At 41.2% G+C, this 114,032-nt stretch overlaps 2 protein-coding genes across 13 annotated transcripts; one reads left to right on the forward strand and one right to left on the reverse strand.

Annotated features, from left to right (window-relative positions):
- Window positions 1-306: 306 nt before the first annotated feature.
- LOC144688427 (tumor protein p53-inducible nuclear protein 2-like) lies at window positions 307-38,268 on the forward strand. 7 transcript variants are annotated; one of them, XM_078554944.1, is made up of 4 exons: window positions 307-625; window positions 19,036-19,328; window positions 35,030-35,378; window positions 36,254-38,268. In XM_078554944.1, the coding sequence occupies exons 2-4, from the start codon at window positions 19,211-19,213 to the stop codon at window positions 36,483-36,485; spliced, it is 699 nt and encodes a 232-aa protein (XP_078411070.1). In that variant the 5' UTR covers window positions 307-625; window positions 19,036-19,210; the 3' UTR covers window positions 36,486-38,268. The 7 variants fall into 7 exon arrangements, with proteins under 7 accessions (XP_078411070.1, XP_078411063.1, XP_078411067.1 ...); XM_078554937.1 differs by having other exon boundaries at window positions 309-625; window positions 36,236-38,268; XM_078554941.1 differs by having other exon boundaries at window positions 309-621; window positions 36,236-38,268.
- Window positions 38,269-47,538: 9,270 nt separating this feature from the next.
- Window positions 47,539-106,285, reverse strand: ncoa6 (nuclear receptor coactivator 6). Of its 6 annotated transcripts, none has more exons than XR_013578411.1 (15): window positions 106,009-106,285; window positions 92,352-92,631; window positions 91,462-91,617; window positions 91,046-91,159; window positions 89,877-90,020; window positions 87,399-88,160; window positions 85,190-85,339; window positions 83,703-84,819; window positions 78,499-78,626; window positions 75,451-77,874; window positions 66,550-66,612; window positions 58,673-58,738; window positions 53,336-53,372; window positions 51,409-51,600; window positions 47,539-48,664 (listed from the first exon to the last, which is right to left on the reverse strand). XR_013578411.1 is itself a non-coding variant. In XM_078554947.1 (15 exons), exons 2-15 carry the CDS (start codon window positions 92,551-92,553, stop codon window positions 48,612-48,614), a joined length of 5,574 nt encoding a protein of 1,857 aa, XP_078411073.1. In that variant the 5' UTR covers window positions 92,554-92,631; window positions 106,009-106,285; the 3' UTR covers window positions 47,539-48,611. The 6 variants fall into 6 exon arrangements, 2 of the variants coding, with proteins under 2 accessions (XP_078411073.1, XP_078411072.1); XM_078554947.1 differs by having other exon boundaries at window positions 51,409-51,566; XM_078554946.1 differs by having other exon boundaries at window positions 51,409-51,566; window positions 74,938-77,874.
- Between the last annotated feature and the right edge of the window lie 7,747 nt (window positions 106,286-114,032).

The raw sequence follows: 114,032 nt of genomic DNA on the forward strand, positions 1-114,032 counted from the left end.
GTGACGTTCGCTGGGCAGCCGAGCAATCTCCATAACAGGGAAAAAAGGAAAAAAGAAGAAAGGATGTCTTTAAGAAAAGTATGTCAACTCTTTAACATTGAGTTTTATATTTCAAGGGCTGAATTTCAGCGAAAATGACAGCAGGCATTAATTATTCCGAATTTACGCATTTTACCTCCCTTCCCCAGAAAAATTGCAACTGCAAAGTCACGTGGGTGGATGGGGTGGGCTCTGATTGGTGGGATGGGGAGGGTTGCGTCACAAAGAAGCCCCGCCTGCCCACCCCCGTCTCGAGGAGGCCGATCAGCTGTTCAATAAATTCCAAAATCTGATACACTCCGTGGGATCGACTGGGTGCAAAATAACACATGCCAGTGGTACTGGCTGGGGGAGCCTTTCTTCTAAGAAGAACGTACATTTTTTAAAAAAAAACCTAAGCAGTCTGTAATTTCCCCCCCCCCACTCTCTGTACTGCATCATAGATGTGTTCTACCTCACTTAAACTGTCCGTGTAGTATTTTTTTTCTTTAATTTTTTTTTGGGAGGGGAAGATTTTTCTTTGTGTATTGTTTACAAACTGACTGCAACAATACTTGACATACAGGAAGAGAGAGAAGGTAGGTAAGTATCCCTCCCCTCCTCATTGTGACATCTTTCCTTGTGTTGTTGGTCAGCTTTTCTCATTTCAACGCTTATGCCGCTTGGGTTACTTGAGGCTGCAGTTGCTATCAGGTATTTGGTGTTTGTGCTATGGAGCTTGCTATTGATTTTCTTTATAATCTCTTTCCTTTTTTTTTAAAGAGTTTGAGCAAGGATATTTTTTTTCCCTGGAAAAATATTTATAATCTTTCCTGGTTAAAAGTACCAATCGCCTCTTTTTCATGCTATATTTATAATGTGTCATTGCTGTGACCCCAAATTCGCTCCTAGATCGTATTAAGGGAACCATTTCGATGTATTGTAGAAGACTTGTTTTGCCAGTAACTTGCACAATACTGACCTGAAATGGACATTGATGTACGCCTGTGTGTGTGTGTGTTTAAATATATAACTAGCTGCTTTTTCAGAGGGATGTTAACTCGGAGGCGGATTAACTGTTCTGGTCATTTTATACTTGTGTTGACATCAAGTGGGGAAATTGCAATCGTGAACCTCGCGTACAGAGCTTTTCCTCCCCTGATCTGTAATTTTATTTCTGTTAGTTTGTTTCTAGGCCGACTTGATCTCTCTGCCTGTCTCTCTCTCTCTCTCTCCATTGTTAAAACAGAGGATTTTGCCGGTATTGGATAGTTGAGGATTAGTCAATAAGGTGACGTGAAGGTTATTAACATAAAACACAGCCGCACAATGACGTGATCCTTCTTAAAGGGACCATCTCGCTTACCCTGGCTCCTAAACTGCTTTGTCTTTTTTTTTGCATCTGCGGTAGGTTTTCCAAAAGCTATATGTATATTAAAAAAATCGAAATAGGGGAGGGACCACTTCTTAAAAAGCACAGCGATCGAATGTCCTTGATACACACTGCTCTCTTACAAGTTAGGAATTGGGTTTTGGACAATGGAGTAATTTCAGCTTTTGAATTGGAAAATGCAGAGTTCATTTGTTGAGCGTCCTCAATTTAAACATCTCTGCAAGATAGTTTAGAAGATATGTTGCTCAAGTCCTCTGTCTTCCACCCCAATATTGATCGTAATTGATATCTGTAGTGTCGATTCACCTCCAGCCCGCCACCGCGAAGTTTAAAATCTTGCAGCAGTTCTTAACCCCAAAGTCAGGGCTCCCTGACGTTCTCTATTTTGGAAACATGCTGATTTTTAAAAAAATATTTAAATGGCGCCGTCTGGCCCAGGGCGGCGTCCTTGGATTGGAGGGGGGAGTGGGTGCGGGTGAAAAATTGAACAGTGCTGTTGACTTGTATCAGTGGTCAGCACCCAATCACTGTCCACACTTCGCATCCATACTGCCCACTCAGGAAAGCAGCCACATAGAGGAGAAAATGCCAGGGGCAATTCTGGGATTTCTCGTGCGGAAAGGAACTCTCCTCACTTCCCTTCCCTGCGGGTCCCCATGGAATTGTTATCCCAGTAAGTAATTTACCTTTGGGACGGGGAGAGGGGAGAAATTGGCTATGCAGGGGGAAGTGGTGGAACTCGGTCTTGAATGCATTTACCGGACCATTGTCTATGGTGATAAAGTAAGTCAAATTCTGCCTTTTAATTTCACAAAATCTTACCAGTTTTAAAAATTGCATACTGTAATTCTGTACATTTTAAGTGGATCAAATTCAATTTATGGGACTCTAGATTTCTGAGATATTTAGTGGTTCCTTTGGGTGTACATACTTCATGATCTCTTTTTCCATTTTAAAAGCCTCCTCTTTATTCTTCTACTCCAATCCCCTTGCAGTAAAGGCCAACGTGCTATTTGCTTTCCTAATTGCTTGCTGTACCTACATGCTAACTTCCTGTGTTCCTTGTACGAGCACACCCTGGTCGCACAACATCAACATTTACAAGTTTCACGTCATTTAAAAAAAAACTGCTTTTCAATTCTTACAACCAAAGTGCATAACTTCACACTTCCCCACATTTTATTCCATTTGCCACCTTGTTGCCCACTCGCCTAACCTGTCCAAATCTCTTTGCAACCTCTGTCCTCCTCACAGCTTGCATTCCCACCTCGCTTTGTATCGTCAGCAAACTCCGATACATTGTTCTCTGTTACATCAACTAAGTCATTAATATAGATTGCAAATATCTGGGGACATTGGGTTTAATGCCCTAGTGACTGCAGCATTTTTCTATGTAAGTGGGCGCACTGTTTTGGGGTGGTAGCTGGCAAATAAATTTGCTGTTTCTTCCCTTATGTACTCAACAAGTTGCCCATGATGTGTCTGATCAGTCCTGTTCACTGAGTATTTTCATAACAGCAGTTTTTTTTTTCTTACTCTTGTTCCCTGAACCTGTTGAGCTGGTGGCAAGTGTTCCACCTGGATTCCCCTCCCTAATGACCCAGCCAATTTTACATTTTTCTTTTAAGCATTTCTTTTCAGGCTGCATTTTGTTGCCCTGGGAAAGTGGTGAAGGGCGGCTCTCTTGAATTATAATCCATTGTACAATTGAATGGCTCCAGGGGCCATAAGCGGGGATAGAATTGTGTAGTGGTGCCTGATTCCATTCTCTAAAGGAACTGAGTGAACTAGTTTGATTTTTTTTTTGTAACAACAGCATCTTTCATGGTGACAGCCTATGATTTGACCTATGAATTTGAGTTTCTAGTCAGTACTATAACCACACAATATCATAGACAGTATGGGACACTGCAGTCAAGACTCTGCATCGTAGCATGCTATATGGCCTAATTGACACTTTCAATGGGTGTAATGGCCATTCCTTGTAGTATAGAAAGTGTTGGTGGAGCTGGCAGTTTTGTCATCACAGTTGCAACACATTTTTTTTAATGTTGGCTTAATTGTGACACTGATGCTTTGACCTGCTTTGTGTATTGTATGTGAATAAGATGGGTATAGGTAGAGAATTGAATGCAACACTTGATCTGTTTTGTGGCTTTCAATATCCAAATGATGCAACTTCCTGCAAGCAATATGGTAATTCAGAACAACATGTAATTTGGTTTAGATCTTTCATCATCTAATATTTTAATGGTGTGTGTATATATGTATGTGTATATAGTAGTTACCATGACAGTGCCCAAAATAAGCCCAAGGATAAGCTGTTCTGTAATGAGAAGTGCTGTTGTTATAATGAAAATCTTCTGGCATTGTTCACTGGCAAAAATTAGAAATCAAACTTCCTCTATGCTTGTAACTGTCTTTACTGGTCTCCTCATAATTCTTTCGTCTTCTCTCATTTCACCACATTCTTCCTCTCTTGCACTCCATCTCCTCACACTCACTCGTACTCTATTTTGTTAGTGTGCACTCTTGTAATCTCAAATGTACTTTCTTGTGTATTCTAGTGTGTTTTTTTCTCTGTCTCCTCTCCTCTCTTCTCTTTCTCTCAGTCTTTTTACTTTCCTCTCCTCCCTTTTTATATTCTCTTTTCTACAGGTCTCTACACTCTCTCTTAGGTCACTAAAACACAGTCAAGTTTTGGGAGGTATATGTGCTCCTTTTTTAATCACAAAATATATATTCTATTTTCTAAAGTTATTTTGATTGACTGTTTGGTATGTTGTTGTAGTGAGTGAATGTTATTGAGTGACATATTTCATTAATGACCCTAGAACCAAATTCCATGGAATCACCATGCTGTTAATTTACATTGCATTGCTTCACTACTATATTGATATTTAGATTCTGGTATTGCTGCTAGAACTTTGGGAGTTGCCCTATTTCTATAGGGTGGAGAACACCATTTTGTTTGGTGTTGAACAATCCATTTGTCATCCAAGGTATCTCAAATTGCAGGTTTGACACACATACCTCCAAATGTTATGAAGCCTGCAAGGATGTTGCAGGACTTTTCTAAGTCTTCAGTTGTGACGTGTCTTCAGTTGCCTAGGCCCTAAGCTCTTGTCCTGTCAGGCAGTCCTTTAAAACCTACCCCTGTGAGCAAAGCTTTTGGTCAGCTGTCCTAATATCTCCCCACATGGCTTGGTGTTAAATTTTGTTTGCTTCTGTGAAGACTTCTGGGGCAGTTTACTAGGTTTTAAAGGCATTTACTGTTACTGTTCAGTGCAGTACAAAGCAAAAAATATACGCTCAACAACTCTGCTTGTACAAAGTGTAAAATGTTAGCTTTTGTCGATAAATGGAATTAAGAGACCTCCAGCAGTTTGTCAAGTGTGTTGCCAACTGTGGAAGTGTCTGCACAAAGTGAGAATTTGTCAACATTTACCTTGTTTGAATTTCTGTTTGCGAAACATATGTCCAAACAGTCACATTTTGGTCAAGTTTGGAGAGATATCTAATTGACATCTTTTACCCTCCTTCATTGCATTACCTGTACTCATTGATAAATTTTATCTACACAGCATTCATATACATAGGGTTAAAATTTCTTGCCTGCAGAGGCAATATCAAAAGACTTAATCATTTATTTTCAAAAATAGTGTACATATGCAAAACAACTCCAGGTATGTGAAGAGAAAAAGATTCGTGAAGACAAATGTAGGTCCCTTACAGTCAGAAACGGGAATTTATAATGGGGAACAAAGAAATGGCTGACCAACTAAATACATATTTTGGTTCTGTCTTCACAAAGGAGGACACAAATAACATACCAGAAACGTTGGGGAACACAGGGTTTAGTGAGAGGGAGGAACTAAAGGAAATCAGTATTAGTAGGGAAATGGTGTTGGGGAAATTGATGGGACTGAAGGCCAATAAATTCCCGGGGCCTGATAATCTACATCCCAGAGTACTTAAGGAAGTGGCCCTAGAAATAGTGGATGGGTTGGTGGTTATCTTCCGAGATTCTATAGACTCTGGAATAGTTCCTACAGATTGGAGGGTAGCTAATGTAACCCCACTATTTAAAAGGGGAGGCAGAGAGAAAACAGGGAATTATAGACCAGTCAGCCTGACGTCGGTAGTGGGGAAAATTTTAGAGTCCATTATAAAAGATTTAATAGCTGAGCACGTGGAAAACAGTGGCAGAATTGGATAGAGTCAGCATGGATTTATGAAAGGGAAATCATGCTTGACAAATCTACTAGAATTTTTCGAGGATGTAACTAGTAGAGTTGATGAGGGGGAGCCAGTGGATGTGGTTTATTTGGACTTTCAGAAGGCTTTCGACAAAGTCCCACATAAGAGATTGGCGTGTAAAATTAAAGTTCATGGGATTGGGGGTAGTGTAGTGAGATGGATAGAAAATTGGTTGGCAGACAGGAAACAAAGAGTAGGAATAAACGGGTCTTTTTCTGAATGGCAGGCAGTGACTAGTGGGATACCGCAGGGATCAGTGCTGGGACCCCAGTTATTCACAATATATATTAATGATTTAGATGAGGGAATTAAATGTAATATCTCCAAATTTGCAGATGACACAAAGCTGGGTGGGAGGGTGAGCTGTGAGGAGGATGCAGAGATGCTTCAGTGTGATTTGGACAAGCTGAGTGAGTGGGCAAATGCATGGCAGATGCAGTATACTGTGGATAAATGTGAGGTTATCCATTTTGGTAGCAAAAACAGGAAGGCAGATATTATCTGAATGGCTATAAATTGAGAGAGGGGAATGTGCAACGAGACCTGGGTGTCCTTGTACACCAGTTGCTGAAGGTAAGGATGCAGGTACAGCAGGTGGTAAAGAAGGCAAAAGGTATGTTGGCCTTCATAGCAAGAGGATTCGAGTACAGGGACAGGGATGTCTTGCTGCAATTGTACAGGGCCTTGCTGAGACCACACCTGGAATATTGTGTGCAGTTTTGGTCTCCTTATCTGAGGAAGGATGCACTTGCTATAGAGGGAGTGCAGTGAAGGTTTACCCGACTGATTCCTGGTATGGCGGGACTGACATATGAGGAGAGATTGAGTCGATTAGGATTATATTCGCCGGAGTTCAGAAGAATGAGGGGGATCTCATAGAAACCTATAAAATTCTAACAGGACTAGACAGGGTAGATGCAGGAAAAATGTTCCCGATGGTGGGGGAGTCCAGAACCAGGGGTCACAGTCTGAGGATATGGGGTAGACCATTTAGGGCTGAGATGAGGAGAAATTTCTTCACCCAGAGAGTGGTGAGCCTGTGGAATTCATTACCACAGAAAGTAGTTGAGACCAAAACATTGTATGTTTTCAAGAAGGAGTTAGATATAGCTCTTGGGGCGAAAGGGATCAAAGGGTATGGGGAGAAAGCGGGAGCAGGCTATTGGGTTGGATGATCAGCCATGATCATAATGAATGGCAGAGCAGGCTCGAAGGGCCGAATGGCCTACTCCTGCTCCTAGTTTCTATGTTTCTATATAACTCATGATTCCCAGCTTAGCTGCATAAGTTTGTCAAAGACAGAAGTTTGAGGGGATTTAAACTTTTTGCCCCCTCATATCAGTGATGAAATATTTTTATTTCTTTCCTTCTGTGTAATGAAAGATTCATATGGAGGTGAATATGGATGGGTTGGTTTATTTTTGACTTGTGCTGCACCAGTTGCTTAGGTGCAGGCAGCAAGACCGATACAAACATACGATTTAGGAGCAGGATTAGGCCACTCGGCCCCTCGAGCCTGTTCTGCCATTCAATAAGATCATGGCTGATCTGAGTGTAATCTCAACCCCACCTATGTAATACTGCAATCTGTAAATTGTATTCTGCATATCAAATGAGGACACTGCAAGCATGCATACACGGGGCAGTGGTCCCGACAACTCTCTCTCTTCCGCATTAGGCAAGAGGACAAGTAAGAATTTTGTCAAGCTCCCAGAGATCAGAGATTGCCTGACCACTTTTATTTAAAGTAGAACCCTGCGTCACACTGCACTACATTAATGTTGTATACAGTTCCAAACCCAAACGATGTGAACCCATTTTTCTGATGGGGTCTCACTTCTGTTGCCAAATTTTGATCAGAATCCTAGTCTGGAGTTGTAAAAAGAAAAGGCTTGCATTTATGGTATAAAGTGCTTTTCGTGACCACCAGGTGGGTCTCAAAGTGGTTTACAGTCATTGAACTACTTTTGAAGTGCATTTCCTGCAGTAATGTAGGAATTCTGCTGCAATTTCCTATTAATATTTCACAAGTGGTTACAAAATAATATTTGTCCAAGTTGGTGCTGAAGGGCTGGAAAAAAGACTCATGGCCTTTTAGTCCACTTCCTGTTTACCTTTTTTTTAAAAAGGTTAAATGACTCATTTGTTCAGTGTGTTTTTGAAGATGAAGTTGCTGTTCTACCAAGTGTATGGGCAATGCTCAGCATTTTTATATGATGCAGTCAGCACAGTTGAATCGAGTCTAAACAAATTGTAAATATGCCGAGCTTTGCTCCTGTTGGCTTCAAATAAGTTTCAGATGGTGACAGCTGAGTTGCAGAAGTGCCCATGTCCTGATCAAACCTGTGGATAATCCAATATGCCTGGCTAGAAACCTTTTTATGTCTTGAGTCTGAGTTCACTAGTTGAGTAAACTCTAATTGCACACCTTCATACACACTTGTTAGTTGATGCTCACTATCAACAAGGGAGAGAGACCGACATAAGAACAAACTGTGATTGTTTATTGCAACAGAGGGCAGGGCACTAAATCCTGCGTGCTCCCACAACCACCTACAGCTCTGGACTTACAGTTAACCAGTAGCACATGCTGTGCATTGGTCAGTACTGTCACATGGTTTGTCCACTTGCATTCTCTTAAGTACATGGTACTCCACTTTACCACAAAACCTGTGGCAGGTGGAGTACACACTTTATGCACTTAAGGCAGCGAATCTGACTTGCTCTTTCTGATCGATCCACTGCTTTTTGCCTCTTGTTTTTTGTTTTGCCAAATCAGGAATTCCTATCTGCGGAGTGGGCACTGAGTCTGCTGCCAAAATGAAGTAACGATGTCAGAAGCTGGGATCTGGGACCAGCATTGATAATGCCAAGGAACTGATGGAAGAAAAAGAGTGCTTTTGTGAGCATGGAGTGTGCCAGTCTGTCCTCCTGAGCCCCTCTGCGTTAATGTTAGCACTCTTCTTTCTCCTCAACGTAAAGCAACAGTCTCAGCATGTTTCCCCCTTCTTTCCCCACACTTCTCCCTTAGGACTATTCACTCCACCTCTTTCACTTCCCATCAATTCCCCCATTCGTAGCCATCCATTCTTCCCTTTTTCACCTTTCAGCAATCCCCATTTTTTTAACAAACAGAATTCCATCACACACTCTATTCATTTCCATCGCCTCAACCTGAGACAGATGGGTAATGTACTGGAGAAACCCTCCCCTCTTGAATAACCCCAACTGCAGTATAAAGAGGAGCTAATCCTGGCAATTGGTGCATTAGCCTCAGGTTGGATGGAGGAGAGATAAACAGGACTGAGGGCCAGAGAGGGAGGCTTGGGTGCAGAGAATTGTCAGCAAGTGCTTGATGGTTGGCTTGTATGTATTGGAGATCCTGTCTGCACAAAAGGTAACAGCCTAGCATTGGAACCTTCTTGAGTCCAGAGTTGAATCTAAGTTTTGGGATTTGATCAAACATAAGATTCTAATGCAAGGTTTATGTTTCACACATACCGATTCAACATTGACACTGTAGGGAATGTGGCAGAAAATTAGTCAATGTGCTAATCCATAGCCTTTAATATCCAAAAAAATTTGTTAAAGGGTAACAGACCCATAACTTGTTCAATATTTGTACATGATCGAATATGCCAAATTCCTTGTGCCTTTTCCATTTTAATTATAAACAAAGATATAGCTTGTTTTAGCCCTGAAGGCTTGATTCATGAATCATATCTGCTTATTAGCAGAGTGAGTGGTGTGGCACAAAACTATATTTAATCCAGTAAGCAGATCACGTAACTAAGGTAATTGTTAATCCTCTGGGTCACACCACTCTGCAAGATTGATTGTGGAAGGGGGTGGGAAAAGGAATCTTTTATAAGAACTGGCGTGAAACCAATGAAAGGGAAAACAGTCTGAGAGAGCCCTTGTGTTTTACCTCCTAGTTTAAAAGAAAATCGGAAGGAACAAACTATTTTTGTCAGCTAGCATGATGTTGTATTGGCTGAGATTTTTAGGTGACGCTATTTTGGGAGCTGAACTTGAGTGAAAAACTTTCCACTGGTGCTACGAGTCATTGTGGATTTTCTTTTAAGTTGAGCTACACATCAAGGCTGAGTGTCTGGGACACGGCGAGAGGCAGTAAATCAAGAAGCAACAGTTAGGTAACATCTAACACTGGCTTTAAAAGCCTGAAGATTGTAAGAGGAAGAAAACATGAATGCCTCTCAGAATCCCATAGTTTTTGAACTTCCGGGGAAGAGTTAGCATAGGATAGAAGCTAATTTGTGAAGAATCAGGGCTCGTGACACCAGTAAAAAGCTCCGAGCAATTTTTTTTTTTAGAATGCTCCATATTCTTGTCCATAAACTGTTAGCCTCAGCTTGAGTTCACAGACAACCTTGTGACTGAAATGGGGTCGGTCAGAGATAGCATTTGGGTCCAGCTGAATTTTGTGCGCAAATAGCTACTGAAATTATATAATGAAACCAAAAAAACTTGCTGGAAAACCTCAGCAGGTCTGGCAGCATATCAGAGTTAACGTTTCGAGTCCATATGACTTCTTCAGAGCAGCTTTCGAGTCCATACGGACTCGAAACTTTAACTCTGTTTCTCGCTCCGTAGATGCTGCCAGACCTGCTGAGGTTTTCCAGCATTTTCTGTTTTTGGTTCGTATTTCCAGCGTCCGCAGTATTTTGCTTTCATTTCTGAAATTTATATATTCGAGTCAATTGCAAAATAATTTGCATGTATGTGGAATTCTTGTATTTTCTCACTCTAAGTAAGCTTTGTGTTTAAAGCAAGGACATTGAGCGCAGTAAAGCTTTATAAGGGTAAAGTTCTTGAAAGGGTTTTACCTATATAGCTAAGAAGCTTTCCTGCTAGGTCAGTGGGTCAGAGTACTGCCTGGTGACTCACGGATACTACGAAAGTCCTGGATCGATCTGTGGACATTGCTGAGTTAGTTGTAATGCCCCTTGGCAAAGACTAGCTAACCACAATAACCTGGGCGAGGGAAAGAAGCAAAAAAAAAGGTCCACGATTCCTGTGGTTATCCAGTATTAACTGCTAGAAAGTACATGTGTAGATATCATGGGTGGAGTATGTTGGACTTTGCTATGCAATCCATTAACACTTCCAACATGCACACCTAGCTTTTCTAATTGTGATGGTAACCCATTTGGTTTGTGTGGGCATGACAGACCGCAAATCACAAGCTGAAATTCTATGTGGTTGCCTAGGTTTGCATATGCGGAATGGCCGCTTGGATGTGAACTGATGACCTTGTGTCTCAGCAGGGAAGGAGAGGAGAAATTTGAAGTGGGCTAAAGAAATAGCAAAGGGAGAAAATGTAACCTTTCTGCCGTGGTTTGGTGAAAAGCCGATTCATTGCAGATGGTAAGTTGTGGCAGCACTTCATAAATTGAAATTTGTGTCTTTTAAGTTCGGGGTTTATGACCATGTAAAGTCTGCATCTCTCTGTATAATTGCTGAGTGCAAAATAAACCCTTGAATTTATATAAAGCTTTTCATGACCACTGGATGTCTCAAAGCATTTTACAGCCATTGAAGTACTTTGGAAGTGCAGTCGCTGTTGTAATGTGGGAAATGCTACAGCCAATTTGTACATGGAAAGCTCCCAAAAGCAACAGTGTGATAATGACCAGATAATCTGTTTGTGAGGTTGATTTGATTGAGGGATAAATACTGGCCAGGACACTGGGGATACTGCTCCCCACCCCTTCTTCGAAACAGTGCCATGAGATCTTTCACATCCACCTGAGAGGAGTGGTTTAAAGTCTCATCCAAAAAATGGCACCTTTGACAGTGCAGCACTCCCCCAGTACTGCACTGGAGTGCCAGCTTGATTTTTTTTGCATTCAAGCCCTGGAATGGGACTTGAACCCGGAACTTTGTGTCACAGAGGCCAGAGTGCTATAGTTAGAGTGAGCCACAGTTAACTTCAAAGCCATTGAAAAGCAGCAGTGGGCAAAGTAGAAGCTAACATATATAAAAGAGAAGTTTTTTTTAAGTGCTTTAGTTCTCTTATGTTTATCAAGACATCAATTTAGAAACAAAAATGTAGTTTGCAAGGCGCACAGTTCAAAGTTTCTTTGCACTACTTTTGGATCATGACCATGAGTTTAACCTTTTTAATGTTTGTCGCAGTCACCATGCCACTGCCACACAAAGTTTTGCATTAATTCAACCACTCCCTTTTCTCCTGGAAAGAATTAGTTTTGTTAATCAGATTTAACAGCATGTGAAACTCTTTATGGTGAACAAAGTGCCAATTATAATGGGATTTTTGTTTTGTTTGTGTCTTGAACCAGCCTGTGCTGAAACAAAATTCCTTTGTACAAAATATAGTAAATAGTGTCTCTGTCTTAATTTTTATTTTGCTCCTATGTGTAACATCCAGATGGTATCTGGAGTTTCTAAAGGCAAGCAAAGTGCTAACTTAAAAAAATGTATAAAATTAATACTTGCATGAATTCTTGTTTCAATGCCTGTGGTCCAGTACTGTTGATCATAAACCACTAATGACCTTCCAGACATATCTTGAGAAAAATAGACTGTAGTGTATTGGAACTTCAATGTGTTGTGGCTGGATGTGGTTTTGTGCATTTGATTCCCAACTGTTTCCTAACTGGTCATGCTTCCTGGCAGAGGAAGAGAAGAAGCTAGTTGTTTCCACTATAGGAATAGAATGAGTTGCCCTGGCAGGGTGTGCTGCCTTATGGCTGGTTACAGAGTGGCATCAGAGGCACCTTTCCATTGCAAGAGTGCAGCCAACTATTAACAAGTCTGTGAACCTGCTGTTAGATTAGAATCTCCAGTTAAACATGCAAAACGCAAGGGAGCAGGCTCCTATTCTGGGGCTCCATAATGCGCAGCATTCCCGCCCAAGGTGAAAAGATGTTCATTGTCATTTGCTTGTTCCAAGCTAGAGAAAAAAAACTTGATTTGGAGAGTTAAGGTGCTTTCATGCCCCCCTGTTGGTGAGGACACAACGCTTGACCTGGAGAAGAAAAAGCGGAGGAAATGAATTTTTGATCGATAAATACTTAACCTAGAAAGAGGCCCTGTTCCTATATAGATCAGTTATGGTGCATCAGTCAAGAAAATTCTGGAGTTCCTGCAAACAATTATCTATTTGCACCATGCGACCTGTCGGATACATGGCTATGCTGAATTTCCAAATACTTTTAGCCATAATGGCATTAACATACATTCAAGTGATTTGAGAAAATGTTTCCAATATAAATTGTCCCTTGGAGGGGAAGGGTATGGGGAGGGGTGGGGAATGCTAAGGAAGACAGCAATAATTAGGCTGATGTGGATAGAAACAGAGGAGAGACCGTAGGCAATATGGAAGTCCATAGAATTTACAGCACAGAAACTAGTCTATGCCAGTTTTTAAACTCCACACAAGCCTTCTCTCACCCTTCTTCATCTAACCAGTTAAACATATGCTTCTATTCCTTTCTCCTTCATGCACTTACTTATCTTACTCTTAAAGGCATCTTATGCAATCCGCCTCAACCAATCCATGTGGCACCATGTTCCACATTTCACCTTTCCCTGGGTAAAGAAACTTCTGAATTCTTGATTTTTTTTTTGTGTGGCTACCTTATATTTATGACATCTAGTTTTGAACTTTCCCAACAACCAATTTGGATGAGCAACCAATTAGTGGCCGATGGTGTTGACACACATGGAGAGGACTGGGGAAATGGTGATAGCCCTCTGGCTTTCCTGATCCATGGCTGAAATTTTATTCAGATTGCCAGTCAATGATGCTGTCATTGGGAAAGTGGAAAAATCATTCTGTATGCCTAGTATTGTCCAACTATACCTCTTAGGCTCATCCGAGCACCCTAGACCCTCATCCAAGCACCCTTGCTCGACAGTGTTTCCCTTCTGTTCCTCACAGCAGTCATTGAGTGTGATGACCAGTTCTGTTCTGAGGTTTCAAAGCCACCTAAAGGTGGACTAAGACTGCCCAAGGCTCATAGTTTTTAAGAGTGATGATATTAAAACCCCAGTCTGAACTTTTTTTTTGCCTGCTGGAAATTTCTAAGTACCTTCCGCTTTTAAGTTGTTGAAGGTCTATAAATCCTGAAGCAGCACACCATGTGCCCTTCACACACACACACACACACCCCCCCCCCCCACCCCCCCCGGCCCCTCCAACCACCGAGTGATCACCCAGTAAGAAGTATTTCCCATCTCTGGAGATGGACTGAATTATTAAAAGCTGACCCTCAACATTCCTCTGGAGACTGGCAACTACAGGCTGGGCAGCTACAACTACTTGCATTGAAGACAAAATAACCATACACAACACTTCAAGAAGTATTTAATTGGCTGAAAAGTGCTTTGGGATATTGGAGGTTTACATATATCTGAGGTTGGGGAGGTGATGGCATAGTGGTATTGTCACTGGACTAATTATACAGAGACCCAAGGTAATGCTCTGGGGATCCAGGTTCGAATCCTGCAGATAGTGAAATTTGAATTCAATAAAAACCATTGTCGATTGTTGTAAAAACCCATCTAGTTCACTAATGCCCTTGAGGGAAGGAAACCTGGTCCTTGCCTGGTCTGGTCTGCATGTGACTCCAGACCCACAGCAATGTGGTTGACTCTTAACTGGCCTCTGAACAAGGGCAATTAGGGATGGGCAACAAAAGCTGGCCTAGCCAGTGACGTGATGTATGAATATATTTTTTTAAAAAAACGTCATTTGGTAGTACAGAACTTGAGCATTGCTGAAAAAGCTGGTTTGAAATGGTTGTTCCCTTTATGTTTGGTATTCTTGTGAATTGTCCTGATGAGTGCAAGACGAAAAGCTTTGACTATTCTTGTATCTGAGGTTGTGAAAGATGCTGTTTCAGTGGAAGTCTTTTTCTTTTACCTAATTTTCAGACATCTTGCAACTGAATAGAAAATCTAGGCTGACATTATCTGAACTCTATCAAATTCCAGTTTGAGATTCACTGCCAACTATCTAAAGTATCTGGACACCTCTTAGATTGTAACTCTCTTGGGAATCATCATCCATTGTTTAACATTCTGCTTCCATTTTGCAGTGATACCTGCACATCACCATAGTAATGTAAGAGCAATTCAAGATTCAAAAATATAATATTGGGATCCAGCAACAGTGTAAGCCACAAGCCTCTCTTTTTTTTGTATCTTCACTTTCTTCCCTTGGAGAATAGGCTGATGTAGTGGAAGGATTCACAACCTGATTAACAGATAATGATACAGGAGCTCTTAAGTCATAAGGTTCTGGGTTCAAATCTCACTCTAAGACATCCGCACAAAAACCGAGGCTGACTTTCCCAGTGAAATACGGAGGAAGTGCTGCAGTGTTGGATGAGATATTAAATCGGGACCCTTTCTGCCCTGTCGGGTGGACGATCCCATGGTACCATTTGGAAGAAAAGGGAAATTCTCCTGGCCAATATCTATCCCTCAGTCAACATCATGTAAAAAGATTGTCTGGTCATGATCACATTCCATATTGTGGGCATTTGGTGCACAAATTGGCTGCTGTGTTTCCTACATTACAGCAATGACTATCCATCAAAAGTATTTCATTGGCCAGTGATTGTGAAAAGCGTTATATAAATACAAGTCTTTCTTTCTGAATTACTGCCAAATGTTTCATACTCGACATGTGCATCTACTATGCTCATGGTTACTTGGACAGTTAGTTAGCTGTGTTTGTGGTTGGACCACAGTGATGAGAGGACAAGCAGATATTTTTTAATTCATTCTCTGGAGGTGAGTGTCATTGGCGAGGCTGGTATTTATTGCCTTGTGTTTGATTTTTTTTTTTAAAATTCATTCAAGGGATGTGGGCATCGCTGGCTAGGCCAGCATTTATTGCCCATCCCTAATTACCTTGAGAAGGTGGTGGAGAACTGCCTTCTTGAACTGCTGCAGTCTGTGTGATGTAGGTACACCCACAGTGCTGTTAGGGAGGGAGTACCAGGATTTTGATACGGTGATATATTTCCAAATCAGGACGGTGAGTGGCTTGGAGGGGAACTTGCAAGTGTTGGTGTTCCCATGTGTCTGCTGCCCTTGTCCTTCCAGATTGTAGTTTGCCATGGGTTTGGTAGGTGCTGTCTAAGAAGCCTTGGTGAGTTGCTGAAGTGCATCTTGTGGATGTTACACACTGCTGTCTCTGTGTCGGTGCTGAAGGGAGAGAATATTTGTCAATGGGGCACCAATTCATTTCATTCCTTGATATCAAGAAATGGCTGAAGGTACTGGATACTGCAAAGGCTATGGGCCCTGACAATATTCCAGCAATAGTACTGAACACTTGTGCTCCAGTACTTGCCGCACCCCTAGCCAAGCTGTTCCAGTACAGGTATAACACTGGCATCTACCCGGCTATGTGGAAAATCCACATCACACTCCTGACTTGTGCCTTGTAGATGGTGGACAGACTTTGGGGAGTCAGCAAGTGAGTTACTCGCCACAGGATTCCTAGTCCCGTGGTGTAAATGTTACTTGTCACTTGTCAGCTGAAGCCTGGATATTGTCCAGGTTGTTGCTGCTTATGAACATTTTTGTATCTGAGGAGTCGCGAATGGTGCTGAACATTGTGCAATCATCAGCGAGCATCCCCACTTCTGACCTAATGATGGAAAGAAGGTCATCGATGAAGCAGCTGAAGATGATTTGTCCTAGGACACTACCCTGAGAGACTCCTGCAGTGAGGTCCTAGAACTGAGATGACTGACTTCCAACAACCACAACCATCTTCCTTTGTGCTAGGCATGATTCCAAGCAGTGGCGAGTTTTCCCCCTGATTTCCCATCGATTCTGGTTTTGCTAGGGCTCCTTGATGGCACACTTGGTCAAATGCTGCCTTGATGTCAAGGGCAGTCACTCTCACCTCACCTCTGGAATTCAGTTCTTTTGTCCATGATTGAACCAAGGCTGTGATGAGGTCAGGAGCTGAGTGACCCAAACTGAGCATCAGTGAGCAGGTTATTGCTAAGCAAGTGCCACTTCTTAGCACTGTTGATGACCCCTCCCGTCACTTTACTGATGATCGAGAGTAGACTGATAGGGTGGTAATTGGTGATGCAAAGTGACTTCAGGGGGTAGTCAAAAAACACCATTGGTGTGCAGTGGAGCCACACGTTGGCCAGATGAGGTAAGGAAGGCAGGTTTCATTCCCTAATGGACTTTTGCAAATTATTTGGATTTTTACAACTACCCGACCGCTTCACGGTCACCTTTTACTGGTACCAGATTTTTTTAAAACTAAATTTAAATTCTGAAAATGCTCTGGTGAGATGTGAACTCTTAGTCCAGGCCTCAAGATTACTCATCCAGTAACATAACTACTACACCACCATACCAATATGGAAGTGTTGCACTATTTAATGTAGTAGAAACAGGTGTCTGGATATTGAGAATGAGTAAATGTTTCTGTGACGATCATAACTTCATTAAGCAGACACGACAAAAATGTCTCAGGAAATTGAATATGCTACGTATATTCCTATTTCATCATGAACAGTCATAAAGACAATCTGAACCTGAGAATATGAAGACACCATGACCTCCAAACTATAGAATATTGCATTTTTCATGTCATGCTCTATCTATGGTTGGGCAGGTGACCTCCATATAATACCACTGCAAACTGGTGCTGTGGCATTAATTGCTTTCAACCAATGCAGGGATACCTACAGCCTGTTGGAGTTTGTGCTCTCCAATTCTAGTCCCCTGTTGGGGGGAGAGAGCATGAATAAGGTCATTCTCGACAGTTTCAAGTACTAATTGATTAAAGTGCTACAGTGTTTTTTCCTTCACTTAAAGAGGAATCCACTAATCCACTTGCACTTCTAGCAGTTCCCTGACTGCACCCCACCCCGCCCTGTAAAAGTTTCCTCTTGGCAAAGCAATACGCTTTAGCTCTGTACCGGAACTCAAAAAGTTGGGAAACTTCTGCGGGTAATAACTCAATGGAGAGGAATAACATTGCACACGTGGAACTGCAAAGGAAATGTACCTTCTGGAAGCTTGTATTTACCACTGAATTTTTATACTATTGTATCTATATTGTTGTTGACTTTAATAACTAAACACTGACTGTTGGCCTTGGGGCCTTGATGTCTGTTCTTGCTGTCGGAACCTTGTGATCTAATATGGCGCAAAGTGGTATTTGAATGTGGATGCCAAAGGAAGGCCCCTTTTATAACCAGAATGTGCAGTTTAACCCATTAAATGCTGGAAATATATTTTTTTAAAAAGTGCATCTTTTTTTTACAAAATCCTCTAAGTACTATGTTCTCTCCTCCCCTGAAGATTTGGATTCTTTTTATCTACCCCCCACCCCAGGGTTAGGATGCTTGGTACCTTGCCTACTTGGTTGTTTCTATACTGGGTGTTGGGGGATTGTTTAACCATGGTGACTCTCAATATTAGGGTTGCCAACCCTCCACGACTGCCCTGGAGTCTCCAGAAATTGTCCGTTAATCACCAGGACACTGTAGCTAGCAGCTCTGGGAGAAAAATCATAGCTTTTTTTAAAGTGTATTTTTTCTTCTTTAAATGTTTTAATTTATTGGTTCTCAAAAATAGAAGGTGGAGGAAGAAAGGCTGTTTGACTGACGGTCAAGAATCCGCCAATTGATCTAAATTTAAATTAGAGATGAGGAGGAATTACTTTTCTCAAAGGGTCGTGAATCTGTGGGATTCACTACCTGCAGAGTGCAGTGGATGCCGGGACGCTGAATAAATTTGAGGAGATAGACAGATTTTTAATTAGTAATAGGTAGAAAGGTTAGGGGTAGAGGGTGGGAAATTGGAGTTGAGGCCGAAATGAGATCAGCAATGAATGGCGGGGCAGGCTCGAGGGGCTGAATTGCCTACTCCTGCTCCTAGTTCTTATGTTCTTATGTTAATTGGTTAATGAAGACTCTACTTGCTTCCTGATGGTCATTAGAGTTATTACAGCTCAGATGGAGGCCATTCAGCCTATTGAGTTGTGTGGGAAGTCACTGTGGTGTGAGGATTGACATGTAGGGTATTCAATGGCTGGAGTGTTAGGTAGGAGGATATGTAAATCTCCAGCAATACATCCAACCAGGGCTTGCGATCCTAATCGTTGAATCTGATCATGTTCCCCAGAAGTGTGTGATCAATTAACAAAAATTTAAATGAAGTTTTCCCGACCATATTTAATCCTACACTTTGAAACACTGCTAACTTCCTTTGCTAACCAAGTGTTGACCTGCTTGAAGACAGAATAGTAACACGTGTTGAGTCATCATTCTTGGCTGTTGAGGACTGGGAGATGCAGTAACTTTTATTTTTGTCGTGTTTTATCCTAGGCCGCCTTTGCATGAAAACCTTATGACAGCGCTTTGCATTCTGGTCTCCGTTCAGCTGAACATCGCCTGAGGGATCATTGTGCACTGTTGACTTGCCGGCCTCTTGCCATCCCCTAAGAGATTGGTTGTCTGCCTGTGCATTTAAATTGCAGGCCCACTTCACAGCCAGACCACCATGTTCCACCGACTCACCAGCCTTTTCTATGGGGAAACAGAGGAGGTCTGCACCCAGGGTCCTGATCCTAGTTTGACTGAAAAGGAGGATGACGGCTGGCTAATTGTTGACTTTCCAGGTAAGTTTGAAGCTCACTAAATTTCTTCCTCTACAAGTGTGGTCACTCGTTTTATGCCAACCATATGGCCTTGTTAGAAGTCTCTGTTTGTAAATGAATTCTGAAGTTGTTCCAAATAGTAGAGACCAATGTATACCAATGTAAATAGAACACTTCGTTTTTCTAATTCCAAATCAATACTTTCAATAGAAAAGCCTGACATCAAAAACTGTTTAGTACTAACTGTGAAGTTTTAGATGAATCCTCAAAATGTCACCACTACTACTTTAATCAGGTCTGTGGTAATAATAGCATGAATTTTTTTTTAGGAAGATGTGAGAAGGTGCTATATAAATGCAAGGCATTTTTTTTTTAAAAAAAAATCATGCGTTCAGGTACAGGATATCTCTGGTACAATACCTTCAGGGCTGCCTGTGCCTCAGCAACCACTTTTTACACTTTTGTTATGTAAAATAAAATTAAAAACAAAATGCTGGAAATATTCAGCAGGTCAGGCATCTGTGGAGAGAGAAAAATTGAATTAAAGCCTCAGGTTGATGACATTACATCAGAATTGTCCTGAAGTATTAACTCTGCTCCATTCACAGTCCCTGCCTGAACTGCTAAGTATTTTAAGCAGTTTCTGTTTTTATTTCAGATTTTCAGCATCTGCAGTATTTTGCTTTGGTGATTTTTTTTTCTCTCTCTTGTCACTTCTTGTTTTATATGTTGGACCAAGTGCACAAAAAATCCTAGATCTTGTTAACACTATGATCTGATGATATTTGAATTGTTTTTTTAAAACTTTCCTTTAATTACCACCTATATTTTGCCTGGAGTCTTGTGGTGCAGTAGGCAGCACCTCTGCCTCTGAGTCAGAAGCTCCGGGTTCGAGCCCCACCCCAGCACTTAATGGCCAAGGAAGGCGCATTCATAATGCGGCCAAACAGGTTGAGGATCAACCTGCAAATCCGTCCAACACACCAATAGCAGGCAGTAAGAGTGGGAGCGATTCCTGGTGAGCCATGTGATGGAAAGAACGTTGGAACCTCTACAATCACTATCCATGGCTCCAGACTACAGCATATGCAGGTGAAAATACACATTGCTGCAGTAACTCTGACACCCTGAGTGAGCTGTAACACACTTTGCCTACTCAAAGTAACTGCACTCACTGACGTAAGTTGGCAGCCCCGGTTCCCAACTTAACAGTGGAGTTCGCATTCCTTAGTAAATTAGTAAAGTGATCATGGGGAGAGGTTGAGTCCTAGTTTGCAAGTTTTTCATACCAATGCAACAACTGGCTATTCCCTCAGTCCACTGCAGCCATATTGTTTGTCAGGCAAACCTAATGGAGTTGTAGTTGCATCAGTCATGAAAGAGCTACCTTGAACTGCACCAGGTATAGGACTGGGAAAGGGGAACAAATCTGAGTTAGATTATAGCATGGACCACTTCCATTTTCTGTTCTCTTCAGTTCCTTTCTCGTCTTCACTTCTCTTCAGGACCCAAGACCAATTTGCTTTTTCTTTGCGACATCAGTATCAACATCAGTCTGATGTCAACTTTTCAAATGAAACAGAGTTTCAGTATTATACCATTTTTAACACTAGTTTGTCTTATCTTGCATTTCCAGCCATTCTTGATTTGTGTAGCAGTGAGCAGGCACATGTTAGACTCTGGGTGCAAATGACCTGACTTGGTCGTGTTGGGGGAGGAAGCCTTCAACTGGTTTGGAAATTGGACCTATGTTTTTTGTTGTGAAACTGGTTGGGGATACGTTGCTAGTAATGATTGATTTGAGTGGCCTAGCAATGAGGAGACCTGACTGGAGTCTCTCTGATGAGAAGCGTTTTGATATTGGCCCGATAAGGGTCATTGCATAAATCATTCCACTGTAACTGTTAAAACCCAATTTTTATTTTTAGTTCACCCATCTGGCAGTTAGCTATCTTTAAACATATTTAAAATAGCTCATTATAATCCAAGGTAAATTGGCGCTGGAGCGGGTAGAAGGAACAGAACGCTTTTGTAATGTCACCCAACAGTGATCACATCTTGAGTACGTGTTAAGAAAAAAAATCCATTCAAACCATTTAATTTGCTGAGGAAAAGTTCTACCAAGTTTCTCTCAAAGGTAAAATGAACAGAAATGTGCCCTGTATAACCAAGATCATATTTTATTCATCCTTTGTGGCCTTCCTTAGTTTCACTGTCTTGGGAATTGCATTCTACAGAATGCTTATCTCTGTTTATTTTGATAAACCGCAATGCAAAGCCTGTGGTCATCAACAAAGCAGGAGTTTTCAACCTATAGGTCATATAGTTTCAGTAAATGGCTTCCACTAACACTAAACATTATCTGCAAGCTTGTCAGCATAAGCTGGGATGCAAAAACCACTGTCCTTCGTACTTTTGCCGTAGCTCTGGTCTTCTCGACGGCAGAGCACTGTGCGCTGGTTGTCACAACAAACCCATTGACGCACAACTTCAGCCAGTGATGAGGATAATCTCTGGAACTCCGAAGCTCGATTCCAGTTCAGTGGTTACCGGTCCTCTCAAATATTGCCCCTCCCTTTGTTCGACGGAACGCAGAAATGTACAGAGAAATAACTCTTGTCAGCAGCAACTTGGTCCTCCCCATCCACAGAGGCCTTCAAGACCACCCAGCTCGCCGCATGGCTTTACCAAACCCCCTCTGGACATGAATTGAACATCTCCATCTCCATGACACTGAATCCCGAAGGAAAGTACAGACAGAAAACACCCTCCCAAATAAACACATGTCCCCAACCCAACATCTCAACCCAACAACCAGGCTTCAATCTCCCCTGGAGCATGTGGGAAACCCTCAACAGAATATGGACTGGACATGGCCGATGTGGCCACCTGATGTACAAATGGCACCTCCAAAACCTCACCTGGCTGCAACCGTGGAAACCCTGTCCAAACCATGGAGCACATAATAACATCTTGCCTTCCCCACCGCCCCGACTCCTGTTTGAGGGCATCATCCTGAAGTTATACTTGCTCTCCAGTAAGGCATTGAACTGGTTAGGGAACTTGACATTAAACTGTGACGACAGGTCTGCTCCTAAAGCCATGCAAGAGAAGACAACGACGAACACTGGAGTGAAGATTAGTCCATGTTGTGTCAGCTTTATAAACAGGAAATAAAGGCCCCAAAAATACCAAATTTGTGGGGCTATGTTCCACAGCCCAATGACTACTGAACTACCTCTGACCAATTTTTCACGCATCCTTGGTGACTTTTAAGAAAAGACAATAGGCCTTGCATTAATATATGCCAGGGACCCACACCTGTTTTAGGATCCCTAAGCAAATTTGACTGCCCTGACAAGCCAGGCTGGCTTCATTCAGGTTTTCCTGCTTTGGTGGCAGCTGCTAGGCAGCGATCAAACAGATGAGTTTTGTATTTTTTTTAAAAAAAGGTTCCATACACACCACTCTGCTCCTGACCTCAATACAGCCTTAGTCCAAACATGGATAAAACAGTTGAACTCCAGAGGGTGAGGTGAGAGTGACTGCCCTTGACATCAGTGCAACATTTGACCAAGTGTGGCATTAAAGAGTCCTAGCAAAACTAGAGTCAATGGGAATTGGGGGAAAACTCTCCACTGTTTGTTTGGAGTCCTATCTAGCATAAAGGAAGATGTTTGTGGTTGTTGGAGGTCTATCCTCTCTTTCCCAGAACATCACTGCAGGGTAGTGTCCTAGGGCCAATTATCTTCAGCTGCTTCATCAATGACCCTCCATCATAAGATCAGAAGTGGGGATGTTCGCTGATGATTACAGTGTTCACAACTACTTGTGATTCCTTGGATACTGAAGCAGTCTGTGTCCATGTGCAGCAAGACCTGGACAACGTTCAGATTTGGGCTGATAAGTGGCAAGTTACATTCACGCCATACAAGTGCTGGGCAATGACCAACTCCAATAAGAGAGAATCCAACCCTCTCCCCTTGACATTCAATAGCATTACCATTGCTGACTCCCTCACTATCAACATTCTGAGGGCTACCGTTGACCATAACTGAACTGGACCAGCCAGAAAATACTGTGGCTACAAGAGCAGGTCAGAGGCTAGGAATTCTGCTGCGAATAATTCACCTCCTGACTCCCCAAAGCGTGTCCACCATCTACAAGGCAGAAGTCAGGAGTGTGATGGAATACTGTCCACTTGCCTGGATGAGTGCAACTTCAACAACACTCATGAAGCTTGATATCACCTGGGGAAAAAGGAGCCCACTTGATTTGGCACCCCATCCACCATATTCAACATTCACTCCCTCCACCACCAACGCAGAGTAGCAGCAGTGTGTACCATCTACAAGATGTACTGCAGCAACTCACCAAGGCTCCTTCGCCAGCACCTTCATTGCTTCTAAACCAGTGACCTCTACCACCAAGAAGGATAAGGGCTGCAGATAGATGGAAATACCACCACCTGCAAGTTCTCCTCCGAGCCACACACCATCCTGACTTGGAACTATATCGCCGTCCCTTTTACTGTCGCTGGGTCAAAATCCTGGAATTCCTCCCTAACAGCAGTGTGGGTGTGCCTACACTACATGGACTGCAGCAGTTCAAGAAGGGAGCTCACCAGTGCTTTTTTCGAGGGCAATTAGGGATGGCAATAAATGCTGGCCCAGCCAGCGGTGGCCACATCCCATGAAAGAACAAAATAAACTACTGAGGGCTGCTATCAGTCTGTGATTGGCCCTCCCCTCTTGTCCCCTTTTCCCCACTTGACCCCAACCTGACTCCCTCTCCTTTCTCTGAAGGTGTAACGGGCGCTGGCATTCTACTTAAAGTATCCAAATAAGGTCTGAGACTCCATTTGGGATTACCCTCTGGCTTTCCGGACTGGGTGCTCCATTGGTCTTACATCTGAAAAGAGGCCAGAAGCATTTTGTACCCCCTGAGACCACTAGATTATCCGTGCCTCCATAAAACCTCTGCTTCCCATTGCCTGAAAATAAGAGAAAAAGAAGGAATGGCAAATATACACAAGTGCAATGTGAGCCCATTTCTATCTTTTTTTGCCTAGATATGTAAACTTCTGAAAGGGGAGGGGAGAACTTCCATAAAAGCACAATTTTTTTTTAAAAAGCCACTGAGTCAGGTCTCAAATTGAGGGACACGTCGTTAGCTTGTTGAAGCCTCCGTGTGATGTGAGATAATGAAACACCGGTCATTGCGACTAATTACATGGTGTCAGTAATGGTTTCTTTGTCAATTTTTAGATGAAATTCAGTCAACAAATCAGAAGTTGATGTTCTATCCCATTTCTACATATCACGTGCCTTCAAAACGAGTTATTTACAAATCTCAATGCCAAGTCTTTTCACCTGGTACAAACATAAAGCCAGAAGTCATTTTTCTGCTGGTGAATGTGTGTTTCAAGGCGTAAGGATTTCTTTGGGTAATAAAGTTTACTGTAATTGGTAATGATCTATGTTAACTCCTGGTTAAGGAACGCCTCTTATTTTAAAAATTCTCACCCTTGTTTTCAAATCCGCCCATGACCTTGCCCCTCCTTACCTCTCCAATCTTCTTCAGCCCCACAACCCTCTGAGATATCTGCGCTCCTCTAATTCTGGCCTCTTGTGCATCCCGGATTTATAATTGTTCCACCACTGTGGTTGTGCCTTCAGCTGCCTAGGCCCCAAGCTCTGGAATTCTCTCCCTAAATCTCGCAGTCTCTCTACCTCTCTCTCCCATTTTTAAGATGTTCCTTAAAACCCACCTCTTTGAGACTAAGAGTTTGGTCAGCTGCCCTAATATGTAGCTTGATGCTAGTTTACTTTACAATGCCTTGGGATGTTTTATTGGGTTAAAGATGCTATTGTTAAGTACCCTATTAACTTCAAAGAGACTTTCTAAACCCAAAAACAGATGGTGGGGTATGGCCAATGTGCTGGGCGAGTTTATATTTATATTTTTTATCTCTGAGTTTATATCCATGTTGGTTTAGTAGATAACATGGAGGGCCCTTATATCCATGCTTAGTAAAAACAAACACACTGGGCTGAAGCAGACCTTCCAGTTTGTCCCTGCTCAGTATCACCAGTGGTAATGGCATCATTATTTATCTTACGGATTCTTAAATGTTTTTCCCCTCTTGTCCTGGGGCTGAAATCAGGAATTTGTGATATGTGGGGAATTGTAAATGTGAGATATCACAGCTTTTTATCAGTGCACTGCCTCTTTAAACTTGCCATTCCGATTAGGCATTCCTGCATTGTTGTTTTTCTTCTAGCTTCAGAACAAACTGTTTGGAACAATCTGCAACTGTCCCTAAGGTCATTAGTATGCATTCCTAATGTCACTTGTTGAGGTCATTTTTTTCCAGCTGCAAGTTAGCTGGCAGGAATACTGCACAGCCCCTCAAAATATAAAATCATACAGTACAGAAGGAGATCTTTTGCCCCATTGTGCCTGTACCAACTTCTAAAAGAGCTACTAATTAGTCCTACTTCCCTGTTCTTTTCCCATAACCCAGCAATTAATTTCCTTTCTCTCCCCCGCTTCCCCCACCCCAGGTGTTTATCCAGAATAACCTTACGAATGTGGAGATTTATCTGTTCGTGTCAAGTCAAAAAGCCAGTTTGGATTCGCAGATGGGACATTAAACTCCCATAACAAATACCTGCCTCTCCTGGATATTGACGATCCAATGGGTGGAATTTTATGGCCCCTCTCACCAAAATCAATGGAGTTTTGAATGGCTCATTGCATTTTACAGCCCACCCCTGCTTTGACAGGCCTGTAAAATTCCACCCTTTATGTGCATTTGCACAGCAGGCATGAAAGCTCCTGGTGCCCTGGCTCTATTCCCTCAAACCAAAGGTCATTAGTTAGTCATTGATGTGTGTAGGATCTTACTGTCTAAGTAAATGGTTGGCGAATATATATGTTACTGCACTTCAAAATAACTTGTTGTTGAATGCACAAGCCAAAATAGGGGGTTAGTATTGGATACTGTTGGGTGCAAACCAGCTGGAATCATGTGGTTGATGAACCAATTTGGCGTAAATAAGCCTGTGACAAATTTGCCAAGGAACCTTTTTTCTCATCTAAATTTGTGAGAATAAACACCTTGGAACTTAATACTCTCCTTAATCGTGGCTCTAAATAATTCTACATGTCCAGAAATGCTCATTGTGTGGTCTGACCAGGGTTTTGTACAATTGCCTCAGCGTACCTAGGAACCAGACAAGTATATTGTTGTGTTAAAAACAAAATACTGCGGATGCTGGAAATTGTGTGTTGGGTTAGAGTAGTTCCAATAACTCCTGAAGACTCTTAGCTGCAAACACTAACTTTATTACAACATATTTACAGTTATGAGAACACTCCCTTACACTAGTTTCTTTCCAGGTTGCTTTCTCCTAGAGATTCTCAGATCACATGGGTGTATGTCACTTCCTTCCATGACGTCGGAGATTATTACAGTTAACCCTTTATGGGACATAGTCTAGCATACTCCATTATTCTACATCTCCCCCAAGTCTCTGATTAGACTTCAACATTCTCTGACGTTCCTAGAAGCCCAACGTCTCAGTCTCCTAGTCATTCTGAACATTTCAGTGATTTGAAGTCTTGTAGGAAATATAGCCTCTTTTGCTCTCTTGGGTAAATGTTTTTTTTTCTCTCTCTGTGGTGTCGTCTTGTTCTCTTCTCTCTCTCTCCTGTGTTTTTTTTTGAGATTCTCAACTTCTGTTACACTGATAAGCATTGTGGTGTCTTTACTAACCTACCGTACATCGTTCCCCTCTCATTTGAACGGAATAAGGCATTCTCATTCTGCTGTTGGTCTTTTGGATGCTGTTAAACAGAATTCAAACTAGCAGATAGTTTGGGATCACCTGCTTCAGTGTCATCTTTCCTTCTTGATGATTACAACCTCTCCAGTCTCTGATTTTCACTCTGTTGCTCAACTTCAATCAAAATTCTTCTGTTTCTTCTTACTGTGCCCTGTTTCGTCTGGAAAATGTAAGATCTCGAGTGTGGTGACTTCTCCAAATCTCGACTGATCTCTGATCCAAACCTGTTCTTCCTGTCAAAGATCTGATAATGTTCCTTCTCTGTGACAACTATCATTTGTGACGTTTCATCTGTATACTTCGGTAAGTTGCCTCTCTTTCTCGTACTTTCCCTAAGTCAGTGTCCTTGACCTGTGGCATTAATATATGTGGAAAAGTAGGAATCTGTGTTCGCAACCTTCTTCCCATGAGTAACTCGCATGGAGCCAATCCATTCTGCAAGGGTGGGGATCTATAACTTGAGCGCTAATTGAAAATCCTCATTCTTTTTCAGAAATGGCTTTACAGTTCTGATACCCCTCTCAGCTTCTTCAGGAAACCTCGGTGAACTTGTTGTGTGAACAAATCCAAATAATGCTGTAAACTCTTGGAACTCTTTGGCAGTTGTGGACTGCTATCCGATACCACAATATCAGAAATCCCATGGATTGCAAAAATTTCTTTCAGTTACATTATCACTGCTTCTGATGTGTGACCATGTAACTGTTCCACTTCAATCCACCTTGAGTAGTAATCTGCTACTATTTTGAACATTGTCCCTTTACGCTCGAATAAATCCATTCTGAGGTGTTCCAATGGCCCTGTAGGAAAAGATGATGACTGTCTGTGAATTGAACATGCGATACATCAGGATATCTATCATTTCTTCCAGTGACTTCGAGGGACCCGGCCACCAAACCAAATACCGTGCTCTGAGTCTGTACTCGGTCATGCCTAAATGACCTTGATGTAGGTGTTTGTAAGATTTCAAGTCTCAATGCTCTTGGGGTTGCTATCCTCTCATCGTATACCAGTAAATCATAGACCACTGTCAGATGTGCTCACTGCTCAAAATATGGTCTCAACATAGGACTATGTGGTGTATATATGTTGGCCATCCACTAATGCAAAATTCTCCTGATCTGCTTACATTCCTCATCTGATTTCTGAGCCTCTTTGATTTCACTCAATCTTTGTGTCACTGCCAATAATGTATGGACTGTCATTATAGCAAACTCCTCCACAAATTCAATATTGCATTGTTTTTTTTTCTGGATTCTCTGTTTCAAAGCATGATGATGCCTCTGCTGTGCTCTGTTTCCGTTGAACATGTACCATATGAGCATCAAACATCATCAATCTTCATTTAAACGATTGAACTCTTGATGGCATCGCTGCAAGCTCTTTCGGACTCAACAGTGTGACTGAAGGTTTATGATCTGTTTCTATTATAATGTGAAAACCTAAGATGTAGTCAGCAAATTTCTCGCATGCCCACGTGGCTGCTAATACTTCCTTTTGGATTACTGCGTATCTCTTTGTGTCTGTTAATGAACGTGATACGTAATAGACTGGTCTGCATTTCCCATCTCTTTGTACCTGAAAAAGTACTGCGCCCAATCTTGTAGAGGATGAGTCTGCTGCTGCTATTGTAGATAACTCTGGGTCATAATGTGCGAATATCTCTGATAACATCAACCTCTCCGTTTTTTGAATGATTTCTGACATGATTCTTTCCAACACCATTCATTGCTTGGGGTAACAATTGGCATGGTGGCTTCTTGAGCTCTAGGTTTTTAAAGACATTTTGCCACTTGATTCATGACCCTTTGTAACTCCGTGATGTTCCTTGGAGCTGGAAATTCTGTGACGGCTCTGGTCTTCAGTGGATCAAACTTTATTCCTGTTGCACTCACTATGTGACCGGGAAACCTGGTTGTTGGCTGTGAAATCTCACACTTCTTGTTGAGTGTCAATCCTGCCTTGTGTAGTCTTCTCAGCACTGCTCTCACTCCCATGTCATGCTCAACTTGAGTGGACCCACGTATCAACAGGGCATCCATGTGACAAACAGCTCCATGTAAGCCTTCTAAAAGATTTGACATTGTTTGTTGAAGGATCTGTGGTGCTGATGTTATTCCAAAGGGTAAGCTGTTCAAAGAGAATCTTCCAAATGGTGTTGTGAAAGCTGAGAGAAGCTTGGACTCCTCTTCTAGAGGTATTTGCCAGAGTCTGCTGTCAGCATCTAATTTGGGGAATATTGTGCTCTTCCCTAATTTAGCTAAATTGTCATCGACTGATGCCATTGGATGGACTTCTCTTTCCACAACTTTTGAGTTGTGAGATTGACACACATTGTTACGGAACCGTTTGGCTTCAGACCATCCCTGAGCACCAACTCGTTGGCTCTTTTACAGGTGAAATGACTCCTTGTCTTACCACTGAGTCAATCTGTTGCTTTACCTTTGGAAGTAAAGGGTGTAGAACCTTTCCGGGCATATATAAGCTTCTGAACTTAGTGTTATACGATATCCTGTTTTTATCCCTCCAAATCCTGTAAACAACTTTGGGAATTTTGCTCACCCACTTGCCTTACACACTCACCTTCTCTCCATTTTGACATATGGCAGCTAGTGCTGTAAAAGGGGGCATGGCTTAGCTTCCCTGACACTCCTGCATTACAAAGGAGGACTCTGCGCTTCACATTTCTGAGGTGGCCCTGGTTCAGAAGTCCAGGCGGAGCTCCAGCAAGGTAAGTAAATAGGAGCGGAGTGGCACTCCAGTGATTACCACTCCTTGGAAGATCCATATTTACAGTTGTGAGAACACTCACTCACACTAGCTTCTTTCCAGGCTGCTTTCTCCTGGACACACAGATCACATGAGTATATGTCACTTCCTTATGACATCACAGACTATTAACGCTAATTAACCCTTTATGGGACTCCATTATACCACTACAGGGCATATATTTATAATATTTCAATTGGAGAACTTAATCAAAGCTAGCGCAATCTGTTGGAGTGTAGTAAAGCACCACTATTGGGGACAGTTTTTTTTGCCTGGGATCAGGAAATTGGTCCTCCATAGCTAGTGAAGTATCGGGAATAAAAACAGAGAAAATGCTGGAAACTCAGGTCTGGCAGCATCTGTGGAGAGAGAAACAGAGTCACCGTTTCGAGTCAAATGACTCTTCTCTGGAACGGAGTATCAGAAATGTCTGGTTATTAGGTTTCTCTGGTTTTGAATCTCAAGTCCATGAGCCTCATTTAACATACTTCAACTTAAGGGGCTAGAATGACATGATGAAGATGGGATGGTGAAGGTTGCTGTGTTCCAGGTGTTCATTCAAGCAGAAATTGTAATGTGATTTCAAAAGCAATTTTGGGTAGCAACCCAATTAAAAAATAGAGCCAGCAGCAAACTGCAATATTTCAAAGTGAATACGAGAGTCATTGGTCTCCTGTGCCACAATTACACTTTCGGCCCATTTGAGTCCATGCCAGCTCTCTGTAGAGCAATCCAGTCAGTTCCATTCCCCTGCGCTGTTGCTGTAGCCCTGAGAGTTTATTTCCTTCAAGTGTCCATTCAATTCATTTTTCAAACCATTGATCATCTACCTACCCACATTTGAGTTCAGACCATTACCACTTGCATTTTAAGTAATTAGGAAAGTTAATAGAATGTTATCACTTATTTTGAGGGGAATTCAATATAAAAGTAGGGAGGCTATCCTTCAGTTGTACAGGGTACTGGTGAGACCACATATGGAGTACTGTGTACAGTATTGGTCTCCTTATTTAGGGAAGGATGCATTAGAAGCAGTTCAGAGTAGGTTACTAGACTAATCCTGGAATGGGTGGGTTGTCTTACGAGGAAAGGCTGGACAGGTTAGGTTTGTATCCACTGGAATTTAGAAGAGTAAAAGGCGACTTAATTGAAACCTTTAAGATCCCAAGGGGTCTTGACAGGGTGGATGTGGAGAGGATGTTTCCTCTTGTGGGAGAATCTAGAACTAGGGGGTCACAGATTTAAAAATAGGGGGTCTCTCATTTAATACAGAGATGAGGAGAATTTTCTTTCTGAGGATTGAGCATCTTTGGAGCTCTCTTCCTCAAATGGCAGTGGAAGCAGAGTCTTAGAATCTATCTACCTCTGACTTAAAAATATTCAAACAAGTGGGTGAAAGGTTATCGGGGGATAGGCGGGAGGTTAGAATCCAGTCAGCCATGACCTTATTGAATGGCAGAGCAGGCTCGAGGGGCCAAGTGGCCTACTCCTGCTCCATATTTGTATGTTAAAAAGGTTTGCCTTATATCCCCCCTGCATCTCTTGCCAAAAAGAATTAAAAGGTACACAAAATATTCTTCAAAAGATTCGAACCCCACCCAGGGTGACTTACTCTTATGAATTAAAATAAGGGACACTGGGAACAGGAGTGGGGGAGGGGGTAAGTGAAGGGGTTTGGTGGGGGGTGGGTGCATTGCTGGTTATCATAAGAATGGATTGGTGGTGCTGGTAAGCACGAGAGCATGGTTTGGGGAAGGGTTGTTTCTAATGATTATAAGATTGAGGAGGAGTGGGTTTAAAGCAACCAAAACTTTTATGACTTGTGGAATCTCAACATTGTCATCTCTCGGTTGGTCGGCTCTCGGACTTGCAGTCCCACTCAAAACACTGACCCGAGATTCCCAGGCTCAGTCTTCCATGTGCTGTCCTAGAAATACGGGACTAAAGGCATCCCTTAAGGAATGCAAGACAAACAGTCAAAATAAGGGACAATCCCTTAAAATACGGGACAGTTGGTCACCAAGCCTCCACCTGACGTTGACTTCTGGTTTAACTGATTTGAGAAAATGGCACATCCTCCTTTTCTCTTGGCCAGTGACACCGCAAGGTCACTTCTGCTATGGATAGTAACAGGATTAAGAGCTGGTTATATTTTTATGTGAAGCGGAACATGAGCCAAGGGGAAATGTCATCTCAGCTTTATCTGGAAGACCTTTTACATCTTTCCATGGAGATTATTTGCATAAATCCCTCCCTCCCTCCCTGAACAGTCTCTTCCTTTCTGTTCTGTTTTTAAAAAAAATTAACATAAAGCTAGTTTCCATGACAGTGACCATGAAACTATCATCGATTTGTTTTTGTTTTTTAAAAAAAAAAACTCCATTGGTTCACTATTGCCCTTTTAGGGAAGGAAATCTGCCATCTTTACCTGGTCTGGCCTACGTGTGATTCCAGACCCACAGCAATGTGGTTGACTGTTAACTGCCCTCTGAAATGGCCTAGCAAGCCACTCAATTGAAGGACAATTAGGAATGGGAAACAAATGCTGGCCTTGTCAGTGATATCCACATTCGGTGAAAGAATAAAAAAAAAATACAGGATCTGCATATTTTACATTTTGTTTACAAAACTTCTCAGTCCAGTTCTAAGTTTTTTGGTCTTGTGTGGCAACTCTGGGACAAATTTAGGTTTACGATAGAAGATTTCTTACATTAACACTGGTTTGAGGGAGTTAAACTAAAAACAGCATGAATGCAAAATGTTGCAGTGATCTCATCATTTTAACCATTTTTGGTTTACCCACCACTGCCCCCCCCCCCCCGCCCCCCATTTGTGGGCTCGTTGACTGATCCCACATGGTGCACTCCCCATCTCGCCAACATGTGCTGTTCAAAGACTGGGGAGAATAAAACGTGCTGGGGTACATCATAATGGGCTTCATATACAGATACGGTGTCAAGGAGTAAGGCAATCCTGGTTTTACTGCTATATTTCTTCATAAATCCAATTCTCATCCCTCCCCACCCTGTGACTTTCACCACCTAGAAGGACTGGGCAGCAGGCATCGTTTGTGGGAACACTATCACCTCCAGGTCACACATCATTCTGACTGGGACATGTATCATATATCAAGGCTGGGTCAAAATCCTGGAACCCCTTACCTAACAGCACTGTGGGAGCACCTTCACCACAGGCACTGCAGCAGCAGTTGATGGTGGCAGCCCAACACTACCCACCCTCTTAAGGGCAATTAAGGATGGGCAATAAATGCTGAACACAAGAACGTAAGCTACGAGCAGGCCATTTGGCCACTCGAGCCTGCTCTGCCATTTGATAAGATCATGGCTGATCCAATTGTGGCCTCCACGCCATTTTCCCGTCTGTCCCCCATAACCATTGTCTCCTCATTGACCAAAAATCTGTCTCAATCAGCCTTGAATATATTCAATGATCCAGCCTCCACAGCTCTCTGAGGAAGAGAACTCCACAGAATAACAGGAACAATTTCTCCTCAGCTCAGCCTTAAATGGGGGACCCCTCATTTTTAAACTGTGTCCCCTAGTTCTAGACCACCCCCCCCACAAGGAGAAACATCCTCTCAGCATCCGCCCTGTCAAGTCCCCTCAGGATTTTAAATGTCTCAATAAGATCTGAACTTGCTATTGATCCCCATATTTCAGGAATGATGAGTATTGTTTATGCCTATGCAGCAGTAACCAGGAAAAGGATTGATGCATGTGTTCCTCACTTGGGTTCAAAAATGTTTTTTTTTCCCTTCTCCTAAGTAATGCGTGCACCCTGGAATAATGATGGTTGGCAGCATATGGAGCAGCATCACATTAGTCAGAGAACCTGCTTTGAGTAGGTTGGGAGCAAAATTAATTATTTCCAAAACATTAGCCTTCTGAATGGTTATTTATACCAGAAGAAAGATGAGATGGTCTTTTTTTTTTAAAAGTGTAGTATTGTTATGTAAGAATGAGTAAGCAAAATTAATATGAATTCTTCATAACAGCTTGGTCTGAATTTCCTCTTAACAGGAGGAAATTGTAAGGAGTAACCTGTAAATTGTGCAAATTAAGGGTAAAAATAAACAGATGGACATTCGTTATTTGACCCCACATAAGAGACACTTATTGACACTGGAGTGGGGAGTAGGGTGAGGAGCTAAATACTTGTAATGTTTGACTTTGTGAATAAATCTGAGTAAAGAATTGACTTCTGATCTCCATCAAATGGCTGTTAGAAGTTTAACATAATGTTTCTCTGTAATTAACGACTCCTAACAATCATGGCAACATGTGGCTTTGAAGTGTGCGTTTTTGAGGAATGTGGACCATTAATTATGGAGAAACATAGAACACAAGTCGAGGGGAACCGCACCAGCTTCTTTTTTGATTTGGAATTTTGCATTGATCTAGAGAAAAAAAGACAATTTGAAATTTGACTAAATAGTTTGTAAATTTAAAGCATATTAACTTTGTACAGGAGAGTTAACGTTTTCGTTTTTTGCTTTAATGGCGTTTTACGCTCTTTAGTGAGTGAGATTCACTAGAATTGGGGGAAGGTGGGGGAATAGAAATTTTTCCCAGGTGATTCATGCACATCCAGGTTGATTTGCTTTTTTTTTTGTTCTTGAGTTTGACCCCCATTCTCAGCTCAGTTCAGTTTCTCTGGCGAGCAAGCAGGATCTCAACATTGTTTCCCTTTTGTCCCCTCCCTCCCAAAATAACCTTGCGCTGCACTTAAAAAAAATGAGGGTTGTGCCTCCTTGTCAAGGCCATGTAAAAAAAACCCTACCTTGCTACAAATGGAAAATTGCTCTTTAGAGGAAATTGCTCTTTAGCAACTTGCTCTTAAGGAGGACCAACGTGTAAACTTTTGAAAATGCTGGACTAGGCCTGTCATTCTGAGAAAATGACTAATCAGTCTCTTTTTTTTGTTTTTTGTTTTCTCCACCCCCTCCCCTCTGTTCCCATCTACCCCCTTTCAATCTGATTCTTTTGATTTGATTATCTGTTAATTCTCACGCAAACTGTTATGACCACTGTTCATGTCACTGGATGGTCGCATGTACCTCTCACCCACACACCCCAAATTTAGATGATTGCACTACCCCCTCAAGCGAAGAAGCGGAGGTGAAGGCAAATGCTGCTGTGCCCAGCTCTTGCCTTTCCGATGAGTCCCCTCCATCAGCCTCTTCTTCTCTTGAGTCTCTCTGTCACTGTGGAAGCAGCTCTAGTCCTCCACAGTCTTTACCCTGCACTTTGGAAGAGAGTTGGTTTGTCACCCCTCCCCCCTGTTTTACTGCAGAAGGCCAGGATGAAGTCCAGGTGGAGAGCAGCCCCTTGGAGAACCTGCTCATTGAGCACCCGAGCATGTCCGTCTATGCTGCCGGCAATACCAATATCAGCACACTGGAAGAGGATGCCAGCGAGGAAATCAACGATGGGTAAGATATGGCAGGAGTGGAGGGGGGGGGGGGCAATTGGATGTGGTTGAGGGAACATCAATTCTCTTGTTTTCCCCCTCAGCGGAAAGTAACTGAATAACCCTCTTCATTGTCATTGAGAACTACAGTGAGCCTCTGAATTTAATCTATTGAGAGTCAATTCTGCATTGAGTTTATCGGCAACTTAACCTTATTGACATCCGGTTCTTTCCAGAGTTCTACCCATATTAGTAACTTCAACCATTTTAAATTTGACAAACCTAGTGTTAATTGTGCAGGCTCCCCAAGTCCAGCAAAGACACTAAACTGGGAGCTTCCTTTCTGCCGTGGTAACTTCACAGGAAGAGCAACTGAAACCCAATAGAGCAGGAACAGACCTGAGGAAATTTCTAGCCTAGTTGATGTAGGGCAGCTACATTCTGAAAGAATGGGAAAGGCGCAACTTAAATTCACAGGGAGGTTACCAGAGATGAGGGTTTACCACTTCTGAGAAGTTTATGCCTTATTTCCCCACTGAAACTGATAAGATGGGGGTGGACTTTAAGAATTTTGTGATAAGACATTCAAGATGAGGGGTTGTAATGAAATACATGGTGAGAGTTGTTTTCATTGGCTGAACATTTTCCAAGGAGAGGTTAAATTTCTTTTGAAGCAGAACTTTTTAAATCCTTGAGGGGGAAGTTAGTTGTTTGACAAGGGGGGAAAAAAATGTTTTTTTAACGTTTTGGGGAGTAAGAAAGTCACAATAGCTCGTGAAGAGGCAGATTTAATGGTCTAAATGGCTTTGTTGCTGTGCTGTAATATTCTAGTTTGGGGGGGGAAAAAAAAAATATATATATTCTTTATCCACTTTATAGAAATGCAACTCCGACCAGGATGGAAAGGTGGGCTGCTCCAGCTCCTGCAGCAGCTGTCGGCCGAGCTGGTCTCCTGGAGAAGGCGAGTCAGGTCCGCCGGATCCAGCGAGCGAAGCAGCGGGTCGACAAGCGCCAGCTGAGCCGTAACCGCCTTCAAAGGCAGAACCTAGCGAGGGAGTGTCGCTTCCATCGGACCAAGCACCACGGCAGCTTTGTTTACCAGCCGTGCCGGCGCCAGTACAACTACTAAAACCAACTCAGGGAAAACAGCGGAATAAGGAGGGGTCAGTTAGACGGCATTAACCATGAGTTGACACAAACTGTGCATCTTTGCCACACAGGGTTTTTTTTTAACTTAGCTGCCCTTCTGGCTCTAAGCGTAGCTTTTTAAAAATAAAAGTCGTTCCATGCTCCGACTAGGACACATCATTTGGGACCTTTTTCCTTTCCTTTCCTGTGTCTTCATGCTTAAGTCACTTTTTTTTTTAAGGAATGTTTAAATGAATTAGATCCTTTTGCTTTCCTTCCTATTTTAAGCCTCAGTTACATGTGTGGTCGGTATAGAGGCCATGGCGGTGCAGTTGCTTGCTTTAATAATTTAATGCATTCAGGAAAATTGTGCCAGTGGGGGGGAAGAAAAAAAGTAAAGCAAACAGCGAATTATCACTCTCTCAAGTTAACCCTATTTATTACAGCTTGCAGCAGTCAGCCATGTAGATACGATGGTTGGTTTGCAGACCAGATCCTAGACCACAAGGATGTTTATCGAAACCAAGCGGGTCAACCTTTTTCGGTGTTAAATCCATGTCACAAAACATCACGGGGGTTGGGGGGGTGGGTGGAGTGAATGAGTGCTGCTATCCTCACCAAGCATTTTATCAGTTTATAAAGAATTGTTTGATCAGGTCGCGGGGTACTTAGAATAGCATCAGCTTTTGATTTTCTCGCCAGGCAATTACTTTTCTAACAGCCGCTGAGTTCTTCAGGCTGTAATATCCCAGTGACAGTGCAGGTAAGGTTGCGTTTTATCTGCTGTTTACGATCCTCTCTGGCTGTGCTGCTAAACCCTCTTAATTTATTGCTGAATTGTTCATCCTGGTCGTCAACTCCTCCTCCTGTTGTTGGTCTTGTTGCCAACTCCACTCACTGACTTTGCTCTCAGCCTTGTTGCCATCGGTAACGTTGAGTCAAATCTGGTGGAAGGGATATCTTTCTTGGCCTGGGTTAGAGTTAGGCTTGACCTTGGGGTTGAGGTGACCTGACGGTGAGGGCTGTGACTTTGTTTTAGGGGTGCAGTTTTTTTTTTCACTGAAGGGGTTTAATTTTGACGGTGGAGAGTCTGGATTAAGTTAATTTGCCAGAGAGAGAGAGAGAGGTATTATTATGAGTGCCAATCCATTGTGTGATTGTATTTGATGCTTCACTTCCAGCCTTCTTGCTGCTCTGTCTTGCTGCTTAGAGTAAAAGATTGCAGACTTGGGTCCGAAACTTTTGGTTGGGTTAAAGTTACATGATCAAAAATAAGAGGGGGAGTGTAATTTACCCCTTCTTTTAAAAAAAAAAGTTCCTCTTTAATCAATATTTGGGAAAGCATTTCATCCATAAACTCATTTGCATATTCATATTTTCATAAATTTGAGGTGTGTATGTGTGTTCCTCCTGTCAGGAAATGCAGCAGAATCTTTACCATACTAAAAGTGATTCTTTAATGAAGAAAGAAGGCTAAAAAGTATTAGCTCCCTTTCTTTTATAAACTTAAAAAAAAAATCTCAATGAGCCAACTAATTTCTGATACAAAAACAGAATTACCTGGAAAAACTCAGCAGGTCTGGCAGCATCGGTGGAGAAGAAATCAGTTAACGTTTCGAGTCCTCACGACCCTTCGGCAGAACTCTTTTAGCTTTTTGTTTTTAACTAATTTCTGATGTCCCGGTAGGGTAGTGCAGTGCCTTTTTTTACTGGACCAGTAATCCACAGAGAGAGAGTGAGAGAGAGTTCAAATCCCAACGTAGCAGTTCAGGATTTTGAATTACTTCTTTAAAAAATAAAATAAAATTTGGAAATAAAAACTGTTACCAGTAAAAATGACCTTGAAACTGTCAGATTATCATTTTAAAACTCAACTAGTTTACTGAAGGGTCAGTTCTGCTGAAGGGTCATGAGGACTCGAAACGTCAACTCTTTTCTTCTCTGCCGATGCTGCCAGACCTGCTGAGTTTTTCCAGGTAATTCTGTTTTTGTTTTAGTTTACTAATGTCCTTTTATGGGAAGGAAGCCTGCTATCCTTACCTGGTATGGCCTATGTCTGATACGATCAATGATTTCAAAAGGCACTTAAGGGAAATAAATTTGCATGGCTACAGGGATAGGGTGGGGGGAATGAGACTGACTGACTGGATTGCTCTACAGAGAGCTGGCATGGACTAGATGGGCTGAATAGTGACCTGTGCTGTTATGACTTCATATATGACTCCAGTTTCACACTGAGACTCTTAACTGTCATCTGAAGTGGCCCAACCAAGCCAGGCTCAAAGTGAAATTCCAATTTGAAATCAAGAAGGTGATCCAGCATCAGCTTTGTAAGCCGATATGGATTAGACACTAAAATGCAGTCTTGCCAGTAATGCCCAAATCCTAAGAATTGATCTTTTTTAAAAAAAAGTATTTATACTGGAAAGGGACAACCATTATGATACTTGAGATTGTACTTTTTTCCTTTGTTTAAAAAAAGTAATAGGTTCTCAGTGGGACTAGTTTTGACTTACTCCTTCCCTAGGATGAAAACTCTAGGCATCCACATTTGAATTGTTTCCCAGTTTGAGGATCTTTTAATTGGGAGAAAATGGATTTGCTATTTGTCCTCCAATCCTTGTCTTGAGTGCATTTGATCTCCCCTCTCCTCTTATAAAAGTTGCCTGCCTAAAAATTGTGCTCAAATTACCTTTTTAATCTCAAAACCAGTCACCCTTGCTCGCAAGCATGAACATTTTTATCCTCAGTTGTATTTTTCTTTTAAATCTGTTGAAAAACCTTGCCTCTACATAGAAACTTCCCCTCGTACAGTTGTGACTTTTTAAATTAATCTGTGGGATGTGGCCATCCCTGGCTAGGCCAGCATTTATTGCCCATCTCTTTGCCCTTCAGAAGGTGGTGAGTTGCCTCCTTGAACCACTGCAGTCCATGTGGTGTATGTACATCCACAGTGTTGTTAGGTAGGGAGTTGGGAGGATTTTGATCCAGCTCTCCATGTGGAAATTAGGTGTCTGGATCTGACTGGTAACATTGCACTGTACAGTGCGTTATGGAGCATCAGCATATTTCACCACTGTGCTATTTACAAATGAACATGTTTTTGTATCTAATCACTGAACAACAAATCTGTTTTACATGGATGTATTTCAGGCCAAATTCATTGAAAGATGTAACCCACGCATAGTTAAACCAGGCACATCAAATGAAGCTTAGTCCGAGGAAGGTAAACACTGAAAAAGGAACAAAATATTCTTTTCACTTCACTTTAGCTACACTAGGCACCTAATTCCCCTCAATGAAGGTTACTTAAACTTTGTATTTAAAAAAAAGACATCTAAAATGAACCAAAATTGAGGTACTGAGTTCTCGTGAAGGTTCACATCTTGTACTGTGATATTTTGCCTCTTCAGGGTGATCAGACTGCCATACAGTGCCAGCAATTCGTTTCCTTAATGAGCAGCATTTCTCTCCCTTGCCCAGCCTTTGGTCTTTTTTTTTAATAAGCTACTGTAGCTACTCCACAACTTGCCCCATCCCCACCTTCACTCCACTTTTGAACTTGTCACCAGTACTAATGATGTGTATTTCATTTCCTTTCCTTTCCCTAAGGGTTACTTACCTCCAGTTTTAAGTTGACATGTCAGCAGAGATGGGTGGGCAAGGGTAGGAGAGACTTAGTACTGGTGAGTGAAAATTGAGGGAAATCCTTTGGCACTAATTTATGTAAGTTGTGCTTGTAAGATGCTGTGATAAATATACACACTGCACTGTACCTACACTAGTGTAACTGGGGCTTTCAACAACAATTTGTATCTACCTACTAACTTATACTGAATGCCTTGCTATAAAAGAAGGTCCTGACACTACAGTCTGACTTCCGGATTAACCAAGTGTGGTGCTGAACTAAGAAATATACAACTTTATTTTGTAACTGAAAACATGTAAGTTTGTGGACAGTATTATCTGTTAAATACAACAAAAGAACATTTAGAAATATATGCTGTGCTGTTGAGACCAGTGTTCCGAGGTAGAATTGCTTGTCAGTGACTGGGATGAGAGTGTTCTGCTGATGTGTATGTTTTGTTTGATTTATTTAAGGATATATGTGATATGTGAGCTGCAGTTTTCCTTTCTAAACTAGACAGCGCAGACTCTCTCAGGGACAATACGTCACAATGCAGTGTGTTTTTTTTTAAATTCAAAAACAAGATAAGATCCATGTTGAATAAAAAGCTTCTGAGGCTTTGATGCCTACTTAGTTTGACCTTTTTCTGGTTTATGTTCATTACAAGGTGACTAATTTCAGGGTGGCTAATAAAAGGATTATAGTAACTTTTTAAAAAAAAATTACTTGCTCTCAGGATGAAGATTGCTCATGTTCAAATAAAGCAGCTTCATCTAATGTAACATTTTAATTCTCCATCTTGTGATATTTTGAGAATCCAGATTTAAGATAGATGAATGGTTTTCCAGTCTGTCATATTGCAGTGTAACAACTCCTTTTGTACTTGAACATTTTAAACAGAGAAGCCTCTATCTTTTGTTTTACATTGATATGCTTTCATTCATTTAATGCAGAGTTCTGTTTAATTTGCAAAATACTTTAATGTATCTAGCAACTGTTTCATCTACTTAACAGGATCAATCTCTCCATGAATTCATGATCTTTATTAGAATTGGGTCTGATCCCCAAACTACATCTCATTAAGGAGTTAATGTTTGCTTAAGGATTGATGTACAGCATTCAATCCTTTGTGTATCACTTTCAAAAATATTCTTAGCCTGGACTTTTAAAGCAATACTTTTCTGGGGGAGTTAAGCTGACATTCAAATGGAGTTGCAGTTCCATTTCTCGCTCTACCGCCCCCACCCCACTACAATTGTGGTTTTGATATGTAGTCTATTAACTCAAGTAGTTGGATTATTCAAGTTTTAAAAGCAAAAAAAAAACTTAATTTCAGAAGTAGACTAATTTCAAAATCTGAGAATGTTACAGCATTGAAATGGTACATTTTAATCCATCACATCTGTGCTAGTATTTTCTCCAGATGGGTTACCTAGTTTAATCCTATGCTCTTGTTTGCTTTCCATATCTTCTTAGAATATTTTCAAAAGGAAATTTCCTTTGTGTAATGTTCTTCCACTTCCCCCTGCCCACATATTGATATTGCACAGCTACAGTATTAAAATATAAAAGGTTGCACTTGTTTCATAAGCACCACCTGCTGGACATTCAACACTATTGCCAGATTCCAATTCAAGTGTATTCGGGTGAAACATGGTACTGAAGGGTGGTGTCTTTTTAAATTTTGTAGTTCTATACATCATTCTGCACATTCTACTGAGCAGCTATAGTCATCCGGCCACATTTTTTGTAATAACACAAGGTTCCTTGTTCTAATTACAATACACTGTATAGTGGTAGAGTGTGTGTGTGTGTTACCAGATATAAAATATATTTAAAAATAGTTATATGGCTTGTATTCATCAGTAACTTACCTCTCATTATGTATTAAATTGATTGTGTATGTGCCTTCCACTTGGGGATGGTGTGATGGGTTTTTAAATTGTGTATGTATATAATATTTAAAAAAAAAAATGGAGACTTGAGTGGTAACAGTAAAGTCCTATGCAAAAAAAGGCAGCTTGTTTTTCTTTTGGTCTTTCATAACTGTTTTCAATTACTGGAAGTATGAAATGTATAACTGGATTATGGGTGGAAATAGTGCTTCAAAATTAATACTGTCATAGCCAATTGATGATGACTGTGGGAATTTCATTATTTTCATAAAATTCACTTTTTCCAAATGTGTTGTCCTGAGTCTTTCACTACGAGCTTCAAAGATATTGCATAATTGTGTTCGACAGTTCTATAGTTATATTTTTTTTGGGAGGGGAGAATAACATTGAAGAGGGATTTTTTTAAAAAATCCCTTGAATAACAGAATTCGACCTTCGAGGAGTCGCTATCATCTCTAATGACGAATGTTAATAGGTAAGTTTCACAAGTGTGCTGTGCAGAGGGTTGAAACTTTAAAAAAGAGTGCAATTAATGGTTCCGGCTGCAGTCATACTGCTCCCCTTGCATCATAGGTTGCATGTTCCTATCATACTTCAGAAGGCCATTCAGCTCCTCATGTCTGTGCTGTATATTTCCCAGTATACACTTTAAATATGCAGCAGCTAAATCAGCATGTGATAAAGACCTTTCCACAGGTTGCAACGCGAATCCGTTTGGCCTGAGGGTTCAAGGCAAAGTATTGAACTGAGACAACGTGAGCCTTCAAGGTCACATTTACTTAAGCTGTATATTTTTTAAATAGTTTGGGATTTAAATAGTTTGGGATTTAATGTTGGTAATCAGTTAGTTCTTTACAACACAAAGCAGTTTGCTATTTTAAGTCCATAATGACACATAAGGAGGCCAAGCAGATTCTCTAGAGCAAACCAGTCCATCCCAATCCCTCGCTTGATCCCCATAGCCCTGCAAGTTTATTTCCCTCGAGCCTTTTGAAATCATGTAAGCAGAGATGCTCAACCACCCTGCTAGGTAGCAAGTTCCAAGTCATTGCCACTCACTGGGCAGCAACAGCTGTCCTTACTGAAACCTCTCCTGACTGCTTACACCTTTCATGACCACCTAGCCCAAATTGCCATGGTGATGTCAGACCCCCCGTGAGCCTCAATTTGACCTCCACACCTCAAGCACATTTTCCCTCCTCTAGCCCTTTGTCTAGTTTTACCTCACTTGTTTTTGTCTAGCAACAGACTCCATCTGAGATACACAATCTCTCTCTTTCCCCCCCGCCCCCCCTTTTGTTCCACAGCCACGATACAGGCACAATGGGGAAAAATGGCCCCCTACTGTGCTGTATGATTCTAACTCATCTCCCATATTGCTCACCTTGAGTCTGGCTTCTTGCTTAACGTAAGAACGTTCCCCAAACCCAGTGACTGCTCACCTTTCCACACTGATAGCTAACATTTGAATAATTTCCTCGTGTACTGTGCCCTAATCTTTCAAACCTGCCATCATTTCCCTAAAGTCCACTGTCAGTCTGCACTTGCTCATCAGCAAAATGATGGGTGTTGTTGTAAACAGTGCTTGCAAGCAGCACTTATCAATGTGGGTTTTGCCAGGATCACTTGGGTCTGGAAATCATTATAGCCTTGGCTCAGTCATAAAGGTCTACAGAACAGAAAAAGGCCCTTCGGCCCATCGAGTTTGCACCAGTCAAACAAGTGCCTAACTATTCTAATCCCATTGTCCAGCACTAGGCCCATAGCCTTGTATGCCATGGCATCACAAATGCACATCCAAATACTTCTTAAATGTTATGAGGGTATCTGCCTGTACCACCCTTTCAGGCAGAGAGTTCCAGATTCCCACCACCCTCTGGGTGAAAAAATTCTTCCTCACATCCCCTCTAAACCTCTTGCCCCTTACCTTAAATCTATGCCCCCGGTTATTGATCCCTCCACCAAGGGGAAAGTTCCTTGTCTACCCTATCTATGCCCCTCATAATTTTATACACCTCAATCATGTCCCCCCTCAATCTCCTCTGCTCCGGGGAAAATAATCCCAGTCTATCCAATCTCTCCTCATAACTAAAACTCTCCAGCCCAGGCAACATCCTGGTAAATCTCCTCTGCACTTTTGCTAGTGCAATCACATCCTTCCTATAATGCGGATTCCAGAACTGCATGCAATGCTCTAGCTGTGGCTTTACCAGCATAACCTTCCTGCTCTTATATTCTATGCCTCAGCTAATTAAGGCAAGTATCCCATATGCCTTCTTAACCACCTTATCTTCCTGTCCCGCTACCTTAAGGGACCGGTGGACATGCACCAAGGTTCCTCTGATCCTTGGTACTTCCCAGGGTCCCATTCATCATGTATTCCAGTGCCTTGTTTGTCCTTCCCAAGTGCATCCCTCACACTGATCCAGATTAAATTCCATTTGCCACTGATCAGCCCGTCTATATCCTTCTGTAATCTAAGGCTATCCTCCTCACTATCTACCACCCCACCAATGTGTCATCTGCAAACTTACTGGTCAGCCCTCCAACATTCAAGTCTAAATCAATATATACCACAATCAGGAAGGAACCCAATACCGATCCCTGTGGAACCCCACTGGACACAGGCATCCAGTCACAAAAACTCAATCATCATCACCTTGCTCCAGACCTCATTGCAGCCTGGGCCCAATCAAAACAAAAGAGCTGAATTCCACACGGGAGGTGAGAGTGAATGCCCTTGACATCAAGCAGCCTCAGTAAAATTGAAAGCGATGGGAATCGAGACAGGGGTGGACTCTCAACTGATTGGTGGAGGCCTTCATTTGGAGGAGTTTTCAGGATAGGGTCCAAGGTCCATCTTCGGTTACTTCAGTAATGACCTTCCCTTCATAAGGTCAGAAGTGGGGATAGTTTTGCTCACGTGCAGCAAGATCCGGACAACCGGGTTGATAACTGGCAAATAACACTTGCACCACAAAAGTGTCAGGAAATGACCATCCCAGCAAGAGACAATCTAACCACCTCCCTCGACTTTAAACAGCATTTCATAATTGTCAGGAAGATATAATAATTTCCACAATGTTATTTTAGATGTGTCTATGTGTGTGGGTGTGAGACTTAATTGAATTAGAGGCAGCTAGTCTGGATGTTTTGATGTAAGAAGAGAAGTTAGATTTGAAATGTTAATTAGATAAAGATGGGGAAGTTTAGAAACATAGGTGCTAAGGGAACATTTATATTTTTAAATAAACCAGGCTAGATTGTTTTCAAAGGAGGGGTGAAATGTGTCACCCAGTCAGGTGAAGTTTAGAAACAAAGGTATTTATTTTTCCCAAAGATTGCTGGTAAAACTTAGTGCTAGGAGAGGTTTTTTATCAAGAAGATAAAGCCCAAAGACATAATGCAAATACCCATTGTTTCACTGAGAGGAAAATGTGTATAAAGGAGAGAAAGCTGTTTGTGAGGGAGGCAGTTTAAGATCCAACAAGTGTGAAAAGCCTGCAGCCTATATGTACCAAACTGCTGCCTCCAGGGACTGAAGTTAAGAGAACTCACTTTGAATTCGACTTGTTCAGGGTATCATGTTTCTTTGCCTGGGTCTTTTAAAATCTGTGTGTCTTACTGTTGCCTTAATGAAAGTATAACTGGGAGTTAGATTAGATTGATTAGGGGATTTAGAAGTTATCATAATAATTTGTAGATCTATATGTATTTAAAATCATTTCTCTTATTAATAAATATTTAATCTAGTTTTGTAAAAACCTATAAGGCTTGGTGGTCTTATTACTACTGAATTCAAGGCATGCATCTTGAAATTTATACAATATGCAAAACAAGATGTGGCAGTTGTTTCAAGTTTCCCTTTGGGATTTGAACAACTCAGCATTTACTATCTGCAGTATCATAACAATAATTGAATCCCCCACCATCAACATCCTGGGGGTTATCTTTGACTGGAAACTTAACTCGACCAGCCACAGATTGTGTTGCTATGAGATGAGGTCAGGCGCTGGAAATTCTGTGGCAAATGATAAGCCTATTTGAGGAGGACCTGATCAACCACATTAAACATTCCCAACACTACCAGCACAACATGGCGACAATGTGTGTCATCGAGATGCACTGCAGCAACTCACCAAAGCTTCTCGTGCTCTCAAAGGCACCCTGCTGCAGTGCACCATATATTTGTTACACACTGCTGCTACTGTGCATAGATGGTGGACCAAACGAATCTTTAAGGTGCCAATCAATCAGGCTTGTTTTGTCTTGGGTAGTTGAGCTTGAGTGTTGTTGGATATGCATTCATCCAGGCAAGTGGAGAGTATTCCATCACACTCCTGATTTGGGCCTTATAGATGCTGGATAGACTTTGGGGATGCAGGAGGTGAGTGATTCACTGCAGAATTCCTAGCTTTTGGCCTGCTCTTGTAGCCACAATATTTATATGGCTGGTGCAGTTAAGTTTCTGGTATTTGGTAACCCCAAGGATAATGATGGTGGGTTGTTCAGTGATGGCAATGCCACAATATCAATGGGAAATGGTTAGATTCTCTCTTGTTGGAGCTGGTCATTGCCTGGCACTTGTTTGGCATAAATGTTACTTAGCAGCCCAAGCCTGAATGTTGTCTAGATCTTGCTGCAAGTGGGCACAGACTGCTTCAGTATCTGAGGAATTGTGAATGGTGCTGAACACTGCGCAATCAGCAAACATCCTGATTTTTCTGACCTTTTGATGGAGGGAAGGTCATTGATGAAGCAGTTGGGCCTAGGACACTACCCGGAGGAACTCCTGCAGCACCATCCTTTCAATAGCATGTCTGGAAACAAAGGTTTCAAATGTTTATACGGGAATTGTTTGGTAATTCATCCTGTTTGGGAAATACTGCACTCGACGAGATGGTCATTTACTCTTCCTCAAAATAAAAGGCTTCACAAATCCACTGAATTACAACTCAAAGGAGGAAGAGCAACCATTAAAGAAACCGCTCTCTCCCTTAGTCTGGATGTTACAGAGCTTATTTGCAGCATTGTGCCAAGGGAGAAAACTATTTTGTAAGAACGAAATTAAAGATGATATACTGTTTTCTAATCACATCCAATCACCCACCCGAGATCCTCTTCCTTTGATCCCCTCCTGCTTTAGTAGGTTGCTAAAAAATTCAAGCTGGCTAAGCTAACAGCAACGCAAGTTTCATCTGGTTTAGGCACTTCAGTCAAGGCCACTAGTGAGTGAAAACAGATTGAAAGATGTAGGAGAGACTAATTTGTTAGCAGGGCTTGTGACACCTGTTGGCTAAGGGAGAAGCAGCAGTACTAAACGTTTGGGGAGAGTTGAGTCAGAGAATCCTCAACTGACAAACCAGCTCTCCTGCCAGAGGAGAATTATATAGGCACCACTGAGCAACGAGTATGAACACTACACCAGCTGAAAGTTCACAAGTTAAGAAACTGCATTCTAATACACCTGACATTCACAAGGTCAAATAGAAGCAGGCTGTCAAAAAGTGTTTAATAAACAGCTATCACCAGAGGTTTGAATTCTTTATAATTTGTATTTCTACATTTAATTTTTATTCTGATACACAAATGGGTTGAACTGTACACAGCGGACAAAACCTTACGTAGCATGATTGGGTGGAAATATTGTATTGTACTGGCTGAGGGGAGTCTAAATTATATTATTTGTTGCATTACCTAACTGCCATTAGTCCAATCGCCACCCAAGATAAAATTTCAATTGCTTTCTGGTGCTTAGCGTTACGCTCGATACCAGACTTTGCAGAGGTGATTAACCACGCTCACTATTTCCCCACACTCAAAATTAATTGCTGCACTGCTATTACAATCTCACTGTCCGTGACACAGAGTCATCGAAATCTGCCTCGAGATTGGTTCTTGAATTCCACCTCGCAGTTAAGCTGTGCTCTTCCTCAGATAAAAACAGAAATTGCCGGAAATAGTTGGGCAACATTTGTGGAGAGAGAAACAGTTAACACTTCACATTGATTAAATTTTGTCACACCTGAATGAGCTATTTCCAGCATTTTCTGATTTTGTTTCAGATTTTCAGCATCCACAGTATTTTGCACCCGTCTTGCCCTCCCAGAATGAAGAGGAAGGAAAATGAAGTGCATCAGCAAGTAATTTAGGCAAAATAACTGTATAGACTAACTGGAAAGGGATACTGCTTTGGACTCAACTATCCAGTGGAGATGGGCTTTATTGCACCCTGGTACAAATATTCACATACAGTACTTAAGACTTAAACACTCACTTCAACAGTCAGTAAATACCACATTAAAAACAACATACTACATTCTAACAAGGTTCTGACAGTGACAAAAGCTGGCAATTTACTTTAGCTTTGCAACAGAAATTACCAGTACAGTTACATTCGGGGAAGTTTTTACTGGCTGTATGACAGGTTTTTACCTTGTTAAACAGTTTCAGGATTTAAAGATTTTTTTTTTTAAAGTCACATTTCAGTGGGACAAATATTAAAACAGTCTTCTATACACAAGTTCATGCTAGAAAAGTAGCTTGGAAAAAATTATTTAAATTCACAAACATTTACACTTCACACGTTTACAATGGAGAGATTTCATTTGGATTTCCTTCGTTTTGTTTGTGTAGGGCTGGTGCCTGTACTGGTATCTAGAAGAAAAAGGAGGGAAAGAAAATAAGCCTTTGTTTCTTTGTTTAAAAAAAAAACAGATATTCCAAGATAGTTTAATTAGTAAACGCAGTATCTGAGGTGCATCTGAGCTACCGTCCAAGAAAGAATGAGGTTCAATACTTGAGCTACATTACTACAGGAGGAGTCCCACACAATAAGTGTGAAACACAAACCTCTGAGAGCATTTCACATGATGTACTATGACATAAATGTGAGTATTGCAATATCTGGCCTCTGCCCATGGGCCAGAGATGATGATTTACCCAAAAAGAGGACCCACATAATCAGGGTTCACAGTCATCATGATCTGCAGGAGGTGGATACTGGGTGAAGATGGAGTTGAGTTCGGCTGGAATGCCCCCATGGGTCAAAGTGCCTGCCAACACTATTACTCAGGTTTGCACATAAGTAATGGCCTCTTGGCCAAAGTGTCACAGGACCATAATGCAACATAAGTTAGAGTTCAACAAAAACTGAGCAGATAAAATTAGACTCTTCATTACATGTTACAAAATCCAGTACTGACCTCTTATTTTTAGTCCACTGTGCACCTTAAAGAGACAGTTTGCATTTTATTTGTAAAGTGTGTGTGGTAGGACACAGTTTTGAAAAATTAGAACATTTCAGGACTCTTTCCCAACCATAACGACGACTAATAAAATATTAAAGTTACTCTACTCAGTCTCTTCCTCCTAAGGTGCTCCTGTTTGCCACTCAGCTTTTCAAAGAGGAAGCCTTCACCAGTAAATTAATCAGGCATCACCCAAACGTTGAGTATATTTATATGGCCAGCGTGTGGATTAGATTAGCACCAACAGCACAGGTTCGATTCCTGTTCTGGCTGAGAGGACTTGTACCTGCCTCCTCACCCTGCCCCTGAGAATGGAAGGCAATGGTAAACCACCACTGACAAAAACTGCCCAGAAAAGCAGCTCAGCAGACAAAGAGCCAAGGACCTGTCTTCAGGCACAGCACACATGAAAGAAAGATCTAAAAATATACTGGTAACTGTCAACATAAATGGAACAAACACTCTCCATGAAATGCAATACCATCCCCCACACCCCCCTCCGCCCACATTAGCATTTTAATACTTCACTAATATGAAAATGAGAATATTATACACTCTCACTGTACACTCCAGATGAAGTTGAATTAACATGAGTTCAAGGTTCCATGATGCTGTTCAGTACCGGTTTTGCAAGATCAACAATTTCCAACCACAGCAAGTCTGCTTCTGGGAACAAAGTGATGGCTTGGTGCTCAGACCCAATTTCTCCATTCCCATGCCCTCCTCTCCAGAGCATGCTGACGCAAGCTGGGACATAGCCACTCTTGTTGTTTACAACGTGACCACACTTCAAATTGTACTTCATCAGCTGTAAAGTGCTTTGGGATATTTGGTGGTCGTGAAAGGTGCAATATAATTGCAAGCCTTTTTTCTGTGCAAACTCTCACTAACTTCAGAGCCTAAACAGAGAGGGTCAGCAATGGCCCAAAGGAGAAGGCTCTATAGCTAATACCATAATAATACATCTACACACTTTTTAAATTAGAGCAGGGAGTAAAATATCACTGGACAACAAAGGACCTGAACCTTTCCCCTTATCTCCAACCCTGGAACTAGATTTTGGGAGTGGGGGGGGGGATGTGGGATTAAGGCCAATTGCAGCACCAAATGCTGTCCTCGCTGAGATTAGATAACTCAAAGACTAGAACTTGAACTCGGACTTTATAGGCTGTGTGGTCTACTAGCTTAAGGAGCAGCGCCACAGCCTGTACCGCCAGGTGGTGCACAGGCAGTCCCATGTACCGCCAGGTGGTGCACAGGCAGTCCCATGTACCGCCAGGTGGTGCACAGGCAGTCCCATGTACCGCCAGGTGGTGCACAGGCAGTCCCATGTACCGCCAGGTGGTGCACAGGCAGTCCCATGTACCGCCAGGTGGTGCACAGGCAGTCCCATGTACCGCCAGGTGGTGCACAGGCAGTCCCATGTACCGCCAGGTGGTGCACAGGCAGTCCCATGTACCGCCAGGTGGTGCACAGGCAGTCCCATGTACCGCCAGGTGGTGCACAGGCAGTCCCATGTACCGCCAGGTGGTGCACAGGCAGTCCCATGTACCGCCAGGTGGTGCACAGGCAGTCCCATGTACCGCCAGGTGGTGCACAGGCAGTCCCATGTACCGCCAGGTGGTGCACAGGCAGTCCCATGTACCGCCAGGTGGTGCACAGGCAGTCCCATGTACCGCCAGGTGGTGCACAGGCAGTCCCATGTACCGCCAGGTGGTGCACAGGCAGTCCCATGTACCGCCAGGTAGTGCACAGGCAGTCCCATGTACCGCCAGGTGGTGCACAGGCAGTCCCATGTACCGCCAGGTGGTGCACAGGCAGTCCCATGTACCGCCAGGTGGTGCACAGGCAGTCCCATGTACCGCCAGGTGGTGCACAGGCAGTCCCATGTACCGCCAGGTGGTGCACAGGCAGTCCTATGTACCGCCAGGTGGTGCACAGGCAGTCCCATGTACCGCCAGGTGGTACACAGTCCCTTTACCCACATACTCATAGGCAGAGCTCTGGGCAAATTAACAAATATTTCTATGTCAGAAAAATCTGACATTTGAAAATTGAACCTACTATCCACCTTCATTTTAGGGAATGAAGTCAGAGCAGACACCTGCTAAAATATTATGAACCTGGGGCTATTAAAAGAACGAGCTCTACCTTTTGCTGCCCCTGTTGAAGAGCCTGGTCGTGAAGGCCTTTTCCGCTGTCCATTTTCAGAAGATTCCTGAAGGGTTGAAGACTCCTCACTCTCTTTTTCAGTCTTTATATTTCTCCTACTAGGGCTTTTTGATTTTTCTAGATTGTTCTTTGCTTCACTGCCATCAAAAAGTAAGTGAGGATTATTTCCTCCTTTTATTAAAAAAAAAGGCTTTTAATAGAAATATAGAAACACTCAAGAGAAAAGAAAATATAATTTTAAGGCTTATTTTTGGATTCCACAAATAGCCAGAAAAAATGCTAGCCCAGAATAGTACACTTATTACCAGAATCTACTGCTGCTTCCCATTCTAGTCTTCAAAGCAATCAATTAACTCTGATTGAACAGTAATTTTTAAGGCCAGACCCCTTTGCTTCAATAATTTTAGCCAATGTTTGGTGAAAAACAAAACTAGTAACTTTGATAGGACTTGGCTCCTTTCCTGAGGACACACAGCAGGGAATTTCATCTCATGATCATTCCACTCTCCAGAAAAGGAGTCATTTAACTCCTGGCTTGGCATCTCAATACTAGAGCAGGATACTCCCCTGTTGCCTGCTTTTCCACACCTCTGCATTCTCTGGGTTGAGAGAGAAAGACATTTGAAAGACGATTTAAACTAAAACTGGTGACAATAACTTCAGGTTCAGCTGCATTCCAAAACCAAACTGAAGGTTGATATGACTGATCAGAACTTCCTTTGACTCAGCCCAGTAACAATCAAAGCTTATCAAGAAGCTAGCCTTTTTCTTCTTATAACAGGGCAATAGTCATGATTGCTTTTCTTATCATTAGACTGGAGAGTTTCAATTTGCTCAATAAAAGTAAACAAATAGAAATTCAAGAATTTGAAGCAGTCCAACACAGCATTAGAGTCTACATTTTACGAACAGAGGAAATAGAAGCAGAAGCAGGCCATTTGGCCCCTTGAGCCTGTTCTGCCATTCAATAAGATCATGGCTGATCTGTTTGTGTTTCGGGTTCCTCTCAATCCTGCTGGGCTGCCACCACCAGTGACACTGAATGAAGCCAAGCACTTCCTCTCTCTCTCAGACAGAAATAATTTCTATAAGGAGACCTTCAAAGTTCAGGCTATTAGTGAATAGATTGCTTCCTCTGCACCAGCAGCAGCACCCACAATCCCCCCACACTCCACCCCTCCCCCCTGCCAAAACCCCCCACCCCCACTGGGTGACTGGCAAATAAGGAATGAAAATATTAAAATGATCAGGTGTGGTTGCAGGGGGAGCGGTGGTGGGGGTGGGGAAACGCAGAAAAAAGGAGGATCAAATAAATTCTGACAATAAACTAATTTGGCCCCATTGGCTTATTTTGAAATCAGGATCATTCTGAAGAGCTAAAAGCTTCATTTTCTAATAATAATTCCAAGAAGATGCACATACATAGGCAGTAGGCGTGCAGCTTGATTCAGGTACTGTTGTTTCAATTATCATCAAACCCATGAAAAGTTCTAAACCCAAGGACCTTTGGACTTTAAAAAAAAAGTTAAACAAATTAAAAACACTTGAAACTTAAATAAAACGTGCATGCTATCAAACCAAGCTGCCAGTACAATACAGCAAAATGGCAAAGAAATGTTCATATCTGTGATTCCTCCCACAGGTTTCACCCACCTACCAATGCCGGTTCAATGGTAGTTGCAGAAACGAGGAAGCCAGTTGCCTCTAGGACAACACTTAATTCATCTCTACCCAAAGTTAATGCTTGTAATTCATGAGGAAAATGTAAACAGTACCTCTCTGCACTAAAGCTTCTCGGTCATCATGTTAAAAAAAAGATTTAAAATTGCAAGTGAATCAGTGCTGTTGGTACCTCTGCCTTTATAAAATTTGTTTAAATTGACTAATACTAGCAACATAGACATACCTCTGACCCGTTTCATTTCCAACATTTAAGTCTTCTCCTGCATAAAAAACCCACAAATTGATTAATGGAAACAAGGCATTTTAACTGAAAAGTTTATTCTAAGAACACATTTACAGCTCCAAACTAATCATCCCATTCATATGACAGCAAGGGAAGAGAGGGAGAGAAAAGGAGAGACAGAAAAGAGAAAGAGCAAAAATTTGCATTTCACAAGCTCAGGATGTATCAAAGCACTTTACAGCTAATGAAATACCTGTGAAGTGTAGTCACTGTTGTAAGGTAGCAAAAACTACAGGGCCCCATAAACAGTAATGAGATAAATTACAAAATACTCTAAGGGATAGACGTTGGCCAGCACATCAGGAAAATTTCCCTGCTCTTCTTGAAAATAGTGCCACGGAATCATTTAACCAAGAGGGTAGATGCAATATTAGTCTAATGGGTCACCTGTAAGACTGCACCTTTGAAAGTGAAATTATCCCTCGAGGCTCAGAGCACTGGTCTTGTAAATGTGGAGTCATGATTCAAAACTCACTGGAATCTTCACATATTGAGCTCAGTTTTAAGCCAGACATTTGTGCTGCTCTGGGCTGGAAAGGAAGTTGTAGTGGGAGAGGGAGGACCCAGTGGTCGTGGTCCACCTAGGTGCCAATGGCATAGGTAGAACTAGGAAAGAGACTGAGGGAGCATGAGCAGCTAGGGGCTAAATTAAAAAGCAGAACCTCAAAAGGTAATAATCTCTGGATTACTACCTGAGCCATGAACAAACCAGTGTAGGGTAAATCAGATTAGAGTGTTAAATGCATGGCTCAAAGATTGGTGTGGGAAATGGGTTTCGATTTTTTGAGGCGCTGGTACCAGTACTGAGGAAAGTGGGAGCTGTACCGTTGGGATGGTCTTCACCTGAACCGTGCAGGGACGAGAGTTCTGGCGAGTCATATAGCTAGGACGGTAGAGGGGGCTTTAAACCAAATATTTGGGGTAAGGAATCAAGTTTGGGAAGATGTGGTAAATTAAATAGAGAAGACAAGGCAAAAGAGCAAAGCAGGAATAAGAGAAATGATGATCAGAGTGTGGCAGGAAGGGACAGAGTGTACAAACCTAAAAGTGCACCAGCAGATGAGGCGAGAGGTTACAAAAAGGTAAAAAGACAGAGTTAAAGGCTCTGTATCTGAATGTAGGTAGCATTTGTAACAAAACAGATGAATTGACAGCAGAAATAAAAATATGTACGCTCTGATAGCTATTACAGAGACATAACTGCAGGATGACAAAGGCTAGGACATGAATATTCAAGGGTACATGACATTTAGGAAAGACAGGAAGCTAGGAAAAGGTGGAGGGGTAGCTCTGTTAATTAAGGATGGCATTGATACAATTGCGAGAGTTGACCTTGGTTCTGGAGATCAAGGTGTAGAATCAATTTGGGTGGAGAAGAGAAATGGTACAGGCAAGAAGTCACTTGCGGAAGTGGTTTAGAGACCGCCTAACAGTAACCACATTGTAGGGCGGGATATACGGGCAGAAATAATGGGGGCTTGTGAGAAAGGTACATTATGGGTGATTTTAATCTACATATAGATTGGAAAAGGTAGCCTAGGTGATGAGTTCACTGAGTGTTTTCTTAGAGCAGCACCTTTTTAGCATCAACCGCAGAGCAGGCTACACTAGATCTGGTAATGTGCAATGGGACAGGATTAAATATGACCTCAAAGTGAAGGTGCTTCTAGGTAGCAGTAATCATGATATGATTGAATTCAGATTCAGTTTGAGGGAGAGAGGAGTGGATCCTATGACCAGTGTTTTAAATCTAAATAAGGGCAATTATGAGGGCAGAAAGACAGAGCTGGCTATGGTGAACTGGGAAATTAGGTTAAGGAATAGATCAGCAGAAATGCAGCAGCAGACATTTAAGGAGATATTTGAGAATACTTAAAAGATACATTCTAGTAAGAAAGGAAGGCTAAGTCAAGGACACACCATACGTGGCTAACTAAAGGAGTTAAAGATAGTATCAAATTGAAGCGTATAATTCCAAAAAGATAAGTGGCAGGTCAGAAGATTGGACAAAATATGAAGAACAGTAAAGAATGACTAAAAGATTATTAATAAGGAGGGGGAAATTAGAATATGAAAGCTAGCTAAACATAGGGAAAAAAAGTTAAGGTGAGCATTGGTCCTCTAGAGAGTGAGGATGGGAAATTATTAAGAGAATGGCGGATGGATTGAACAGATATTTTGCATCTGTCTTCACTGTAGAGGCTACAAATAACATTCCAGAAATAATTGTGAATCAGGTGGTGAAAGAGAGGGAGTAGCTTAAAACAATTACAATCACCAGGGAAAGGATACCGGAAAATTATTAGAACTAAAGGATGACAGATCCCCAGGTCCTGATGAACTTCATCATAGGGTCTTATAAGAAGTGGCTGCAGAGATAGTAGATGCATTGGTTTTAATTTTCCAAAATTATCTAGATTCTGGAAAGGTCCCATTTGATTTGGAAAATAGTGAATGTGACTCCTCTATTCAAGAAAGGAAGATGACAGAAAGCAGGAAACTACAGGCCAGTTAGCCTAACATCCGTCAGAGGGAAATTGTTGGAATTATTAAGGAGATTATAATGGGGCACTTAGAAAATCTTAATGCAATCAAGGAGAGTCAATGTGGTTTTGTGAAAGGTAAATCATGTTTGGCTAATTTATTGGAGCTCTTTGAAAAAGTAAAAAACAATGTGGATAATGGGGAAACCTGTGGGTGTGCTGTACATAGATTTCCTGAAGGCATTTGACAAGGTACCACATCAAAGGTTGCTATGCAAAACATGGCGTAGGGAGTAACACATTATCATGGATAGTGGATTGGTTAGCTAACAGGAAGCAGAGAGTAGGCATAAATGGGTCTTTTTCAGGTTGGCAAGATGTGACGAGTGGAGTGCCACAGGGGTCAATGCTGGGCCTTAACTATTTACAATTTATATCAATAACTTGGACGAAGGGGCTGAAATGCGTGGTTGTTAAATTTGCTGATGACACAAAGATAGATAGGAAAGTAACTAAGTAAGTTGAGAAGAGGACATGAGCAGTCTGCAAAGGGACATGGATAGGTTAAGTGAAAAGGCAAAAAATTTGACAGATGGACTATAACGTGGGAAGATATGAATTTGTCCACTATGGCAGGAAGAATAGAAAAGCAGCATATTATTAAAAGGAGAGAGACTGCAGAACTCTGAGGTACAGGGGGATCTGGGTGTCCTGGTACATTAATCAGGAAAAGTTAGGAGGGCAAACAGAACGCTGTCGTTTATTGCAAGGGGAATGGAATATAAAAATAGGGGTGTTTTCCTACAGTTGTATTGGGCACTGGTGAGACCACATCTAGAGTACAGTTTTGGTCTCCTTATTTAAGAAAGGATATAAATGCATTAGCAGTTCAAAGAAGGTTCACTTGACTGGTACCTGGGATTGGGGGGGAGGGGGCAGAGGGAAGGCCGTTGGTGTTATCTTACAAGGAAATGTTGGACAGGTTGTGCCTATATCCATTAAAGTTTAGAAGATTGAGAGGTGATCTTATTGAAACATATGACGATCCCGTGGGGACTTGATAGGGTGGATGCTGAAAGGTTGTTTCCCTTGTGGGAGGGACTAGAACTAGGGGACAGAGTTTAAAAATAAGGGGTCTCTCATTTAAGATGGAGATCAGGAGAAATTATTTTCTCAGAGGTTCGTAATCTTTGGAACTCTCTTCCCCAGAACGCACTGGAGGCAGGGCCAATGAATATTTTTAAGGCAGAGGTAGATAGATTCTTCACTTACAAGGGAGGCATGAGTTATCAGGAGTAGGTGGAATGTGACGTTGAGGCCACAATCAGTTCAGCCATGGCCTTACTGAATGGCGCAGCATGCTCAAGGGCCCGTTTGGCATTCTCCTGCTCCTAATTCGCATTTTCGTGGGTGCGCTACATGGATGTATCAGCATAGGTTACATGCTCAAGTCTCTAGAGTAAGGCTGGAAGCCATGATGTTCTGACTGAGGTTGGAATGCCATCTGAGAGTCAAAGCTAACATTCATAATGTAATAATAGAAGAGGAGGCAAAGGAGCAAAATCCTCAGGAGCTGATAGCTAGAGCAAGTCATTTTTTTCATTGGAATGGGGCTTTTTACGCAAAATTGCAGTACTGGGACAAAATTTGTAATACATGTCAACTCGCATGATTTGTTGGGGGATTATGTACCAAGTCAAATTACTTGTCCAAGTTATAACTTCCACTTTTGTAACTGTATTGGTTTGCTTTTGTGCATGTGTATATTACCAATAAAACAATTTCAGTGCTGTTTTCAATGTTAAACACACGTTGCTAAAATTGCTCACAATTAGGAACAGTAGTTTGCACTGACTAAGCAGGTCAAATTCCATTTCCATCACATTGGATTCCAGGATTTTTGTGTGATGGTTTTTGGGCTCTCATTCCATAATGCTGCTTCTTGTGAAAATGTAGCCTGGGCTCTTTTTATAAGGTTTCTAATCATCGCCTGGAATTCTGCCACAGTTCCACCATTTTGAACTAGAGATGTCCAAAAGGCAATTCAAAAATGTGGCCTAATTTTCTGCTAAATTTACTGAAACTCTCAATGAAGGCAACCAGTCAGCTTCTGAATGAATGGCACATATGATAATACTAAATTTCCTAAAGACAAGAATCTTATAACTAAACAGGGAAAGAAAAGGGCAGGAGTCAATAACTCGAGCATCATTGCACCTTCCATTTTTTTATTTCCAGGTTAATTTTATCCCATGAAGCCAAGGCTATTGTTCCACAGACATCAGTCACCCTTTTGTATCTCACCCATGTTAGTACTATTCACTGCGAGTGCCAGGATAGTATCCTATGATGGAGGACATCACAGCTAGACTTAAACCTCATCCTCACCTACACAACTGCACCATCTTCCAAAAGATGTGTTGCATGAAAATTGTCAGCAGGAATTCTAACTAATTGTTTCTTTCCATAATTCCAGGATGTTGATGAACAATTCTAGTGTCAGCTGAGGTCAACTAGGTCAACATAGGCCAGGGATTAATCCTGGAACTTTGTACATCTACATGGCTCAGAGAAGGTGACAGTACCATCGAGCCTTCAGAGAAGTTCTCACGTATGTTCCTTTTGAAGCAACTCGATGTGAATGTTAAATGTTAAACCGCCATGCTATTTTTGTAGATTAAAATGTATATTACTACAATAAAATCATTGGCTAAGAATCATACCATAATTAGAATCAAGTGAATGCATTTAAATTTATTTGGAGATTGTAATATTTCAATTGTGATTGTCCTACCGTTTTTCACAATGGTCCCTTGTTGCACTGTACTGGGTGACACTTGTTCTGGAACAACTTGAGGTGCTGAAAATAAGAGAAAGTAATATTCTTAGAGAATAATAGATTCATAGTAGTAATAATTAGACAGTATGATCACAATATTTACAACACTATATTACGAGAGACAGGAATGGATGCCCTTGCATTTATGCAGTGCTTTTCCCATTCTAAGGACAGCCAGAGTGTCTCAGTCATTAACGTACTCTTAAAGTGCAGCCACTGTTAAGGTAGACAAACACAGCAGCCAATTTGCATACAGCAGGTTGCTGCAAACAGCTGCATATAATGACACCAACTATTCCTGGTCAGAATAATGAGGGGAATTAATCACACATGATATAGATATAGACAGGTTAAGTATGTGGGCAACAGGGTGGCAGATGGATTATAATGTGGGAAAATGTGAGGTTATTCACTTTGGTCATAAAAATACAAAAATTGAATATTTTTAAAAAGGTGTGAAACTTGTAAATGTTGATGTTCAGAGAGAATTGGGTGTACTCATACATAGAATATAAAATGTTGGCATTCAGGTACAGTAAGCAACTTAGAAAGCAAATAGCATTGTGGCCTTCATTGCAAGGGGATTGGAGTGCAAGAATAAATAAGTCTTGCTACAAATGTAAGAGCTTCAGTGAGACCACACCTAGAATACTTTGTGTAATTTTGGTCTCCATATTTAAGGAAGGATATACGTGCATTGGAGGTGGTACAGCAAATGTTCACTAAATTGACTCTTGAGATGGGAGGATTGTCCTATGATGAGAAGCTGAGTAAACTGGTGTCGATATTCTTTAGAGTTTAGAAAAATGAGAGGTGATCTCAATGAAACATTCAGGATTATGAAAGGGCTTGACAGATGGATGCTGAGGGGCTTTTTCATCTAGCTGGGAAGTCTAGAACATGAGGGCACAGTTTCAGGATAAGGGGATTGATCTTTTGGGACTGAGATGAGAAGAACTTCCTTTACCCAAAAGGGCTGTGAATTGTTATGGCGCAGCCGATGGTAAATGCTGAGCTGCTCAAATCCCAAAGGAAAACTTGAAACAACTGCGACAACTGTTGCAATTTGTATATTTATTTCAAGAGGCGTGCCTTGAATTTAGTAGTAATAAGTCCACTGAGTCTTAGAGGGTTTTTTTTTACAAAACTAAATTAAACATTTATTAATAAAAGAAATAATATTAAGCACCCACACAGGTCTACAAGTTACTACAATGATAACTCCTAGCTCCCCTAGTTAATCTCCCAGTTACACCTCCGTTAAGGCAACAGTAAAAATGCATAGATTTTAGAAGATCCAGGCAAAGTAACATGATACCCTGAACAGTCAAATTCAAAGTGAGTTTTCTTAACTTCAATTCTTTGTAAACAGCAGCTTGGGGCTTAGTGCTGGAGGCTTTTCACACTTGTGTTAGATTTTAAAATGCCTGCCCTTACACTCGGCCTTCTCTCCTTAATACATATTTTCCCCTTTGAATGCAAATTCCCATAGTTTCAATATATCTTTGGACTTTACCTCTCTGATAATAAAAATCTATCATAGTACTAATTTTACCAGTAATCTTTGAAAAAAATAAACACACTGTTTCTTAAGTTCTTCTGGCTAGGTGTAACATTTCACCACCTCTTTTGAATTTAAGCTACTCTGGTTTATTTAAAAATACAAATGTTCCCTTTATACCTCACATTCTAAAACTTCACTCATGTTTACCTATTTAGCATTTCAAACCTAGCTTCTCTTCTTACATCAAAGCCTTCAGACCAGCTGTCTCTAATTCAGTTAAGACGCACGTACAGGCCCATAGACACAGACCCCACTATTACTCTACTTTGCAATAAATTCCAATGACATTATGAAAATTATTATATCTTCCTGGCATGAATCTTTGGAATACTCTACTCCAGAGTATGTGGATCCGCCATCATTGAATGCATTTAAAAAACAGACAGATTTTTTGGTTTCTCAGGGAATCGAGGGCTGTGGGGAGCAGGCAGGAAAGTGGAGTTCAAGATCAGCCATGATATTGAATGGCAGAGCAGGCTCGATGGCGTCTGGTCTTCTTGTGCTCCTGTTTCTTATGTCATGTTCTTATGTTATGTTCTAAGTTTATGGGTTCAAGATCCAATCCGGAGGGAATCCAAAAGCCACCTACTGGCATGTAAAGTAAGAGGTTGGGTGGGGTGGGGCCTATTAGGGACAAGGGCGATGTATTCTTAGAGACACAGGGCAAGGCTAGAATACTTAATTAGTTCTTTGTATCGGTGTTTACTAATTGTGAAGATGGATGTTAATTTTTTTAATATTCTTTGAGAATGTGTGGTATTCTGTACAGAAGGTTGCGTGTTTGTGTGTGTCCATGATTAATTAAACTGGGGAAGATTAGTAAAGACAATTTGTCTGTGGAAACTGAAATGAAACTGAGATTGGCCGGGTGGTTAACAGTGAGGCTGAGTGTCTTGGTCTACAGGAAGATATAGATGGGATGGTCAAATGGGCAGATAAGTGGCAGATGGAATTTAACCCTGGAAAGTGTGAGGTGATACACTTTGGAAGGAGTATTATGACAAGGAAGTATTCAATGAACGGCATGACACTAGGAAGTTCTGTGGAACAAAGGGACCTTGGCGTGTGTGTCCATAGATCTCTGAAGGCGGAGGGGCATGTTAGTGGGGTGGTGAAAAAGGCATATGGGACACTTGCCTTTATCAATCGAGGCATAGATTACAAAAGCAGGGAGGTCATGTTGGAGTTGTATAGAACTTTGGTGAGGCCACAGATGGAGTACTGTGTGCAGTTCTGTTTGCCACATTATAGGAAGGATGTGATTGCACTGGATGGAGTGCAGAGGAGATTCACCAGGATGTTGCCTGGGATGAAACATTTAAGTTATCAAGTGAGGTTGGATAGGCTTGGGTTGTTTTTGTTGGAGCAGAGAAGACTGAGGGGCAACCTGATCGAGGTGTACAAGATTATGAGGGGCATGGACAGGGTGGATAGGGAGCAGCTGTTCCCCTTAGTTGAAGGGAACATAAGTTCAAGGTGAGGGCAGGAGGTTTAGAGGGGATGTGAGGAAAAACCTTTTTACCCAGGGGTGGTGACGGCCTGGAATGCACTGCCTGGGAGGGTGGTGGAGGCGGGTTGCCTCACATCCTTTAAAAAGTACCTGGATGAGCACTTGGCACGTCATAACGTTCAAGGCTGTGGGCCAAGCGCTGGTAAATGGGATTAGGTAGGTAGGTCAGATGTTTCTCACGTGTCAGTGCAGACTCGATGGGCCGAAGGGCCTCTTCTGCACTGTGTGATTGTGATTCTGTAAAGAATCTGTTCACTTCTGCCTTAAAAATGTTCAGTGACCCCACTTCCACTGCCTTCTGAGGCAGAGAATTCCAAAGTTGCACAATCCTGAGAAAAATATTTCTCATCTCTGTTCTAAAAGGGGAGCTCCTAATTTTAAAACAGTGCCCCCTAATTCTGGACTCACCCACAAGAGGAAACATCCTTTTCATATCCACTTTGTTAAGACCGTTCAGGATCTTGTATACTTCAATCAAGTCACCCCTCACGCTTCTAAATTTCAGTGGAAACAAGCCCAGCCTATCTAACCTATCCTCAGAAGACAACTCGCTCATTCCAAGTATTAATCTAGTAAACCTCCTCTGAACCGCCTCCAACACATTTACATCCTTCCTTAAATAAGACGACCAAAACTACAGAGTATTTGAGATGTGATCTCACCAATGTCCTGCATAACTGAAGCATAACATTCTTATTTTTTATGTTCAATTCCTTTCATAATAAAGGATGGCATTCCATTAGCCTTCTTAATTACATGGTGTACCTGCATACTAACTTTTTGTGACTCATGCGCTAGAACAGCTAGATCCCTCTGCACTTCAGAATTCTGCAGCTGTTCTCCATTTAAGTAATGCTCTGCTTTTTTATTCCTCATGCCAAAGTGAACAACTTCACATTTTCCCACATTATACTCCATCTGCCAGATATTTGCCCACTCATTCAATTTATCTATATCCATCTGCAACCTCCTTATGTCTTCTTCACAACATACTTTCCTACCTATCTTTGTGTCATCTGCAAATTTAGCTACCATGCCTTTGCTCCCCTCATCTCAGTCACTGATGTAAATTGTAAAAAGTTGAGGCCCCAGCAGAGACCCCAGTGGGACTCCACTCGTCCCATCCTGCCAATAAGACAAAGACCTATTTATGCATACTCTATTTTCTGCCAGCCAGCCAATCCTCTATCCATGCTGATATGTTACCCCCTACACCATGAGCTTTTATTTTCTGCAATGACCTTTGATATGGCATCTTATCAAATGCCTTTTGGAAATCCAAGTGCAGTATGTTTACAGGCTCCCATTTATCCACAGCACGTTACTCTTTCAAAGAACTCTAATAAATTGGTTAAACATGATTTCCCTTTCACAAAACCATGCTGACTCTTCCAGATTAACTTGTGTTTTTCCAAGTGTCCTGCTATAAGCTCTTTAATGATCGACTCTAATACATCCCCCAAGACAGATGTCAAGCTAACTGGCCTATAGTTTCCTGTTTTCTGTCTCCCCCCCACCCCCTTCTTGAATAGAGGGCCTATATTTGCCACTTTCCAGTTTGATTGAACCTTTCCAGAATCTAGGGAATTTTGGAAAATTAACACCAATACATCTACTACCTCATTAGCCACCTCTTTTATGACCCTAGGATGAAGTCTATCTGGATCCAGAGACTTGTCAGTCTGCAGCTTGCTCAGTACTGCTTCCCTAGTGATTGTAATTTCACCAAGTTCCTCTCTCCCTTCCAACTCCTGATTTATAGCTATCACTGGAATGTATTTTTATATCCTCAATAGTGAAGGCAGAAGCAAAATATTTGTTAATTTCATCTGCCATTTCCTTATTATCTATTAACTTCCTATTCTCACTTTCTAGAGGACCACTCACTTTACCTACTCTTTTCCTGTTTAAATGCCTGTAGAAGCTCTTGCTATCTGTTTTTACATTTCTAGCTAGCTTCCTCTCATACTCTAATTTCTTTCTCCTGATTAACCTTTTAGTCATTCTCTGCCATTCTTTATATTCTGACCAATCATCTGACCTGCCACTCATCTTTGCGCAGTTTTATGCTTTTTCCTCAAGTTTGATGCTTTCCCTAGCTCCTTTAGTTAACTACGGACGGTGGGTCCTCCCTTTAGAATTTTTCTTTACAATAGGAATATACTTAGAGTATTCTGAAAAATCCCCTTAAATGTCTGCCATTGCTTCTCTATTGATCTATCCTCTAGCCTAGTATCCCAGTCCGCTTCAGCTGGCTCAGCTTTCATGCCCACATAGTTGCCTTTATTTAAGTTTAAAATACTAGTCTTAGACCCACTCTTCTCCTTTCATACTGGATGTAAAATTCAATCATATTGTGGTCACTGCTACCTAGGGGTATCTTCACCCTGAGGTCATTAATTAATCCTGTCACATTACACAACACCAAGTCTAATATAACCTGCTCTCTGGTCGGTTCCAGAATATGCTGCACTAAGAAACTATCTTGAATGCATTCTATGAACTCCTCATCCAGGTTACTACTGCCAATCTGATTTTTCCAGTTTATATCTAGATTAAAGTCACCCATGTTTCTTGCCATTCCCTTATCACAAGCACCCAATATTTCTTCTTGTATACTTTGTCCTACATTGTGATTACTGTTAGGGGGCCTGTAGACCACTCCCAATATAGTGACTTCTTTCCCCTACTATTCCTCATCTCCACCCAGAATGATTCTACATCCTGATCTTCTGAACCAAGGTAATCTCTAAGTATTGCACAAATGCCATCTTTTATTAACAGTGCTATCCCTCCACTTTTACTTAGCTTCCTATTCTTCTTGAAGGTCATATACCCCTCAATATTCAGGATTCAATCCTGGTCATCCTGCAGCCGCGCTTTGGTAATGGCTATTAGATCATATTTATTTACTTCAATGTGCACTATCAATTTGTTTATTTTGTTATGAATGCTACGCATATTCAGATACAGACCCTTTAGTTTTGACTTCTTGTTATCTTTGGGACATCTAGTCTTGATTCTTGATGCATTCTTAGGTTTATTCTCTGACCCTCATTTCCATTAAATTCTCTTCTCTTATCTTGTCTCTACTCTTTGATATACCACATCTTTCCATATGTGATTCCTTGCCCCCACTATTTAGTTTAAAAACCTCTCTACTTCCCTAGTTATATAGTTCGCAAGAACACTGGTCGCAGCACGGTTCAGGTGTAGACTGTCCCAATGGTACAGCCCCCATTTTCTCCAGTACTAGTGTCAGTGCCCCATAAACCACAACCCACTTCTCCCACACCAGTCTTTAAGCCATGTATTCATCTCCATAATTTTATGTACCCTATGCCAATTTGCACGCGGCTCAGGTAATAATCCAGAGATTATAACTTTGAGGTTCTGCATTTCAATTTAGTACCTAGCTACTCATACTCTATGCAGAACCTCTTTCCTAGTTCTATCTAAGTCATTGGTTCCTACATGGACCATGAAAACTGGATCCTCCCCCTCCCACTGCAAGTTCCTCTGCAGCCCTGAGCAGGTGTCCTGAACCCTTGCACTGGGCAGGCATCACAGCTCTTTGTTGCAGAGAACACTGCCAATCTCCCTCACTATATTGCCCCCTACTATCACTATGTTCCTTTTCGCTCCTCCACTTGAATGGCTTCCTGTACCACAGTGCCACAGTCAATTTGCTTATCCACCCTGTGGCCCCTGCTCTCATCCAAACAAACAGAGAACCACAAATCTATTGGACAATTGCAGAGGCTCACATTCCTGCCCTCTGGGTCCCCTTATCTGCCTCAGTTGCAGTCACACCCTCCAGTCTCTGACCACTGACCAAATCAGAAGACCCTATCCTAAGTGGTGTGACTGCCTCCTGGTACAAAGCATCCAGGTAACTATCCCCCTTCCTGATGTGTCAGAGTCTGCAGCTCAGCCTCCAGCTCAGTGACTGAGCCAAAGTTCCTCGAGCCCCAAACACTTACTGCAGACGCGTTTGCCCTGGATCACAATGTTATCCAGCAGCTCCCACATGCTGCAGTCTTGACACATCACCTGAACTGCCATCCTTAATTTGTTTTAAATAAATTACTTAGTTATATTATTCATTTATTTATGGAGCCTTTTTAATATATCTTATTAACTTTACCATCAATGTTTTAAATATTTTAAACCTTAGGAATAGAACAGACCTTAGCCACTCACCAAACAGCCAGCTCCTTTCTCTGCAGTAGAGCCAGAGCCAATTCCTACAGGGTGAGAAAAACAGAAAAGGGAAACGAACCTCTCCTCCCACCCCCCCAAATTCACCGAACTCCCCATCTCACCAAACTCCCAGTCTGCACTCAGTTTCCAGCTGCTTGCCATTTGCCAAGTCTGCACTAAAGAGGCCTATATTTATAGCCAACTGAACTGGGGCTAGAAAACCAGATTCAACCAGTTAGCTAATTAACTACTCAGTTCTCACAGCAGAGTGAGTTTATCCTGTCTAAGCTCCAAAAAAAACTTAGCCTGCTTACACAGTACTTTCCAGTTACTGCTAATTACACACCAGATCAGATTTTAAGAGCAAAATTAAAGAATAAAATTAACACTTTAAACTTCCCCTCTCACTAAACTCCAAGTCTGCACTCAGTTTCCTCAGCTGCGCTCCATTTGTCCAATCAGAATGAGTTGAACACAAATCCAAAGGCATCTTTAACTAAAATATTTACAACTACTGTACAAGAAACATCTTTATAGGACACTGTAATGACTTACTTGTGGCCAGTGGTCCTGTGTCCGAATGTTCCAAAGCCTCTTTTTTCTCTGTGATCTGCTCACCTATCAAGACAGAAGTGCATAAAAACAGTAGGCAGGGTACCAATCCTTTTAAGCTAATGGCAACAATGGTAGAATGAGTAATGCAAAGGGGAATCAAATCATTTTTAATTTAAAAAAAATGACTCAATGTGAAATCTCACGTGCACAAAAATATTTTGTAACATACTAATTGATATCAGTATTTGATGGGAGGGTACTCTTCGCTTAATCCTAAATGAGGGTGATGCACATTGTTGGTCAAACACTATTCCATAGATTGAACCAATGGTGGCTCAAATCTACAATTTCCCATAGTAATTCCCAATCTCCATAATAACAGGGAGGAAAGAGTAAAATTCATGAAATGCCCCAAAAAGAAAGCAGAAAGGGAAAAGAAAAAAGAGGCAAGTTACCTCTGTCCATTCATGAAGACCATTAACATTAGGACCAAGCCCACCACTGGTAGAAGCTTATTTAGGTTAAAGGGTGATTTAATATAAGTGTTCCAAATTATAAGGTTTTTTTTTGATAAGTGTAGGTAGGAAGAAATTGTTCCCATGGGCAAGGTGGTAACCAGGGAACACAGATCCAAGAAAACTGGCAAAAGAACCAGAAGCAATATGGAGATTTTTTTTCCCCTCCTGCAGTAAATTCTGATCTGGAATTCACTGCCTGAAAGGGTGAAAAAACATTCAATAGTAACTTTCAAAATGGAATTGGAGATATACTTGAAAAGGAAAAATTTACAGAGCTATGAAGGACAGCAGGGGAGGGGGATTAATTAAATCGCTCAAGGAACTAACGCAGATATACTGTCAAATGGCCTCCTTCTGTGTAGATTCTTTGAGAAGCATAGGACGAGACTGCATTCCTAAATTTTCAGTAAGGAGATTTTGTAGCTTTGAAAGCCAGAAGAAGTTTCCAACTTATTAGAACCAAAATCCAATAGGAAGAACTATTTTTCTGTAATTAATTCATTCATGTACAGATAGTCATTAAAAGAGTAGATTACAAAAAAACGATGCACGATAGCTTTAGTCCTTAAATGAAATTTTCCTCCACATAATTAGAGTTTAAAAGTTGAGAGTTTTTGTACTTGATATGGGCATTAACCTAAAATTAGCAACTTCATGAGTTTAGTAGGTGCAGACAGAGGTAGTAAATGCATTGGTTATAAATTTTCCAAAATTCCCTAGATTCTGGAAAGGTCCCATTAGATTGTAAAATAGTGAAGGGGTATTAATTCCTTATTCAAGAAAGGAGGGAGACAGAAATCAGGAAACTACAGGCCAGTTAGCCTAACGTCTGTCATAGGGAAAATGCTAAAATCTATTACTAAGGGGGTTATAGCAGGGCAATTAAAAAATCTTAATGCAATCAGGCATCGTCAACATGATTTTGAGAGAGGCAAATCATGTTTGACTAATTTATTAGAGTTCTTTGAGGAAGTAACAAGCAACATGGATTAAGGGGAATCTGTAGATGTTGGATTGGATTTCCAAAAGGCATTTGATAAGGTGCCACATCAAAAGTTACTACACAAAATAAGAGCTTATGGTGTAGAGGGTAACATTTTAGCATGGATAGAGGATTGGTCAGCAAAAGTAAGGAGAGAGTAGCGTTAAATGGGTCACTTTCAGGCTGACAAGCTGTAACTGGTAGAATGCCACAGATCAGTGCTGGGGCCTCAATTATTTACTTTCTGTGACACAAAGATAGGTAGGTAAGTTGTGAAGAGGATATTAGGAATCTGCAAAGGGATATGGATAGATTAAAAGAATTGGCAAAAATTTGGCAAATGGGAATATAATATGGAAAAATGTGAACTTGTATACTTTGGCGGGAAGAATAGAAAAGTAGTTCATTATTTAAATAAAGAGATTTCAGAACGCTGCAGGATACAGGGTGCCCTGGTACATGAATCAGGAAAAGTTAGTATGCAGGTACAGCAAGTGATTAGGATGGCAAATGGAATGTTGTTTGTTTACTGCAAGGGGAAAGAAGGGAGTTTTGCTACAATTGTACAGGACATTGGTGACACCACATCTGGAGTACTGTATACAGTTTTGGTCTCCTTACTTAAGGAGGGATATAATTGCATTAGAAGCAATTCAGAGAAGGTTCACTCGACTGATACCTGGGCCATAGGGGTTATCTTATGAGGAAAGGTTGGGCCTGTATCTATTGGAGTTTAGAAGAATGTGAAGTGAGAGCTTATTGAAATATATAAGATCCTGAGGGGACTTGACAGGGTGGATGATGAGAGGACGTTTTCCCTTGCGGGAGAGACTAGAGCTAGTGGACACAATTTAAAAATAAGGGGTCTCCCAATTAAGATGGATGATGAGAATTGCTTTTCCTTCAGAGGGTTGTTAGTCTGTGGAATTTTCTTCCCCAGAGAGCAGTGAAGGCAGGATCACTGAATATTTTTAAGGCTGAATTAGATTATTGATTGACAAGATATAGGGGGTAGACAGGGAAGTACAGTTGAGGTCACATTCAGATCTGCCACCATGTTATCAAATGGCAAGCAGGCTTGAGCGGCTGAATGGCCTACTACTGCTCCTAATTCATGTTTGTTTATATACACCAGTATTTTAGCTTTGCATCAGTTCATTTCAAGCAAATTATATAAAATTTGCCTTCCTATACCATTGCACAACACTGTGCAACACCTCCCCAGACATTTTACTTCCAGCGGAGGCTTTCTCTATTAAAATTGCAACATTAACTCTGTCTCCAAATCAGCATTTGAAGAATGTCTTTCCTCATCATTCCAGGGATCACCATTCCCCACCCCAGGAGTGGGTAGAAGGCAAAGAGATAGAGGTGGCTGGAGAGAGCAGCATACAGATGCCTCAATTAGGTCATCTGATATTCAAAATTACCAGTAGCTAAAGTTTCAGATGCTGCCATTAATCCTATTTGCTGTGTATGTTAGACACTCTCTATTAAAGAATGAGATCTAGGTGAACTCTGCTTTCAAAACTTCCCTTTCCCTACCTCCTCTTCGACCCTCATCAACCAGTGGCACATGAACTCTGAACAAAAGTTTCTTAAATCATCACCCAACAATCTGTGGAGTTCACAGAAACCTAATGAGACTATAAACAATTATTGCTTTTCCCCATCTCAGTGTAACCAATTTGGTCAATTTGATAAGTGTGGCAAATTAAATGGTTGCTATTTTAACTTATACGGCCACAATTTTCTTCTGAGATGTGCCCTTACACTTGAGTCAGTCTTGCATTGACTGGTCCAGCTTTACAGAAATGCCTTGATACTGATCCAGCTCCCGAGAGAAGCTATAGCTATGCAGTGAAACATTTCTTCCTTATCTTTTGACATGGCACTTTGCTCAGCTTTGTACCACATTTTAGCTATTTTGGAAAGCCCAAGCACACGTTTTAGCAGAAGCTACATTTCAAATCTGAGTCTCCTAGACAGGAGTGTGAGAGGAAGCAAACTTTCAATTTACAGTAGCACACCGAAATGGAGGTTGGTGTGGTGATACTAGGTTGCAAGCCTGCGCTTTCATTTCAACCAGTTTTTCCAAACATAAAATATCAAAATGATCATCAGATAAATCAGGGTCGGTCTCAAAAGGTTTTATTTCTACTCCAAATAGAGTGATTTGTTTGTGGGTGATCAAGAACCCATTTATGAAAACACCTTTAGAAATACAGCTCCATGGTTAAAGATATTGTGTCTTCAGGGCCTTGCTAAAAAATAGTCACAAGCCTTTTTATCATCTTCAATCTTGGAATCAACATTTTTCATCGTATGTGTAGAACATACACATTTACTTCAGTTACAAGAGGGAGTCTTATGTAATCAAAAGTTGTAGTGAGTGTTGGATACAAAATTTAAAAATCATTTCACAATACATTGTGAAATGGAACTGTATTCCTATTGAACTGTACAATATGTGGAAGAGAAACCCATTTCACAATATTGCCCTGCACACAGGCAAAGAAACCAGTCTTAAAATCCCAGCCTCTCCTAAAATATGTACTCAATCTTTCTCCAAAAATTGAGTCGTCATCCACATGGTCACAGCAATACACATGGAGGTGGTGTTGGGTCTAAAAGATAGAGGGGGGTAAAAAAAATATATCCTCCCATGCCACTCCAGCCAGGGAGCAATGCCACAATATTGCAGCACTGTGGAGCCAGACCAAAGTGAAGTTCAAAAAGGTATAATTAGCAGAAATCTGCAACAATGTGAGCTGAAGTAGAGGTTAACTAACATTCTTAAGGGAATATTGGATCAGAGAAAGAATCAAAAAATCCAAAAAGTCAAAAACAGAAGACAACACTGGAAGAAACAGAAAGGAGGGGCAAAAAGGGAGAAAATTCTCTCAAATATATAACTAATAAATCCAATATGGAATTCAGGAGAATCTTCTTTACCCAGAGTGGTTAGAACATGGAACTTGCTAACACAGAGTAGTTGAGATAAACAGCACAGATGCATTAACAGGAAGCTAAATAAATACAAGAGAGAAAGGAATGGAAGGTTATCCTGAAAGGGACAGATGCAATAAAATGGGAAGAGGATTGTGGGGAGCATAAACACTGCATGGACCTTTCCATGGTGTAAATCCTATGTAATTTTAAGTACTAACTTATTATTAGGTCTTAAATCAGATTGATGCTTCAAGAATGACTTAGAAGGATGTCTGGATTAGGACTGGAGTATTCTTTTATTCTATCCTGGAACCAGAGATTGTTCTAATCCATAAAACTCCAACCTAAAGTCAAATCCTGTTATGCACCCTCTTCACTAGCCAACTGCCTCGAAACTCCCTCATTTTCATAGAACCAAAATTTGCAACACAGAATGCAACTATTCAGCCCATCTTGTCATCCATGTTGTGCTAAAGCTATTCAAAACTCAACCTAGCACCCCACTATTTGCCATAGCCATGTATTTCTTTCAGTCTCAAATATTTATCTGGTTTCTCCCGAAAAGACAGTGATCACTCAGTGGTATACTCTCTATGACAAAGCATTCCATGTTCCAAGAATCCTCCGGATGAAGAAAATTCTATATCCTCTCACTTCACTGCCAATTGTACATTGAGGACCTCCCATTACTTACTCCTTGATCAAGGAAAACAGTCTTCTTCCCATCCTATCAAAACCCTTCATAAATTTTAAAAACTTAATTTAATCTCACTCTTCCCCTTCCCTGCTCCAATGTAATAGGTCCTAGTATCTATATTCTCTCGTCACAATCAAGTTTTCATATTCCCAATATCAGCCTGATGAAACTACTCTTCATAAGCTTTATCACTGAATGCCCTTTCTTTAATGGAGTGTTTTAAATTTCATTTGTGCCTTATTCAGAGTGAATGATTACACCTTTATACACCTTCATCAACATGTCCAATGTTCTCCATGGGTAACAATGGCTATAGCACCAACCAGTGGAGAAAAACAAGAACGTCTGAGCTGTCATAAAAGAATGATACAGCACAGAAGGCCATTCAGCCCATCATGCCTGTGCCAATATGTAATCATAGCTACTGAATAACTGCACACTGTGGGTAAAAGCTTGGAATCATTTGACAGTTGTAATGGTGAACTGTAGGTTAAGTAGTTGAGTTGGGATGGTCCAAATGGCTGTCTTGTCAATCTGGATTTTGCAAGAAAATAGAATCAGTGCTTACTATAGGAAGGATATGACCATCTATATTAAACTATTGAATCATCTGCCATTACCCACAAAACAACAGTGATCACACTTCAGAAGTAATTCATTGGCTATAAAGCTCTGGGAGGCCTAAAGAGGAAGGCCCTAGAATCAAGATTTGAGCACAGAATCCAAGCTGATATTTTATTGCAGTAACCAAGGGAGTGCTGAATTGTTGAAGATTCTATTTCTTGATGCAGAAATTAAACCAAAGCACCGGCTGCCTCTCAGGTGGACAGTGTGGATCCCATGGCACTATTCAAAGAGGAGAACCTGGCTAATAACACTAACACACCAATGTTGCAAACAGATCACCTAGTCATTACGCTGTTTGTGGGATATTACTGTATGCAAATTGCCTGCCACATTTCCCTACATTACAACAGCGACTACAAAGTACTTTAAAAGTACTTCATTGTGAAGCATTTTTGGATGTCCCAAGATTGTGAAAGGTGCTATTCCAACAAAAATTCTTTTGTTTCAAGACAGCCTTTTTAAATTAATGATCAGTTGCAAAAAATTACATTTTCTAATGTAATTGTAAAATATAGCACAATTAGACATGCATCTGCAAGGTGAAGATTTTTGTGCAAAAAGTAGTTGAAAAGGACTTCATGCCACTATCCAAAGAGTGGGAGCTTTCTCAGTGTCGTGGCTAGCATTCCTCCCTCAACAAACACCATTAAAACAGATTGACTGGTCATTATCTTATTGTTGTTTGTAAGACCTTGCTGTTGCCAAATTCGCTGCCATGTTTTCTTACACAATAACAGTGACATTTCAAAAGTATTTCATTATCAATGTTTTGCATGTGAGAATGTGAAAGACGCTATATGAATGCAAGTTCATTATGTTTGGCTTTTTAAACTGTTAGGATAAACACTGTTGGATAAAAAAAAAAGTGAGCAACTGATATTTGTCTTTATAAAAAAAAGCAAATAAAAGCAAAATACTGCGGATGCTGGAGACCTGAAATAAAAACCAAGTGCTGGAAAAGCTCAGTTCCAAAGAACAGCCATATTAGACTCGAAACGTTAACTCTGGTTCTCTCTCCACAGATGCTGTCAGACCTGCTGAGTTTTCCTAATCTCTAACAAAGAACCCTCACAGAAACAGAAATTAGCAGTTCTTTGGCTGGGTTTCACCATTCAATTGTCAGAAAGAGTTTTCCACTGGACCAATCTGATTGCAAACTAACTTCACTATATGCGCAATCATATCATTAAATCAATCTTACAAGGTAAGTGTCAGCCCACCTCCCTTTCTGGGTATCAAATACTTTGACTTTAAGAACAGTCCTTTAGATGAAAGTACCAATAAAACTCCAGATTTTAGGAAAAAGAGAATCCAAAAAAAATCCTTAAAAAATTCAACTGGTTTAAAATGGGAACATCAGAACTGTTGAGCCATTTGAGCCTGCTACCATGCTTTCACTATATTTTAAGATGCTCTCTATTACCAAGCATGAATAGTATTGAGCAAAGGTCTCGTCAAGATTAAAATTGTGCCCACAAATAAAACTTGTGAAAATTTCTGCTTGCTACTGTATTCTTTTGCAAACAAACACTCTCACAGTAGAAGAAAATAAAGTGAGAGAAAAATAATTTAAAAAAGATGTGCATTTATAAAGCACCCTTCATGATCACAGGTCATCTCAAAGTGCTTTGCAGCCAATGAAGCAGTTTTGAAGTGCAGTCACTGTTGTAATGTAGGAAATACAGCAGCCAATCTGCACACAGCAAGCTCCCACAAATAGCTGTGCGAACAAATGAACTGTTTTTGTGATGTTGATTGAGGGATATTGGAGAGGGCACTGGCGATAATTCCCTTACCCTTCTTTAAAATAGCACCATGAGATCTTTTAAGTTCACCTGAGAAGGGCAGGTGGGACTTCAGTTTAACATGTCAACTGAAAGGTTGTACCTCCAACAGTGTAGCACTCTCTCACTAATGCACTGGAGTGTCAGCCTTGATTTTTGTGCTGAAGTTCTGGAGTAGAAACTGAACCCACAATCTTCTGACTCAGAGGTGAGGGTGCTACCAATTGAACCACAGTTGGCACCATAACTAGAATTACCTTTAACAAAAATGACCTTAAACTAAAATTTCCACTAGAGTTTATGTATCACATTCCAGAAATATTCTAATTTTTCCCTTATTCCAGTCAATAGGATGTACCACAGCTGATTTTGCAAAGGTGAATGCAGCACTCTAGTTTAAGTTTCAAGCAGGGACTGTCACACCTAAATTTCAATGATATCCACACATTTTGGATATCAAATCACTGTTAGTAAAACTATACCGTAACATTAGTTTGAAAGATTTAGATGTGTGCAACCATACACCATGTTTGGTTAAATTAGACCAAAAGACTAATGTTACGTTTTGTGATTTTGATATTTATCCTCAAAAGTTTTCACTAAAAAGTTGGCTCAAAAACAAAATAGCTTTGTAGTGTGTAGAGTGACAGATTATGCTTCATTAGGTATTCAGGGATTATTGGATCAGAATTATTTTAGAGGCAACTCAAAAAATGTAGACATGGTGGCTAAACTAAAGTCTGCTTAAAAATAAAATGAATAAGGCTGTGTGTTGATGCTTAGTTTACACAGAATCCTGCAAACACATGCATAGTACCAATTAGATACCTGTATTTGGTAGGTGATCTTTATTTGTTCCCACTTTCTCTCCTGACGAACAACTTCCCTCAGATTGTGAGACTGCAAGACTGCTATCACCAACAGGTACTACAGATTCAGGCTCAGGGTTCTGGGGGGTGATGGCTGATGCAAAATTGCTTTGAGCAGTGCTATTCAATGTACTCGCAGGTGAGGAAACAGAGACAGTAGAAGCAGAGCTGCTAGTTGTACCAAGTGTGACGTTAACAGAAGTGCCTATGTCTGGTTGACTAGCTGGAGGAGGAATAATGGTCTGATTAGTTTCTGTAGGAGGAACTCCTCCTTCAGGACTACCAGGAAGTGCTGCTTTTTGCACCTGATCATCAACACCTGGGGAAGCCAATTCAGATGCTGCTGGGTCATCTTTTTTATCTGGGGAGGCCTTCTGACATGCCTTGGTCATAAGGAACTGACCAATCTTATCTACCTTCCCTCTTCCTTTGTTGGATGATATTGGACTTCGCCTACTACTAGAAGAGCTACCTGGGCTAGCAGATGTAGGCGACGTTGCAACTGCTGTTGCATGGGATGAAGCTGAAGAACTTTGGTCAATCATGCCATTATTCTGAAGAGGCTCAATGAGGCTGAAGTCCACAGCTGGTCTATGAGGAGATGCTGAGGAGATGTTTGGAGGAGCTGGAGAGCTGGATGGTGGTTGAACTGGTGATGACCTCTGGACCACTGTTCTATTCATTGGTGAAGTAGTAGCATTAATAGAGCTATTAACTGATGGGGTGGGTGAAGCTGCTGGGCATGATGAACTTTGAGCAGTTTGTGGTATCTGGATTACAGTAACTGACTGAGGTGCCAATGTAGAAGTTGAGGGCATTGTTACTTTAGGTACAGCAGTTGACTGTGGTAGCAAAGGTTCTTTAACAACCTGAAATACAGATGTATTTATAAACACAGGTGTGGAGATAAATGCTGGCTGCGAACCAGACTGTACCACTGGTTGTACCTCAGATACCATCACTTTACTATTTAGGGATGGCATTGTGACTACAGAAGAAACAACGGTAGGTTGGGATTGAGTCTGTACAGCTGTTGTAACATTGGTTGTAGATTTAATGGGACTAGAACTTACAAACACTGTAATCTGATTAGAGACAGAAATGGATGCAGACACCATTGGTGTAGGCACCATTGCTGGGCCACTTTGAGTCACATTAGTATTTAGCTCGCCAGCATCAGGTCGTAGTGTGGCCGTGCTACCTTCACAAACAATTTGTGATGGGATTGGTGCACTCTGGCTTTCCTTAATATTAAGAGCATCTGATGTTACTGCTTTTGCTTTATCTCCAGAAGATATAGATTGATCCATCTGATTGGAACTAGTAGTGGTCTTAATGGTAACACCAGTGCTACAAGAAGTGTCCAGAAGCTGATTAAGTGAAATTGGAACTTCTCTTAAAGTTGGCAGGGTCATACTTTTTTCATCGTAACCCCCACCAGGTTTACTAGCTTCCAGTGGCTTATTCCCCTTACTTATTTGAACTTCATGACCATTTTTTTTCTCCAACTTGCTTATGCTCTGAGGATTGCATTCAAAGGTCATCTGTTCTTTATTAATGCAGACTTGTTTCAACACACCATCATTTCCAGACAATGTTGGTCCTTCCTTGTTTTCTTCAGGATTGTTACCCAATATCCTGACAGAAATAGTTGGATTTTGTACACCTGAAACGGTATTGATTGGATCACTTAAAATTCCAGGAGCTGGATTTGATAAAATTTGTGCAGAATTTGCTAGAATATTCTTCTGTACATCTATGGTTGGTAAAAGTGCTGCGTTCTGTTGAGGGATCAAGGATGATTTCAAGCTTTTTCCACCTTGTCTACCTGGATTTTGACCAGTTTTTCTATTGGAACCAGTGCTTGCTCTCCTGCTAATACTAGGGCTTGCCCGTTTTCCAGTTGCCTGCTTTCCTGAACTAACTATAACGGAATCCAGTTTATTTACTTGTGATGCGGCGGGAACAGATGGGTTGTTGGTGAGTGGAGGCATGCTTGTTGGGGCCTGCCCAATTGCTTTCAGAGTAGTTGGGTTTAGACCTTGTTGATCAAATCCTCTATTTAGAGGTGGCTGCCTAGGAGGCAAGAGGATGTTGATCTGAGGAGGAAAGAGCCCTGCAATTGAAGCATTCAGCCTTTCAGGAGATAAGCTTATCTCAGAAGGCTCTGTACTGGGTGGTCGATTGGTGGGCGTATGAGGAAAGTAGGGCCTGGGGCTTGCTCGGTTTGGCGTTTTTGGTCTTGAGGTTGGAGTGTTTGTCGTAGCATTAGGAAAATGAAGATTGTGAGCGCCTTGCACTGGAATAGTTCCCTGCTGCTGTGAACTTGCACCTTGTGGTGTTGGGATTTGAGAATGCCCTGGCTTAGCCCCAGTAATGAGTACTTGGTTTGGAGGAGGAACAGGTTGTTGCCCCGGGTTAACTTGCGTTCCAGCAGAAAGTTCAGCTCCAATTCCATCTGTATGATGTGTAGTTGGATTCACTTCCTCAGGTACTGACGATGGGATGTTTTGCAGACTTTCCTGAAAAGACATTTTCCTTAGAGTGCTGGCAGCTTGATGTCCAACTAGTAAAGGTATCCTTGATTTATCTGGTGATGGTGGCACTCCACTCTGCCCAGGCAAGGTTACCATGACTGGTATATTACCAGTTGGGGCCATTGGCATCCTTGAAGCATCAGGAGTTAAGGCTGTCTTCGATGGATGTGTACTTGGCGTCATTGGAATTTTAATTGACTTTGATGAGTCCTGTTGCTGCTGCTGCTGCTGCTTCATCATCAACATCATCATCATCTGTTGTTGCTGCTGGGGTTGTAGTTGCTGTTGCTGTGCATGTTGCATGGGTTGAATAGTCGTCTGTTGCAGAGATCTTTGATCAACTGCCTGCATATGAAATCCTGTATGGAACAGGCAACATGGATCAGAAACATACTTCCATATAATAATGATCAACTTACCAAAATGTTAAAATTTACAAACAAAAATTTCTTAATTATGTCAGAAAATGTTGATATCTTTTGAATCATTGCTATCTGATTATTACTGTGCAGTTAAGATTCTTCAAACCTAACTTTGACTAATGGTTTCTGTGGGAACAGGCGGTAGTTCAGGGGAAGAGAAAGGAGAATTACTTTGCATAAAATGAAAATGGCACCTATCCCACTTGCAACTAAAAACTGCGGATAATGCTTGGGCTGAAAACATTATCCTGAAAATTAAGCAAAAGCCTAAACTTAGTTGCTACGGAACAGTTTTATGGCATCACTTGAACAGCAATTCCAAAAATTATAACCCCTGACTATTCAAATACAAATCATGAATGCAGTATAAACAAGGGCAACCGGAAGGATGCCACTCAAAATAATGAAATGTTTTCCTCCAGATGCTTACAGACCTGTTTTTGTGTATTTTCACTTTATTTCGAATGCGCCAAAATGATCATTTTCTCTTCAATCTTGATTTTACAGGTATTGTTTTCTTTTTTTATAAAACCCAAGGCCTCTCTTACAAAAAGTATTTACCTGCAGGTCGATTTGCAAATTCAGATAATTTGTTGGCTGCTGGGTCAAGTCCTACCCCCTGCTCGCCTGTCATTTGCTGCTGTTCAGCATCATCCAGACCTGGCTGCATCTGGCGGGCATCTGAAACCCTAAAACAAATAACAAGGTTTTACTATACCATACAAACAATGACATTATTCCATACATCCCTGCAGAAAACTAAGCTGCAGAGAGTTCAACAGTACCATACAAGCCTGAGGGAAAAGTAACGTGAAATAGACATGCCGTGGTCTGCAAAATTTATTGAAGAACTCAAATCACTTATGAAACCAATTCAGCAACTTACCAAAACGATTTACCACAGATCAGAAGGTACAGCTTATACAGGCAATCTCAGCCAGGTTTTTATTTTGAGGGCAGTGAGTGTGGGAAAGATTTGAAGAGAGAACAAAAATTAGAGTACAAGTAAATCCTACCAGCCAGAAAGATGTTGGTCAAGGCTTAAAAGAGAACAGGGAACCGGAGGTGGAGGGAAAAAGGGTGACAGAAAATAAATCACTGTCTCCAAAGAAATGGATTGGCCGAATTGTAGAAATGAACTAGTGATCTGAAACTTAAGGGAACAGATTTTTGAGAGACCTGGAACACTGAAAATACTTTGTTCAAAACGTTTCCAAATCATGTTTTAACTCTGCTTAGGAGGATACTAGTTTTTTTCCCATCATATTGCTGATGAACCAAGGCTTACCTTGGATTGAAAGTGCGGACATTAATTATCAGGGAGGCGTTTATTTTTTTTTCAAATCCGTAAAATATAACATCTGTACATCATAGTCACAGTAAGCACCAATACAGAAAAAAATGTAAATCACATGAGAAAGCTGATCATGATCTTGAAACACTTGTGCTGTAGTTTGTGTCAAAGTTAAGAAAACTAGCAGAGGCTGAGAGCCCACGAGCATGGGCTGGCATGCAAAAACAAGCAGTTATGCCGCCTGCAAAAATGTCAAAAAATACAATTTTTGGGAGGGAGCAGGGGGGATGCTTATGAGCGTTACCCTGCTCAGGAAGGTTTCATACTTTATGAGATGCATTTTGAAGTCCAGCAGCATCAGCAAAATTCAGAGTCAGCAGCTAAGGAATTTGAACATACAATCTAGGTCAAAGCTACAAGGTAGTAGAGGGCATGTCACATGGCTCAGATGTACGTTTCCTGACTTTCTTACTTTCAGCAGGAGTCTAGAGGAATGGGTGGCTGGTCTCCTCACTGCTGCTGATGGTAACTCTAGAGGAATGGTCCAGATAAACACGGTTCCTCAGCTGTCATGCTTTGAAACCAAGTACTGTTGGTCCTCCCACCTCTCCTCTCCCAAGTATTCAGAGAGCACCATTTCATTGACAGTTGCATGGCTGACTGCATCGGGACCATTGAGAACTGGGACAGCTACACAAACTAAGGGTGGGGCAGGAAGGAGAGAGAAAAATACACATGTTTGGGATGTGAGGCACACACACCATGCATACACAAAGTGAGTGTGAAAAAGGAGTGAAACAAAAGCTGTAATGGAGGCAGCAGAGTGCTCATGTCAGCCTTCAATATGTGCTGTTGTATAATGTGATTTGGCATTAGGAAGTTTGGTGCTTCACTCAGAGGATGGGACCTCAGCTTCCTGCAACTGGACTTCAGCAGTGGAGTGTGGGAGTCAGTGAATTCAGTTAGGTTCTGATTTTATTATTTTCATAACTTGCTTTGTGTTGCAAAAAGTTTTTGTGCAATTTTATGACTTTATCAATACAAGTAATTTCTAACTAATGTTTTTGTTGAATTGGTGGAATTTACTTTCTCTTTGTAGTCAATACTGTAGAAATATTACAGGAGCAGTTTAATTTAAACATTACTTATCCTTAAATCTTTCTCTTCTTCTGCATTCTTTTTATTTATGAATGATGTTATTCATCTCAGTAAAATAAGCTAAGCCAAATAATTTATTCAGGACTTTATATTACTGAGCACTCAACTACGGCAAATGCAGTCACATTTGCAACCAGTTTGCAAATTTCATATGCTTACACATTAAGTATTACATTATAGAATGTCATGTGATCCAATATCACATGATGAAATCTCCAGGAATACATCAATCCAGGTTTGTCAAACCTTTAGAAATCTTCTAATCCTTTAAATAATAGCATGTGATCATCCAAAGAGAGGGAGGGAGTTTACTTGGTAGTCAACATTCTTTCAACCACCACCACTACTAACTGATTGCCTGGTTATTCATCTCTTTACGAAGAGCTTGTGGCAAACTATCTGGAACATTAACCTATGTTGAAGTTACTATATAAAGTATTTCACTCATGCAAAAGTATTTTGGGGTGTTTCTGAAGATAAGATTAATCTCTACCTAAATTAGGCTTTTTCTTTATTCACTATGTTAAAATCCCATATTAACTTGTGTGTTTTAATGAAGGAACAAATATATGCAATTATCACTTTAGAAACAAACAGCAGACGTGAAACAGGAAGGATACAAAAAAAATGAAGGGTAGCAGTGAAATGATAGCTAAACAGAGTTTGCACACTTACACACACTTGATGTAAACTCGCTGACAAATGTAAAGACATGAATCACCTGTGTGAAACACATATTTTGCAGAACTGTGTTGTCACCAGCAGACCTATAAGGTATATTTTTAACGCTAAGATTTCCACCACGGTACCTGCCACTTTGAGAAAAGCTTGAAGCTCTTAAACAAATTCCAACAAAGTTTTCGTGACTTGTGTTCTTCCATTAATAAAGTGGCCATTTTCCAAGGCTGCTTCACAGAAAAATTAACCACAACACCCCCTGTTCTGACAAGTATGGGAGATACTTGACATGTACAAACAATAAAAGCTGATATGCAGGATGCAGGAAGTTTGGATGAAGATGGCAGCACTGACTTTGAAGCGTGTACACTTGACCACATATAGGCCAACCATATTACATGGGTGCACACAATATTCTTTCAACATAGAAGACTAATTGTGATGAAGAATGATAAAAAGGTCACAATTATATATTGCAGAAGATTGAAATATGGAAATTATTGAAAGCATCAGAAAGATACATTTAGCTTAAAGATGGCAGTGTTATTATGAGCATTCAGTAAAGTGTAATCCTGGATTAGCCACTTGAACTCCAAAAAATCCAGTAATATATTTCTAGATTTTGTCCTCGAAAACGTTGAGAATATCATGAACCGTATAAAAAAAAACATGATTTGTTACAGTCTGGCATTACGTGGGAGCAACAAAAAGCAGCAAATTAGAAGTATCACTCAAGAGTATTGTACATTAAAGCATAAGGACTCGTGACTTTTCCCAAAGGGTTTTGCTACCAATAAGCTAAACAAGTTTAGTAAGCAGATGACAGAAGTCAGTCATTTCCCCAAAAAGATCAAGTGAAAACTGGAGAACAATGATTGTCAATCCATTAACACAGTCAGATCAACAGGATTACAACAAGCTAACTGCAAGTGGCTTAACAACCATCTTGGGAAGTGAAAGCAGATTGAAAGAAGCAAAAAGTGTCAGAAATTGCTCAATGGTAGCACCCTCACCCGAGTCACAAATTTGTGGGTGCCAGTCCTACTCCAGAGATTTGAACAAATATTCTAGGCTGATGTTTCAATGCAGTCTGAAGGGAGTATTTGTGGGACGTGTCATCTTTCAGATGAGCCGTTTATCTTCTCAGGTGGATGCAGGAGATTCCATGGTACTTTTCAAAAAGGGAGTTCTCCTGGCCTATATTCAATCCTCAAATCAACACCAGCATATTAGATTATCTAATGATTTATCACATTGTTTTTGGAACCTCGTTATGCATAAATTAGCTGCCATATTTCTCTATATTACAATAGTGATTCCACTTCAGAAATACTTCATTGGTTGTGAAGTGTTTTATGACATCTTGATGTTGTGAACAGGAAGATTATTTTTCGAAACAGGGAACCTACATTGACACTGTCTTGCAAAGAATTTAATTCTTCCTGTCAAAATTTTGCGGATGAATAAAGTAAGCCCAGGCAAGGCAGGGAAACATGTGGCCTGGGGAAAAGTGACGCTTGTTCTTTTAGAAATTGGATCTATTACTTCTGACACATTCAGTCTACTCCTGTGTTCTCTCCCTCTGTTAACAGCCGCTGGGGTACAAAGTGAAAAGAGGGGGCTAAATCTCCATCTAGGCCACTGCAAGAAAATTGCCTAATTTAAAATAAATCCACACTTTAATAGCTTCTTTCACAGTCAGATCATCTGGCTAGATGGGGCAGAAAATGAAAATGTCACATTGCCATAGCTAAGGGTTCTCTTTGAGCTTGCAGCTGAAAAACATTACTGAGAGTTTAACTCATTCACCTACCTTTAGCACCCAATGCTAGACAGAGAGTGAACTCAACTTCAACCTTACCAAGTAATTTAACTCATATCTCCTTATTCCCACAAGATCCAAATGGTTAGGTTTCTGTCCACTAGGGTGAAGGGAGGGGGAAAAAGAAGAATGGATCGAATTGTAATCCAGTTTGCTTAAAAGATAAAGTGGTACTTTCCCTAATGAGTCAGCTGGTTTTACAAGTGAAAACCTGGAGGAGAGAGATCTGGAAGGTCACAGGTTTGATTCCTTATCTATGCGATGTTAGCTGACCTGAGGCAAGTGGAAGGAAAGAACCAACAGGAAGTTGCAAATGGCATCTGTAGCCAGTTTAACTGTACAAAATAAGGATGCATTTCAATCCTGAAGGCTATCCTCCAATCCTTGTTAAAATCCCCATTGACATTGGGTAAGGATAGGATTGGGCTTGACCCCACTGTAGAATAGCTTGTCGATACTCACTGTCTTGGCTCACGCATGAGGAATGGCCAGAAGACTCTTGGCACCTGTGGAGCTAGATCCCTGCAAAGGGTCAATGTTTCCGCAGGGTGGGGAAGACAGGGGAGAAAATTGACAAGAAAAGGAAAATAAAGAAAGCTATTATAAAAAAAAAATTAGACCAAGCTCAACACCAACATAATAGAGTTAAAATGCAATAAGATGGTGTATTTCAAACACAAGTAAAGGGTCTCCCTGGGTTCCAAGCAACTTGCAATATCACCAGCCAAAATATCTACCACAGACACTCAAAGCTTCCAAAAAACTGTCAAGCGTGCTCCAGGGAAGAACACAATTCTTCTTAAAAAAACTTACGCATGCTGCATTTGCTCTTCTGGCTGCTGAGCTCCACTGTTCTTTTTCTTCTGCGATCGCGATGGTTTTTTCTTTTTGGGTTTGTTGGCATTCTGGTTGTTTTGCTTGTTGGTCATTGCAAACTGTGCAGATGTGATATCACTCTGCAGCAAGTTGACAAGCAACGGACTGGTCAGGGTGACATCTTTGTTGTTTGGAAAACCAGAGGCAGTGGCCAATGACATCTGACTCCCACTTGCAGTGGTGCTATAAGGAGCACTGAAGGGCATGCCATGCCCTGAAAAATGAGGCCCAGCAGAGCTACCTGCCTGCATTGTCTGCATGTGAGAAGCAACTACGTTTTGCTGCATTTGCACATCAGGCAACATCTGTGTTAGACTGACATCACTGGCTGATGTTGTAAGGTCACCATGCTGCTGAGTTAAATGAGGTACTGAAGGTCTAAGTACTTGTCCCTGCATTCCAATCCCTTGAGAAGAATTCCCATTCAGAGGATTCTGCTGGATCATTGGTGTGGAAAATTGAACCATATTACCTTGAGAGTTTGTGGCAGGTCCCCTCATCATTTGACCTGGCCCTATTGTATTCTGCTGGTTCTGATTATTGAACCCTGGTTTGTTTCCCTGCACCTGACTGACAACAATTTGCTCAGACAGGCCCATCATCTGACTTTGCTGTAATATGACTTGACCCTGAGGTCCTACTAATTGCCCATGTGTAGTCATTATTTGCTGACCCTGCTGTGAATGCAACTGCTTGGGTGGAGTCATCCTCTGTCCAGAAGGAATGATATTATGGCTTTGGGATGCCGCCATCATCATTTGATTTTGGATGAGCTGGGGACGAGAAATAATCATCTGGTTTGACGGATGTAGACCTTGGGATTGAACGTTCATCATCTGACTCTGTGAAGGTGCAATCTGTTGATGCATCCCAATAAACTGTGACTGAGGGCCCTGCTGCCCTTGCACATTGCCCACATTCACTTGAGGAGTAGTGATAGATTGTTGATTATTCATGTTACCATGGAGTCCAACCAGGTTTGCCTGCATTACGTTAGGTGGCCCGTGAGTCTGTACATTCATCGGATTTTGGGAAGCAGCGTTATTTGGACCACCTGGAAACAAAAAGCAAAACGTTGTGAACTTTTTTGGAAACTAAACGTATAGCTATTCATTCAAGGAGGAAACCCACCCCATTTAGACTGCATTCAGGACGTATGCAAAATTTAAATTCTGTTCATCATTAAAACTTGCTTATGATTAAAAGTTCCCAAATGGCTCACTCCTGCAGCAGCATAGGTGAAACCTCCAGTTCACTAATGTGATGGATCATAAGTCTGACCCCATGACCACTTACAAAAAAGTGGGATTTAGTCAGTTATTACACCCAGCACTGACACCTCCCCCACCCCCACCCCCTGCCAATTCTCTCCTGAATGATGCTCAGGCACCAATCTAACTTGAATTTCTGTGGAGCAAACCAACCTGTATGTTGTACATTCTGGTTGGGCTGTGTCTGTAGAATTCCACTGTTCATCGAGGTGGCGGATGCAACTGCTTGGTTTATCTGTGCTTGAGTGAAGCTCTGATTAGGCTGACCTGGAGGAAAGGTTGGTGGAAGACGCTTTGGCATGCCTAAGGGAAAGAGTGATGGGTGAGTTTTCATTTCAGCATGATTGCTAATTTAATTCCATTTCTGAAAACAATCCTTGAAGCAAAGAAAATAACCTACATTTATATAGTGCCTTTGATGACCTGAAACACTTCATAGTCTTAAAGCGCTTTATAGCCAATGAAATGCTTTATAAATGTAGTGACTGTTGTAATGTTGGAAATTGGGTAATTTGCACACAGCAAGATCTCAAACAACAATTAAAAGATTAACCAGATTGACTACATTATTGATGTTGCTTGAGGGACAAATATTGGTCCAGATACCATGGAGAACTCCCCTGCTCTTTATCAAATAGTCTACCTCATCCAGTGCATCGCATGCAAAAGACAGCAATACTGCAACACTCTTCAATAGAACACTGAAGTGCAGACCTAGATTGTGAGCTCAAGTCTCTGAAGTGGAACATTGCAATCTAGAGGCAAGAGTGCTAACACTGAGTCTCGGCTGACATTAAAGTCTTGTCACCCAATAGGGACAGTCAATGCCGCGTACATGAAAAAAATCACTCTCTTTTAACCTTTAGCAACCAGGATTTCAATCCAGCACATACAGGCAGGGTGAACATTATTTCCTCCAAATGTCAAACAGAATTCAATGAGTGTACTATTCAAATACAGTAGAATATCATACACCTGGGCTTTTAAATAAATGAAAATGAACACCAAATAATCAGAGCCGGAACTGCATGAAATGTTTCCAATATTAACCCAAAACCACCAACATTAAAAATAGTTAGGCTATGCATTACCCTTTATTCTAGACACCCTGGCCTCCATCACCAAATTTTATAAGTCTATTAATATACCAATGATAGCAATTACCAATTCAGCATATTTTGTGCTGGAAAAAGGAATCTCAAACAAATGAGAAACCTAACTGGTTTGATCAGATCTTGGTATTAAAAATTTGATAAAGATATCATTCACACAAGTCAGTCTCGTCTCCAGCAAAAGGACATCAATGCAGTACTTCCACTCAAAAGGACCACTGACAGTTGAACACAATGCAGCACTAAAACTAGACAATACTGGGCCATTTTTGATGTTTTTTTAAAATTCATTCATGGGATGTGGGCGTCGCTGGCTAGGCCAGCATTTATTGCCCATCTCTAATTGCCCTCAAGAAGGCGGTGGTGAACCTTCTTGAACCGCTGCAGTTCATGTGGTGGAGGTACACCCACAGTGCTGTTAGGGAGACAGTTGTGGAAGGTTAGAGAAATGTAGGGTGGAGAAATGCACATGATATTTCCACAAAGTATCTAGCTTGTTCCAGTTGCTACACTTCCCAAGTGTGATCATTGGGCTAATGGACAGTGTAATTACTCAAATGGCTACATGAGCCGGAAGTAAAATGCGGCTAGAAACATCCTGGCAAGTGAATTTGTGCATCCCCAATCCAGCTCTTTATGGGAAAAGAATCATTGTGTAAAACTGCCAATTCTTTAACACTATGTTTGGCAGTCTCATTCAGCTGGCGTGAAAAGTGAAAACGAAAAGGTCGCTGTTGAGTTGGGTGGAGCACTGAGGAGAGTCTTTTGAGACTGGTGTTAAGACACATTAAGCTAACAGGGCAGCTATACCCAAACTAGGAGCCAAAACTGGGGAGAAAAAAAATCCATTCTGAACAGAGACATTCCTTACTTGAAGAAAACAAGGTGGATCAAGCCAAATACCAGCAGAACAATGGAGATGGAACAATTAACAGAAAACTATTAAAATCTCACCAGCAACAACATAGCATCCTTAGCTTTATACAAAAGAGTAGACATTGAGACAGAATCTTTTATTTATAAAACTGATGGTTAGGGAAGTAAAGGAAGCCAAGTTAAAGCAACTGTTATTTTCCTCAGCCATTGAAGCACAATTGGAAAATATGCAAATTCACGAGTGCATAAAGCACCAGACTATTTACACTTCCTCAACTTTTCATCTACTATAAGGATTTGACTTGATTGCATTAATAAAAATGCATTATTATTTCTCTACTGGCAGTATTTTTTTTCAATGTTGCAATACTTACTCCCCATACCAGAATGGGAACTCTGTGCCACCTGATTTGCTTGCATCATAAAGCCAGCAGGTAAGCTTCCTTGTTGAACTATAGGACCTCGACTTGGAGAACTCTGGCACACAGCTGGTTGAAATGTTTGAGGGAGGGAGCTGCTCTGAGGTGGCCTCTGTCCTATATGCTGCTGCGGCTGGTTCACTGTTGGAGAGGATGAAGGAGAGCTTTGTTGGAAAGAGGAAGGAGATGAAACTGGAGACTTGTTGGTTAGATGAGGCTGTTGCAAGGGCGTAGGAACTCGAGAAGGCCCTCCCTGGTGGTTCTTAGGGGGTGGTGATGCAAACTGTGGTGAGCTGCAGGGTTGAGAAAAGGTTTGATGGCTTTGTGATGTTTGTTGACTACCAAAAGGGTATGGAGGAGGAGGGTGAGTGGGGGTCTGTACAGTCGCCAGGGACGGTCTGACCTGAAGTTGCTGGGGTTGCATTTGTCCAGGCATAGGAGCCTTCTTCCAGATCTGATTAGCCAATGTTCCTAAGGTTCCCTGTGTAGCGGGTGATTGGATTGCTGCTGCTGGGACTTGATTCCATGTGGCAGCTATGGAAATTTGAGCCGGATTAAATGGAGGACGTCCTCCCTGCAGCTGATGAGACTGAAGATTGGCTGGGGCTATCTGCCGGGTGGTTGACATTGTTTGCACAATGTTAGGCTGTGAAGGCAATGATCCAGAGGGGTGGCTTGACGCTTGAATGTTTAGAGTTGACAAAACAGAATCCATATCTGGTTAAAAAAAAACACATTTAATTTCAAGCAGCAATTCCAAACATTATAAGATGATTAAAGGTTTTCTATTTGTCATTATCACAGACAATAATGCTTTGTACAAGAATGAGCTGAACATCTGAAGAGCTTTGTGGTTTACTTATATTGTAAATTTGATGTGGATGTAATGATTATATTCAGCTTTTATGGTGTATCTCCCAAGGAAATGCAGCACTTTGACTCAATATTAACCGAGAATTGCAAGAAGAAACTAAGCCAGAGGCCATGGTAATCAAAACAAAAACAAAAATACCTGGAAAAACTCAGCAGGTCTGGCAGCATCTGGGGTCAAAGTGTTTAGCTACCTAAACAAAAGGGATGTGCTTACTAAATTTATGCAAATTTCTACAGTTTTGAGACAATGAAAAATCCCAGGAGTCATCAGTCGCAAGCAGAAATATTAGTAAAGATTCAATCTTAATTGACTGTCAGCCATCTTAATTGAATAATTAAAACTTATGTTGTTTCTCATGGTTGATTAAATTTGAGTCCTTGGTTGTTAACAGCTTTGGTGCGCTAAACTCCCAAGTACAAACTAGGTAGGTATAAAATACAACATCAGTTAGCTGGGGTGCTTTGCACTCAGTCTTTAATGAAGCTGGGAGAATCTAAGTGGTGCAACGTGACATTACAGTAGACAATACATGCAAAGGTTTACACTTAAATCAAAAGCTCACATCATTTAATTATGAATTGGAAAAAGGTACACTCCTTATAAAAGATAGGCATTCCATTTGCGTGAGTGACCAGTGACAATGAACCCAAGGGAATATTTAATGCATAACCCGTAAATTTGTAAAATTTCCAGAAATTCCAATATTGTAATATGATAGAAAATTAAAATACCTGTAACAAGTAGAAAACCTAACAGAATGAAACTGTTTTAAAGCTTACATACAATACGTAGCTCCTGGCTGGTAACAAAGCTTTTAGATTTGAACATGTTCAAATCACCATCCGAAGAGATGGGATGATAATTTGCAATAGGTGTCACCACATCCTTCCATATCAATCCCTATTTGAGCCAACAAAATGTGCATCCTCCTACTTCCTGGAAAGCCACCTCCTTCATACAACCACAAAATGAGACCTCGTATGCTAGGGCATGCTAATATGAACCTATATCCTATCACGCCATAACACAGTATGCTAGTGTGAAAGCTTAAATAAATATGCACGTGTTCTGCTAGAAATCTGTAACTGTAGTGTCGGTTTAAATAACCAGCTATTTTGATTCAGTTCCTGCTTCTCTTGCAACATGAATTGTAAATTACACATGACAACTATTTCAGAAGAACTCTGTTCAAATGGCACATCTGGTAATTAAAAGTAAAAAGTTCAGTCTGCAGAACAGCTGGAAGACACAGTGATCCATACGTGTATAAACAGAGCCCTTAGTGGCGAGGAGTTAATTTAAGAAATATTTTTGAACTCAAGTGTGCTCAGTGCACTCTTTTCAGGCAATATAATGTATATTTTCATAAGTTAAAATCAAATGATATGCCATGTAACTGTATTTTAACTTGTGCAGTGGTAAAATAAATGTACAAAAAAAAGCGTTGATCTAGCCTGGTACAGATAAGGAGAACTGCACATCCTTCTGAAAACTCTTCCCTTGGAAAGTGCTGTCCCCTCTAAGAAATAAGCTTTTAATGCATTATATCTCCCCCTTACCAGGCTGCGAGGTGGGTCGAGTAGAAGGATGGGGTACTCTGCTTTGCAGTAGCTCTGAACTTGCTCCACTACTAACCAAGGAAGCTGCCATATTGCTACTTGAAGGGATCATGGCAGCAGATGGGTTGTTAACTCTAATCAAACCTATTTCCAAAAAACAGAACATGGAATTATAATTGTCTCATCAGTATTTGCATTTGACACCAACTTTTTCCCGATCCATATTTCATTTTGTAACTTTAAATGTCATTGTGCATTATGTTGCAGTTCTCAATACTGATAATCATGTTTCCAGTTTTAAAGTCTTTGAGCTTTCTTTCTTTGCTCAGAATCTTACTTTGTCATACAATGTGATTGTTAAACTAAACATTTACAGCATTCGCATATCATAAATACTGTCAACAGTTACTAACAAAGCTGACATCTTAAAATCCACCACCGAATACTGTATTTGCTTGACCATAAGACACATTTTTCTGGCAAAAAGTCACCTAAAGCTGTTGTGCATCTTATGGTCTGAAAGTTATTCCCAAATATTTTCTTCTCAATTCCAATATGGTGGGGCAAATATAGTACTTTCTCATCTGCCTCGTTATCTGGCATAGTCCTTTAACCAATTGGCAAGGTCCATCTTTGATTACAGTTCTCATTTCAACTACAAGTCTGTTGAGACACCTGATCGTGCGTTTGAGTCAACATATAGCAATCTCACAGCTTATTTCTATTAATTCAAAGTCCCTTGATTTAAATGATCTAATGTGTTTTTTTTAAAAAGAACGCACTTTCCAATGTTACTTATGTGCCTTTAAGGGCAGGAGTGGAGAAGATTGACCATGGAATCAACATCCAGTGAAAGTATTGAAAACAAAACGCTGGAATAATTTAAAAAGCAATTAGGTGCACATGGGGAGAATTTGCTGAATAGATAAATGAAGGTGCTCTTTCTCATCCATAATTGTGATCTTTTGTCTTATTTAATCACTCATCCTGTGAAGTCAGTATCATAAATAGGCCTTGCCTCCACCCCCACGTCCGACTGAACTATACCTCACTTTATAAAAAGAATGCAACATTGCACTTCCAAGAGACTACATTGCTTTCAAAAAGCAGCAACACAATCACCTTGCTCCTAAAAAAAAAAATGCTTAGCGGTAGAATATTTTCTGTACCTTGACCCCCTTGCAAAGAAAATCCTGATTCCATTCTGATCTGATTCACTGGCCCGTTTACTCTGATCTCTTGGCCTCTATGTTGCACCAAAGCCAAGTTAATGACTCCTTCACCTGAAATAAAATGGAACATTCTTTTTGTTTTAAAGCTGCTTTCGGATTTTTGAAGTGCAATGCATTAAAACTTTTATATTTCACTTTGCATCCAAAGCCAAACATTTTTGATCAAGCATCGTCGTTAACACTATAAAAACTGAATTTTAGCTACATTACTTAGCAGTACATTACTTGCTATACTTGATGACTTTTTATCCGTCTTTGTAGTATCTTGCTGAAGTTGTGCACAACCAAGTTAGAATGTCCACCCAGCCAATGTTGCATACACTGAAAACTGGAAAAAAAAATAGGCAGAATACCTTCAATTTGAACAGAAAGAATGCCCAAATCACGGAGCTGCTGGTTATTATTCTGAGCCATCAATCGTAATCGCTCTGCAGCTTCACGGGGAATATTAAACGTTACACGAACGCTGTTCCACGGTTCCACTTTCTCCGGCCTCAGTTTCTCTGCGTCTGGTTGAAAAGTTAGCAAATATTTCATATTTGGTACCTGCCTCCCAAAAGCATTGTTGGATATATTAAAAAAAACACACTTGCAAATATCATGGTTGAACTTAATGTAGCACTGCTTTATAAGGACAGGCTTGTTATGGTATATAATGAATATGTGTTATATTTCCAATAAGGTGGAGTTTGTGCCTCTTTAAAGCCACAAAGTCTAACCATTGTTAATTGAAGTGGCTCAGGTCAGAGGGTAACTGTTTAATGTGGGGGGCTTGATAAACTGAAAAGTGCTAATCACTTTCAGGCTGCAACTCAGTAGCACAGAGTCTTTTAACATTCAAGTATAGCAAATCACAGCTCAGTCTGATGCAGCATGCTCTTTTTAACCAAACTTCATTCAGTTTTTGAGCATTCAAGAGGCTGCTCATTGCCAAATTTTCCTCAACCCAGGACAGGTTAACAACTCAAATTTCTCTACATTGGTATCTTCATCATCCTCTGATTGATGAAGGAACTCATACCAGGATAATGAACACCAGTCACGACAAGGTGAAACAGAAGTGACTGGAAGTAGTAAGCAATCTTGTCTATTCTCTAAACTTTAGATGAAAGTAAAGGAGAAATGGGAGTTCAAGATGGTGGGATATGAGAGCATTTCAAAAAAATATATTCTTTCCTGTGCAACTTTATTATATTCTGATTGCATGATCTGAAAGCATCAATCCTTTGAACAGAATTCTTACCCATCCCCAGAAGGCATGACATGTTATTAATGATCATGTCTAGTTTATTCACAAAATCATCATCCTTCATGTTCCCCTTGAAAGCTATCCAGACTGTGAAATCATCCTCCCGGACTTCCAGACTCAGCTGATCCTCGCCCAACACCAACTCCAGGTCCAGGTCCATTTCCTCAATGGTTGTAGACCACACGGAGAGAAGCATGTCTTCTAGTTTAGGTGAGTCATCTGAATCTATTCTTTCAGTGTTTCAGGTTGATGCAAATGGTGAGCCACAAAGAGGCTGTGTGCAAAATGAAAACAAATGAATACACAATAAGCAAATCAAGTAGTAAAAGTCCACATGATTTGCTAGGTTGCATGAACATATACAAACTGAGGCTCTATGAAAAGTTTAACTGTTAGGCCTGCAGCTCCAGGGACTGAGTTTTTTTTAAAAAGAGTTTTGCTCTCACATTGTGATTTTTTTCCATTTATTCACAGGGTGTGGCAGTCAGTGCCAAGGCCAGCATTTACTGTTCATCCCTAACTGCCCTTAACAGAGTGGTTTGCTAAGCCATTTCAGAGCACAACTGAGAGTCAGCCACATTGGTGTGGATCTGGAATCGGGCTAGACAAGGACAGCAGACTTCTTTCCCTATTGGACATTAGTGGACCAGATGGGTTTTTACGACAATCCAATAGTTATGTGGTCACCATTAGTGATATTAGCTTTTTAAAATTTTATTCCAGATTTATTTATTAATTGAATTTAAATTCCCTAGCTGCCATGATGGGATTTGGAGTCATGTCTCTGGATCATTAGGCCAGGCCTTTGGATTACTTATGACATCATTCAGAATAACTATACATTAACATTACTCACATCAGGATCAACTTGATTACTAAAATACATATTACAATTTTAAAAATAATTAATTTTTTTTGAAGCATAATAACTTCTACACCATCAGTCTTCCTTTTTTATTATATTCCCTCATCTCATTAACCGCAGCATAATGCTCCTCACATGCCTAAGTAGCAGGGTTTTGTTAACCAAAGACCCACATTCAACTCAGTCATTACTGATTTCAATGGCTTTAGCCAATTTGGGAGTAGTGGAGGCTACAGATGATCTCAGTGCCCCTGGGTTAGCAATCTGGGAAGTTGTAGCAGGGATGGGGGTTGAGGAGAAGTGAAAAAAAAATCAGCCAAAGTTAACCTTCTTTTGCTTGCTAACTACCAATCCCCTCCTGTAGGCAAGAATATGATTGAGGTGGCCATGGTGTTCCCACAGATGAGTAGCTTGCTAACAACGATGAAGCTCGTACATGAATGATACATGAATGGCCACTGGTGCAAAGCACTAGAAGATGTCCTGCAAAAAAGCTATTGATTTTGCTGAGAAACTGAACTGTTCCAATTCATGGTACTGGTGTTGACCAAACCTTCAATCTGGAATCATCTGTAAGCTTCTGCTACTGCCAAACTGGCTGAAATCATCTCAGCACTGACCAAAGATTGAACCTGGGTCTTTGTTTATTAACACTGTTCCTCAGATGCCCGAGGAAGTATCAGAGCCATGGGTTATGAAATCCCTTTCTGGAAAAAAATGTTGAAAGTTATGTGCAGAGGGCAGTCCAGTCCTCAAATTAACTCTCCAACATCTTTTCCTATAAATGACGTGACTATTCAGGCAGCCTTTCACCTCAGAATGTACAGTTTAGCAATCCTCTTTAAAAAAGCTAAAATAATGCTGTAAAAAGGGTCATTGCATACAAATAAAAGTCCAAGATGCTGACCTGGTCCATCACTTCACAATTGCATTACCTAACTAACACCATCACTACCTGGATTTCAATGCCATTACCATATTACCATCTTCTCAGGGAAACTAGGGATGGATAATCAATGCAGCCTTGCCAATGTTACCCACATTTCCAAGAACAAATAAAAATATTTACATTGTATAGGTGGCAAAATTCCTAACAACAGTAAATACGATTTTTCTTTACATTTAAACAACCTACTAGCTAAGTTACAGAGTGGGTTTGAAACCAAGAATCTGATTTCGTTAGTGGGCACTATGAAAAGTGTTCTCATTAAAATGGAATTTTGCCCCCTTATTTTATCTCCCAAAACTAACTGTTAATGCCAAAGAAATATCATTAAAGTTCAACATTCAAAAGGTTCAACTGCCTGCTTGAACTGTAAACATTGTTTGAAGGATGTAAATGATGCGTTCAACTATATAGCAAAGCAGTGCACAGGACTCCAAATTCACACTATATAAAATTTTCCCTTTTTTGAGTAATACATCTGAATACTGAATGATCAAAAGAAATTAACAGGCTTCTGGAGATGGCTCACTTTCCACATTCACTTTTGTATCTCTAACTCTGGCAGCTGAGTAAAAGACTCAATAACACAATTACTAATACACCCACTCACTGTCTCTTATGCAAGCAAATAGACACTAATGCAATGCTAAAATATTGTCAATAAGTCAGCTCATTTGGAATACCTCGACCCCTGAGGCAGCCAACCGGAAGGAGAATCAGCCAAGGCCACGGATCGGGGCCTATGGCCAGATAGAGAGGCTGGGGATCAGGGCTTGGGAGAGGGTTTAGGTGCAATCAGCTGGGGTTCAGCTGTTGGACAGAGAGCAGGTCTGAGAGGGTAGGGGGGAAAGAGTGTGAACTGGGAAACGGGATATGGGGGGACTGAGCCCCCAAGGGGGAGAGAGAGAGAGAGAGAGAGAGATCCTGGGGTAGAGAAAGTAGTAAAAGGGTGGTAAAAGGAGGAATAGGGCCAATTCGGGACCTAAAAGGAAATTTACACATGGACGAAGGGGCCATGGCTGAGGTATAAAATGAATACTTTGCACCCGTCTTTACCAAGGAGGTAGACGCTATCCAGGCCATGATGACAGGCGAGGAAGCTTGTCAATAGAAGGGTTCAAAATTGATAAGGAGGAAGTGTTGAATAGATTGTCGGTACTTAAAAGTCAACAAGGCACTGGGACCAGGTGAGATGCATCCAAGGATATTGAAGGAAGTGAGAGTAGAAGTTGCAGGGGCACTGGCCATAATTTTTCAGTCTTCCCTAGACTCGGGAGGCGCCAGAGGACTGGAGAATTGCAAACATTACACCCTTGTTCAAAAATGTTTATAAGGATAAGCCCAGCAATTACAGACCAGTCAGTTTAATTCGGGATAGAATTAGTAGTCACATGGAAAAATATGGGATGATAGGGAGGAGCCAGCATGGGTTTCTAAAGGGGAAATCGTGTTTTACTAACTTGGAGTTTTTTGAAGAGGTAACAGAAAAAGTCGCTGAGAGTAATGCTGTTAATGTGGTGTACATGGATTTCCAAAAGGCATTTGATACAGTGCCACAAAACAGTGAGAAAAGTTATTGCCCATGGAATAAAAGGGGCAGTAGCAACACGGATACAAAATTGGCTGAAAAGTAGGAAGCAGAGAGTAATGGTCAATGGATATTTTTCGGGCTGGACGAAGGTTTGTAGTGGAGATCTTCAGGGTTGGTATTGGGACTCTTGCTCCCTTGCTTTTCCTGATATATATTAATGATCTAGATCTTGGTGTGCAGGGGACAATTTCAAAGTTTGCAGATGATAGGAAGCTTGCGACTGTTGTAAACTGCAAGGAGGACAGTGTAGAACTTCAAAAGGACATAGACAAGTTGGTAGAGTGGGCAGATAGGTGGCAGATGAAGTTCAATGCGGAGAAGTGAGAGGTGATGTGTTTTGGTAGGAAGAACGGATGGACAATATAAAATAAGGGGTGAAATTTTGAAGGGGATGCAGGAGCAAAAAGAACTGGGTGTATATGTGCATAGATCATTAAAGGTGGCAGGACAGGAAGAGAGAGCAGTAAATAAAGCATATAGTATCCGAGGCTTTATTAATAGTGGCATAGAGAAAAGAGCAAGGAGGTTATGCTGAATTTATATAAAACACTCGTTAGATCTCAGCTGGAGTATTGTGTACAGTTCTGGGCACCACATTATAGGAAGGATATGAACACATTGGAGAGAGTGCAGAAAAGGTTTACAAGAATGGTTGCAAGGATGAGAAACTTCAGTTATGAAGATAGACTGGAGAGGTTGGGACTGTTCTCCTTGGAGAGAAGAAGGTTAAGAGGAGATTTGATAAGAGCCATTCAAAATCATGAGGCGGCTGGACAGAGTAGATAGGGAGCTGTTCCCGCTCATAAAAGGATCAAGAACAGAGGGCACATATTTAAAGTGATTTGCAAAGGAAGCAAATGTGACGTGAGAAAAAACTTTTTCACACAACAAGTGGTTCGGGTCTGGAACGCACTTGCCTGGAAGTATGGTGGAGGCAGGTTCAAACGAGGCTTTCAGGAGGGCATTGGGTGATTATTTGAATAGAAACAATTGGCAGGGGTACGGGGAAAAGGCAGGGCAATGGCACTAGGTCATACTGCTCATTTGGAGAGCCGGTGCAGACACGATGGGCCAAATGGCCTCTCTCTGTGCCCTTAAAATTCTGTGATCTCACCCTAGATTAATACAATCTTCTTATCAATACACAGAGGAGGATTATTTCTTTAAAATCCACTGTTATCCTACTCTACTCTTATGGCCTTGTCTTGACCTGTGGCACAACTTGTAGGACTCTGAATATTGTCCTGGGGGAGTGGGGAGGAGGGAAGGAATTTGGGGAACAGAAAGGGGGGAAAAGACAAAACTGACAATTAGCCAATTTCCATATGATCTGTACAGACATTGAGCTCAACCTTTCAGATCCAGTTATATAGAACAAAGATCTTGCTGAGGTATCCTCTCACCACCTAACCCCCCACCTAGATTAGTGAACCTATCCTTAACAAATCAATGCTGACTCTCTGATGAGCTGATATTTGCCCAAGTGCTCTGGAACTCTGTACATGATATATTCCAGTATCTCTCGTAACATTCACAACTGATCTTAAACTGACAGATCTAACCACTTGGTTTTTCCCTCTCTCCTTTCTTTAATAAGGGATTGGCATCCGCAATTTTTCAATCCAAAAGGCATAACTTCTGAATCTGGAGAGCTTTGGAAAAATATGACTAATAGATCTGCAATTTTCTCATCTCAGACGAGTTAGGTGTTGAAGATTTGTCCATCTTATGTCCCATTATTTTCTTGTTTACCATTTAATAAATGTCCTCCATTTGACTTATTTTTAGGTTTCCTTGTCCCACTAATATTGTGCTCTCTTCCTCCACTGTGAACACAGATACAAAATTCTCATTTCATCAGAGTGCCTTTTTAAAAAAAATTATCCATTGTAATCTCACCTGTATCTGTCCTTAACAGGCCACCACACTCTCAATATACTTGTATAAGGTTTTTCTGTTAGCTTTGATGTTTCTTGCAAGTTTTTTCATGTTTTCTTTTTGCATCACATTGCTTTTTGTATCCCTTTGTTGCTTTTTATAGCTCTCCCAGTCTGCTGAATTTCCACATTTCCTGACATTTTTTGAGCCTTTAGCTTGTTACCTCATTTGCAGACCATGGTTGCTTAATTGCACAAGTAGAGCCTTTGCCTTTTCTGTGGTTTTGATTCATGCATTCAACGAAATATTTGATATAAGAACATAAAGAACATAAGAAACAGGAGTAGGCCATATGGCCCCTCGAGCTTCCTCCACTTTCAATAAAATCACCGCTGATTTCCGATCTGAATTCCACCTTCCTGTCTGATCCCTATACCCCTTGATTCCCTTAGATTCAAAGAAACTATTGATTTCAGTCTTGAATATACTCAACAACTGAACACCACGGTCCTCTATGGTACAGATTTCCAAAGATGCTTCCTGTTGCTTGTCTATAAGTTCACCTTTAAAAAGTTCAGCTGAGTTTAATGCAATTAATTCTTCTCATCCCTTCGAAGTTTCCTTAATTAAAAAACCATGATTTGTGACCATTCCTCATCTCTCTCAAACCTAACATCAAATTCAATCACATTATAGTCACTGCTGCCTTATCATTAGATTGTTAACTAATTCTGATTTGTTACTCATCACTAAGCTCAGAGTGGTTTCTTTAATGATTAATTCTAAAACAACTTTTCTAGAAAACTGTCCTGAATACATTCTAAAAGTTAACTAGCTTTACAATTGAGCTATTCTGCTCTAGCCAGTCTCACTCGAGGGAAATGTCCGAATGCAGCAATATCCAGGCTTGGGCTGACAAGTGGCAAGTGACATTCGCACCACACAAGTGCCAGGCAATGACCATCACCCCTTGACATTCAATGGCATTACCATCGCTGAATTCCCCCACTATCAGCATCCTGGGGGGCTACCATTGACCAGAAACTGAACTGGACTAGCCATATTAATATTATGACTACAAGAGCAGATTAGAGGCAAGGGATCCTGCAGTGAATAACTCACCTCCTGACTCCCCAAAGCCTGTCCACCAGCTACAAGGCACAAGTCAGGAGTGTGATGGAATACTCACCGCTTGCCTGGATAAGTGCAGCTCCAACAACACTTAAGAAGCATGACACCATCCAGGACACCAAGCAGCCCGCTTGATTGGTACCCAATCCACAAATATTCACTCCCTCTATCACCGACACACAGTGGCAGCTGTGTGTACCATCTACAAGATGCACTGCAGGAACTCACCAAGGCTCCTCAGGCAGCACCTTCCAAACCCACGATCGCTGCCATCTAGAAGGGCAAGGGCAGCAGACGGATGGGAACACCACCACCTGCAAGTTCCCCTCCAAGCCACTCATCACCCTGGCTTGGAAATATATCGCTGTTCCTTCACTGCCGCTGGGTCAAAATCCTGGAACTCACTCCCTAACAGCACTGTGTGTGTACCTACACCACATGGACTGCTGTGGTTCAAGAAGGCAGCTCACCACCACCTTCTCAAGGGCAGTTAGAGATAGGCAGTAAATGCTGGCCTAGCCAGTGATGCCCAATGCCATGAATAAATAAAATTTAAAAAGTAATAAAAATGAATGGGGTGCAGAGGCCTTTGCGGTACAGCCCCCAAAATGGTGAAGGTGGTAGTAGGGGAATGGGGAGAAGTTATGCCACACTTAAATTAAACTAGTAAACAGCTGATCATGCAAGAATAGCAAAGGCGTGGGAGCAGCTCATTTACCTGCTCTTGGTCAGTGGGTGGCAAAGCACAATAAAAGTTCAAGATAAAGGTATATAATTATTGCACATGCGTCCAATGCAACTTTAAAAATGGAACAATGGCTTAGGAATTTTACACCAATAGAAGATTTATGAAATTAATTTTATCGAGCTGATGAAATGTATTATATTATTTTTCCTCCTCCCCTCAAAAAACAAGGAAAGGTCTCAGGTTTCTCTCATTAATTAGCAAGTAAACTCCAAAGATGATGGAGGAACAATAATTTAAACATGGATACAGGAACACAAAATGAAATTGGGAAAACGGGCTGTATGCCTATGAAAGGGAACAATTGCACTAGTAAGGGGCATCCTTTTAGAAATCTGGAAAAAAAAATGATGACAAGGGAGGGAGATTCATAGCAAATGCACATTTGCTAAAATCCCATTCTACAGCAGCACTGGGAAAGTGTCAGGGTACAGGTCACCTGGCTATCCTTGCAATCAGAAAACGTTGCAGCACCTTCAATTCTGGTCTGAACAGGTCTATTTTGTGACAATTCTCAAGGTTAAACAAACCAAGTTATTTCTACAATTGATGTCAGGATTTCCAGGAAAGGAAACAAAAGCAACATATGGCCAGAACTCAAGGGGAGCTAGTTGGATAAGTAAACATCTGTTATTTATCACTGAAACATTGCCGTCACATTTAACAATGGGATCTAAACAGGGCAGAGGAGCAAAGGGATCTAATCACAAATCATTAAAAGTAGCAATGGTGGTTAACAAGGCCAAATACAAACCAAGCACTGGGATTAATTTCTAGAGGAATAGAATTGAAAAGTAGAGAAGTTATTTTAAATTTCTAAGAACCTTAGATCACATTACACACAGGTCTGGTTTCTATATTGCAAAAAGATATGGAGGCATTGGAGAAGGTGCAAATAAGATTTACATGGATGATAGGTCACATTTGGGCCTTTGAGTCTGTGCTGACTCTCTGTAGAGCAATCCAGACAGTCTCCTTTCCCCGCTCTATCCTCATAGCCCTGCCAGTTTATTGCCATTAACTGAAATCGTGAGACTTAAAGGTTGAGAAGGAAACAGAAATGACGGAGAAGGAAATATGATGAGAGACTTTTTTTGAGACTTTAAATGCTGACTTATACGTCGACATCTATGCTTTATGGATTTTAAGAAAGCATTTGACAACGTACCTGGTTACTAAAACTGAGGCCCATGGAAGAGGAAGGTCAGTAACACTTGATATTTAGGGCCAGAAAAATTGGGTCATCTTATATGCCAGGTTGACTTATATGCCATGATTTACGGTAGACAACATTCGGATTCCCTTTGTCAATGATGCCACCAGGACCGAGAAGTTAAAACCATCAGAAAGACGAAACAAGCTGGAGCTTTTCCTTTAGAAAAGAGGCTAAGAAGCAACCTGATAGAGGTCTTTACAATTATAACAGGGCCTATCAGATAGACATGGAGACATTTCGACTTTTAAGGAATCCAAATATAGGGATCATAAATATAAAGATATGCTACTACTAAGTCCAACATGGAATTCAGGAAAAACTTCTTTCCTCAGAGAGTGGTTAGAATGTGGAACTCGCTAACACATGGAGTAGTTGAGTGGAATTGCATGGATGCATTTAAGGGGAAGCTACGATTTTTTTTAACTTCTCCTTTGTCTTTTTTTCCTCTCTCTCTCTCTCCCAATCCAATATTTCTTTCCCTCTCCATTTCTGTACTCAACTTAACTCTAATTCACCTTATTTCCTTCTCCACCTTCAAATCTCACTGGTTGAGATAGACCATTACCTCCATCGTTCACCAAAGTCCCTAATGCACCATTGCCCTTGCTGCGCCATTATTCAGCTCGCACTTCAAGCAACTTGGCTGGGTAGAAGTTTGAGCTGAAGGACATGGGGAAAGTCTAACAACATACCGCCAGATTTCCCCACTGCAGCAAAACCTCTGTGCGTTTCTCACATCAGCTCATTGCCAAGGGAAAAGGCAAGAGCAAGGTCAACTCTTTCCCCACCCCACCCCCCAAAAAAACTAAACCTTCACAGAATATACTATTTAAAAACACATGGCATCAATTTCTAGATCTCAAAATCATCTGGGAGGGTTCACATAGTACCAAAATGTTATAAAAAGTATAGATTATCTGAATCATATGCCCTGTTAAATTAGTAATCTATGGTCTGTCCCAGCTATCAAAAAAATGTTAAATTAAAATGCATTGAATAATGCCTTAAATTACAAATTGTTTATTTCTTATTGTCCACCATAGATTAAATTCCTGTAACCTTCCAGTTAGTCCTTCAGTATCAATAACGTACTATAATAAAATTGTGAAGGGCAAGTGCAATAAGCGCAATAAAAATATTGCCAGGTTCGAGGAGAGTAAATCGTGGCAGTGAATGATCTTATCTGAATGGTGAGCCATCAAGATTACAAAAGAACATACAGATTCCCATCATTCAACATTTAGTGCTCATAATGTAATTAAATATATTACCTGGGTCATTGACTTACCGTAATGGAATAAGTCAATTTTATTTTTATTACATGGGATTCCAAGATTTCTACCATTGTTTTGGCATGTTATTCTGTCTATCCTCATGAGCACCATCTAGTGAATAAAGAACGGACTCCATTTTTGCTTAGTTCTGAAGTTGGTGTTTTGGAGATAGAAACATGGATGGAATTCTATGAAAACCCATGAATTAGTATTTATCATCGGAAAGGAATAAAAAGCTGTCTGCCTGAACAAACTGTGTATATTTAAAAACAAACAAATTTGTTCTTCAATGCAGCCCTGCAGCAGAGATAATCCTTGTACTGCAGGAACGTGACTATGGATCAGATGTGCCAAAGACCTGACTTTTAATTGAAAGTAATTGTAAAGAGCAAAATAGCGCAGGATCTTTTCTGCCTCAGCCTTAGTCTCATCAAAATAGAGTTTTTAAAAAAAAAAACTGGTAGCACTTACACAACTTAATATGCTGCATCTCTCCTAGCATCAGCCCTCACAGCTACTTCTGTTTTGAGTTCAGGTTAAGAATACACAAATTACTGTTTGATTTGCTGCAGATTTACAACATTGACTTGTCACGAGACGAGTGACTACTTCACCAAGATGCAATTGTCAAAACAACTGGACTAAAACGTTTGCATCCTTGAGATGTACCTGTCCATAATTTTAGCAAATGTTTTATTGATTTTGTGACAAATTACTGGAATATACACAGATATTCAGTCAACACCCTTATACAACAAACTGCTCCCATCAGTACCTGGCATATAGAGATTGATTTAAAACAAAATAACATTAAACATCAAATTGATCAGGTAAAAATGTGCTAATGGACAATGGAAACACCGGCTCAGCTGTATAACAAACGAATGCACCTCATTATTATGACTAAATTCTTGTAAATAACATAAGTAAAAATTGCTGTATTAGTATAATTAATCTTTCACAACATCGTCATCAGGGTCACAAGCTGACATGCTCACAAGTAAACTTTACTCAAATCCTAACAACACTGCTTTCAGTGTTAAAAAATAATGTTTTTTTTTTAAAGAGTACATATTTTCAGATAATCACTACAAATTATTTCTGCGCTTCCAAGGGGCATTACTTAAACTAAAGAGCACTTCTTAAACATATTTTTGAAACAAGTATTAAGTTCAACTTTTACATGTTGATGCAGAAATTGTGTTTTAAATGCTTACAAATACAATTTATAAGTCTATGTGTCAACTTCACAAATTGAGTAGGAGATACAGGCTAAGAACAAAAGCCTTAAAATTCCAACATCATACAGAAACATGAATGAGGTGTCCCAGGGATCAAAGCTGCTCCTAACTCTATTAAAGCCTGTTTGTCTGGATGAGCAACCAAACAAAAAAGAATTATGGTGTAATGTGGAGAGAATTCTGGAAAACAACATCTCAAGATCCGAGAACTATAAATATGTAATGGCAAGACACTGAAAAGTGCACTAGGAATACTCTGCGCAGGTGTGAAACCACCAACTGAACCTGCTTCTGTTCACAGTCGTCCAGTAATGCATCTCACTATTATAATGGCATGAACTATTACCCACCAAACCAATGTGGATCAAGACAATGTGAAGACTGTACGATCTAAAAAAGAGTTGCAAATTAGGCTACATTCCTATCGTTGGTTACTGATGAAAGCACCAGCAACGCACATAAGCACAAGTAATGAGGCAGAATAAGCCACACAAGGGGGAAAAAATGTCAAGCAAATCAAAATGCTCTTCTGAACACTCCCACCTGTTGAAGTACAGTAGAACAAACTAGTACAAAATACTGTGCTGTCAACTTGTCAATTGTAATTACAGGTACAGTGTCTCAAAACCAGCACCTCAGGACCGAGGTCCTGCCAGATTTCGTGCCATGGGCGGTTCAGGTGGGGTCAAGGGTCGCTCAAAGTGTGGGAACAGACCAGTGCGCAAGCGGCGAAGGGAATTGGTGATACATCACGCCAATGCAGCACTCAGCCGAACTGCCCAGCTAACTTTTTTTTACATTTTATTCAATTAAAATTAACATATGGCACATGCTAAAAGTGTTCAGTTTTCGTACAACTCCAGTTTTTAGACAGCCAGATTTGAGACATTGTATCGAAACTGTTACATATATAATGCATTGACAGTGTAAAGTCTAAGCTGTGTCTTATGTGCCACTGTGTGCCATAACTGTAAAACTACAAATCAACATCATTAACAAACTGCATCTTTGCATACCAGCACATTTCTCAGCTAAATAAAGTACAATTTCATCGGTCTTTCCCAGGAAAAACATTTAATCAGAGGAAAGAAGATTTTTTTTAAAAAAATCACAAACCTAAAAGAGATCAGCATTCTATATTCGGCTGAGAAGTTTAAACTGAAAAGCACATTTTCCAAAAACAGTAAATTATTACATAGCTAACAGCTGGCTTCCACTCACCATTCTACACAGAAAATCAGCTTAAATGGATTTCATGCACAGCAACCACTGAGACTCTTAACTGAAAACTGCGACATGTAATTTAGAATCAAATAAATCTTTAGTGAAACTTTTGTTTTTCAGTCTGGAAACAAGTTTCCCAGAACAGCAAGTGACATGCTCAATTTCCTTTCTGCAGGTAGTGCCAACACATACAAACAAAAATACATCCCAATAGAAACTGACCAGTTCACTGTTCAAAAAAAGAACAAATCTTGAATGATTTAACTGGCACTCAAACTCATAACTAGTTTTGTGGGAAATTGATCATAACTTCAATAGTTACTAAGTAATATCTAAATCACAAATCTTTGCAATTGCACCCAAAATCATTCAGCATATATACTTGAAATTTCAATTTCCCTTTATTGCTCCACTAAGCACTCATTTTTATAATTGAAAGTGCTATCTCTACAAAAATAATGTTCAACAAATACTGACATGACGATTCAAAAAAATTATAAACCTCCTCACTGACCAAGACAATGTTACTTTAACATCCTGTAGGCTGAACAAAGTTACCTAAGTTTAGTATTTTTCAAAGCTCCAGGAACAAATCAGGGAGCTCCTTTAATAGGATGGAATAAAGTGAAGATGAAAAACAGAACAACTAAACTATATACAATACACAACTACTTCTCCGTAACAATGCATTCAACAAAAGGCGAAGTAGCATAACATTTCCTCATTTCTGCCATTCTGCAGACAACATTAGAAATAAGCTTGCCCTTGCTACACATTTATGCACATCGATTATTCCATCTGCCAGAAAACGCAGTACAATATTTAGCAAGTAAGTTTAAACTGCATTTAATAAGACACAGATGAATTGGCATCATTGCATTCTCGATACAGAACAATGACAAACATGTAGGTTACAACCACTATTAAACCTTAAACAGTAAGGAAAACTGACACAGAGAGGAATGAGTACACTGCCGAAAAGGGTGGTGCAAGTCGACTCAATAGCAACTTTCAAAGAGGAATTGGATAAATACTTGAAAAAGGCAATGTTGTCGGGCTGTGGGGACTAATTTGATAGTTCTTTCAAATAGCCTGAACAGGCATGATGGGCTGAATGGTCTCTTTCTAGGTTATTAATAGAAATTAAAGACGCTACAAATCAGGTTACAGCTGATTTTTAACATCTAACATGAGGCAATTTGGCAACATGGGAGGGAATGCTTTTGGCAAAAAAAACTGACAGATAGATCTCAGACGCTGCCTGAGAAGAGAAAAAAAATACATGTGGAGGGCTGGTTTGCATTTAATCATCGACAGGAAAATAAGTGAGCAAACTGAAAGCCTTAGGCTGTAATTAAAACGTCCCATGTAAAAGGGGGCGGGGAGGGACAGGGCTCGAACACCCGGCACAATGAATGACAGCGGCTTCAGTGGCACCGGGAGCCGGGCTTGGTGCCAGCTCCTCCTGCCCCCTCAGTGCGGCCCGGGGCGCTGCTCCCTTCTCGCCCTCACAGGGCCCCGCTCACCGACACAAACTCACCGGCCTCCGTCAGGCCGCCGGCCCACCAGCTCTCATTCCCTCGGCCGAGGTGGATGCCGCTGGAACCTTACGACGACTTTATTCAACCATAAATGTATAAATTAATATCAATACAACCCCAGTGGGATCCGCTCCCCCGGTCCCGTCAACACAGACGCCAGCATCAAAGGGGGGAGGGGGAGGTGGGTTGAGAGTTGGAGGGGGGTTGGGGGGGGGGGGTGGTAGGGGGAGAGAACAAAACTACCGACCGGGCGACCCCGCAAATAGCTGCGCTCCCATTGGACCCGTCTCGGGGTAACAGTAAGACGTTTTCTCATAGGTCTGTGTCGCAGCCTGTCAGCGTCACCCTCCGCTGGCGTGATGATGTCACTGCCCCTGCCGCCAATTCCTCCGTCGCCGGGGAAGGCCCCGGCACATCGCCCCCCCCCCCCCCCCCCCCCGGCCGCCGCGCACGCGCACTCGCACGACACAGCCGCGCGTGCGCATTCTTCACCCGTGCCATAGCTGCGCGTGCGCCCTCCCTCCTGGATTAAGGCCGCGCGTGCGCGCCCCATCACCAGTTACGGCAGCGCATGCGCCCCATCACCAGTTACGGCAGCGCATGCGCCTCGCAGGCAGTGTGTCCCCCTCCCCCCATCCCCAGTGGGGGTAGTTTGCTCAATTGTCAGCTTGCTTGCCTGCCTGGACGGAGTAAGTCTCCAAGGCCCATAGGGGCGCCCAGATCACTGCCATCCCACTAAACCATGAAACAAAAACAAAAATACCTGGAAAAACTCAGCAGGTCTGCCAGCATCTGTGGAGAGGAGCACAGTTAACGTTTCGAGTCTGAATGACTCTTCATCAGAACTAAGGAAAAATAGAATAGAGGTGAAATATAAGCTGGTTTAAGGGGGGGTGGGACAGGTGGAGCTGGATAGAGGGCCAGTGATAGTTGGAGATAACCAAAAGATGTCACAGACAAAAGAACAAAGAGGTGTTGAAGGTGGTGATATTATCTAAGGAATGTGTTAATTAAGGGTAGAAAGCAGGACGAGCAAGGTACAGATAGCCCTAGTGGGGGTGGGGGTGGGGTGAAGGAATCGAAAAAAGCTAAAAGGTGAGATAAAACAATGGATGGGAATACATTTAAAAATAATAGAAATAGGTGGGAAAAGAAAAATATATTTAAAAATGTATATCAATTATTGGAAGATCCTGCTGCTCCGGTTAGTTTCATGGTCACCATTACTGAGACTATCATGGATTCTTGCAGAAACCCATCTGTTTACTGGTGTGCTTTAGGGATGGAAATCTGCCACCCTTACCTGCTCTGGCCTACATGCAACTCCAGACCCACAGCAATCTTACCTGCCCTCTTAAATAGCCTAACAAACCACTCAGTCCAAGGGCAGTTAGTGATGGGCAACAAATGCTGGCCTTGCCAGTGGCACCCACATCCTATGAAAGAATAACTAAAAAATAGTCTTTTCCTCATTTGGCTGAAGGCTAAACTGGCACATTGGCGTTGATGATGAATTTTATCGCCTACATCTGCCTTTGTCATGAAGGGGCTTCCAAGATACGGAAAGTGATCCACATTTTCCAGGTTCTCACCATTGATCGTAACCAATATGGCAGGGGTTGGTTGGGAGGGTGCAGTGGGGAGGTGTTGTGCTGTGGGAGTCGGTTAGAAGAGTGTTCTGGGTATTTAGTGAAATGCCCATTTTCTCATATGCTCATCAAGAACATAGTCTCAGCCCCACTTCATGGACCAGTAGAACTCCCCAACTTTGTTATTGTTAACATTCCACACCCCAGAATCACAGAATCTGAACAACACAGAAGGTGGCCATTCGGCCCATCCTGTCTGCACTGGCTCTCCAAATGAGCATCATGACCTAATGCCATTGCCCTGCCTTTTCCCCGTACCCCTGCATATTGTTTTTATTCAAATTCTAATGTCCTCTTGAATGCCTCGATTGAACCTACCTCCACCACACTTCCAGGCAGTGCATTCCAGACCCGAACCATTCGTTGTGTGAAAAAGTTTTTTCTCACATCACATTTGCTTTTTTTGCAAACCACCTTAAACCTGTGCCCCCTCGTTCTTGATCCTTTTACAAGTGGGAACAGCTTCTCCCTATCTACTCTGTCCAGCCCCCTCATGATTTGTAAAACTTCTATCAAGTCTCCTCTCAGCCTTCTCCTCTCCAAGGAAAACAGTCACAACTTCTCCAATCTGTCCTCATGACTGAAGTTTCTCATCCCTGGGACCATTCTTGTAAACCTCTTCTGCACTCTCTCCAATGTATTCACATCCTTCCTATAATATGGTGTCCAGAACTGTACACAATATTCCAGCTGAGGTCTAATGAGGGTCTTATATCAAATCAGCATAACCTCCCTGCTCTTGTACACTAGGCCCTTATTAATAAAGCCCAGGATACAATATGCTTTATTAACTGCTCTCCACCTGTCCTGCCACCTTCAATGATCTATGCACACATACACCCAAGTCTTTCTGCTCCTGCACCCCCTTCAAAATCCCACCCTTTATTTTACATTGTCTGTCCATGCTCTTCCTACCAAAATGCATCACCTCACACTTCTCTGCATTGAACTTCATCTGCCACCTATCTGCCCACTCCACCAACTTGTCTACGTCCCCTTGAAGTTCCACACTGTCCTCCTTGCAGTTCACAACAACCCAAGCTTCATATCATCCACAAACTTTGAAATTGTCCCCTGCACACCAAGATCTAGATCGTTAACATATATCAGGAAAAGCAAGGGTCCCAATACTGACCCTTGGGGAACTCCACTACAAACCTTCCTCCAGCCCAAAAAATATCCAATTAACCATTACTCTCTGCTTCCTATTTTTCAGCCAATTTTGTATCCATGTTGCTACTGTCCCTTTTATTCCATGAGCAATAACTTATCTCACAAGTCAGTTGTGTGGCACTGTATCAAATGCCTTTTCAAAGTCCATATACACCACATCCTTCATCGACCTTTTCTGTTACCTCTTCAAAAAACTCCAGCAAGTTAATTAAACACAATTTCTCTTTTAGAAATCCACGCTGATTCCTCCTTATCAACCCATATTTTTCCATGTGACTACTAATTCTATCCTGAATAATTGTTTCTAGAATCCTGCCCGCCACTAAAGTTACTGGTCTGTAATTGCTGGGCTTGTCTTTATGACTTTTTTTGAACAAGGGCGTAATGTTTGCAATTCTCCAGTCCTCCGGCACCACCCCTGAGTCTAGGGAAGACTGAAAGATTATGGCCAGTGCCCATGCAATTTCTACTCTCACTTCCTTCAATATCCTTGGATGCATCTTATCGGGTCCCGGTGCCTTGTCAACTTTAAGTACCGACAGTCTATTCAACACTTCCTCCTTATCAATTTTGAACTCATCTAGTGACAGTTTCCTTCTCTGTCACCATGGCCTGGATAGCATCTACCTCCTTGGTAAAGAATTGGTTCGGGCACAGATAAGGTATATTCCATTGAAAGAGAAAGGTAGGGCAAACAAGTCCAGAGCTCCCTGGATGAAAAAGGAGATTGAAGTTAAGATAAAGAAGAAAAAAATATGCAAAAATATTAATACCTCAGCCAGGGCCCCTTCTTCCATGTGTAAATTCCCTTTTAGGTCCCTAATCAGCCCTATTCCTCCTTTCACCACCCCTTTACTATTTATATGCCTATAGAAGACTTTGGGATTCCCCTTTATGTTGGCTGCCAGTCTTTTCTCATAATCCCTTTTCGCTTCTTTAATATGCTTTTTCACCTCCCCTCTGAACCTTCTGTATTCCTCTTGGTTCTCAATTGTATTTTCTACCTGACACCTGTCATAAGTGCACTTTTTCTTCTTTATCTTAATTACAATCTCCTTTTTCATCCAGGGAGCTCTGGATTGGTTGCCCTACCCTTCCCTTTCGATGGAATATACCTTGACTGTGCCCAAACCAATTCTTTTTTGAAGTTAGCCCATTGTTCAGCCACAGTTTTTCCTGCCAATCTTTCATTCCAGTCTATCTGGCCCAGCTCTGCTCTTGCCCCATCGAAGTTGGCTCTTGTCCAGTTAGTTATTTTTACTCTGGATTGCCTATCATCCTTTTCTATCATCATCCTAAAACGTACAATACAATGATCCCTGTCTCCTAAGTGTTCCCCCACTGACACTTGATCTATTTGGCCCACCTCATTTCCAAGAACCAGGTTCAACAGTATGACTTTTCTTGTTGGATTGGACACTGCTGTAGAAAATTCTCCTGAACACAATCTAGGAACTTTCTCCCCTCTCCGCCCTTTACACTGCCACTGTCCCTGTCTACATTCAGGTAATTAAAGTCCCCTGTTATAACTACTGGCACCTCTCTGTAATTTCACTGCAGATTTGTTCTTCTACGTCCTTCTCACTATTTGGCAGTCTATAGACTACACCGAGCAATGTAATTGCACCCATTTTGTTCTTTAGCTCTGGCCAAATTGATTCTGTCCTTGAACCCTCTGGGACATCCTCTTTCTCCAGCACTGCAATGCTCTCCTTAACCAATGCCGCCACCCCCCTTTCTTTCCTATCTTTTCTGAACACCTTGTACCCGGGAATATTTAACACCCAATTCTGCCCTTCCTTGAGCCAGGTCTCTGTTATCATCACAACATCATATTTCCACATGGCAATCTGCGCATGTAACTCTCCAATCTTATTTACTGTACTCCATGCATTCACATACATGCACAGTAACCCTGATTTAGATTTTGTTACTTTCTCCCTTACCTCAACATACCTATTAATTTACAATTCTCTATACTAGTGCTATCTGTCCCTCCCAGTATTTTGTGCACCCTGGTATTCCGCTCTAATATTTTTATTCTGCAAAGGATATTGTAATCTCTTCTGCAGAATTTGTTAACAGCTAATTGAAGCTCTCTGCTTTTAATTAAGTCTACTGGCCAAACTGATCATTGCACTAAAGTCAATCTTATTTCAATAGCTCAGTGGCCATTATCTATGTTAAACATACAAAACAAGCCTGTTTTATGACTTGTAACATTAACTGATTTTTAGATATTCTGATTAACCCTTTCCTTGCACTTTGAGACAATTGTTCTATAAGTCTTCACCAGATATATGCTACATCAATTCTTCGTCCTTTGGGTGATTCACAACCCACAAGGAGGTCAATGTCAATTCTTCATCATGCTGAGTTAATCTATCTGTCCGGGTGAATGCAAGTGCTAAGTTGGGTCAATTTATGTTGACGGTGCCATTTATTAAAGGCACCAGAATTTGTTCCTTCTCTCTCTGCGTCATCTTTCAGGCTTCAGAATTCTTTGGAGAATGAGAAATGTAATGAGTTTCCTAAACAAAAACAAAAATACCTGGAAAAACTCAGCAGGTCTGGCAGCATCTGTGGAGAGGAGCACAGTTAACGTTTCTAGTCCGCATGAATCTTCAACAGAACTAAGGAAAAATAGAAAAGGGGTGAAATATAAGCTGGTTTTGGGGAGGGGGAGGGTGGGGGGGCTGGGACAAGAAGAGCTGGATAGAGGGCCAGTGATAGGTGGAGATAACCAAAAGATGTCACAGACAAAAGGACAAAGAGGTGTTGAAGGTGGTGATATTATCTAAGGAATGTGCTAATTAAGGGTAGAAAGCAGGACGAGCAAGGTACAGATAGCCCTAGTGGGGTGGGGTGAAGGAATCGAAAAAGGCTAAAAGGTGGAGATAAAACAATGGATGGAAATACATTTAAAAATAATGGAAATAGGTGGTAAAAGAAAAATCTATATAAGTTATTGGGAAAAACAAAAAGGAGGGGGAAAATCGGAAAGGGGGTGGGGATGGAGGAGAGAGTTTATGATCTAAGAGTGTGAGCCTCAAAAAAATAGAGAAAGTTTCTGATCTTTCACCTTTCTGAGCATTTGCACCTTGTTGGCTCAAATCATCTGCAGTTGCAGAAACATCCATGTCACCATCTTCAACAGGACCAGCTATGCCATTTCTGTGAATTTGCTTTGCCTCTTCTGTGGATGCAATGCTATCCCCTTTTGCTACTGTAGAGGGAGCATTATTCTTATATAACACTTTGTCACCAAGAGCGGGATTTTTCATTTGGCGTGCAGGGGTGGGCCCAACATGCCGATGCTTAAAATGACGCACGATGACATTGGGCGTGTGTCCTGACATCATCGCACTGTCTCGTGATGTTTCGTTCGGCGCGCCCGCTGATATGTAAACGGCCTATTAAGGCCATTAAGAAAGTAATTGATGTAAGTGTTAACGCTGCCCCGTCCAACCTTAAGGTTGGCGGGGCAAGCGAAAAGGCCAAGCGGCCTTCGCGTTTTTTTAGGAAACCTCATCCACGAGCGGGATGAAGTTTCCTAAAGCTTTTATTCAATACATAGAAATGTTTTCCTAAATATCAAAACGTGTCCCATCTCATGCGACACAGTCACACGAGGGGGACACGTTTAAATAAATTTTTGAATAATTTATTTAATTATTTCGATATCGATTCAATCTCCCTGAGGCAGCTCCGTATTACATTGGGCGGGCCTTAATTGGCCCGCCCGCGTAAAATGGCGGCGCGGGCGGCGATCGGCTCCACGACTGCCTCTGCCCGCTGCCTGAAAAATTCAGGCCCAAGTTTACTTTCAAGTATTTACATTTAACCAAAAGTCTCCTTTTCTAAAGAGCACCTGTCAAAATTACATCGATGTAGTTCAGAAGCAAACACACTTTCTCTGCACGCCAGGCATTGTATCACCCCAAAAGTATTTCTGTCCTATCTCAATAAAGAAAGGCTTGTATTTATATAGCGCCTGTCATGACCTCAGGATGGCCCAAAGCCAACTAAATACTTTTGCCGTGTAATCACTGTTGTAATGTAGGAAACGCAGTAGCAAACAAAGCCCCAAAATCTTACCAGTTAGTCCCGATCCCCCACTTTATCCCCACAAAGCTTAGACCTGTTTTGTGCTGGGGCCAAGTCTACTGTGATTCAATTCACCCATTGTTCTTAACAAGAAGGAAAAAACAAATAAGGTCATGGCAACTCCGTTGACCTAAATAAGGGAACAGAATGCTGCAACTAGAGGCTTAATAAGCAGTTAAGAAAAATCACAGTAAAATGAGGTGGGGTGAAGTGTCTAGTGTCAAAATGAGAATACTCAATTTTGTTTCCCTTTAACTATAAAAGGTGGCATTACATGATCATGAAAAGAATGTCTTAATTCATGTGACCCAATTTCCATTTCATAATGTTAAGGCGTCTGTACAAATACTCATGCTCCAGTGTAAGTGCATTACGTTCAATGCACAAAACAAGCTTGAATTATTAAGCAATCCAACAGCAACAAAACACTCACAAGAAACCTACCAGTAGCTGTGCCAACATTTAAACATGATCTAAACTGTTGGCAATGAATTACACAGGTGTTGTAGAAGTTTTTCATTAGAATGGGTGTGTGTTTGAAGCTCTTTGCCAAGCTGTGAAGCAAAGTTAATTTTCAATTTCAATTAGGCTGTAAACAAAACAAATTGTTTTCTTGTGAGTAATGTCGAGGCACCAGTCCTGTCACCTTCAATGAGCATCTGCTGCCTATATCCTAACTCACACCAGGACTCATTCACACCTCACCTCTCTGCACATTGAACTACATTGGCTCCTTGGTTCATCTATGGCTTGATTTTAAAATTCACAACCTTATTTTCAAATCTCTCCATGGCCTCGTCCCTCTCCCTCTCGTAATCTCCTCCAGCTCCACAACCCTCCAAGATCTCTATGCTTCTCCAGTTCTGGACTTGGGGCGTCCTCAATTTTTATCACTCCACTATTGGCAGTTATGCCTTCAGCTGCCAAGGCCCAGAATTCTGGAATTCCCTCCCTAAACCTCTCTCCCTCCCTTCCATTCGCTCTCCTTTTTAAAGATGCTCCATAAACCTACCTCTTTGACCAAGCTCGATATCAAATTTTGTTCGATATTGCTCCTGTAAAACGCCCTGGAACATTTCAACTATGTTAAAGGT

The sequence above is a fragment of the Cetorhinus maximus genome, chromosome 13, assembly GCF_964194155.1.
Source record: "Cetorhinus maximus chromosome 13, sCetMax3.hap1.1, whole genome shotgun sequence".
NCBI lineage: Eukaryota > Metazoa > Chordata > Chondrichthyes > Lamniformes > Cetorhinidae > Cetorhinus > Cetorhinus maximus.

Coding starts and splice junctions, on each gene's coding strand:
- LOC144688427 (XM_078554937.1), top strand. CDS start 19,211: ATGTTCCACCGACTCACCAGCCTTTTCTATGGGGAAACAGAGGAGGTC. Junction 19,329..35,029: donor GCTAATTGTTGACTTTCCAG/GTAAGTTTGAAG, acceptor CCCCAAATTTAG/ATGATTGCACTACCCCCTCA. Junction 35,379..36,235: donor AGCGAGGAAATCAACGATGG/GTAAGATATGGC, acceptor TCCACTTTATAG/AAATGCAACTCCGACCAGGA.
- ncoa6 (XM_078554946.1), bottom strand. CDS start 92,553: ATGCTTCTCTCCGTGTGGTCTACAACCATTGAGGAAATGGACCTGGAC. Junction 77,875..78,498: donor ATTTGCAAATCGACCTGCAG/GTAAATACTTTT, acceptor TGTTCCATACAG/GATTTCATATGCAGGCAGTT. Junction 58,739..66,549: donor CACAGGACCACTGGCCACAA/GTAAGTCATTAC, acceptor TCTTATTTTCAG/CACCTCAAGTTGTTCCAGAA.